Source organism: Lepidochelys olivacea (assembly GCF_965140295.1).
Source record: "Lepidochelys olivacea isolate rLepOli2 genome assembly, chromosome: 24".
Classification (NCBI taxonomy): domain Eukaryota; kingdom Metazoa; phylum Chordata; order Testudines; family Cheloniidae; genus Lepidochelys; species Lepidochelys olivacea.
In genome coordinates this window covers 3,131,567-3,262,558 of record NC_140434.1, presented here as the reverse complement: position 1 = coordinate 3,262,558, position 130,992 = coordinate 3,131,567, and the positions used below count along the sequence as shown (strand labels likewise).

Sequence of the window (130,992 nt, the reverse complement as noted above, 5' to 3'; positions counted from 1 at the left end):
AAGCTCCAAGTTCCTATTACTTATCCCCTGAACGATACATACGCTCTCCTCCCTCACCACTCCCCGCGGGCACCCGAACTGACAAACTGCAGCGAGTCCTAAGGAGATTAGCAGAAATGATGAAAGGTTGGAGAAATGAGCGCTCCAAGGAGGAGACACAGGAGATCTAGAACGGCGGGGGTGGGAGGGGGGGAAGACACATTTGCTGTCGATAAACTCGTAACAAAATCTTAGGTGGTGGCTGTCCCTTACAGTTATTTACTTGAGAGGACAGCTGGGGGGAATTAGGTTGCATCTCAAGGAAACTTTTATTTTAGTCATGAAAAAAAACACGGCAACAGTGCAAAGGAATTTCGGAATAAATTCTCTGGGCTGATGGTAGGCACCAGCCTCCACCCCAGTGGGATGCGGAAGGACATCAGCACATAGCTTGAGGGGAGCTGATAATTACGCCAGACCCAGACCCTACCCTCTCCCTGCAGGGGGCGCTGTGATGCGCAGGATGTGAGCATTGGCTGTGGCGGGGAGCGACACCAGTCCTGGTCTCTTCCAGCAGGGGCCGCTGTGGGAGCAAGGCAGGAGCCCAAGCTGTGGAGGGGGGGGGGAGCTCCCAGATACTCCAGTTCCAGCCTCTCCCAGCAGGGGGTGCTGTGGGAAGCAGGGTAGTAGTGCGGGCTGGGAGGGGAGCTCCCAGACACTCCAGGTCCAGTCTCTCCCGGCCGGGTGTTGCCCTCAGCTTTTCCATCCTTGCTCACCTGCTGCCGTTATGGGCCCTGCTAATGCACTTTAGACATGGAGTTAATAGATTGAGGCCAGCGTCGCAGGACTGAGACAGACAGATGTGTAGGTAACAAAGATGAACAGAGGGGAGTGTAAGATAGATAGATAGATAGAGGGGGTGTATGGGGATAGATAGATTAGATAATGCATTAGAGCATCTGGATGGACAGAAGATATATGTAATATACATATGTATATGTCTATAGGCATAGGGAGAAAGCTGGCAAAATTACAGGCCCTAGCTAGGCAGGGGACCGTCATAGGGAAGATGGGGGTATGGGTTAGAGGGCTAGATAGGGGTGTTTAGGTGACTGATAGGCCCACAGACGCAGCGGTGTGCTAGGCTCTGGATAGGTGGATACACACGGTGCCTGGGTGTTCTGGCATATACCCTACAGAGGTCCCCCTACTCCTCCCATCTCTCTCTCCCCAGCTGGATATTAAAGGAGGTGGGGGCGGGGAGATCACAGGAATCAGCCGTGGGAAAAGCCCATTAAATCATCCTGCTCTGGCCACATGTCCCTGCCCGATACCAGCCACCGCTCCAGCCCAGCCCGTGGGGCCAGCTTCCCCATCCCCGGCATACTGGTTGCCCACCATGCCACACTAGGACGCATTTGTCAGCCCGTCGAAAGACATTTGGGACCCTGGTACATCGCGTTCGTGGGGCCCCACCCCCTCACATTTCACTTTAGTTACACAGACGTTACCAACGTTTGGGGGGCCCTGGGCTCGGAGCCTGGGTACAATTGTCCCCCGCTTTCCCCCCCTCAGTCCTGCACACAGGGCCCGGAGGTGGCTGGCTTTGTTCCCTGCAGCTGCCCCCCCAGCAGCCAGGCGCTTCAGAGCAGGGGACCAGCAGCATTGGGTCCCAGGGAGGGGGCTGCCTAGAAGAACCCCCTGATCCCGCTTGGAGGATCAGTGGGGAGACTGGGCAGCACAAAGCCCCTGTCCAGCCCCTCACCCCATCCATCCATCAGCCTCAATCACAAGCTACAACCTCCACCTTCCAGGCCACTTTTATTCAATGGGACAGGCCCGAGGGGGGGCGGAGCTCGTCTTCCCCCACCCCCACCGACCAATCCCCAAGTGAGCCTGGCTCGGCCTCACGCCATTGGTGGGTTTTAAATGGATTGGTTTCTCTTAAAGGGGAGGAGGAGGAGATGTGGAGGGGAGGGATGGGGAAGGGGAAGGCGTGAGAAGGGGGAGAAAAGAAGGAGGGAGGGAGGGAGGAGGAAGCTCAGGAAGGGTGGGGGCAGGGGAGGGCGAGGCAGACAGAAGGGACGGACAGATGGGGAGTGGGTGGAAGGGGCAGATTGTGTCAGCAGCCCAGCCCCCCTTATAAATGGAGCACGGGGCGGGGGCTTCTCAGCCTGGGCACAGAGTCCGGGGCGGATGGGGCTGGGCTTGCAGGACAAATGAGGAGATGCCACAGGCTTCCCCCCTCCTCCCCAGGTGCCTCCTGTCCAACCCCATCCATATCCATTGCCCTGTGTCATTTGTTTCAGACAGTCCTTGATACAAAGAGTGCACAGTGTAACAGACAAGGCAGGATCACTATCCCCAGCTGGGGGAAACTGAGGCACAGAGAGACAGCGAGCTGGGAGCAGAGTCACAAGAAAGCTCAGTGTGTTGGGTGGGCATAGCGCCTTGGAGGATTGGGCCCTGGCTAAACGGCCAACGGCCCTTTGGAGATTGTCTGGGGAGCCGGACGTGGCTTCCCACAACCAGCTGCCCTGTCCCATCCGCTCACTCGGGAGGCAGAGGTGATTAATGGGCCTGTCAGGAGAACTTCCAGCCAGCTGGGATCCTCAGCAGCAGCTCCGCCATCTGGGAAGGGCTCGTTGTTCCGCCCCGTGATTTTAGACAGATCCCCCCACATCTCCCAGCAGCACGGACCCCCCAGAGTCGGGGAGTGCTCCTGCAGGCAGCTGGGCCCAACTCTATCCCCAGGGCATGGGCTCAGCCCCTTCTCCTGAGCAGGGGCAAGGAGCAGGCCGCTGTGCAGGGACACGGGGAGACTTATATGTCCTGTTCCTCCATCTCCCAGGGACGGAGCGCCAAGGATGAGCTCCTGCCTTCGCTTGTTCCTGGGCCCTTGGGCTGGGTGCTGTCAGGGCCACCCTGCTAGTTTCCCCTCAAACTGGTGTGTTGACCCTGACGTCTCCAGCTTTTCTCCTTCCCCCTACCGCTTCATCTCCTCTATACATGCAGGGAAACGAGGCACAGAGCGGGGACGAGAGGTCACACAGGGAACTTGCTGCAGAGTAGGGGAAAGAACCCAGGATCCTGCTCACAGTCCCCTGACCGAACCCTTCCCTCAAACAGCCAAGGCTGGAGCCCATGAATCCTGCTCTAAATCACTAGACCTCACAACTTCCCAGAGCTGGGAGCAGAACCCAGGAATCCCCCCACTCCCTGTTCCAACCCCACACCCCTCGCAGAGCTGCAAATCTTTCCTCCATTCACAGCTCCTCTCTCTTCTCCAATCAGTCATTAAAAAAAACCCACATTGATTTTCAAAAATGACTTGGGGCAGGGGGGAGGAAAACATGAAACTTACAAAGGTCTCAGGGACACATGCTGAAAAACACTATGGAGAAACGACATCCAAAAATTGACAGTTTGGGGGGAGAAAATGTTTGATTTTGAGCAAAGGCCCTTTTTAAAAAGACAGCATACTACTAATGCTGCAGCAGAGCCTCGGAGTTACAGACACCTTAGAGCGGAGGCTGGTCCGAACTCTTAAATGGTCCAAACTCTGAACAAAACGGTCTGGTGGTTTTTTATTTTTTCCAAACATTTACAACCGAACAGTGACTGAATACAGCTTTGAAACTTTCCTGTGCAGAAGAAAAGTGCTCCTTTTAATCACCTTAATTTAAATGAAACAAGCACAGAAACCGTTTCCTCACCTTGTCAAATCTTTTTTTTTTTTAACTCTCCCTTTTTAAAATAAGTAGTTTACCACAGCACTGTGCGGTATTTGCTTTCTTTTTGTCTCTGCTGTATTCAGTCACTGTTCGGTTGTAAATGTTTGGAAAAATGTTTGGTCAGTTCGTAGTTCTGAGGTTCTACGATACTTTCCGTCAATCAGTTTCTACCGGCTCCAGTGAGTGGTCATCTCACATCACCACCTTGAATTCAGCCCAAGTGGCTAACAAGCCCTGGCTCTTCGGTAGTTCTTTCCACCCATACAGCTCAACGTGCTTTGCCGAGGAGCTTGGGTGTCATTATCCCCATTTTACAGATGGGGAAACTGAGGCACAAAGCAGTGACGTGCCTTGTCCCAGGTGATTCAGCAGGCTGGGACTAGAACCTAGATCGCCTGAGCCCTCGGTCTACCCACTAGGCCATACTGCTTCCCAAAAGAGATGTGGTGGCCTTTGCCACATGAAACAGCTGGTGGCTCCCAGCCCGGCTCCTGTGTCTGAGCAGAGAGGGGGCAAGTCTTGGCTGAGGCCCAGATCCTCACAGGTATTTAGGCCCATGGAAATTAGGGGCCTAAGGAACTTTGAGGGTCTGAGTTACTAATGGGGGGGGGGCCGTCTCTCCAGGGCCAGGTGGGAGCACGGTCAGAGGCCTGGGCTGCTGCCCTGGTTTTGCGGATGGAGACTGGATTCCAGCCGCCAGCCTGGCCCATCCGGCCCCGGCCCCATCAAACTCTCCCGCCGGCTCCCCCCAGGGCAGCAGAGATCAGTGGGGCCAGCGGGGTGGGAATCCCTCTCAGAAGAGCGAGCTCAGTCCCAGGGTTGCAGCTCAGGTTAGAAACAGCAGCAATGGCCGAGCCCTGCCCAGCTTTGCAGAGCCATAGTACTGGCAACCGGTTCCCCCTTGTGGCCGAGAAGGAGAATTGTTATTAGGGCAGATGCACCGGCGTGGGAGTTTATCCAGGCTGGCCAGAATCTGTCACTTCAGCCTGTCTCGGTGGGAGCAGCCCGTTAGCACGGCTGCCCGGTTTCCCAGAAAGCTCCTGATAGCGGAAGGATGCAGGAGATCTGGATTCAGTTCCTAGCTCTGTGACAGACTCCCCCAGGGAATCATTTAACGTCCCTTTGCTTCTCTTCCCAGCCATGGGATCGTGGAAGCCCCTTCGTCTATTTAGAGAGTAAGCTTGCTGGCGCAGGGACCGTGTCTTATATGTCTGTGCAGCACCCAGTGCAAAGGGGCCCTGATCTGTACTGAGGGCTCTGGGCTCTGCCATGCTAGAAATAATCATAATTTAAATTGGTGGATCCCTGAAGGAGCTTTCGGTGGCCAAAGGGCAGTCAGGCTCCGACTGGAATCGGAAACAGAGGGTCTGAGCCAGGAATTGAACTATGAACTCCCCCCACCCAGTACTGAAATTCAAAGGGATCGGGAATAGAATTTTTTGACAAACTGTTTCCCCCCCCCCCCAAAAAATGTCAATTCAGCCACACCAAACTCTTTGCAAAACAGGGTCTGTTTTGATGAATCTCCTGCCTGGAAGTTTTTGGGGGAAAAAAGTTTAGAAATTGTTGAAAGGTCCCGTTTTGTCGTTTGGGGAACGAAAAGCTTTGGCTTTTCGAGTCAAAATGACTTTTTGTTTTGAAATTTTAGTAAATTTAGACTTAAAAAAACCGTCAACACTGAAATGAGATGTTTTGAAATGATCCAAATGAGACGTTTCAATTGCCCAGACGGGAACAATTTTTGGTTGGCAGTTTGCGGAAATCTGAAGATTTGACTTTTTTTGTCCCAGTTTGGGATGGGGAAAAATTCTGAAATCTCAAACCTTTTTCATGGTGTGGGAAACTCTTTCCTGCCCAGCCCAGGGCATCGGGCACCTTCAGCAGAGAAGAGCTAAGTCCCATGTGCTTCGATCTCCAAGCTATGGATCCTCTAGTCTGACCCCGAGGGTTCCTGCCATGGAGGATTAATTCTTCCCTACTGTGCGCGTGACGCTATAGAGCCCCGTGGCTACAGACGTGGCTGAACTAACGTATTGCTATTTAGAGCAGGGGTCTCCACTTGGGGCAGGGGGCAGGTTTCCTGGGGTCCTGATCACCCCGCTTAGCTGTGCGGCATTTGTAAAGAAAGAGGGATTGGGGGGTTATTTTGCAGACCATGCCCTCTGCCCCTGTGACCTCACATGCATGGTGGACAGAAGGGGTGCCATGAAAAGAGATGCTTGGACTAAGCTCCGGCTTACATGGGATGGGGTCACGACATTTAGGCTCAATGTAGAGTCTCTATCACATTCCTTGGGGAGCTGATCCAATGGTTAATTACCCTCCCTGAAGCGGTACGCCTTGGGGGTCCTTTTCACCTTGTGCTCCCCATGATGGCTCCTAACCATCTGTTGGTTGTAATCTTGTTGTAAGTTCCTTGAGGCAGAGCCCATCTCTATATTTGTACAGCACCTAGCACAGTGTATATAAGTCATCAGTGGGGCAAGGCCAGGGGGCTCAGGACTCCTGGGTTCTTTCCCTGGCTCTGCCGCTGCCCTGCTGTGTGATCCTGGGCAAGTCTCTGTGCAGCTGTCAAAATGACGGTAGGCTGAGCGACCCTCGGAAAATGCTTTGGCCTCGAGGGCTGAGAGAGATGGTGAACGGTGTCCTATTTGTCCTATCTCGGGGACTCTCCTTCTGCCCCTCCACCCCCACGAACAGGATACAGTTCTGCGGGGACCTAAAATCCTATTTTCGACGTCTCCGACTCAAGGAATATTTCCAACACACCTCTGAACAATATACTAACCCACAGAGAGCTTCCTACCAAGACTACAAAAAGAAGGATTCTAGGTGGACTCCTCCTCAAGGTCAAAACAACAGACTGGTCTTCTACATAGAGTGCTTCCGCCGATGTGCACGGACTGAAATTGTGGAAAAGCAGCATCACTTGTCCCATAACCTCAGCCGTGCAGAACACAATGCCATCCACAGCCTCAGAAACAACTCCGACATCATAATCAAAAAGGCTGACAAAGGAGGTGCCGTTGTCATCATGAATAGGTCGGAATATGAACAAGAGGCTGCTCGGCAGCTCTCCAACACCACTTTCTACAAGCCATTACCCTCTGATCCCACTGAGGGTTACCAAAAGAAACTACAGCATTTGCTCAAGAAACTCCCTGAAAAAGCACAAGAACAAATCCGCACAGACACACCCCTGGAACCCCGACCTGGGATATTCTATCTACTACCCAAGATCCATAAACCTGGAAATCCTGGGCGCCCCATCATCTCAGGCATTGGCACCCTGACAGCAGGATTGTCTGGCTATGTAGACTCCCTCCTCAGGCCCTACGCTACCAGCACTCCCAGCTACCTTCGAGACACCACTGACTTCCTGAGGAAACTACAATCCATCGGTGATCTTCCTGAAAACACCATCCTGGCCACTATGGATGTAGAAGCCCTCCACACCAAAATTCCACACAAAGATGGAGTACAAGCCGTCAAGAACACTATCCCCGATAATGTCACGGCTGACCTGGTGGCTGAACTTTGTGACTTTGTGCTTACCCATAACTATTTCACATTTGGGGACAATGTATACCTTCAGATCAGCGGCACTGCTATGGGTACCCGCATGGCCCCACTGCATGCCAACATTTTTATGGCTGACTTAGAACAACGCTTCCTCAGCTCTCATCCCCTAACGCCCCTACTCTACTTGCGCTATATTGATGACATCTTCATCATCTGGACCCATGGAAAAGAAGCCCTTGAGGAATTCCACCATGATTTCAACAATTTCCATCCCACCATCAACCTCAGCCTGGACCAGTCCACACAAGAGATCCACTTCCTGGACACTACAGTGCTAATAAGCGATGGTCACATAAACACCACCCTATACCGGAAACCTACTGACCGCTATACTTACCTACATGCCTCCAGCTTTCACCCTGACCACACCACACGATCCATTGTCTACAGCCAAGCTCTACAATACAACTGCATTTACTCCAACCCCTCAGACAGAGACGACACCTACAAGATCTCTATCAAGCATTCTTACAACTACAATACCCACCTGGGAAAGTGAAGAAACAGATTGACAGAGCCAGAAGAGTTCCCAGAAGTCACCTACTACAGGACAGGCCCAACAAAGAAAATAACAGAACGCCACTAGCCATCACCTTCAGCCCCCAACTAAAACCCCTCCAACGCATCATCAAGGATCTACAACCTACCCTGAGGGGCGACCCATCACTCTCACAGATCTTGGGAGACAGGCCAGTCCTTGCTTACAGACAGCCCCCCAACCTGAAGCAAATATTCACCAGCAACCACACACCACATCACAGAACCACTAACCCAGGAACCTATCCTTGCAACAAAGCCCGTTGCCAACTGTGCCCACATATCTATTCAGGGGACACCATCACAGGGCCTAATAACATCAGCCACACTATCAGAGGCTCGTTCACCTGCACATCCACCAATGTGATATATGCCATCATGTGCCAGCAATGCCCCTCTGCCATGTACATTGGTCAAACTGGACAGTCTCTACGTAAAAGAATAAATGGACACAAATCAGACATCAAGAATTATAACATTCGAAAACCAGTCGGAGAACACTTCAGTCTCTCTGGTCACTCGATTACAGACCTAAAAGTTGCAATTCTTCAACAAAAAAAACTTCAGAAACAGACTCCAACCAGAGACTGTTGCATTGGAATTAATTTGCAAACTGGATACAATTAACTTAGGCTTGACTAGACACTGGGAGTGGATGGGTCATTACACAAAGTAAAACTATTTCCCCATGTTTATTCCCCCCACCCCCCCACTGTTCCTCAGACGTTCTTGTCAACTGCTGGAAATGGCCCACCTTGATTATCACTACAAACGGTTCCCCCCCCCACCCTCCTGCTGGTAACAGCTCACCTTAAGTGATCACTCTGGTTACAGTGTGTATGGTCACACCCATTGTTTCATGTTCTCTATGTATATACATCTCCCCACTGTATTTTCCACTGCATGCATCCGATGAAGTGAGCTGTAGCTCACGAAAGCTTATGCTCAAATAAATTGGTTAGTCTCTAAGGTGCCACAAGTCCTCCTGTTCTTTTTGGTGTTGTTAGAGTCCCCGAAAGGCCTGGCGCTGAACAGAGAACGAGAGAGACGGTGTCTGGTCTGCGAGCCCAGCAGAGGGCACTGCAGACTCAGAGCAGAGAGTCGGCCCCCCAGGGAGTACTAGCCACACCTGCTAACCAAGTCACAGCAGAGGTCCATAGGGATGCAGCAGGGGCTGCTGAGACTCAAGCCAGGGCTGTCAGAAACAGGGAAGATGGGGCGGGGGGGGGGGGATGTGCTTTGGGCTAGACTGGAGGAGAGGTCCCCTTCCTCCCCCAAAAAACAAATAGATGAGGTAAGGTCAGATCCTGCTCAAATTGATGCCCCATTGGCCTCGATGGGGCGTGCAGGGTCGTGTGTCAGCAGAGAATCAGTGTGTGTGTGTAATTCCAGCGTGTGTGTGTGAGTGTGAGTCAGTTGCCATCTCCAGCTAATCCTTCCCGCTCCCCCGCGGGACGGAGGCAGGGAGATGTGCAGACAATGCCGCTCGATGAAGGCATTTGATTTTCACCAGAATTTCCCCTGAAAGTGTATTGTCTTCAAAAAAGTCTTTTTTTTTTTCATATAAAGAAACCATCTGTTTTTAGTAAAAAACAAAACAAAAAACAACTGGCTTATAGCAAAACCCCGTTCTGTTTCTGAAAATAAAAAAATAAGGGACATAAATGTTCTTGTTTTTTGGGTTTTAGTATAAAAAAATGCACCCCAAAACCCCTCTGCAAATTTGGTGGGCAAACTTGCATTTTTCTGCAGAACTCTTCTTTGGGGAGAAAAGTCATTTTGCATAAAACTCACTTTTCACTACAAAACTCTCAGCCAGCTCTCGGCAGGAGGGGCCCGGCTCAGCCCTCCCTCATTACCCAGCTGCATTAACCAACATGCACAATCCTTGCCACAAGGGAGCCCAATCTTGGACTAGCTCCTCCTGGGCTGGGGGCATGGGGGGACAGCGGAGCATGGCAGCGGGCGAGGGGACTATACCGAGGAAGACACTGATCATGCTCCCCTCCCACCACCAAGATGGGAAGAGGCACTTTTGCTGCCCACCCTGGCTCTCCTGATTCAGCACAAAGACAAATCTGCTCCGTGCTGGCCCCAGATCCTGGACAGAGTCCCTGGTTGCAGGGAAACTGAGGCAGAGCTTCAGGGTGAAGAGCATGGTCCTGGATGCTTAGTAAGACCCCCCCCCCCCCGACTGTTGCCATGCAGCAGCCCACGGCCCATGTCAGGCGATAAGCGCTGGGGAGATCATAAAGTGGATGTCCTTGGAAGCGGCACACAAAATGCCAAACCTCCATCCCCAGGGCACAGCCCACTGCACCCAGAGCCCACTGTGGGAGGGTGGAGGAGACGGGGTTCCTCTCTGAGCTCCCATTCCCTCTCCCCGGTCCTGTCTGTGCTGGGTGGGAACCTGGTCGATTTGCACCTTTCATTCTCAGCTGGGGTGGGGGGGCCCGGATCCCGACGGCACTGCGACTGGCTGGGAGCAAACAATCCTGGGCATACACCCGGCTTCTCCTGGGGAGGCTGCACATTCACATGCCTGGTGTTCTGAGCCCCCGCACGGGGGGCCAGAGCCTCCTCTAGGTGCGGCGGAGGGATACGGAGGGGGAGAAAGCACGAGGCTGTCCCCTCGTCTCAGGCTGTGATGTGCCGACCGGCAAGCCAACACACAGATGCGCACGCTGTTGCAAACACATGTGTGGGGACACGTGCATGGATGCACGATAGACCTGCAAGCGCACAGACAGACAGACAGACACACTTCAGAATGCTTATGGACGAGGGCTGGGCAGGAGTTTGTCCAGCAAATTGCCATCCAGGAATGCTGCTTTGTCAAACCCAAGACTTTGCAAACACTGAAAAGTGTCCGTTTGGTCTCTCGTTTCCTTCGGTCCAGGATGGAATTTCTGGTCAAAATGAGAGGGAGAGAGCCCTCTCCCCTCCCCTGCTCCTGTTCAACGTCGACGAGTCAAGAGCCTAGTGATCAGGGCACGCTCCTGGGACATCATCAGGTTCCAGTCCCTGCTCTGGCTACTCGGACTCTCCTGTTGGAGGTTGTCCTACCACCACCTACCTGGTCTGCTGTTGCCTCGGTTTCCCTTTCTTGGGCTTGCCAGTAACTTCACCATAGGTTTTCACGGGTTGTGTTACGGCCCTTCTTGGATGCTGGGTTTATTAACCAAGCTCACTAGGAAACCCCAGAACTTCCTCCTAGCTGACAGCTGCACCCCCAGCCCTGCGCCTGGGGGAGTCTCTCTGTATAGGGCAGCTCTCGCATCCTTCCAGCTCCGTTGAGCCTCTGCCCACTCCCTGTCCAGCAGCAACTCCTAACACATCTTCCTGTGCTCTCCACAGGCCCCTGCTTTATCTTCACCCCAGAGGCCTGATTTTAGCCAGGTGTCCAGCCTGCTCTGGGACTTTGCTCATTGTCTCCACCTGGGGAGGTGAGCTAAGTGGGTCACAGGTGGGGCCGGGCCCATCGCTCCCTAAAAGGCTAGTCCCCCTGTGCCAGAGCTGTTCCCCTTCATGTAAATAATGAAATATTCAGTGGGTCAGCGAAAGAATGAGAGACTCCGTAGCCCCGCGGTTTTCAAGCACTCGCCTGGGGGAGACCCAGGTTTGAGTCCCGGCTTGGAACAGAGACTTGAGCCTGTGTTTCCACATCCTGGCTGATGGCACGACTCACAGCGCTGCCAGCTGCCCTGGGGTGCTCTTGCTTTCATGCTTTTCCCCAGAAAATGCCAAGAGGTCTCCGCTCTCCGCTCTGGTCTGGACCAACATGAAAACAAACATCAAACACTCAGTGGTTTTCATGAAGCGGAATTCTGGTTTTCCAGCCAGCCCTCAGCCAGACACAGAAATATGTGTATGTACACACCCTCCTGCAGACATCCACACACACAGAAGTACCCTCCCCTCCTGTATATATATGCAAGTCCAGCCATGCTCTCACGGATCCACAAGCCATAGGACAAGAGTGTGTGGACTGTAGGGAAAATCCTGTGTGTGATCTGAAAAGGCGGCAACATCTCCCCTCTCTCCAGCATTGTAGGATGCAGCCCAGAGGACCCCTGTTAAAGATTCTGCCCCGAGGATCCACACTGCGGTGTGCAAACGGTGTGAGCTAATGGGTACTGCAGGGGACTCGGTGTCAGGAGCTCTGGGTTTTGCCAGTGACCTACAGGGTGATTTTTGCATCAGTCATTTCCGCCTCCCAGCCCTGGTCCACCTTGTCTCTTTGGGGCAGGGACTGTTTCTCACTATGTGTATGTACAGCACCTAGTACAATGGGGATCTGATCTCAGCGGAGGCCTTGGGTGCTATTGTAATCTGGATAATAACAGCACAGGGCAATCCCGGTTTATGGACAGAATTACCAGCAGATTTTCATCCCATGTCTGAATAGTGGAGAGCCCAGAATTGACCTGCCTTTTGGATGGTGGAAAACCAAGAGGGGAGCTGACTTTTGGAAGGAGTTGAATTTGTCTGGTGTGCTTTATATACTGTGAAATGAGCTGGCATCAGGCAATTCTTAGGTACCACAGTGACGGGTGCTAGAGACAACCTTCGAGTACACACAAGAGACACTGTCGGTGGGAGGAGAGATGCTACCCAGTCAATGGTGGACTGTGCTTTTGAGTGGCTGGACCCCAAAATCTTTTTATTTACTTATTAATTATTACCATTATTATTATTTTCTCTGGAGTCTGGACCTTGACTATACTGTGACCAAGAAATTTTGACCTTGACAAAAAGTAATTGGCTACTCCTGTGCTAGACTGACATACTAGAGCGGGGAGGAAGGAGAGAGACTGTGGATGGACACATAGATAAAAACCAGACAGGTTATAACAGATAGGTAATAACCTTACAGGTCAGATAGATACATACGTAGATAACCATTTTAAAGATCAGACAGACAGACAGCCCCTTATGATATTAGATAGATAGATGGGGTGTATAGGTATAGATAGAGAGATAGAGAGATAGATAGGTAGATAGAGCGGGTGTCTGGGGTTAGATAGATAGATAGATAGATAGATAGATAGATAGATAGATAGAGCGGATGTCTGGGGATAGATAGATAGATAGATAGATAGATAGATAGATAGATAGATAGATAGAGGGGGTGTATGTAGATAGATAGATAGATAGAGGGGGTGTATGTAGATAGATAGATAATCCCCGTCTGATATTAGACAGACAGACAGATAATCCTCTTGTGGTGACAGAGAGATGGACAGATTCCCCCCCTTATGATAGTCGAGCAAGAGAAATTGATTTGAGCCCAGTGCAAAACTTTCTAATACACTGAAAAGTGAACAAGAAGCAAAATTGTCTTTTTTTTCGCATTGGCAAACGAACACTTAAGTGAGGACCATTGCCCCAGTCTGTGGGAGGAGACATCAAGGCCAGAGCCAGGGTCTAAATTAGCATGAAGTGTTTCCATTGTGCGCTGCACAATGCGGACCATATGTCAGGGACTTGGCTGGCAGGGCGGGTAACAAAGGGCACCACAGCCGGTTGGGAAATAGCGACAGAATGTTCACACTTTTGTAACGTGATTAATCTGTCGCTTCTCACGTCGGGCTGCCCCGGGAAAGGGCCTGTTCTCTCCTGCGCAGCCCGGGAGGAGACAGCATCCACCGCCCCTTGCCCCAGTTAATTGAGAGGCCTTGGGACGGAGAGACAGAGTTTACGTTCGGGGCAGGCTCCCAGGGAAAGGCTGGAGGCAGATCGGAGAACCTAGCTTGAGTCTGTGCCAGGATGAGGGAGGTCCGGAGTCGGAGCCAGCATTGGAACACAGGCCCAGAAAGGGGAAGTGACGCGCCCCAGGTCCCGTGGAGTCAGAGTAGGAATAAAACTCTCATTAGACCCCACTCCCCTCCTAGACCTGATGACAGAACCCAGGAGTCCTGATGCCAAGCCCCCAGCTCTAACTATTAGGCCTCACTCTCCTCCCCCCCAAACCAGGAACGGAACCCAGGAGTCCTGATGCCAAGCGCCCCAGCTCTAACTATTAGGCCTCACTCTCATCCCCCCAAACCAGGAACGGAACCCAGGAGTCCTGATGCCAAGCGCCCCAACTCTAACTATTAGGCCTCACTCTCCTCCCCCCCAAACCAGGAATGGAACCCAGGAGTCCTGATGCCAAGCGCCCCAACTCTAACGATTAGGCCTCACTCTCCTCCCCCCCAAACCAGGAACGGAACCCAGGAGTCCTGATGCCAAGCCCCCAGCTCTAACTATTAGGCCTCACTCTCCTCCCCCCCAAACCAGGAACGGAACCCAGGAGTCCTGATGCCAAGCCTTATACTCTAACCATAGACCCCTGCGTGGGCTGGAGCTGATGCTGATGAGGGATATGGCCGCACTTGCCCCGAGGGTACGTCTACCCTGCCGCGGGCAGTGAGCCTCTGAGCCCGGGCGGCGGCAGGGCTCGTGTGAGTGCACTGAGAAGAGCTCTGTGGACACTGCGGCACTGCCAGAAGCTTGGGCTAGTCACTGAGTTCAAGCCCACCTTACCCCCCGCCTCCCTGACCCTCCGCTGATGCTGCCATAGCCCCTTGGTTATTTTTCACATGCTAGCACAAGCCCCCCTAACCTAAAGCTGTGCCCCTGAGCTGGGAGACAGACGCTGAGAGGCTGCACACAACCCAGATCTGCTAGCTGCCTTTTTTTCCCTTTCCCTTCATTAATGCATGGCCAAGCTTGGCCTGTGTCCAATCTCTGCCCCGGGGACCTGGCTGTAACCCTTGGGCAATCGCAGGCTTATGGAGGTATAGGGGAGGTCTTGCCAGGACAGAGCCGTCACCGTCTCTCTGTGTTTCCCTGCCCCCACCAAGCTTTTTATTTCCCCTTTAATGTATCCCGCGGAGCCGAGGCCAATCGATTACGTAAAGAAATTTGGAGCAAGTCAACGAACAGCTGCAACTTGTCCCGCGGGGACCCGTCCGTCAGAGGACAGGGACGAAGGGCGAGGAGCAGCATGCTCTCTTCCCCGCTTTCACCAGAGGGGCCCAGAGGGACGGAGGTGGGCGTTTGTGACCCTGGAGCCCCTCGGTACTAGCTGGCAGAGGCCCACCCCATTGTAACGCCTCTCAGGCCTGACACACTCATCACCCCCAACACACTGCTGCCATAACAGGTACCTAAAAAGTGTCATGTAAGGTGTCATATGCAAACTGGTGATGCGCTGGTCCCAAAAACCACTGCATGACGTGTGTGCGGGTTGTGTACCAAGAGATATAGATGTCTGCTGCAGATGTGTTCTTAAGGGTGTATTTGAGGCAGTGCATAAGCCCAGCCTGCCCTAGACAAAGGAATGTGTATTTACCTGCTTGACTGCCTTGATTACAGGCAGAGAACAATGAAAGTACATTTATATATAAGGTAAACAAAGCCATCAAGCTAACAAGCGAAGACGATCACAACCGGGGGTGGAATCTGCACTGCAGGAAGATTTCCTGGCTCTTGAGGCAGAGACGATGGACTCTGGGTAATACAAGGGGAGCAAAAAGGCATTTTCATGATAATCACTTAGGGGACAGAGGGGACAGCACCCTCTGAGTCGGGGAAAGTTGTATCCCCGAGTCTGGAAGGTTTTATGGGGCAGTTGCATGTGATTTGGGGGATCACTTTGGCTCAGATTCCCCCTCCCCCGTTGCTTCCATTCCTGCAGCTGTCACGGTGCCCCAGACTGGGAGGGGATCTTTCTTTGCTGCTGAGCAGCTCTGGGGTACGGAAGGACTGATCCACAGGGCTCTCAGTCGCTTTGCTCAACATGCCCTTCCTCTTCCGCCTCCTGCTTCCCAAAGTAGCTGGTCCCTGCTCTGAGCGTGCAGTGTGGAGCCTCCAAGGGGAAGCACCGGGGCTGGGGGCGGTGTTGGCGATATAAGGGGTCGTGGAGGGGCCACTACATGCCTCATCTCACTCCCCTGGAGGGGCGGGTTCCCCCTTCCCTCTCCCACTGGTTGGACCTTTCCTTGTGTCTGTTCCAAAGAATTCTTTTAAAGCCTTGAGCTCACTGGGGTTGTTCGGGTTCAAAGGCCCCCGGGAGATTCTAGAGCTGCTGCAGTGCCGGGCAGGGGTGGGAGTCAGACGTGGAGGGAGACGGGGGTGCCGGGTTTTTTGAGTGTGTCTGTCCCTGCCCTGCCCTCCCCACTCCCAGTTCAGGGTCTCCCTGACGCTCCTGAGCTGTCCCAGTTTCTGAACCGTGGGGAAGGAAGAGCATGTGGGGCAGAGGGTGAGAATGGGCTGGCCCCATGACCCGTCTAGCCCGCTCCCACCGGTGCTTCAGGGCCTGGTGCTGATACGCCCTCCCTTCCCCTTTGTCTCCCACTTTGGGGGAGGTGATTTTGTCGTATAGGAACATAGGTTTGCTGCACCCAATCAGACCATCGGTCCAGCAGCACACCCACCCATGGGACTCAACACAGGACAGAGGAAGGCTGGTCCAGTTGTTAGGATGCTAGCCTTGGTCTTCGGAGACCTGGCTCCAGTTCCCGGCTCTGCTGCGGACTCCCTGTGTAACCCTGGGCCAATCACTTAGCTTCTTTCTCGGTGCCTCGGTTTCCCCATCTGTACAATGCCCAGATGCTACAGTGATGGGGGGAGGGGCAGAGAAGTACCATAAACAGGTGATGCTTCAGAGGGAGACAAAATTCCCACAATTATGGTAGAAATAGGCCTGCAACAGAACCCCAGAAACCCTCTGTGAGCCCTCCAGTTCCGATCCAGGTTCAAGGTGTGGGCCCATCTCGACTCATGATGCACCTGGACCCTGTGTGAGCCGGCGTCTTGCCACGTTGGATCAGCGCCCTCTGCCAGTTGTGTGTAGCAGGAGGAAAATCCATGCCCCCTGCTGTGATCATTTCATGTGAATCTCGGAGCATGAGATTCGATTACCTGCCAGTCTTAACAGGCGTAGCTGCAACCGGCCATTACTGCTCGCAAAATGACCCAGCTGCAAAAGGAAAGAGAAGACGGCGATACTAAGAAAGAAAGAAAGAAAGAAAGAAAGAAAGAAAGAAAGAAAGAAAGAAAGAAAGAGGGAAGAGTCTTTTTTCCAAAGCCGAGATCTCTCTTTTTCTGTGGCACAGTTTAATTCCATTCCCCATCTCTCCGACTTTCTTAGGCAATAATAAATAATAAATCATCACACATTCTAAACAGCCAAGACACACACACACACACAAGGGCATGTTATTTACAAAGGATTATTTTCCCCTCCACAGTTGTTTTTCACTTCTTTTTTTTTTTAAAAGTGCACAAACCCACAAATAAATAGCAACATTTATCAATAAATTAATTCAATAAATAGCCTTGTGGCACAGAGACGTGACTGATGAGTGAAGGAGGTGGCGGGTCAGCCCTGCTCTCCCCGTCCATCCGCTTCCCCTGCTGAACTGCGTGTGGATGGGAAATCCGTCCCTGTCTTCACTGTTCATAATGCCCTGCCATCCAGGGATCTCAAAGCACATGGCGGACGTTCGCTGACGAGTTTGCATGAGGCCGAGGTAGGTAGCATTCTCCCTGTTTATACAAAGCGGGAAACTGAGGCAGAGAGGAGGGAAGTGGCTCACCCCAGTGAATCAGCGGCAGAGCTGGGAACAGAGCCCAAAAGACCTGATTAGAACAGTGTGTTGGGAAAAAAACCCTCTTTTCATCAGTTTTGTCCACTGAATTTCATCTGAACCCTCAAATGGAACTGGAAAGGTTCAGCTATAGTGACTGTGGTGAAATGCCTAGAGAGACAGATAGACATAAGATCATAGACAGATAGACACAGAGCGGGAGGGTGGATATGTAGATAAAAAGATATGTATTGTGATAGATGGATAGAGATGGGTGTGTCTGAGGATAGACAGACAGATAGATTAGATGGAGGAGTATGGAGATAGATGATAGATAGACAGATCGATAGATAGATGGGTGTGTATGGAGACAGATAGATGTGTATGGCGATTGACGATAAATAGATGTTCTGTCCCTGTAGACCCGTAGCCACAGGAATGATCCCACTGAAGCCAATATATCGGTGGATTTTTGCAGGCTCAGACCCATAAAGTTCATGCTTGTTTACTCGTCAGCGCCAGCTCTTTTCGATTGGCGGCAGGCCCCGGGTTTTGTTTACAGTTCGCTCATGCAGCGATCGGATTGGTCAAACACCATTTCTCTGCTTCTAACGTCTACCAATCAGATTCTCTTTCTCCGACAATAACCGAGGCTTGGCTTTGCCATTGGAAAGGGGGGACGGATTTGCTCAGCTGGGCGGCTGGGGTTGGGTCCTAGGGAAGTGCAGGGCACCGCCTGACCCCCAGGGCTGGGGCCAGGACTCCCAGGAGGGGACTAGAGAGAGATCCTGCTCTGTGCAACAGCTTCAGTGGGGGGCTGGAATCCCCCACTGACTGCGGATGCCTTCACTTGGCCTGCTTCTCTGCTCCTGATTTACAACAGGGAGCATGAGAAGACAAGCAGCCCCATAGGTCAACGGCTTGGGTTGAGCTCGTCACAGCTGCCTGTGGGGTTTGGTCACCCAGTTCCCATTCATTTAGCCCCGTGGTTGTCATTTGCACCAGTGCAAACTGGGAGCACAGATCCCTCTAAGGTGGAGCTGCCCCAGCGCAAACCCATCGCAGATCATAGTTTACACTAGGGAGGCCCTGGATAAACTGCACTGGTGAAAACTGTGCTCTGTTGGGGTAAATTGTGTCTCACGAAGGGGTTAAAACTAGTGACTGGAATCCCAGTGGAGGCGAGGCCTGACACCTGCTTTGAAAGGGGGTTAATGACAACACAAGGTGCATGACAAACGAGAGTCAGAGTCGAGGCCTGAAGCCCTAAGAGAGGTGTGAATTAACTACTCCCATTCACTGCAACAGGATGTTCACTCTGGAGGCTAATGATGGCAATGTAGAGGTCAGCCTTACTTATTCACTGTGCACTGATCATTACAGCAGACAAATCCAGTTGTCTGAGATTGTTGGTGTAGTTTGGAATTGTATCTGGAGCTTGAGTAGAGAGTCACCACATTTTCCCCAGTTTGACCCCTCTTACTAGGGGCATCTATTTTGGGAAACATGAAACAGCCTTAGGGACCAGAGCCTGCTGCCATCAAACACTCACTGGGCTTGATTGCCTGTTGTCCACCTTGTCCAGTCACTTATACCCGTGCAAAGCAGGTGCAAAACACTCCTGAGTCAGGATGGGCACCGTTCACACTCACTTTGCACCAGTATAAACAACAGCAGGACGATGGAGATTGGAGCCTATTAACTGCAATGGGAGCAAACTCTGACCTTTGGGATGCTGAAGTGGGAACTGTATTGGGAGATTGAGATCCGGTCTTTGTGGTAGTTGGAGAAGGGATGGGGTCATGACAGAGGACAAGGTTTATGCCTTCCATTTTTGCCGCATGTTTGGTATTTCTTTTCAGGGCAGGAAAAGCCGGGAGTCCTGCGGCTGTGCAAGGAATGCCAGAGCTCACAGGGGGTCAAGCTCCCTTCCTTGTCTGCCTAGATCTGGGGGGTGCCGGGGGCGTCAGCTCAGGTGGCGTGGCAGCCCCTCGAGACAGGGCCTTTTGGGAGCCCAGTATATGGTGCCAGCTGGGAGAAACGCAGCCAACAGAAAAAAGGCCTGAAATGTTCCTGCTGTTGGCACTTCACCAATCCAGGCCATGCCTCAGGTAGAAGAAAGAGCAGAGAGACACATGGGCTAGATCCCAGGGCTGTTGGTGCTGCTGTGGCTTGGATGTCCAGCTCGGGGTTCCAGTAAGAGATGGAGCAGACAGATGGATGGAGGGGTGGACAGACATGGGCTCGGAGCCTCAAGATGTCCCGGATGTGATTCAGGTAGCAGCTAGACAGATAGATGGATGTAGGCTTGGTGGCTCAGATGACCAATAGGAGATGTAGCAGAAACATTGACAGATACGTAGGCTCGGTGGCTCAGACTCCAGCAAGTAGTCAGGTAGGATATATGGTAAATGCATGGACAGACAGACAGAGATGGGCTTGGTGGCTCACACGTCTGACAGGATATGGAGAGAAATACGGACAGACAGATGGACAATCATTGGCTCAGACATCCAGCACGTGGTTCAGGTAGGAGATGCAGCAGACAGATGGACGTAGGCTCAGTGGCTCAGACGTCCAGCATGTGGTTCAGGTAGATGTAGCAGACAGATGGATGTGGGCTTGGTGGCTCAGACGTCCAGCAAGTGGTTCAGGTAGGAGATGTAGCAGAAAGATGGACAGATGAATGTGGGCTCTGTGGCTCAGACATCTAGCACGTGGGTCAGGTGGGAGATGTAGCAGAGAGACGGGGGCTCAGCGGCTCTGATGTCCAGCACGTGGGTCAGGTGGGAGATGTAGCAGACAGACGGACAGAGAGACGGGGGCTCAGTGGCTCTGATGTCCAGCACGTGGGTCAGGTCGGAGATGTAGCAGACAGACGGACAGAGGGACAGGGGCTCAGCGGCTCTGATGTCCAGCATGTGGGTCAGGTGGGAGATGTAGCAGACAGACAGACAGAGGGACGGGGGCTCGGCGGCTCAGACGTCCAGCACGCAGGTCAGGTCGGAGATGTAGCAGACAGACGGACAGAGGGACGGGGGCTCAGCGGCTCAGACGTCCAGCATGTGGGTCAGGTCGGAGATGTAGCAGACAGATGGACAGAGGGACGGGGGCTCGGCGGCTCAGACGTCCAGCACGCAGGTCAGGTCGGAGATGTAGCAGACAGACGGACAGACGGACGTGGGCTCGGTGGCTCAGACGTCCAGCACGTGGTTCAGGTAGGAAATGTAGCAGATGGCCAGCCTGAGGATCTCAATCTTGGAGAGCTTCTTGTCAGGGGGCAGGGTGGGCAGCAGCTTGCGCAGCTCAGCGAAGGCCATGTTGAAAGCCTCGACGCGGATGCGCTCCCGCGTGGCGTGGGCTGTCCGATACTTAGCCGTGGCACGCCGCCGCCGCCGCCGCTCCTCTCGGCTCAGGTGCTGCAGGTCCTTTTTCAGAGCCTCGCCCGGCTCAGCTAGCCGGGACTGGGCACACAAGCCGATGCCGCCGGCCTCCTCCACTCCGGCCCCACGGCCACCGCCCCCACCACAGTCGCTAAAGACTGACTCTGTCTCTGAGTGAGACGGGGGCACGTCGATTTCCGTCTGGTCTGAATTGAGCATCATCTTTTCAAAGGATGGATGGATAGATAGACAGATGGGTGTGTATCGGGATAGATAGATAGAGGGGGTGTCTGGAGATAGATAGATAGATAGATAGATAGATAGATAGATAGATAGATAGAGGGGATGTCTGGAGATAGATAGATAGATAGATAGATAGATAGATAGATAGATAGATAGATAGATAGATAGATAGATTTCCAAAATAAAATTGCTCTGCTTCTAATATTTTGTTCTCTGGTTCACATGATCATCATCAAAAAAAAAAAAAACCTTCCAAGGAAATTTCAAAGCTGATTCCTCTCTCCAGGGAATTAGTCACACGACCAACAATCTTCCAAATAAATAATTTAAATAAATTTCCAATAAATATATAAATTAAATAAATAAATCTCTCCTCTATGTGCGCGAGTCGATTGCAGGGCCTGTCTTCGGCACGCTGTGCAACGTGGTTTTCCTTCTTCAGATGTTAGTCTCTACAAATGCTTCCAAAGTGCTCTGGAAAACAGAAACAAAGGAGTTCTCACTAACTTTCTGCTCCCACTTAACAAAGAGAAAGAAAGCAAGCAAGAAAGAAAGTAAGTTTAATTCTTCTGTCCCTTTAGGACCAGCAAACAGTTCCAGTCACAAGCCAGCAAAGCATTCTTTCCCAGTGCAGAAAACGGACACAGCTCAACCCAGCAATGGCTGCCAGCAATGTGGGTGGGGGGCAGGGACTCAGGGGCTGCAGCAGCCCGTGGCTGCAGGGAAAGGCCCAGAGGGGGAGCCTGTGGAGAGGCTGTGGGACTAGATGGAAGCCGTTTCTCCTGGCTCTCTGGAGAGATGACAGGTGGTGGATTGGAGCGAGCGGGGAAAAGACAGACTGCGGGGGTGGGGGGGGCTTATTGTATATTAAATGAGCCCGTATGTCATGGATTCTGGCACCCCAGACATATGGAACCCAACACAGCTGCTTTGCTTGACGTGTCCAAATGGAAGTTGGCTCCCTGCTCCCCCCGGGACTCTGCATGCAGGCCAGGAACACTGGCTCTCTGTCTCCCCCCCCTCCGCTGCCTTCACAGCCGTGCTCTGCAGAGCCCCGGTCGCACACAGATGCTTCCAAAGCAGGGACTGTGGGTCTGGGGAAAGGGCAGGCTGGGCCTGACCCACCCCCTCCCAACCAGGCTGAGACAGAACCGGGCAAGGGGCAGAGCCGGAGGGGAAAGGGAAACAAAGTTTGGAGTGAGTGGAATGAAGAGGGGTTAGAAAGAAAGAGCTAGAGAGAGCTGTCACTGCTAGCGGAAACTGTACACTGGATAGACAGATAGATAGATAGATAGATAGATAGAGGGGGTGTCTGGGGATAGATAGATAGATAGATAGATGTGTATAAAATATTATTCTTGTATAACATCTTTTGCACATGGCAAGATGCTTTCGAATTCTAACAAGCCATATGATTATAAGAAACTGAAACGAATGGGTGAATAAACAGAATGGATAAACAGAGGCAATGAAATGAAAGAAATATTCTGAGTCAGACTTTAAAAGACTGACATGTACAGACACAGCCTCATGAATGTGTAGAAATGCACCCGGAGAAAGACATTTGCAAACACACACAGGGAAACTCACAGGTATATACACAGAAATTTGTACACACAAAAATACACTCCGAAAATCACACACAGAGAAATTAACCCACACAAAACCCACAACATATGTACACAGTAATTCACCTACACGCTCACACACACACACACAGCATCACGCACATGAGAAACACAGACGCAATAATTCATCCAAACAGGCATGTGCACACAACACACACACAAATTCATATACACAAAACCACACACATATACACACACAGTAATTCGCCCACACACGTGTGCACACACAGAGAGAGAAATACATATACAGAGCCAAACTCACACAAATGTACACAGAGACGCACACAGAGACACACACACTTACACTGCAATCTGGGGAACACCTGTCAAATATGTTACCTAGAAATCTTGTACCAAATAAAATAAAAATCCAGAAAGCAAATTATTTCATTCATCCTGCACATTTTAATTAAAAACAAATTAAAAGTTATTCTAGCGAAGGTCGAGGGTTCGGGGAGCAAAGATGGAACCATTTTCGGGTGGAACTGCTTTCGGGCACTGCTTGTAGCTGGATCCAATGCCCCCTTCTCCCTCAAAGCTCTGAGCTTTGCACCCTGAAGTGTGTGTGATGGGGGAGGAGCTGGGGGACCCTGATCTGGGAGGAAGGGGAAACAGGGAGCACACAGAACCCCTGCAATGGTGGGAGATTGGGGAGAGTTGCTGGGACTCTCTAGAATAGAGGGGGCCAGGAGAAGGACACCCAGAGAGCTTGTGGGGTCGGGCTGGAGAGAAGCAGGGATCCCCTGGGTTGTGCAATGAGCTACAAACTGTGCAATCCACTCGTAACTTACCCTCCTTATGGCAAGGCCCAGAAGCTTCCGTTCAGGTGTCAATCAAGAAGGCCCCAATCCAGCTGAGCGCGTCGGCATGTGTTTAAATTCTGTGTGTGTCTGTCCCATCACCAGTGTGCGCTGTGCCTGTCTAATTCAACACCCAAAAAACCCCTCTCAATTTGACTTCTCCAAAGTTAAGTGAGTATCCATTCTGTTTTCTCTTCCATTTCCCTACCTCCCCTTCTCTCTCTCTCCGCTGCTCTCCCATTCCTGTTTTCTCAAGGATGTTCCCACAGAACTAGCATCCCCGATCTCCCACTTCTAAGCCCGAGAGGGGAGACCAGAACCCCTCCCTCCCCACTTGGCCTTGGAAGCAGTGTGTTGGGAGAGTGAGTAATAGCTAGGGAAGGGCTGTGTGCAGCAGGGGCAGCCGGGAGCTGCTTTTCCTTCCCGAGCGCTTGGGCACACATGGAGCGAGACATGGTCCCTGCCCCAAAGAGTTCACATTCCTGGCTCACAATTGCTGTCCATGGAGAGCTGCAGCATCACCAAGCCACGGGAGCAGGTAGGGTTCCCCGGATGGCTGTGCTTACATCCCTGGACAGCAGTACCGAGCTTAGAGGGAGCTGGTGCTTCACTCTTCTGCCTCGGGCAAGGGCTGTGTTCCTTGCAGCCAGGTCTCTGCAGCCCCTGAGAGCAGCTGCCTGGCTTTGGTGGATTCATGCTGGATTGGCGCCCGTAACACTTGTCTGTCAAACCTACGTCCCTTTCTAACCATGCCCCGCGCTCCCCGGGACCGTGGACTTTGATGCCCTGGGACTGCCCCACCGCTCGCTTAGGCCAGTTGGACACCAGCATCAGTGTGCTGAAGACAGCGGGCGGGATTGTCTGTCGCCCTGTGCCTCGCACCCTGTGCAAAGCAGGGGGGCCCAGTGCTCGCTCTGAGCTGGTGTGAGTGACTGCACAAGGTGCACGGTGATGGTGAAGTGAGGCTGCAGTGAAGCCTGGCTCTGTTGCTCCTGCACAGGGGTGAATGGGTGAGGACACAAATATGGGGGGTTCATTTGCTGTGGGGCAAGCGGGGCTTTTGCCCCCTCCCCAGACTGTCCATAGGTCTAGATGCTCCACTGTTCTACCCCACCGATGTTGCAGGATATAATATAACCACATACAACGTTCCATACGCTGACACACCTCCCTCCCCTTCCACAATTTAATGGTTTGACGACGTCCCTGACGCAGGCCTTGCTTTAAACACCCAGCCCCAGCCCCAAACCCAGGGGAGGCGATTAATGAAAAAGGAGTGGCCAATAGGATCTGGGGTGGGGGCAGGGTACGCCACCTCCACCTCCCTGACCCCACCCCAGAATAATCACCAGCCACATTTCCAGGAGCGCTGGCCCTGTCCTCACTTGCCAACCCTCTGCATGGAACCCGCGAGATGGGAATCAAGTTGACCGGGCCAGGTTCTGAGTGAGTGTAAATTGCCATAGCGCCATCCAAGTCAGTGGAATTACGCCCAATTACACCAGCCAAGGGTCTGGCCCTTTGTTATTATAGTGAGATGACTAGCAAGACAGGCCTCTGGGTGTGAACGCCAGGCAGGGACAATGATTTATACCCCTGGGGCTCAACGCAGGAGCCTTAATCAAGTCCTGACTCACGGGACTCCCAGGATTGCTCGCATGAGTACAGGTTGCAGAATTGGGTCTAAACAGCTTCCTTTCCCTACTGCCTGCTTGTCTGAGCTACTCCATCCTGCAAGCCCCTGATGCTTTACGCCGGTGACTTTCCCTCTTGGGAGATTTTCACTTCTCTCTGCAATAAACGCAAACTGAGTGTTCCGGTCGATTTAGCTGCTGCAAAAGCCTGGGTTGAGAACCCCTCGCCCTGGGAAGTGGGGCAGGAGCCAGCTGTCACATTCAATGACCATTAAAATCTAAAACAAAATTCTGACCAAAGAACCTTTTTTCCCCTTTCCAGAATCTCCCTGCGTGGCCCTTTCCCTGCCTCCGAGTGCAGTGTCACCGAATGCAGCCCGTGACTGCTTGTGACAGGCACCACGACCCTGGACAGCCAAAGCTGTGTATCTGGACTCAGGACCCCCTCCCCCTGCCAGCCTAGGAGTATGGGGTGTTTGGATCTAAGGTTTCTTTTGTAGAGCCCTCACAACACCCAAAAAACCCCTCTCGACTTCTCCAAAGTTAAGTGAGTGTGTGTGTGCCAAAGGTTATATCAAAGGGCTAACAGAGGGTGGGTGGGGAAATTCTCTGACTTGAATATTGTCCTTCTAAATTTATATGGAATGATCTATCTATCCCCCATACACCTATCTATCTATCTATCTATCTATCTATCTATCTATCTATCTATCTATCTATCTATCACCATAGTATGTCACCACCTGGTACCTCAGCAATGAATCTGATCGCAATCTATCAGTGTATCTCTAATGCCCACCTCACCCCGTCTCAAGCAATTGCCTTACCCCTAACCGGACGACATCCTCAATCTCTGAAGTTCCTCTGGCTTTTCTCTGCTTGCAGGACGAAGCCCGAATAATCCCAGCCCTGAGGATCTGGTTGGCTCGTTCGTTCATTGACGGGGAAGAAAGTTTCCCCTCTGCGTGCTCAGACTCCTGCACTGATGGATGGGCCCGGGGAGGGGAGTGATCCTGTCATTGGGGCCCAGACATGCGGAGGTGCAAACGGGCTGCTACACATTTATATGGACATACCTTGAAGCATGCGGCCCATACACTATATATACACACACCCAAGCTAGCATGCTGCCTCCCACCCCAGGCTTCCTATTGGCCACTCCAGTGCTCCCCCTCATAAATATTAAAAGAAGCAGAGGGGATCCCATTGGCTGGGAGGGAAGTTAAAGCCCCCCTGGGAGGGGAGGTGGGGTTGGATGTGGTCCTGCAGGGAAGAAGGAGGTAGTGGGGTGGGGAGGGAGAAGGAGACATCTGTTCACCATGCATATTTCATAAAGGAGAAATAGAGAGACTGGGGTGGGGGGAGTGTGACAGGGGGAGAGGGAGAGAGAAACAAACAGAGACCTCTCCTCTGCATGGGGGTGGGCCAGAGGGGACAGTGCTTGGAACAGAAACTGAACGGATAATGCTGCGTTCACAGAGACTGGCCACCCGGCAGAACCTGGCCTGAGGATTCACTCCGACAGACAGTCGGTGTGAAGTACTGAGCGGGCCTTTGTGCATATGTGTGCGTGTACGTTTACGCGTGTGTGTTTGTGCATATGCTTGTGTGTGTGTGCCTGAGTTGGTGTGTGCGCATGTGAGTTTGTACGTTGTGTTTTTTTGTGCGTGGGTGTGCGGGTGTGTAAGGCAGGCAAGCACAGGATGTTGATGTGCCTCACACACAACTCAAGGCTCCCATTAGCATCAGTGGAGGATTGATTTTAAAGCACGTGTATAGATTTTGAAAGTTTGATGGGGTAAGAAAGCCAGCCAGCCAGCCAGCCAGCCGTTCCTAACATACAAATATCCATACAACATGTTCACAAGTGCTTTAACAACACACTAGAATCTTTTGGGTGGTTAGATTAAGCCGCGTCCTCCCTGCCAGGCGGCCTGTCCTCTCCTCTTTCAGATCCCCCCTTTAAAATCTCATTTTAAATCCTTCCTACTTTGCTCTCAATACCAATAGTCTCTCCACAAACTCCCTTCCCTGGACTATCTACCTAACTAGCCCTGTATCATCTATCTAATCTATCTATCTATCTAGCCCCATACACACCCATCATCCATCTATCTATCTTGCAGCTCCCCAGTTTGCTGACTGGGAACATCCCTCCTTTCCCAGTCCCATCTCTTATTCCCCCTTCTCCCCCATTAGTGTCTGGGGTTTCCTTTCTACCCCCGCCCTCCTTTCCAGTCCCCACTCAGTGCACCCCAGGGGCTGGTTTCTCCTTGCTGCGGTGTCAGGAGGTGCCCAGGTGATGGGCACACACACCTGGGCAAGCTCCAGTCCGGGGCCCCGTCTTAGCAGATGGTCTCGGGGTTTGCAGGGAGAGGAGGGGAGGGCAGGGGAGGGATCAGGTGGTGGCGAGGAGCTTGCATCACCATTGCTATGGCACTGATTAAAAAACAATATCTGCCTAATGAGCTCGTGGCAACAGCACCTTGAAATTAACCCTCACATAGATACATGTGTGCACATCACCCCCCACCCATGCCCAGCTCTCTCTCTTTCACACACTCATGCGCTTACACAAACACATCGCCCCCTGTAACCATCACATACACACAAACATCACACCCATAAACATCACAGAGCTGTAGCTCACGAAAGCTTATGCTCAAATAAATTGGTTAGTTTCTAAGGTGCCACAAGTCCTCCTGTTCTTTTTGTAAATATCACAGACGCTCAACACCACCACACACTACACGCATGACACACCCAGTGCTTAAGTTGTGCCAGGGCTTGCCAGGGCTGAGCCCGGCACCTCTAGGCTCGGCAGTTCATAGCCCTGGCACCTCTGGGATTGCTGCATCTGTTATGAATGTAAAAAAATTGTTTGAGCCCGGCACCTCTTTTCTTACAAATTAAGCCCTGTCATCACCCCCGCAGGTCCATCACACACACACACAAACACTCTTCTCATGACCCACACCCACACCACATGCCCATCACACCCACACACACTCTCTGCCTGCTGCTGCCCGCACTCCCCTCTCCCCATGACTGATGGGCCACATACATATTTATTTATTTCTCTCTCTGCACTCCCTGCCCCTCCTGTTTGTGTCTCTCTTCCACCCCCAGGGGCCAGCGCCTCTCTCCCTGCCAGGATGCCAGCCGGGCCCTACCTATCTCTGCAGCTGATGGTGGGATGGTCTCTGGGCATCTTGCCCAGGCCCTGGGAGGAGGGGACGCAGGCAGCTAGCCTGGGATCTCACGCCTGCTCTGTTCTCGGCTTCCTGATAGCCCCAGGTCAGTGTCAGGGTCTCTCTACTTTGTGTTCTCTTTGGTGACTGCTTCCTCCAGGCCTTAGACAAACGTCCTGTGTAGCCGAGACCCAGTGGCCCGCCCCGAATTCTCACTGCCCAGAGCAAGGCACCCTGGGCTACCTAGCCACCCTGGGCTACCTACCCACACTGCACTGCGTTGCCACCCATGCAACGTCGCATCTCACCGTCGCACCTCAAAAGATACAAAGCCAGCTGCCTCAGAGGAGACCCTCCTAAGTTCTCAGGCAGCCTTTTGCTTACTTTGCCTCACTGTAAATCTCAACCATTATTGATGGAAATATTTTTCCGCCGGTTCGGGCGCGCGGGGCGAAATCGACGTTCACTGACAATTCCCCGATCAAAATCGGAGCCTTCCACGCCTGTTTCTACACCACTCTGCCCCAGGGCAGTGCAGATCACCGCTCCCATGGGCCGCCGGCTTGTTCAGTGCCATGGTTCTGGTACCAGTGAGCTGGGTGAGTTTGGTGCTGGGGTTTGTCACGGGGCAGTAGGCCCCTGTGAGTAGAACCGGGCCCATCCCGTCTGGAGCAGAACCGGTGAATCCAATTCCGCCACTTAAAGGGGCTGGGCTACACTTTGGCCTGTAGGCTGCTAGTGGCCAGGGAGGGGGAATTGATTGGGACAGGCTGTTCCTGCGGGGTGTGAGGTGGGAAGCCCCAGTGGTGGGTCCCCCTGGAGCAAGCGGCCAGCTGCCCAGGGCCATAGCCTAGAGAACTGGTCAGAACTGGGAAGCGGCCAGACGCCCTTCAGGGCCCGGAGATGAAACCAGAACGTTAGGACTGGGTTAAAAGATTGTGTTGCTGTTTGTTGACTTGCTTCTTTATGAAAATAAAGCTCCTTGCGAGAGATGGGGTGTGGCCGTGTGTATTTTGGAGCTGGGGAGAAGCTCCATGATGGGGTTTAAGCAGTGGCCTGGGACTCCGGAGAGCTGTGTTCAGGCCTTAGCTCTGCCCCAGACTGACTCCCTGTGTGACCATGAGCAAGCCACTTGCTCTTTCTGTGGCTAAGTTTCCCCGTCGGTCGATAAGATCCCTTCCTACGTTTGCCCTGCCTTTAGATTGTAAGCGCTTCAGGGTACAGACTGTTTCTCCAGCTGCGCCATGTCTGTCACAAGGGGGGCAGGGCCGGTAGGCGCTACTCTACTACAATGAGCAATCGTTTTCCAAGCTTAGGAGACCCTCTAGATAAAGTCCGTGGTTCAAGAGGAACTTGGCTTAGAGTGTCAGGGCTGAGTGCTACAAACCCACCAGCCTGCGAGGAAGGGGTTTCCACAGGATCAGGCCCTAGCTCTGACAGGGGGAATGAGACGGGGTCACTAAGGGGCACAGGGAAGGCGTTAGGTGTCTGAAGTAGAAGCTTGGGGCTTGTTTCTAGGATGGGTAAGGACTGGAGTCAGCTCCCAAGGGAGGCCGTGGGTCTCCCCGGCACTGGAGGTTTTTAAGAACAGGTAGGACAGACTCTGGACCAGGGCCTGCCTTTAGGCGGATGACCTCTCGAGGGCCCTTTCTGCCCGACATTGCTGGGATTGCACGGAACAGCTGCGCTGGGTCCAGCTCATGAGGAACAGTTTAGGCTCCCCCGTGCAATGTGTGCTCATGCCAGATTCGAAATGAAGAACAACCGGGAAAGGGAAGAGAAGGTGCCCAACCCTCTATCGAATCTCAGACGAGGCCGGGCTTGGGCTCCGGGTGGCTGAAGATCTACAGGGCCCCCTGCTCCTAACGCTGAGTTTGCTTCCCTGGTAACGTTTCCAAGAGGGCGAAACCCTCCGGACCCTCGGAGAACTGCCCACCTCAACTGGCGGACATGGGGGCCGGGGATCAGCTGCAAAGATGGAGCCGCTGAGGTCAACTCTGGTACCACAAGCGGAGAGTGCTACCCTGGCCACCCCTGGGGCTGTGTGTGTGAGGGGGGCTCAGGGAGGTAGGAAAGAGGCAGCATTTGGCAGGAGATGAGGTGACATATTGTACAAACCCACTGGGGACCCAAACTGGCTCGTGCTTGTCAGGGAGAGCAGACGGCTTTAACCCTTCAGGTGCTGGAGCGGATGCAAGCCTGACTTGCGGAGCTTTTTACGCTGCGACGCTGGAAACCTAAATCATTGCCTAGAGGCCTCAACAGAGATCAGGGCCCCTGTTGGGCTGGGTGCTGCGCAGAGACAGAGTAAGAGACAGTCCCTGCCACAAAAGGGCTCACACTCTATACAGGCAAGAAAGATAGACAGGCAGTGGGGGATAGGCAGAATTACTATCCCCATTTTACACAAGGGGAAACTGAGGCGTAGAGGAATGCAGGGACTTGCCCAAGGTCCCCCAGTGTCAGAGCTGCTAAGTCCTGCTCTGGTGCTTTAAACAGTAGCCCACCCTTCCTCTCTGGGGGCCCTCGCTTTTGTTTGCAAGTGTTTATGGTGCAGGCAAGTTAGCTCCTGTCCACGTAGGGGTGAGGGCCCCCTTAAGGCCCCTTGCCTTGTAGCACCGTGGGCACTGGATGACGAGGGGGCAATGGTACCTGGTTAGCCCAGTGAGGACCGCATGGCAGGGATGCGGCACTTGGCTCTCACATTTCCTTACAGCAGGCGAGTCGTCTCCTGCCTGGTGACTGACACCCCCCCTTCTCACGTGCCTGCCAGGCGCCGGTGCATGGTGGTAGTCCTGGAGCACCTATCCCAGAGTGCTTAGTGCAACCGGGATGGCGGTTATGGCTGGAGCAAGGGGTGGCACAGACCTTGCTAGCAATGCTGCGGTGATCAGCCTGCGCCTTGGAGCACGAGGGCTGCTGGCCCCAACCGTAGCTCCTAGGGGGAGAGAGAATCAGGCCCTGAAGCTACCAACCTCCCAGGCCACAGGCAGTGGGGACAGCAACAGGCCTGCCTGTGAATTCACACCCAAGTTGGGGCTGGATTCACGTCCACGACACTGCTCCGAGATCCATGCAGTTACAGCAGGGGTGGGTTTGCTCTGCCCCTTCCGAGCAGCTCTCCCCCATCACCTTCTTCATCCTACCATCTGCCTCTCCCTGATTCTGCTCTCGGAGTGACCTGACCTCAGTGGGCTTACACCGGCACTGCTGATCAGAATCCAGCCCGGCCTCTCGCTCACTAGTGCCCAGAGTCTAACAGCTGCTGTCTCCTTCTCCCTTTCACCCTCAAATCTAGTCTGCGGGGTGTCTCTGGGTGGTAAAAGCCCAAGGGCCTAGGTGTGAGAGCCTCTTTCTCTTTGCTTGGCCCTAAATCCTGCGTGTGTGTGTGTGTTAACCTCCGTGTGTGCTTCTGAGAGTGTGTGTGTTAATGTCTCCAGATGTGTTAGTCTCTGTGTTTGCAGATGCATGTGTTTGTGCACCAGCGGTTTTGGGGGGTTGTGCAATCGCATGCGTGTGTGTGTATGACACACTAATATTTGTGGGGGGGGAGTTGTGTGCAGGGGGTGTGTGCGTGCACACAGGTTCAGGGGGTGCGTGTGTGCAGGTTCAGGGGTGTTTACATGCGTGCGCGCCCAGCTCCTGACAGAAGGTCCCTGCTCTGCACAGCTCTCTCCATGCCCTGGGCACGCTCGTCTGGCTGGTGACAGAAGGTCTCGGCTCCCGTCACCCCTCTCCCCTCCTCGCCTTTGTCTCCCTGGCTTTTATGGAGTGCAGGTTTTGTTAGCGGCCGGTGACAGACGGCCCCGGTACTCGATAACCAGACAATCTGTCACTGCCACCGCTGACAGCTTTCCCAAGGAGAAGTTTCCTTTCATCCGCCCCGGCTCCCCTTGTCCCCACTTGTCCCCTTCCCTACGTGCTCCCTGGCTTTGTTCCCCCCCCCAAAAAAGCCAAATAGCGACAGAAGCTCCTGATCATAATATCGCTCTAATCGAGTCTGTCATAATCGGATCCAATCTAATTACGTTCAGATCCCTCTCTTCTCTTGACTCTCGCTATTGCCTGTCCATCTGTCCCTCTCTCCCATTCCAGTCTTTGTGTCCATGCATCTGTTATCTGCAGGCCTTTTTCCCTCCCCACCATGTCCTCGCGCCCCAGCCCCCATCGCAGCGTGGCTGCCCCGGCCCCTTCCTCCAGCGGGTCCCTCTCCAATCAGTCTCTCTTAGAGGCCTCTCCATCAATCCATTTAGCAGCAGCTCCCTGCCTCGCTTTGCCCATCTGCTTCTCCCTTTCTGCTGTTCTGGATGTGGCTCTGCTATTTAGTTTGCAAGTCTATCTTGATTAGCCCCAGCAACCTCACTGTTTAAAGCTCTGCTGGCAGGGATGGGGAGAGATCACCTGCGTGGCACAGAGCCCTGTGCCATACGCAGCATCCTTCCTCGGGGCTACACAGCCTAGGCCTCCCCGTTGCCCTGCACCTCACCTCCTCATTAACATCAGTGCGCAGTGAGTGTGAAATGCCACCGTTGGGACCGGGCAGCGCCTTGTACCCACTTCGTGCAGGCGTGAACAATAACACGAGGCAGAGGGCAATGGAGAATCGGGCTGCAGGCGGTACGCCCATGGAGGTGGGGTGGGAGGGATCCAATTTGAAATAGTAAATGTCAGGAAGTATCAATGTCTCCCTTCTTCCTAAACCTGGTTCGGGAAAATATTCCATCATTAACAGAGTCCTGAGGAATAGAGAGTCTACATACATGAGGGACCAGACCAAACCTGACCTGCCTGCTCCTTTACAGTGAATGAAAACACTACGGGAGAAATAGATAGAAGGGTGAGTATTGGAATAGACAGAAAGAAGTGTATGGGGATAGACTGGTGTGTATCAGGAGAAATAGACAGAAAGGGGTGTAGGGCAACAGATAAAAGGGAGTGTATGAGGACAGATAGACAGACAGCTGTGTATGGGGACAGAGAGAGTGCGCAAAGCGACACACACCACAATGATTTGGATTTTGTCACATTTTGCACCCACTTTGCATGGCTGTGGCCGATGACACAAGGAATGAGGGTGCTGGAAAACTGGTCTCTTCATTTTCATACACTCCAGGATTCGGCGGGGAAGAGGCAGGTCAGAGGTAGGGTTTGGTTTGGATGTGGGGGCCGTTTGTGGGGTTCTGACATCTTCCTGCGAAGCAGCTGGTTCTGGCCACGGACAGAGATAGGATGCAGGGGTAGACGGAGCAGGGACCTTGGTTCCTATTTGTAATCTTCAGAGCCGGATTGCAAACACATGGTGGGAGTTAGATGCAGGCTGGGTGCCAGCCAACGTACTTTGAATCCTGTGATATTCACCCTTTAGCTCCACTGCTTCACCTCGCTCAGTTCGATCTCACTTGCTACTTGATAGATACCACAGAGGATCAGAGCATGGGAGTAGGGCTCAGATTTCTAAAGGTATTTAGGTGACGCTGTGCTCAGTGTCGCAAAGCCTAACCGATTTAGGAGCCTAAATGTCATTTTCAAAAGGGATGTAGGCACTTTGCACTTCAAATCCTATTGATGGTTGTTGGGATTAGACTCCTCAATGGCTAGATCTGTTCTGAAAATGAGATCAGCTAGGTGTCGTGACACTGAGCACAGCGAACAGAAATATCTTTAAAATTTGGGCCAAGAGTGCCAGGAATGAATGGGGTCTAGTGGTTGGAACAGGGGACCTGGGAGTCCTGGGTTCTGCGTCCAGCTCTATTAGGGACTCATTGAATGACTTGGACTGGCCAGTTAGGCTCTCCGTGCCTCAGTTTCCCTCAGCTGTAAAAAGGGGGTGACAACACTTACCTATCTCTATCAGTCTAGTTTCCTTGTCACCACAGTATCTGAGCATCACATGGGGGTGGGGCAAGGCAGGTGGCTGTGAAATTCAGTCAGTCCATGTCTGTGAAGTTCTTGAAGCGCCTCATATGAAAGGCACAAGGGATGTGCAAACTTCTGATCAACACAGTAAAAGTAAAGAGCAAACCGGGTCAGGTTTGTATTTTTTCTAGCTGTTTCTTTTCTCTTGATTTCTGCGCATCTCCCTGTTCCAGGTTTATTTACTGTATCTGAGCAGTTCTCTACCCATCACTAGCACTTATTATCCATAGCATGGCTGCAGCTAAGGGCTCCGTTGTGCAGGGTGCTGCATGTACACAGTTAGGGACAGTCCCTGCACCATCTACATAGACAAAGGCAGGATTATTATCCCCACAGAACAGAGAGGGAATCAAGACTTAGGGAGACTAAGGCCCAGATTCTCAAAGGTATTTAGGTTCCTAAATGACTTGCCCAGGGTCACACAGGACATCAGTAGCAGAGCTCAGAGTTGCACGCCGATCCCCAGGCCAGTGCTTTAACCATCAGACCAGCCTTCCTCATCAGAAGGAAGCCTGGGGATGCGTGACAGTCCCAAGCCCATCAGTAGGGGATCCAACGCAGGCTACCTGCAAACGCTGTTTGCCAAATGCAGACATTGGATTCCAGCATTAAAATTAAAGGCAGCAGCATCCCTGCAGATCCATATGACAGGGAGGAAGCTTGGGCGCAATGCATGCCGTTGGCAGAGTGCATATGGGACACTGAGCAGGAGAAATGTGAACACCTGGGGGGAATATTGCCAAGTCCTGTCACTAGGCAATGATCTAGCATGCACCAGGCTCCAGCCCTGGCTTAAATAATACCCTGGTAGCTGGTAAAATATGTCACCTGTTTCTCATGCTAGCAAATTTTTCAGTCCTCTGTCAAAGGGCTGAGAATAAATTAGTGGGACAGCCAGCCCGTGAAGTCATTTCATGCCTGTGAAGTGCTGGTAAATGGGTGATGTTCTTGTCGTCACTTGCTAAGCTCATGGCCTGGGCTGGGGGAATCAAATAAGTACACATAGGCAGCATGGGCTGTGTTCAGCCCTGCTGCTATGGTACAACTGCTCCATAATAAAGCCATTGAGCTGAACAGCTGCAGTGTTCCACCCCAGAGGAGGCTGTGTTAACCAGGGAAGATGCTCTGAACAAAGCTGAGGACTTGGAAAGATTTCTGCTGTTTTTACGTCTCTGTTTTTACAAAATCAGAGGACCCAGATCCTCAGCTGGTTTCAGTGAAGCTCACACCAACTGTGTGTCTCTCCCAGAGATGGGAAAAGACCTAGGGGCATTCAGAGATGGCCGTGGGTTAGTTCTTGTCCGGTCCACTACCAGAGGATGGATGGCTTGGTGGTTAGAGCCCCTGACTAGAGCTAGGTTTAATTCCTTGCTCTGCCACAGACTTCCTGTGGGACTCTGGGCAAATCATATACACCCACCTCCTGAAAGGCATCGAACTAGTTTCTGCGCCTCAGTTTCCCCACCTGTAAAGCAGGACTGGTAGCAATGCCCTGCCTTGCTGGGATGCTAACTCCATTAAAGAGATGGGTGCTATGGGTAATAGGGGCTAGGGACGTTCTTTAGAGAGATGCAGGCAACAGCCTTGCACTAATATATCCTTGAGCCTTTCACATAATTATGAGTAGCTCTAACCACTGCCCCAGGCCCCGGCATTGCTCATCTTTGCTGCCCACTTTCCCCGCTCCTGCCCTTAGAGCGGGGCGCCTTGGAAATCCAGCTCCAAATTCCACAGCTCAGCCTTGTCTTCATTTTAGCTGCTTTTAAAATTTAATAAGCTAATAACTTAGAGGCACCAATTTTGATTCTCCCCCTGCCCCCATCTTCCTAAAGTGCTTCCTTATCAGAGCAGCCAAAACAGGCCTGGCTTTGTTCTGGGCATTCATTAACTTCCCCTCTCTTTATATTCCCGGAGCCAGAAGTTCTAGGGGCTGGGAGGCCCGGGCAGCTAGGAAGATGCACATTTCCTATTTGATTCCTCTCTTCTCTTGATTGTCTCTCTCTCCCCTGCCCCCGGGCACCAGGGCAGCTGCAAACCCTCCTCTCTGGGCTCAGCCCCACTCCTCTGCCTCCAGGGATGTAGCTGAGGTCAGAGGTCGAGACAGTCAGTAGCATCTTTTTGTGCAGAAGCCCCTCGCAGAGTCAGAAGGGAAAAGGAAATAAACACGTGGGGGGGGGAGAGTAGGCGGGTGGGGGTGGAAAGGGTAGGGGAGCCTGGCAGAGCCGGGGTTTCCTCCTGGGGCGTCGGACGCGGCTAGAGGCCGACAATGCTCCACGGAAGGGCCTGCAATGGCCAGCTGTCCCCTTAGCTGCCTTTCTCCCGGGCCCCCCAGCCCAAGGATCGGAAACCGGGACTGCTTGTGTGACCCCAAAACAGTGGCTATGGAGGGCGGGGGAGGAGGAGTGGCCTCTGGAGAGTCACCCCTTCTTTGCAGCAAGCAGCTGGGGTCACCCAAGCAGAGGGCACCCTCGAAGTAGGGAGGGCATGCAGAGGAGTTGGGGCTCCTGGGAGGTCCTAGGGCAGCCTTTGGGTGGGATGTCTGTCAAATTGTCCTTTTATCCCAGCTCTTGCCAAAGGTGATGCAACCTGAACTCCCCCTTGTTCCTGTGGAGGAGGGTTCAGGAGAAGGCAGGGGTAAAGGGGCACAATAGAAGTGGGGGGAAACTTGCCCTGGGGCAGCACAGCAGAAGGATATGTGGGCAAGTAGCAAAGCACAGAGGATGGGGATTCAGGACGCCTGGGTTCTATCCCCAGCACCGCCAGTGGTGAACTTGGCCAAGCGATGGTGCTTTATAGCCGGTGAGAGGGGAATACGGTAGCTGGAGGGGGCAACCACTGAGTTACTGCCCTTTCTGGGCACGAGGAGAGCTCGGTCTACAGTCTATGCTATGCTTGTCCCAGAAGGGATAGCCCATACCATACGGGGTATCATCAAACAACCACAACCCATACTCAATGGGGAGCCCCATCCTGAAATCAGCCCCTCTTCTGGCCTTCAAACCCGCCAAGCTCATCATCAGAAGCAAGCTCCCCCAGACCAAGAAACACCAACCCAAAGCAGCACCGGACCCTGCTAGAACAACAGAGGCAAAACCTGCAGGCATATCCCCACTGCTGCAGTGATCCACACACCTTTCAAGATCCACGGTCTGACACATGCCTATCAGAACACGTGGGGTACCTCAGCCGGTGCTCTAAATGCCCCGATAACCACTATGTGGCTGACACCAGACATACAAATCACCCCGCTCGCGAATGAACTCTCACAGGAAAACGATACAAGACAAAAACACGCTTCACACGCGATCACTCTGTGTCTGACCTCTCGGTCCTCATCCTCAAAGGAAACCTGGGAGCTTAAATTCATAACTCTGGTAGACACTGAAAATCATGGACTGGACAGAGACACTGGATTTATGGCTTATTACAACAATCTGTAACCCACTAACCCCCTCTTCTTGTCCAATGATTGCAGGGGTGTCCACGGGCCACTCTGCGCTGACAGTCCCTTACAATACGTGCTAACTATTTATGCTAAACAAATAAATTGGTTAGTCTCTAAGGTGCCACAAATACTCCTTTTCTTTTTGCGAATACAGACTAACACGCCTGTTACTCTGAAACCTGGAAGTACCTTTGCCAGCCTGCAGAAGAGCCATGTGGGGCTCAAAGGCTTGTCTCTCTCCCCACGAGAAGTTGGTCCAGTAAAAGACGTGACCTCCCCGAACTCCACTCTCTAATGTCCTGGGACTAACATGGCTACAACTACACTGTAGGCTCAGCCCTGAGCCCCACCCACTCATCATATGGTGGGGGTACTGGACACGGGGAGGGGGGGGGGGCATGCATGGAAGGAACAATCGAGCTACTAGTAGATGGCAAGGAGGGGAATGCACCTCACACCCCACCCCTTCAACCAAGTTCTCAGCAGGGGCAATGTAGCTTGACCTGCCCACCCTTTCCTCCAGGGCAGGGCAGAGGCTGGGAGCCTGCCCTCCCCCAGCTCTGCCTATCCCCTCTCCTGGGCCCTCAGGCCAGCATCTAAAGAACTGGGCATGAAGTAGCAGGGCCGCCCTCCCCCTCCCGCTCCCCCGAAGAGGCACATTGCTCAGCAAACAGCAGCACTGTGCACAGACAACCCCCCCACCCCAGGGAGCAGCTGCCCCAATGCTCTCCGGCGTCAGGAACCTGTTTATTTTAAACAGCATCTCAGCAACACTTGCCGTAAGTTGCATCATTTCTATTGCCCCAGCGAAGGGCGGAAAGGGTGGCTCAAAATCAAATCCAGAGCCTGGCATTCCCCTCTCTCCCTTCCTTTTGCCACCTTTGCATATCATATAGGCGTATTTGCACTGGAGCGTGATGTAAAATCCAAAGGTTTTTATGTTACCCACTCTGAAAGCTGTAAGTTTTAAAATGATCAAAGGAAATACTTTTGCACCCAGCGGAAAGTTAACGTGTGGCACTCAGTGCCTCAGGACACCAAGCAAACCAAGAGCTTCGGGAGACTTAAAAAGAGGACCGAACCCTAGTATTGACTGCAAGAACACACAGAGTTAAAACAGGCTTTAATTTTGCTATTTGTGGGAAGGAGAGAAACCCTCAAGCTTCTGGGTGTGAACCAACTCTCTAACTACTGGGCAGTAACAGGGTCAGGACGGATCACTGCCTAGGGGCAGGTTATCTCATCACTGTGGGGTTCTTGCACCTTCTTCTGAAGCAGCTGGCGCTGGCCACTATCAGAAACAGGATCCTGGACTAAGTGGCTCAGACCAGTGGGTCCAGTCTGGCACTTCCTCTGCTCCTGTTCTCGAGAGGAAGCATTGGCCAGTGGTTAGGGTGAAAGCTTGGGGTTCAGGAGACCTCAATTCAATTCCATCCTCTGCCACAGACTCTGTGCAACCTTGGGCAAGTCACTTGATCTCTCTCTCTCTCTGTGCTTCAATTTCCCCAGCTGTACAATGGGGGTAAAAGTCCTGCCCTGCCTCCCAGGAGGTTGTGAGGATAAATACATTAAAAATTGTGAAATGCACAGACACTCCAGTGATGGGATCTGTATAAGTACCAGACAGGGAGATGCTCTTAGGGACAGCTGAGCATTCCTGGCCCAACCCTAGATGGACTGAGCCCCCACGCAAACAACATAGTCAAAGCTCCACTTTGTGCCTCACTCAGCTACGCAAGTCACAGCTGGGGACTAAACTGTGACCAGACAGAACACTCAGCCGCTTCAGAGGAGGCGAGACATTGCCACAGAGCCTGCTGCAGAGAAGTTATTTACTTTCCATGTGCTTTGCATAATTTCCCTTGCCACCTTTCCTAATTATCAAAGCAAACTGGCTTGGAACAAGGGAATTCTCCAGCACGCTTCATCTTCCTGAAGAGAAGGCAAGGCTGGATCTGTGGTGCCAGCTAAAGTGAACGCAGCCGGCTGTAGCATAAGATCAAGCAGAAACAGAAGCTGGACCATGTCCTGAAAAGACTGACACAAATCAGAGGCAGGGAACAGTAGGAAGTGGTGTGGTCCCACAGTTAAAGCAGAGGACTGGGATTCAGGACTCCTGGGTTCTAGTCCCAGCTCTGCCACTGGTGGACCTAGGCAAGTCATGTCATTGCTCAGTGCCTCAGTTTCCCCAACTGAAAATTTGGGAGAATGCTGCACACACCTGATGCCTTTCACCATGTATTTTGATCGTAAACTCCTTTTATTGGGGGCGGGGGGGAGACAGGGGGGACTGCCTTTGCAGTATGCATACACCCACAACATCCGGCACATCAAGGCCTGTGCTACTACACGACGCATATTAAACAATCCATAGTCATTCATATTTCTAGCCACTCATATGGCCCTCATTACTGTAGAATCCAATCATCTCATTCATTAATGGACTTTATCCTGCCAACACCTTTCCCCAGAGTCAGACACAAAGTCAGTAGCAGAGCCGCCAACTGAAACTGGGTCTCCAGCATCCCAATCCACTAAACCATCCTTTGCACCCCTGATGCTCATCTCCTTTGTAAAGAGCTTTGAAGTCTACTGCTGATAAGAAGTAGGTGGTAGTGTCCTCCAGGCTCTGGGACACCCCTAAATGAAAGACTCTATAGAAGTGCATGAGAAACAGAAGTGCTGACTAGTTTTTCTTCTGGATTTCTACATTATTTTCTCCAGCATGAGGCACTGGAAGATTTTTACCTCTCACCACAAATGAATCACCTCTAACTTCAATGCTTTTATGTTTATTGCAAAGGCTAAGAGGGAATCAAAGTCAATGGCAAAAAACTCAAATTATTTTCTACATCCATGTACAGAATAAGCATGGCAGTCAGGTACCAGGAAGGCATTTATTCACCACTGCTTATTAGCATTAGGAATGCTCTAATTAATGTGTATAATCGCCAGAATGATAGAGAAAGTGTATCAGGGGAGTTATAAACTTTTCCATCCCTGCAGCTGAGGACTGCTACAGCTAAAGCAGGATGGGCAGTAGAAGCTGGCAACAGAAGCCAGAGCCCCGACCAAGATGCAGCCCTGACAACAGAGCAGCTACTGTGATTTATAAAAGCAGCTAGCAGATCAGCCAGGGGAACGAAACGGGACTGAGCTGGGTAGTTTCAAAGTGAGGACTCGGCCTCCTCTGGAGACATGTGAAATCTAAATGAATGCAGGGAAGGAACGGCTTGGGAATAGGAGAATGAGCTGTTCCAGTGCTAGGTCACGGCCATGAAGCCGCACTGAGCGCGTAACAGCTGACAGCCATTGGGTAGCCAATCTGCTCCCAGTAAGATGAGTCTTTGTATCCCAAAACCCACAACTAGCATGGAGCCCTGGGTTTTCAGGTCAGAGGTGAAGCCAAAGGACTGGATAAGCCGTGGAAACAATTTCACCCCCCTTCCACACCAGGACTGTGAGTGACGAGGGTTTGCCCCGTGTTGATCATGGGTAAATATAGGATTGCATTGGTCACAGCTAGCAAGCTAACATCTTTCACCAGTGCTAGCTACGTGTTAAATCACAAATACTTTGCCTTCTTTAGTACAGTCCCTGCCAGGATCTCAAAGCAGTTTATAAATGGAAATGAATCAAGTCTCACCATGCTCCTATGCACCAGGACAATATCCTCTCCCGGCTTGCAGATCATGAAACTCAGGCCCAGGGGAAGTGATTCACTCAGGGAACAGAAACCAGGGGCTGCTGCCTCATGTCCTGGGAGGGGAGTGAGATCTAATGGGTGACAGAAGTCCTGACTTCTCAATCCTGTTTCTCTTAAAAAAAGAGAAGCACAGGGGTTAACTGAGTCACTCGCTGATTACAGAAGGACAGGGAAACATTCAGAGGGCTATTTCCTTGCTTTCACCCTTTTGATTAGGCGAGGCTGCTGGCAACCAGGATTTCTGAGAGACTAAAACATCCCAAACCCAGAACAAATTTTGGGCTGTCAGTCAAGTGACTTTTGGTGTTTTCCAGCATTGGCAGCAGCGTGGAAAATTTGTCTTTGCTGCTCTGCTTTCCAGCCTGGCCCCTTGCTTCTCCTTTCCCTTTGTCAGTCCGTGATAGGAGGGTTGCTTATTGCACTGTCCACAGGGAGACCTATTGGCCATCTATGGAGTGGCGTAGGCACAGACAACAGAGGCAGCTGTTTGTTAGCCTCGCCAGCGATCGGCTTCAGAACAAAAAGCTTGGAGAGGAGAACGGGGAGAAGGTTTATTTCTCTCTTCATAGAGGAATAAATACTGAGTGGGGGAGGGAGAAAAAAAATCAGTGAAGCAACCTTCTGAAAACAGCATGAGCATTAAATCTGCATGTAGAAGAAGAAGAAAAAAAACTTAAAAATATGTCTGAAGCCCTGATAGCAGCAACATGATTTTTGATTAAACAGAACAATCATTCCATTCTGGCCTTAAGTAGAACAATTCATCCATAAATCTTACAGCATTTTATAGAGGAGAGCAAGTACTGAACAACCCAACTCCCCCCTTTATGGAACTCTTTGTGAGCTCATATCTTTGAGTTCCCCATTACCTAAACAGCTTGATTTGCAGACACATTCTATTGAGGGCAATTCCAGGCAGATTGGTTTAGTTTTGACAGAGTTGGGGTGGGTTAGAAGTTTGGTAGGTGAAGGGTGTCAAAATCGGTTACAATGCAAGGGTAGTTTTTCAGCCTAAGTCGAGACGCGAAGCTTTTCTCCAGCATTACTAGGAACAAGAAGAAAGGGAGCAAAGGAACAGTCCGTCTTGGAGTCTCAGGAATGATGTCCTGACAGCAAAACGTATTAGTGAGTGGAACAGTTTCCCTAAGGGAAGCAGTGGAAATCCACAGCATGCATCACTTCAAGACTCCACTGGAGAACAGATGGAATAACTAACCCTTAAGAAGGGTTTCAGAGTAACAGCCGTGTTAGTCTGTATTCGCAAAAAGAAAAGGAGTACTTGTGGCACCTTAGAGACTAACCAATTTATTTGAGCATAAGCTTTCGTGAGCTACAGCTCACTTCATCGGATGCATACTGTGGAAAGTATAGAAGATCTTTTTATACACACAAAGCATGAAAAAATGGGTGTTTACCACCACAAAAGGTTTTCTCTCCCCCCACCCCACTCTCCTGCTGGGAGAAGCACGGGAAGCACTCTCCTGCCGGGGAGAGTGGGGTGGGGGGAGAGAGAACCTTTTGTGGTGGTAAACACCCATTTTTTCATGCTTTGTGTGTATAAAAAGATCTTCTATACTTTCCACAGTATGCATCCGATGAAGTGAGCTGTAGCTCACGAAAGCTTATGCTCAAATAAATTGGTTAGTCTCTAAGGTGCCACAAGTACTCCTTTCCTTAAGAAGGGTGAAGATGATGTTTGGGTTGGAGCTGACTAGCTCCATTTTCTTTCATTTGTTCCTTTCCACAAATCTGAGCTGTTCGTTTGGGATATCAACATCATTGTCTTGTTCTTAAATCAAGGATGTTGAAGGATGGGAGGGATTTTTGATACAAAAAGTTAATCTAGGGCCATTGGAATGGCTGGTTCTCCTACCCCAATCAGCCTTAGTTGCTATCAAATGCTCAATCCTGCAAGCTGCTGAGGTCAGTGCTCATTATGTTTATTTTGTGATAGTGCCTAGGGGCTAATCAAGATTGGGAATCCATTGTGCTAGGCGCCATATAAACAGAGTAGCAGACAATCCCAGCCCCCGAAAGCCTGACATTCTAAAGAGACAAGGGTAACAACTCCCAGCCCAATCTCCGGACATAGCTCTCTCGTCCTTCGGCCTATTATAAAAGGAGAGAAAAGCTTTGTTGTGAGGAAAGTAAATATCCGACAAGTTCCACTTCTCCCACGAGCAACAGACATGGCAACATCCAATGGACTACATTCCCCAGAGTTCCTTGGTCCTATAAGAAGCAGCAGTGGAGAAAGGCAGTGGGAGCAAAGGATTAGTTTGTAAGTAGTGATTTTTTTTTTTAATTAAGCCAAGCTATTTATATATGTACAACCCTACCGCCTCCCAAATATTGCACTATTAAAAAGGGAGATCTGACATCTAATCATTTTTTCAACACACCTTCCCTTGTCCGCACTGTAATTTACATAGATTCACAGCAGCTGTCAGACAATTCTTCAGCTAATCCAGATAAAAGAGGTACAACCAAGGCTCCAAGAGAGCAAAGAAATCTGCCATCCATGTATGTCCCAGAGAGGCCTTCCCTTCATGCGCTCCACACCCACCCGCATTCTGGAAACACATCCATGGTAGTTGGATGCTGGTAGCATCCAGTACTGACCCTCTTCAGAGTTGCCCAAAAGGGAGGTCAAAGATTCAAGGCCCTTGGAAACTTTAAAGCAACATGATCTCTTTAGGACTTGGTCAACACAGTTTTTTGGGGGAGTTTCTTCTGCTTCTGGGCTCCGTTTCTTGGGCTCACCCTTGGAAATCATGGAGCGATCCACCTGTGTCCCTATCAAGGCAGAGACATTCCAGTGTCAGCCAACCAGTTTTAGTCAGAACAGTTGTAATCCAAGTGCTGGGGTTTCTGAACCCACGGGAAGCACTCAATAAGCCACGGCCCCAGCATCCCCAGGGCTACTGAAAAGCACGTGCGCTTTGGCATTGATGAAGTAGGTTGCGAGGAGAGAGAGGATCAGAATGGCGATGCCCACGACCAGTGTGATTATCTAGGTGGGGACAAGAAAGGAAACATGTAATGGTGTGGTTACAAATACAGAATGACGGACTCACTTTGTAAAGGCTCCTGGATGCCGAAGCATCTCAGCAGAGACTCAGTATTGTATTGTGGTGACTCCTAGGGGCCTCAAATCAAGGATCCAGACTCCACTGTTCTAGGTGCTAAAGAGTGGGTCTCTGCCCAAGGAGTTTAGAATCTAAAACCAGAGGAACAAAGGAATTGCCAGACTGGACCAGATCCCATGTTCCACCCAGCTTTTTGTACCCTGAGTCTGACAGTGGCCAGCATTATGCTTCAGAGAAAGAGAGAACAGACCTTGCATTAGGTAGACGTGGGATAAACTGCTCCCCACATTAGCTTTTCTTCTAATTCCTAATTGTTAGAGATTGGTTTAAGCTCCGAGCATGAGGTTTAATAGCTCTTCCAAAATGTGTATTTGATTCACTATTTTATCCTCAGACACATCCAATCCCGCTTTGAACCTTGGCCTCAACTACATCCAGTGGCAGAGAGTTACACAGGCTAAGTGTTGTGTGGGGAAAAAAATTCCTTTTATTGATTCTGAATCTGGTGTATTTTCATTTCATTGAATGTCCCCTTATTCTTGTACCATCAGACAGGAAAAGCAGAAGCTCCCTGTCCACCTTATCTTTACTATTCGTTATTTATACACTTATCTCCTTTCTTATTTGATGCCTTTTTAAGAAAGCAGAGAAATTAACTGGTCAGTTTATTAGTTCTTTATTTCAACGGATAAATACACATAACTGGGCATCAATCCTTTGCCCTTGCAGAGCTTATTATCCATTCCTAAGGTCCTATAATGGGCTGCTCTTCCTGTACAAACACCTACCAGTGGCAAAGCCAGAGTCACTGTGCCTGGTTCTCATTTAAACCAAGGCACCTTTATACTGTCACAGGGTCATAAAGGAACCTTCGTGTAACTGAGCACCCAGCTCGTTAGCTCCTATGTCGCTAGCTAGCTCCCTCGCTAGCTTTGCATTTCTTGTGCTGGATATTTAAGGGTTGAGACATGGCAGGCAGGGAGTTACACTTGCCTGGGGTGGAGTTAAGAGGCACAACACAGACTGACAGGTTTCAGAGTAACAGCCGTGTTAGTCTGTGTTCGCAAAAAGAAAAGGAGGACTTGTGGCACCTTAGAGACTAACCAATTTATTTGAGCATAAGCTTTCGTGAGCTACAGCTCACTTCATCGGATGCGATGAAGTGAGCTGTAGCTCACGAAAGCTTATGCTCAAATAAATTGGTTAGTCTCTAAGGTGCCACAAGTCCTCCTTTTCTTTTTGTGAACACAGACTGAGTAACCACCCGCTGAGTAACAACCCAAGAAGCGCAGCAACTGCCCCGACATGCATGCCCAGCCCCTGGGTGACTTATTGCTGTAACACACATGACGATGAGAGTCAGGTCTGTACATTCACAGGGTTTAGAGACAGGGGTATGACATCACTAACAGCCTACCAGAGAGCTCCAAAGTAGGCCCACAGTTCAAAAGCCATCTCAAAATTAACCCTTATTTGGCTGGTAGCTAAACATCAATGTAGCCACTGGAAGGTTGCTGAAAGAATTTTGTTGACTGATTCTCTGCTTTTAATTGAAACATCGGATAATGTATTGATTTGTATTTGATCCCTGGATTTTCTTATAAAGGCACCTGAGCCATGGCTGGCTTTCGTACTGGGCAAAATCAAAATAAATTCCATTTCAGAAATACACCAAACACATTAGGATTGCAAAATCAAGCACTCGAAAGACAGGTTGAATTCTGGCTTTTCCTTCTTTTTGCACACACGATACAGCCTTTATTTATATGATTACATTTAATTAAGGTGGAGTTAATGGTGACATTTAAATTGTAACTATCAGGATTCAAAGTTAACATCCCACTAGGATGTTTCAGCTCCCCCCTCCCCCGGCTATCTACAGATCCAAGAGACGGCACTTCATTCACACTTGCATCATGTCTGGAAGGCTTTCCTTCATCATAAGGGCTAGAATTTTTGTTTTTAAAAGGAAGAAGAGCTCATGCAGCACAATTCCACACAGGCAAAATCACTGAGCAATCAGAGCTCTGATTATACATGTTTTAGCAAGACAAATGGTTAATGTACAGAATATTCTTAAATTTATACAGGGCCCTGTCAGCTCAGAGCATCCCAAAGCATTTTACATGCATAATCCAACACACAATATACAGGATGCACCTTCATTTTAAGTTGGGAGGGAGCTCAGAGCAGTTTAAGAGCATGAAGCATCATTATGCAGCTGTTTAGGGGAGAACTGAAGACTAACATGGCCTCTAGTTAAACTACGTTGGGGAACTGAATGGAATTATCCTTGTTGGAATTTCACCAGAAGACTACAGTTAAAGCCTTCAGTCTTGCAAAGTGTCCCAAGTTCTTTAGTCACCAAAAATGGTCAGAACCCCTCTCACCATATTAGGCTGTTGGTTCAGAAATTACTTTGGGGAAAAGCATCCATTTCATCACTGCTGCCACTTTTTGCCACACCCTGGATTTCTGTAGAGGGTCTCCTAAGAGTTGACCAAGCCCAACCCTGCTTAGCTGTTGAGATCTGATAGGAGGATAGCACAAGGTGTCATAAAACCTGGTCACAGCATGTGTTTCAAAGCTTGCCAGGAGACATTAAAATCTATACTCAACATCATCTTCGAGTGTTTGGAGAGACACCAACTCACCTCTAGCTCCTTGCTGGCTACGAGAAATATGCGGGCGCGGATATCCTTCCAGCGGCTCTCTGTCCATGTGGAGTATTCTGTGGATCCCCACTGCTTCAGCTCGAAGGCAGGAGAGGCGGCCTTGGTTAGACGGACAGTTGACTGGACACAGAAGGGAACTCGCGACGTTGAGTTTGCGTCCCTGGAACCCTGCACCCACGTATAAACGTACATCTGCAAAGAGAACGCTGGGGAGTGAGACCCAACAGGGCACTAGCAAAAAACCATCAGGACCCGTTTTCCTGGAACCTCACTTGCTCTCTGGGATCATAACAGGCTTTACTGATTGTACTGACTGTATGAGGTTTGCTTCACCCACTGCTGAAAAGTGGCTCTCTCTGAGGTGGAGTGTGGGTTCTGTTTAACTACACACAACAGTGTACAACAGCTGAGGACTGGGAGTGACAGTCCTGTGTCCAGCTGAAACTGCAGGGGAATTTATGTTGGCAGAACGTAATTCACAAGCTAGAGTTTATCCAGGACCTCAGGGCTAACGCCCCATCTCTTGTCGAAGGCATCATGAGATCTTTGATGCCCGGGAGTAGCCAAGGTCTCAGTTTTATGAGTCTCTGTAGAAGTTAGAGAGACTGACTGGCCAAAGAACGAAAGACCCTGACACCAGGACTGGGTAGAGGCCCACTGGTGGTGGATGCTTGCACTGCCAATGCCTGTGTTGACATGAGACTCAATTCCATGGCATAATGGCATAATTCACAGGCAGTATATTGGACATTCAAAGCACCCTCAGACTTATGCATCTGTGACCCATGCTGCCATCCCAGCTGTACTCACTTTAAAGGAGCACTCCCTCTGAAGCTTCTCCTGCCTCGGGCACTAGGATGCAGCTGGGACGTCTCTATGAAGGAGGAGGACTTTCCTCATCTCTCCCATGTCTTGTTCAGGACAGAAGGAAATTTTTCCATCCAACTTTCTTCAGAGAGGCGAAAGTGAGACCAATTCATCGCAGGGACGTCAGTGGAGTTCACTAGCCCAGTGTTTCTGTTCCTATCCCCCACCCTCATTCTACTCAGATGGCAACTTACTTCCTTCTCGGGGTTGGGTGTTTTTTCAGGGTTCAGGCACTCCTCCTTGGTGAAATTGACAACCGTGCCCGTGAGATTGGCCAGAACATACTGCACTAGCTGGGTGGTGTTCACCAGTGTGGTAACTGCAATGTAGTGCTGGGGAAGTTCATCACCTGGGAGAGTCAGAGAAAACAGGATTGGCAGGGAGAAAGCCAGATGCCAAAGAGGTTACCACAGAACTTTAGAAAGTTCCCAGGTGACATATCAAGGTTTAAGCTGGCTCTGAATTCTTCCCCAGACCATGCTTACCCAAGAGTCCTTTCAGGTCCTGTTTAATGATGGACTGGAACCAGGAGTTGTTAGTTTTAATCAGAAACCCATAGAGCATTCTGGAGACCTGAAAGTGAGATGGAAATGGGTTCATCCACATTCAACTTTACAAGACAAATCAGGAAGTACACCAGCATAAGGCTTCAGCTGGAGTACTTTGTCCCATTCTGGGCACCACAATTGGAAAAGATGTGGACAAATTAGACAAAGTCCAGAGGAAAATAACAAAAATGATAAAAGGGCTAGAAAACATCACCTATGAGGAAAGGCTGAAAACACTGGGTCTGTTTAGTTGGGAGAAGAGAAGACTGAGGGGGGACATAACAGTGTTCAAGTACATAAAAGGTTGTTATAAAAAGGAGAGCAACAAATTGTTCTCCTTAACCACGGAGGACAGGACAAGAAGCAATGAGCTTAAATTGCAGCAAGGTAGATTTAGCTTCGACATTAGGAAAACTTCTTAACTGTCAGGGTAGTTAAGCATTGGAACAAAATTACCTAGGGAGGTTGTGGAATCTCTGTCGCTGGGGTATTTTAAGAACAGGTTAGACAAACACTTGTCAGGGATGGTCTAAAGCAGTGCTTCTCGAGCTATCTGATGTGGGGGACCGGCAATTTTTTTTCCCCAATGTGTGCGCAGACCGGCAGCTGATGGCTCGCAGACAGGACCACCACTTTGAGTAGCACTGGTCTAGATAATACTTAGTCCTGCCTCAGCACAGGGGACTGGACAAGATGACCTGTCAAGGTCCCTTCCAGTCCTTCATTTCTACGATCTAGCGGCTAAAAGCACAGGGCTGGGAGCCAGGACTTCTGTGTTCCATTCTCAGTTGTGGGAATGTGATCTAATGGCAGAAGCACAAGGCTGGGGCCAGGATACCCGGGTTCCATTTGCAGTTCTGGGAGGGCGGATGATCTAGTACCTAAAGTGAAGGGCTGGGAGTTGAGAGTTCTGGGTTTCATCCCCAGCTTTGCCACCAACTGCTTGCATGACCCATCTGTGCATCAGTTCCCCCCATTCCACCCCCAACTCTGCATAACAAGGATAAATATTGTTCTGTTTTGCTGGGGGCTTGTGTAAGACACTGGGATCTGATGGGAGGCACTAGAGAAGGGTAAAGTGCTAGTCATTCAGCTATGGTGGAGAAAGGGAGAGGGAGGCAGGCACATAGGGAGACAGACAGGCCAGCATGCCGTGTAAACACACATAAACAGAGACAGAAGGGAAATACGTGAGAGATCAGCATGGATGCCAGGGACTGGCTCCCATCTGCTCGTACCGTTCTTGGATCTGCCTGAATAGCAGAGGTGTTGCCGGTTCCCCCCGCAAGCTGGTAGAGAGCACGGGCGACTACTGTGGCTACTTCTGCCAGGGACTGCAAGGAAAGAGGGCTCTGTGTTAATCAAGACAGGCAGGCCCAGTAAAACAGGGAAGGAGAGCCAGCCAGTCCCCACACATCCATCAAAGCATTTATAGCACATTCATATCTAAGTGCCTAATGCCACCAGCCCAGTAGAAAGCACCCCAGCAATGGGCAGAGAACCCATCACCCAGATCCCAGCCACCCCCAAGTCTCCACCCCCCTGCAAGTAATGGGCAGAGATAGTGTTTTACAGAAACCTTAGCTGTGTCAGTGACATAGTCCAGGGTCTCCTCAGGGCTAAGCCCCTCAGGATATTTCATCAGGATGTTCTCTGCTGTGTCATACATGCTCTGGTAATATCTGAAAGAGGAAGGGAAACAGGATTGGGGAAGGGGGCGGAAAGAAATCACAGGACACGGAATTCAATTCGGTCCATGCCTGAAGCAGACATTGGGAGGGGTCCCCAGGGAGTGGAGTCGCAGCTTTGCCAGAGCGCTGGCCTCCCACGCACTCCTTAAACCATTTAATGAGGCTTTATAATTATCTTTGGGCCTTGCACCACTTCTCCCATCTGAGGATCTCAACACAACTGACGAGCAGTGATTAAACCTCAGTTGGGTAGGCGTTACGGCACCCGTTACGTGGATGGAGAAACTGAGGCACAGAGCAGGGAAACTATACACGAGGCCACAAGTTAGCGGTGAAAGTGGGAACAGAACCCAGAAGTGCTGATTCCTAGTTCCTTTCTCCAACCGGACCTATTGACTTCCCTGCACTGAAAGGTCCGAGAGATTCCAAGTTAACTTTGTGACAGTCTAGCATCAAGACATCTGCAGCAGCAGTGCACAGCTGAATCGAGGACTGGGCGAAAAGCCCAGCACAATGGTCTATGCTTCCAGGTTGGATGGGAACACTGAAAGCAATTTCCCAAGAGTGAAGAAGAGTTGGAAGGACGAGATGCACTACCCTTCTCTCCAAAATTCTTCAGCGCTCCCAGAGCTGTGCTGCTCCGGAGTTTGGAAGGTGGCTGCTTCCCCTGGCTGTCTGCAGAGACGGCGTGACAGATCAGAGGAAGGGGTAGGCATGAGGGGAGAGGCGCAACCTGGAATGATGGGCTGGGTACGAGTCACAAGCAATTCCCTCCCCACTTCCATCCCTCCACTCTCCAATGCCCCTCGGGAGAGGATGCTCATGGAACATGCCACGAGGGGGTCAGGTGGGGTAAATGGAAGAGCCTCTTCCACTGCCTGGGGCCCCTGCCACCACAAATAGAAAGATATATTAAAAAAAACAGCAGCTTCTGGAAGAGCAGATGAGGCTCAGACACGCTCAGCTGCCATTTGCTCACCTCTGGCTCCCAGCCAGCTGCGGGGAACGTTTTCTGTACAAAACTGGATTTTTTTCGCTTGTCAGGATAATTATGTTGCGCCTGTTCAATTACATGGCACATGGTTGCTCCCCCCACTCCCCTCTGTCCTCCATCCACCACACTGCTTGTATGGTAGGCAGCGCACCCCCAAGGTGGGATGTTCTGGGAGGCTGAGCTGCCCTCTGCTGGCTACCACTGGAAATGGAGTCTATGTAGCCTTCCGAGCTGGGCACCTCCCTGGAAACGGTTTTGCATCCGTGTTTGCTAAGCTTTGATAGTGCCCCCAACCCCACACAGTGTTGGAGACAGGAGGCTCCAGCCTCATGGGGGCAGATGCTGGCTGCGGTCAGAGTGGACACACCTGAGTTTCTTTACCATGGACTGCAGAGGGAGTCAGGTGTTTGGGTTTCTACTAGAAAATGCAATGCATCCCGGGAATCCTTACGCTACAAAGCGGCATGCCAGGCTGCAGCCACTGGACTGGAGCTAGGAATCCTGGCTCTGCCATTCTCGGTAAGTCACTTTGGCTACCATCATGAGACCTGGTGCTCCAGGGTTCTGAAAGTCAAACCACGTCATCTACAATTCTCTGGGTTTCTAGACCCTGGAGAATTTCTGCCCTAATCTGTGTCTCAAACTGCCCCTCCTCTAGTTCACCATGTCAAATTCAGCACGGTCTTGGGATCCGAAGTCTCAGCTGTTTGGGGCCACTTTGACATGAGTTGTGAGGAAGGGAGAGGAAGACACTGAGTCCAGTTCCTAGCAAACAGGTGTCCTCATCACAACGACCCCCTTCTTATCAGTTTCAGCATAGAGGCTAAAGAGCAAAGGAGCCTGAACTTCCCCCTTGTACCTGGTCCAGGTTTTGGCACATGGGTGGTGTGATGTGGGGGAAGCTTTCGTGGCTAGCAGCCTTCAGTCTGCAGGGCTGTTAAGCAACACTAAGATTTTATTTTGCTATTAGAGTTTAAACACCAGACAGGAAGACAGTCACATCCCATGTGAAACCACCTGCTCTCCACACACCCCTCATAGACACAACGGAGATAGCATTGCTCCCCATACCTGTTCTGGAAGGAAGTGCGATGATCAGCCAGGACCACCCCAGGGATGCCCCTGGCCTTCAGAAAGCGCTGGAAGGAAGAAGGCGGGAGAGGCTGAGACTGCCTAACCTCCTGTAGAGTCACATTGGCACTCATGCTGCTGTTGATCAGAGCTTCCAGCAGGGTTTTAACCTGAAAAGGGTGAGAGAGGAGTTAGGAATGCTCTACGCTCAGTGTTTGGTCACAGCTAACGCAAATGGCCTGGAGCTGAACCGCTTTGGGCTGGGATCATGTCAGATCTCATCCTAAGCAGGGTCAGGGCAGGGTAGTACTTGGAGGAGAGACTGTCACGAACCCAAGTGCTGCAGAAGCAGCAGTAATTCAGCAGAGGATTCTTTTTGCTGAGTCAATGATGCTAGGGAGCGCAGCAGTACATGAGGTGCAGTCTAAGTAGAAAGATGGAGCAAGGTCCTGACCTCTCGTGATTGTTCAAGGTCTCACGGCACTTTCTGCTAGTCAAGGCAGTGGCCCTATGATTTTACCACATTGTGAAATTTCATTCTGTTTCCTTAAATTCCCTCATGGTATCAGCTGAATATAGAATTTTTCACTATGCCATGAGCTATGTTGTGCTGCTCATTACATTCCATCCCAGAGATGGTTGCATATCAGGGGTCAGAGAAGTTAAAAAGGCCCAGTGGGCTCCTCTGGGATGAAAGCTGCTGTTAAATATCTAGGAAACTAAAGAGGCTATGGAGAGCGACTCAGAACTAAGAGACCTCCCGCCTCCCTCCCACCACCTCTGACGCTATCAACAGGTCATCGGGGGGTCAGCAAAATCAATGGAAGGAGTCAGACATGCCTATGCCAATGCCATGCCCTCTTCAAAAAACAGTGGGGCGAGGATCTGGCCCTTTGCCCAGCAATGGGGCCCGGTGTCAGTGGAGAGATGCAACTGCAGAGAAGCCTCTCTGTTCTGATGAAGCTGTGCTCTGGGGATTTTTCCCCTGCAGTGTATAAGTGGCTTTTCCTTTCCATTGCGTGTCTAGGCATCTCCGTGCAGCTGGAAACACAGAGCAAGCACAGGGACTCAGATTGTCCTCTGTGCAGAAGGGAGAGTTTCATTACCTGTGTTTGAATAGATTCATTCCTCTGAGAGACAGGGTCTGTGTGCACCCAAAGAACAGAAGAGTTCCGTAAAGCCACCTGCAAGAGAACAAGCCGCTTGTCAACACACACTGCTGACCCATCTGGATTTTACAATGCTTGCCTTATTTAGAGCTTGGTGCAGAGGGAAATCACCAAAAACTCCCCCGGAGAGACAAAACAGACTATGGGAGCTAGAGCGACCACCACATGGGTAATCACAAAGAGACCAAAGGGGAGGAACAAGGGCAAGGGCTGGCTGGGAAAAGTCCAACTGAACTGTCACCAAGAGACAGGCAGAAAACTTGTCTCGCACCTGACTCAGCTCCAGGAAGGAATGAATGTTGTCCAGCCGGACGGGAAACTTGTCATTTTCCATGTCATATACCATTCGCGAGCTGCCAATGTAATCAAAGGTCTCCTGTGATGGAACAAGTTCATGCATAAACCATAGGCATTTGGATGGTTAATGAGCTCAATCCTAACCAGCGTTGGAGAGGAGGACGTGGAGAAGAAGAGAGAATCTGGAATTAACTCCTCCCCTTGTGTGTTTCTGAAAATTCTGCCATTTGGTGAAGACTGGGGCATTCCAACCCCTCTTCCTCCAAATTAAAAGGCTCTTTGTTGTCTCCTTATGAGTCAGGGATACAGGCCCTGATGGCAGGAATGGGCCTATAACAACATCCAGAGTGGCTAATGAATTCCACCAAACCCAAGGAAATCTCCACCCCGCACCTCTGTTTCTATGTGAGGACTGAAGGACACTGATCCAGCAGCGGCAGAAAGCAGCACAAACTCTGCCTCTCTGTAACATGCGTGAACAGGCTCTATGGGCCAGACTGACAAGGGTATTTAGGCATCTCAAGATGCAGATAGGTGCCTTGAGCCCACAGAGAGCCATGGGAGCTGGGTGCCTAATCAGCTTAGCCACTTATGCAAATCCCACCAGTCTCCTTTCTGCACCTTTTGGTGCCTAAAAGCCTTTGAAAAGGCTTCTCTACCCATGGAGTTACTGCTGATGATCTAGCCTGGATTCACTCCACACGCAGGTGCTCTTATTCCAAAACCAGGGAGAACGCTATGTGTCGAGAAGCCCTAACTCTGGCCCCACGTGCCTCATGCTCCATTACAGTTAATGGGAGATGCATGGGCGCAAAGCCCCAACAGCCTCTGCACATCATTGTGGTATCTAAATGCCACCTCCCGTATGGATCCGACAGGCCTGCAATGGCTCGCGACAAACCAATGAGTTAGATGTCCTTATTTTCCACTGTTTTGCTCCTCTGAATCACCATGTTAACACTAGTTATTAACCCCAACTACTAGATCATACCATCTCCCGTGAGACTCTGAATACTAGAGCGTGGGCACAAATCAGGGTAGGGCATTCCAACTTCTTTCCACCCCTCTGGGATGGCGGGGGGGGGGGGCCTGCAACAGGAAATCAGGGGATCCTGCCATCTCATAAGGGGAGTGTGCAAGACAGAGATGAACACCCATTTTGAGAGGCAGAAGGTATCCTGGGGGTGTCTATAGGTAAGGGCATTCCTACCATCTCCCCAGGGAACGGCAGGCAGAAATCAGGCTGCCATTAGACAACCCTTTCCCAAAGCTCCTGTACAGTGGAACCTGACAACTCTCCCTACCTCCTCTACATGGTACACAGAGACTGTCCAATCCACCGCTCCAAGCACAACTCTTAGGGAAGGACTGACTATAGATTCCCAAGCTGGGGGTGTCACATGGTCACTCCACAGGACCGTGGGCGCTAGCTTCACAGAGCTACCCAAAGGAGGCCATCCATCGCTGCACATGCCTGGAGGGGAACATCAGCTGCTAACCATTACTCTCCTTCCTGCTCCCAAGAGTTAACCCTGGCTTAACACAGCTGCCAGAGCCACTGCTCCGTGCTCGCACTGCACTGCAGACAGCACATATATTTTTAATCTGGTCTCACCTGATTTCATTTGAAGATTTACACTGGCAAAGTTGTAACTTATCCTGATGGCAGGGTACAGGTCTAAAGAAGCCTGGAAGGTGCGGGTGAGAAATTACGGATACAAGAGACCCGTTCATTCATTGGGTCCATCACCACGTCAGGATAGGCTACAAATGCCTCGGGGAGAGGTTGCATCGGCTTAAGGGAATATGAATATGAAAAACCAAGGCACCCAGGCTCTAGGTTTGCAAAGAAACTATTTTGCACCAGGATGAAGAGAGAGACTCTCTTTTGCTCCCTCAACTGCAACAGTTTAGCGGGGACGCCCCTAGAAAGTGCAGGCCCCATTCGTTAGTAGCTTTTGTGCAGTTCCCTCAGAAGGAACTCCATATTCTCTGAACCTCTCCCCTTTGCGGGATAGGGCTTGGGTTGGAGGAGGGATCTCTTGGCTTGGCACAAGGCAGGTGCAGACGCATAGAGGTCTACCAGCATCTGTGGAGCTGCTACTGAAAGGGCAGAGTGGATGGGGAGCAGATTGCTTGCCCAAGACAAGCGAGGAGGAGATGAAGATCTTACCCCTTGGAAGAAGGTGAACATGATGTTCCTTGGTAGCGTCTGAACACCTGGCACTTTATGGAGGGCTTCAGCAGCCGCCAAGTGGGTCACGAAGGAGGCAACAGCACTCTCTGCCCCTGGGGCTACATTCCAGAAGAACGAGTGGCTGTCAATCTGTGAGCACAAGTGGGAGGAATGAGGAACACATGTACACAGACAGAAACTAATACAGGGTGACTGGTAGACGGAAGAACTCGATAAGACACAGCCAGAACCTTCACCCGCAAACTGAATCCACCCTTGAAGCACAAAAGCAACTTGCTCTGCCAGAGAATCTTAACATGCTCCCATAGCTCTACCAGTCCTGGAGCCTCATGTGCAGCTGTGCCAATGCATCTCACTCCTAGCCCGCAGCACATACTCGTATTCCAGGCCTGGATCTCTTGTAAGCAGCACATGCCCACTGTGATGTGCTATTAATGGTTCAACTGATGTTCACTATAGGCTAGACTGTGGCCATTAAACCTGATGACCCAGCGAGTTCTACTCTCTCATCTGCAGGGGTGGAAAAACAGGGTATTCACCAACTGCAGGGCGGTCCAGCGGATAAGGCAGCAGACTGGGAACAAGGAGACCTAGGTTCTATTCCCAGCTCTGTCACTGACTCACTGCAAAACCCTGGACCTATCACCTATATGACTCAGCCCCCCTCCCCACAACACCTGTCAAAATGGGCTAATCGTACTCATCCTATCTTAGTAAAGTGCTTTGAGATCAATGGAAGAAAACCATCATAGGAGTGCCAGGTATTCACTAATCTGGCCTCCCCCATCATTCAGTTATGAAGATCCATAGAACAATATCCATTCTTTAAAGAATAGAGAGTTGATTGGTTTTTTGGACATTACAGTATAACTTGATGATGATTAGATTCGAGTGTATAAATGCCTTCATGGGGAGAAAATCCTGGGTACTAAAGGGCTCTTTAATCTAGCAGCAAAAGGCAGAACAAGAACCAACAGCTGGATGCTAAAGCCAGACAAATTACAATTAGAAATAAGGCTCAGATTTTTAACAGCAAGGGTGATTAACCACTGGAACAAACTACCAAGGGAAGTGGTGGGTTCTTCATCTTCAAATCCAGACTGGATGCCTTTTTGGAAGATATTCTTTAGCCAAGCAAGGTATTGGCCTCAAGCCAGGAGAAATGGGTGAAATTTAATGGCCTGTCTTATACAGGAGGCCAGAGTAGATGATCTGGTGGTTCCTTCTGGCCTTAGACTCTATGAATCAATGAGTAAGAAGGCCTGGAGTACACTAGACCCTTGCATCACAAAGCATTTTGGAAACAATTCAACCTTTGCAATATCTGTGTGAGGTAGGTACATTTATCATCATTTTACGAGAGGAAAACAGAGTGAGTAGCTTGCCCAGAATCATGCAGCAAGTCAGAGGCAGATCCAGAAATAAAACCCAGGAGTTCCAACGTTCTCAGCCCCTACATTAACCAGTAGACACCGCTGGCACCTGAATAATGGCTCCTACCTGCAGAATGATACCAACCACAGCTAGTCAGCAAGATTTAAGGTAGGAGATCTGGATTACAGGAAGGAAGACTTGATGCATATAAGATGGGCAGTCCATAAAGGCACAACTCCCCTAGAAAACCTTCCCTTGCACTGCAGCCCAGAAAAATTAGGCATCACCACCTACTCGAGTAGCAACGATGATGACTTCATCCATAAGGTCTATTTTGCTGGAGGTATTGATGGGTTTCAGCGTGCTCCACACATTATAATCAGACAGAGCGTCGCAGACTTCTTCTAGGAAGCAGAAACAATACGGTTTAAGAGCAGGAACTCTGACAGCAGAAAGAACAAGGAACTGAAGCTATTCTTTGGCCAGTTTGGGAGGTTCATAGCTTACCAACTGATCCAACACTACCAGGCCCCTTTCTAGTGATCGGGGTGAAATCCTGACCCCACTGAAATCAATGACAAAATTCCCATGGATTTCGTTTTGACCCCAATGTCACCCTGTGTGTTCACTGCTCCTCTACCATTTTGTCTATTCACCCCACCATCCCCAAACAAGTCAATCCCAGTAATATACTTAGCAGGCATTAGGTCCCTTCTCATCCCTTATCTCCCTTTCTCATGGATGTCCTGTGCTGTAGACTATGGACTTCGGGACCCCAGGGTGTCTCATTGCTTTAACTGAAAACTATTTACATTACAGGGAGGAAACTGTAAAAATATGTAATGAAATGCCTTTTGGGTACCACTGCTATTATTAATTGTGCTATAGCGGTGTTATAATAAAAAATAGTTCACAAGAACATAAGAAATATTGCTTCCATATTAGCTCAGCAAAATGAACAATATATACCCTACATCAGTGGTTCTCAAAGCTGGTCCGCTGCTTTGAGGTCACAAAAGCATTTGATTAAGGAAATTAACTGCACATTGTTCTTGTGTTTTGCATATTTAAGTCTCAATAGCCTGGCAGGTTCTTGGGCTATGCACTGGGATGGAGGCTAGTGCCATCACTCCAAACCCATAGCCAAGAAGGAATTCGAGAGACCTTAATTCAACAGAACCACTTTCCTCAACCAAGGGCCAAACGGGCTATTTGCTAGGACCACATGTCCTCTAAATAAATACTCAGACTGCAGCAACAGTCCCCTTTAGCAGAGGCATGGTCTGTGGTGACTACAGGTGCCAGCAGGCAGTAGTTTGGCTTGGATGCTGCCTTCCTTACAGAACGTGTTGTGACCACAGACCACTCCTCGGACGTTAAAGATCAGAGTGGTTCTGGGCTGTATTGTATAAAGCTATGGGTTGAGTTTCCTCTTTCTAATGCACACACCACGTCCCACTCGAATTCCCACCACCAGTCCCCACCCCATCCTGCTAGGAGTGCACTCACCTGGGTTGAGACTGAAGGCGGTCTGGAGGGAGCTCCGTCTCATGCAGGTAACCGTGTTGGTGACAGCATGCATGTGGGCGAAAAGCTGCATCGCGCACAAAGGGTACTCCGGGACAGAGCCATTCTGCGGGAGGTTATGGTCTTGGTAGCACTGAGACAGAAATATAAATAAATACCTCACTCTTATACGGCAGAGTGGTCTAGCGGATAGGACGCAGCACTGGGACTCAGGAGGCCTGGGTTTTAGTCCCCGTTCTGTAACTGACTAGCTGTGAGACCTTGGGCAAATCATTTCACTTCCCCTCCCTGTGCCTGCTTCCCCTCCCACCCTTTGTCTATCTTGTCTATTTAGATTGTAAGCTCCTTGGGGTAGGGACTGCCACTTACCGTATGTACAATGCCTAGCACAGGTAGGGCGCACTACCACAATATAAATAATAAAATCAGAGAAATAAGTCTTTCCACGTAATACTTTCCCCTTACACAGCATCTTTTACTTGAAGATCTCAAAGCACTTTACACAGTTGGGTAAGTATCAGACCCCTACTCTCCTCTTTACAGATGGGTACACAAGCACAGAATAGATTTTAAACCAAGATTCCCCTATCAGATGAAGACTCTTAACTGGTTCCAAATTTTAACCTTACATACAAATGGCCTGTTTCCCCGAACCCACCTGCAAAATTTTACTAATTTGGGAAGTTGGCAGCTCAGATGAGCATAAGTTAGTGTGGAAGAAACTATTTCCCTACCGAAGTGGCACAGCTAGACTCCCCTCTGCAGGTGTTAAGGCAGGGGTGGGCAAACTACGGCCCAGGGGCCACATCCGGCCCTTCAGACGTATTAATCCGGCCCTTAGGTCCCACCAAGGAGTGGGGTCCAGGGCTTGCCCCACTCCGCACGTGCCGTGGCTCCCGTGGCTCTGCGCGACTCCCGGAAGCAGTAGCATGTCCCCCCTCTGGCTCCTACGCAGCCCCTGCCCCATACACTGCCCCTACAGCCCAGCCAATGGGCTGCAGGGGCGGCACCTGTGGACAGAGCAGTGCACAGAGCTGCCTGGCCACACAGGAGCCAGAGCGGGGACATGCCGTTGCTTCCAGGAGCTGCTTGAGGTAATCACTGCCCAGAGTCTGCACCCCTAGCCCTGATCCCCCTCCTGCCCTCTGAGCCCCTTGGTCCCAGTCCAGAGCACCCTCCTGCACCCCCAATCCCTCATCCCCAGACCCACCTCAGAGCCCTCACCCCCTCCCGCACCCCAACCCCCAATTTGGAGAGCATTCAGGGCCCGCCATACAATTTTCATACCCAGTTTTGCCCATCCCTGTGTTAAGGTATAGTACCTGCTTAATAACTTGAGTCTCGTTGGCATCGTCAAGTAGAAAGATGGGGAAATTGAAATCCTCATAAGCAAGCCCATTCCCGAGAGGATTCCACATAGTCCAGTTGCAATGAGCATACTGAGGGCCGTAATCATTGGAATAGACACCTGCGGGCATGGAGAAACAGGCGGGTCAAATCATTGAGGGAACAGCGCAAAGCGTTGGAAAGGCAGGGCCCGCTGAGCAAACTGCAGCAGGAACAGAGAGACCACCACCACAGGCTAAGAAACCAGCCGGAAAAAAAAAAGAGAGATGGATTCAGTTGCCACATGTGGGGAAAACAGAAGAGACAGAGCACTGCCATGTGAAGAGAACAATAGATAGGCACATGCAAAGCCATCACATGCCAAGAGGTTGACAGAAGCACATAATGAGCATTTATCACATGCTGAGAGAGTGGGAGATGCATACAGAGAAATACTGTACTTTGAAAGAGAGACACTCACACCATTTTCCGCGCTCCATCATGTGCTGGAAGCGCCTCGAAGCGTTTATAAAGCGCCAGTCATTGTAACACCTACGTGCTGTGCGAACAGCATGAAGGTGATGGTATGACAAATGCCAACAGACCAAACTCACCTTGTGTGTTTCTACAGCACCTTTCATTGCAAGGCATCACAAAGTGCTGTACAATCTATACATAGTATAGCATCACTTCACCCACCACCAACCTGCAGCCACCTCTGAGGTGGAACACAGCAGTGGGTTAGCAGCACACAGTGGTGTGTTAGGGCAGACAGTGAATACCCATTGAAGTGAATACCCAAATGAGCCTGCAGGGGGAACATAGGGAGGTAGAATGGAATTAAGAGGGCTGGAATTTGGCCAGGACACTGGGATTAAAAGTGCAATACTATAAAGAGAGCCACAAGACCTTTTAATGACCACAGGTGGTCAGAATGAGTTTTATCCCTCATCTGAAAGAGGAACTTGCAGAGAGACCAGGTCAGTCTGCATGATGCAAGGAAGAAAACCCTTAGTGAATCACTAACATCACTTTCTAGAGCACCTCAGGTGTTCCTTTGAAGGTCTCCCATTTGCATACTGACCCCAACCCAACCCTTGTGAAATCTGACAAGATTCCAGCACAAACTGGTTACACCTGCAGAATGTTAATGAGCCTAAATTGTAAAGCAATTAATTCACACACAATCCCAGAGCAAGCGTAAAGCTCCAGGTTGTCAGTCTTTTGCAAAACACTTCCTACTCTGATCACCCCCTCCTGAGCCAAACTAAGGGCTTAATGTTTCCTTACCAAACCCATCATTTGGGCATTTTAAGCCAGGGGAGAATCCTTGTGCAGGGATGGGTTTGGAGATGGCCACAGCCAACCCAGAAACTCGTGAAGATCCCTTCAGCTGCAGCATCAGCTCCCTGGAACAAAGAGAGAATATGGATGAAACAGCCCCCCAGATTCCCTGGCAATCTTACCACAGGGAAAGATTTAGGCCAGGGGTTCTCAAACTTTATTGCACTGAGACCCCCTTCTGATGAAAAAAAAAATTACTACATGACCCCAGGAGGGGGGACCGAAACCTGAGCCCCACCACCCCAAGGGCTTCAGCCCCAGGAGGGGGGCCTGTAACCTGAGCTTCGCTACCCAGGGCTGATGCCCTCAGGCTTCAGCTTTGGCCCTGGGCAGTGGGGCCTGGGTTTTGACTTCAACCCTGGACTCCAGCAAGTCTAATGACAGCCCTGGTGACCCCATTAAAAAGGGGTCACGACCCACTTTGGGGTCCCAACTCACAGTTTGAGAACCACTGGTTTAGGCCAAGCACCAGTAAAAGTATCACAAACCAAAAACCATTCCATAAGCTGTACCAAACCGCTGTGAGATAGTTATTTGCATTTTATAGATGGGGAAACAGACACAGTCATTAGCAGAGCCAGGAGAGAACCCAGGAATCGTGCTCCAACTACTAAGCTGTCTGTTGAGGCACTGACAGGTACAGGTACCAGTATACATGAAGAACACTCAATCTAGTTTTCCAATTTACTTTTCTAAAAGTAGGCACAAGGGTCTGGTTTTCAGTGGTGTTCTGCAGCCTACAAAGGGTGCTTCAGAGGTACAGCACTGCCAAAAAACCAGGCCTTTCAGAACCAATTCCCAAGCACCCATCTCAAGTGAATTCAGAATTCCAGATTTGGCTGCTCAAACACACACAGGAGCTTGTTCCGAGTGCCCAAATGGCAAATGTGGCCACTGAATTTAGGGCCCCTGTGTTTGCAATTTGGGCTCACGTTGCCTCGGCAGAGAAGAGGCGATTAACCGTAGCTCCTTACCTGGTGAAAAGCCCTCCCTCTAGCAGTACCATGTACGGGGGATGAGGTCCATCAGTAAGCACCCATTTCAGGTCCTGGTCCTTCTCCACCACATGGATTACTCCTGTGTCTCCATTCATGGAAGCTGCAGAGAGAAAGACAGAATGGTCCATGGTTCACCAAAATCCATTTCCCTCACAGCTGTACACTTTCTGTGCACTTCAGAGAAAGAAAGACCAACATATGGGATTAGAGGGAAGGAGCGACTGACTTGTACAGTTCAGCTAAGAGATGACCAACAACTAAAAAACACAGTTGTCTTTTAGATGAATCAGGCTGAAAGAGTTGTTTAAGAGATAATCATAATAATCATTTGCCTTTTTAAAGCAGATTTTATCTAAAGATTTTGAAGTACTTTAGGTATATCAATGAATTAAACATCACCTGCCTCTTGGGGGATGAAGGAGGATGTTGAGTATGAACCTCACTGTATACAGGGGAAATGAGGCACTGAGATGGAAGTACGAGGAGGAAACAGGAGATGCCAGCCACCAGCAAGTGGGGAAGGTCCAGAAGAGAAGGAAAGAAGGGAACATATCAGCTGAGAGTACATCTGGAGAAGCACAGGGAGAAGGGAAGCATGTGCAGTGAGACAGGAGGGGTCCAGCAGCAGAGAAGCCATATGCAGGGGGAGAGCGGAGCAGGACAGATCGGGGCAGGAATCAAATGAGAAGCAAAAGAAAACAGCGTGCTTAACATTTTCCAAAGCACTTATTGCATCAGAGACAGCTAAAAATACACAGAGGTGATCACATTTCCTGGTCAGCAATTGCAGTAGTTGTCACAGGAGTATTATGGGATTGGGAAGGGAGGTGCCCGTAAAACAATCTGTATTAAGAGGTGGCTCACATTGTTATATGAGAAAGTTGGAGCACCTGCTACACTAGAGTAGAAGGCCATGTGCAGTTGTTCTGGCCTTTAACTGCTGCTGACAGGGTCCATGTTGGAACGTGGTTCACTCTGAGGACACACAATGAGACCCAACTACAAATTAACAAAATGCTGACTCACAGGAAACCCTTTCTGCACAGTATCTATAGCAGCGAAGGAATTTTATTAGATCAGTGCTCCTTCTCTGTCATCCCAACAACCCGCAAACCTCAGTAGTACAACAAACCAACAAAATTAAAAACAAACTAAAACCACAGCCCATGGAGAGTTTTAAAACAATACTCTAGACAGAGGAAAGCACGTGAAAGGGAGGATGCTTAATTGATTACACGCACCCTGGAACCAAAGACACGTGACTGGCCAGCCGCATGTTAGGCATGTCGCCTTACCGAAGTAACTAAACATGCTGTGGTTTATTAGTAACTGTATAAAAGTCAAGGAAACTGACACAAAAACGACATTACAGAAAACAATATAAAGAAATTTCACAATGAGAGGCCTACATTATAGAGGGACAGGTCAGTGCACATGGCTCCTTGGTTTTGGGAGGATATTAAGGAAACTTTTGAGCCCTGGTGAAATCTAACTATTTAAATAACAGGAAATCTCCTACTATCCTCTCATGGATATTAAGCTAATTACATATGAATGCGATAGGACTTGGCACCAAGAAAGATCAAAGCAATTTTGGGCAGTGTTGCCAACTCTCACCATTTTATTGTAAGCCTTAATTTCATGATTTTAAAGCAACCTCAGGATTTCTGAAGTGCGTGGGGTTGGGAATACCAGGGAGCAGTGAAGTGATAGCGCATCTCATATGGCTCTGGTGCAGGGGTGGGCAAACTTTTTGGCCCAAGGGCCATATCGCGGCTGCAAAACTGGATGGAGGGCCAGGTAGGGAAGTCTGTGTCTCCCCAAACAGCCTGGCCCCAGCCCCAATCCGCCCCTTCCCCCTCAGAACCTCCAAGCCCCCCTGCTCCTTGTCCCCTGACCACCCTCTCCCGGGGTATCCTCGCCCCTAAATGCCCCCTGGGACCCCACTCTCTATCCAACACCCCCTAGTCCCTGTCCCCTATCCAAACACCCTGACAGCCCCCCACCCCCGGGACTCCCACACCTATCCAACGCCCCCATTCCCCGTCCCCTGATCGCCCCCCCATAACCTCCACCCCATCCAACCGCCCCCCCCGAGAGCCTCTTATCCAATCCCCCCACTCCCTGCCCTCTTATCATGACGCTCAGAGCGGCAGGAGCTTGCAGCCCCGCAGCCATGCTGCCAGGCAGAAGTGGCGGGCCAGAGCACTAGCAGCGTGGCGAGGTGAGGCTTCGGGGTGGGGGGGACAGCAGGGGAGGGGCCGCAGACTAGCCTCCCTGGCCGTGAGCTCAAGGGCTGGGCAGGACGGTCCCACGGGCCAGATGTGGCTCGCGCGCCATAGTTTGCCCACCTCTGCTCTAGTGCGATCACACCTGGAATATACAGCTTTCATTTTTTGGCACTACATTATCAGAAAGACATTGACAAACTAAAAGTAGTTCAGGAAGAAGCCACAAAAATGATGCATGTTCTCTCAGTTAGTGAAAGAGAGGGGATTGTCTCTTCAACTTAAAGTAAAATAAGCGTTCACAACACTTACACTGACAGCCTATTTGATGAGTGGCATTCAAAAGACGAACACACGGGGCAGTCTTGTTTAAGGGGATATAGATTTTCCTCTCTATAGAATTGCCCCAACAGAAACCTGAAGAAAAAGAAACAAAATTCAGGATAAATAAGAGGTCACATTGGGTTCTGTAACAGGAACAAATTCAATTTCATCTAGGTCTCGTTGCCTTCTGGGTGAAAATTAAAGGCACCTGACTAAAGTAATTCCTAGACTCTCTGCTAAATACCAACTGAATAATTCACTTCCCTGTAAATTCCCTTGCAGTTTTAACTGAAGTATTCTTCATTTCCTATCACCCACCGAGGCATACTGTTGATACGCGCTGTTTAAAAAGCTATCACATACCTAACGTGAAGATGCTGCTTTTCAGCTGTGGGTGGAGCTCTGTAAAGTTTGGATGAAAGATGCTATATGCAACATGAACCAATTTAGAAACGCAGCAGAATAAAGAAGTCAATTCTCAGTTCTGTGGTCCGACAATCATCTCTGACCCAACAGTTAAAATGAGGGTAGATTGATCTTCGTGGTCCATACACAGGATCAGGAACGTGTGGGTTCTAATCCCAGCTCTGACACACACTCAATAAGAGACCTCATGCAAGGCCACATCACTTCTGTGTGCCTCGGTCTCCCTGTCTGAAAAACATGTGTAATAGTAACTTTTCTGACAGGGGGGCTGTGAGGAACAATGTTTGCATAATATTTTCGAAGATACTAAGCGCTAAGTATGGACTGTGATTTTTATTATAGCAACAACAATCCTTAGCGTTTACATAGCACTTTCCAAAGGTCAGTATCATTATCCCCATTTTCCTGATGGGGAAACTGAGGTGAGAGGGGCAAAGTGACCTGCTCCAGGCCACCTGCAGGCAAGGGCAGACCCGGGAATAGAATCCCAGTCCAGTAGTCTATCCAGTAAGCATCTCAACACATCTCTGTGGCTTTGCTATTTACTCAATCTTTTATCTGGGTATTCCTAATTCTGAGTAAGTGACAGAACTGATGATCAGCATCACTTTTAGCGGATACATAAATGGTGTATTGTCTTTGCAAATTGCACAAATATTAGAGATTTGGTAATAATGCCACACATAAGCATAGGATACCCTATTTCATTATTTTCTATTTACTGCCATATTTCAGAGTGAAATTTAATACGAAACACGCTATTAAAAAAAAACCCCAACATCTCCCCAATTAAATGATATGCAAATTAGGATTATTTCCACAACACTGGAATCTAGCATCTCAAAATAAAATTGATTGACTTTAACGTGCACACTAAGCGAATGCAGCACGTGGAAGGAAGGATGATATGGGATAGAAGCTCCCACAGTCGCTGTTCGTTTTACCCAAACAAAAAGCCAGCCACAAAACACTAGTGCGGGTTCAGCATCGTCGTAGCAGCAAACCGGCAGACAGCTCAGTAATGCCCGTCACCGCACACAGGGTGCCCACCCCGCACCTTTTAGCACCAGGCCTGGGGGAGCTCTCGGCCAGTGGGAAGAAATGCCAGCGCAACTAAGCTGTGCAGCAACACATTCCCAGCCTGCCAGGACAGGAGCATCACCAGCCTGCTGCTGACTTTACCTTCCCCCATCAAGAGAGAAACTTGTTTAGCCGCAGTCCTTCTACAGACGCTATCTGCACCCCCCCCCCCCGGCCCCCCAACAGGCCAGCCCTGGGCAGACCCGACTCCGGGCTTGAGCGTCCCACGCCTCGACAGAGACGCCACCATCCCCTGCAAGGGCTGTATCAACCCTCCGCTCCTCTGCCCGCCTGCCGCCGCCCCCCACCTAGCCCATGGGGGAGGGGCCCCGCCGCCCCCCACCTAGCCCATGGGGGAGGGGCCCCGCCCCCCAGGGGGAGGGGCCCCGCCCCCCACAGCTCCCGGGGAGGGACCCCACCGCCCCGCCTGCCACCCCCCAGGGTGCCCCACCATCCAGCCGCCCCCCCGAGAAGGGGCCCCGCCCCCCCCCAGCTTCCAGGGAGGGACCCCGCTGTCCAGCCGCCCCCCCAGGAGAAGGGGGTCCAGCCGCCCCCCCAGCTCCCGGGGGAGGGGCCCCACCACCCCGCCTACCATCCCAGGGGGAGGGGGCCCGCCGTCCAGCCACCCCCCCCAGGAGAAGGGGCCCCAGCGCCGCCCCCCCCACAGCCCCCCAGGGGGAGGGGCCCCGCCGCCCCCCCACAGCCCCCCAGGGGGAGCGAGTCTCACCGCAGCCCAGCACGCAGAAGAGGAGCCCACGGAACAGGGTCTCCGCCCCCCGGCCCCCTCGCTCCGCGGCTCCCATTCTCCAGCCGGCCCCGGCCGCCATCTTCCCCGCGGCTTCCGCTTCCCGCTCGGGGTGGGCCGGGCCGGGCCGGGGCCCTCTGCGCGTGCGCGCGCACACGCCGGGAGCGCCTCTCTGGCCTGCGGAGGCCTCCCGCTCTATGGTTCCCGGGCGGAAGCGGAAGCGGCCGGCGGCAGCGGGGCGGTTCCGGGGCCGACGTGGAGGCTCGCGGCTGAGGGGCGAGTCCGGGCGGCGGGTCGGGGCCGGAGCCGGAGCCGGGGGGCGCGATGCTGACTAAGTTCGAGACCAAGTCTGCCCGGGTGAAAGGTACCGAGGCCCTCCAGCCCCTCCCCCCCCGATCCGCGTTCACCGCCCCTCCCCCACCTGCCCCCCCCCGCGGCCCCCACTTCCTGTCCTGCCCCGTGCTCTGCCCCCCCACCCCCCAAACCCTTCACCTGCCCTCCCGCCCTGTGCCCTAGTCTCCCCCTTGGCACCTCCCCTCCCCCCCCCCCGACCCAGTGTCTAACCCGGGGTTATGGGGCTGTCGACACTGGGACCCCCCCCCAAGTAAATAATCCCCCCCCCCCGTTTTGGGTTGGGAAGAGCCCTCCTCTGAATGCTGGCCTGGGTTATTCTTCTGGCTTGCTGGAGACGCTCCTATTGTCGTCTCTGGCTTTGCGGCTGTTGTCAAAAAGTGCTAATTGCAACCCCCCCCCCACCCCACCCCCCGCAGCTGATGGTCAAATACAAAAGATGCCATGCCGCTGGCAGTTTATTAATACAGGTTTAGACACTTACCGCACCGTTTTTAAAAAAAAAAAAAAAAAAAAAGCCGTGAATTGCGTATGAGTGGAAAGCCGCGTGCTCTGCGCTGGGGGACTGGGGCTAAGGTTTCTGAAAGTGGCCGGTAGTTTTGTGCCTTGCCTGGTGCCAAGTATCAGAGGGGCAGCCGTGTTAGTCTGTATCCACAAAAACAACGAGGAGTCCGGTGGCGCCTTAAAAGACTTCAGGCGCAACTGAAGAAGCGGGTTTGTTTTTTGTTTTCCCGCGAAAGCATATGCCCAAATAAATCTGTTAGTCTTTAAGGTGCTAGTAGTTTTGGGTATCCAACTTCTGGCACCTTAAAAAGCCCTTCTTTTTGGAAAATGCTGACCTCTTTCACTTCCTCGGTGTCTTCAGAGATTGAATTTAACTGAAAACTTGACCACTGTGCTTCTCTGCGTCTCTCTCTTTAGGGCTCAGCTTTCACCCGAAGCGGCCCTGGATCCTAACGAGTTTGCACAATGGAGTGATCCAGCTGTGGGATTACCGGATGTGCACCCTTATTGACAAATTTGATGAGCATGATGGTGAGTAAGTTTGGAGTCTGAAAGAGTCGAAAGCAGAGGGCTCGTTGCAGAAAATGGAGCCTCCTTGAGAGGAGGAAGGATGGATTTTTGGTTGAAGCACTAGATTGAGCCGCAAGAGGTCTGGCTTCAGGTCCTAACAGTGCCACAGGCTCCATGTGTGATCATGGGCAAACCGCTTACTTCTTGAACATGCTTTTCCAGCTGTAAAATAGGGGAAATACTTCACAGAGCTGTTACGATAATAACTTCATTATTGTAAAAGAGGTGTCAGATGTTATGGTGCCATAGCTGTCAAGCCTCACAGAAGAGAACATTTTGTACATTGGCCTGGGGGAAATTTTGTCTCAGAAAGTTGTATTTAACCTCCCAAGTGTCACGTTGAGACAATTTATCCGATTAAAATGGAGTATGACGTGATAGAATTGTTCTGCTGTGAATGGAACGGTCTGTTCTGGCTGTCAGTTTGGCTTCATATACAGCTATTAGCTGTCTCCCTGTGTTTCACTTGCCTCTTCCCCCTGCAGGACCAGTCCGAGGTATTGATTTCCACAAACAGCAGCCACTCTTTGTCTCTGGAGGTGATGACTACAAAATAAAGGTAGATCAACTCTTCCTTCCACCTTGCATCCCCCCAAAAAGCGTTGGTGGGCAAAGGAAGATGGGGAATTTGACACAGATGTGTAAGGAATCTGTGTTAATTTAGTTTTTTGTGGTGGGTGCAGAAACAGTGAGTGGATAGAGATGAAAAAGGGAAATGTAGAATTCAGGATTTTGCTCTTTCTGAGGGCGGTAGGAGTAATTAAATGCGGCCTGACAATTTCTGATGAGATCTATGGCTGGCCTCACCCAGAACTGTAATGTACATGGGAGAGACCAGCTTGGGGATGAGTAAAAACCTCATGTGCTAAATGAGATGGCAGAAGAGAGCTGGGCAGAGTTTGGCAGCTCCCTCTCACTGGCCTTCTGTCTCATTCAGGTCTGGAATTACAAGCTGCGCCGCTGTCTCTTCACGCTGCTCGGGCACCTGGATTACATTCGCACCACCTTCTTCCACCATGTGAGTCTCCCTGCTGTGAAACTTCACTGATATGCACCTCATCGCATTGCTTTATAGGAATCTCTGTGGCTTCCCTAAGTAGGACTCTTTCCTGCAGACATACAGTGCACAAAATGGGCTGGGTGCTATACAAACCTAGGAACCCCTGATTTCTTCCCCAAAGATCTTATAATATGAAATCATTCATGGAGACAGTTGGTACCTCCAGTTGCAGAGCTCACTGGAAGCTTTTTTTTCTCCCTCCATTGGCATTTGGAGCACAGATGGGGCTATGCGTCTCCTTCTTTGTGCTGGCTAACTTCTCGCTCTTGCTGTCTGAAATAGTAGAAGTGATACTTTCCCAGAACAATTAGAATAAGTTTTTCAGTGGAAGAGCAGCAGCAACATGCACAAGCACACATCAGTCCTCTGGTGAGGAAGATGCTAGTACACATCTTGACACCCTCAGGAAAACAGCCTTTGAAGGCGGTTTAGTCCATCAACTTTCTTCTCTGTGAGTGATGGGTTACAGTCTTTTCCCTGGTAATCCCCTCTGTTGCCCATCTATGCTGCAGCTCTGTATGTGTGCAAAGCAAGGTGTGGCGGAGCCCTGCAGGACACTTGCAGAAATAATCAGTGCTGTATCGAGTGCACTACATAGGACCAAACATACCATCACTTTCTGTACCCTCTTTTTTCTTATGTGGGAAATGATTCTACAGTAGAGCTGTAATTCTAGCTTGGGACATCTGACCCAATGAACTAGAAATCCTATGGTTATCTCTGGCTGCGTGCAAACCATTTGGAGGGAAACATGAGGGTTGAGACACTTGTTTCAGATATTAATTATTAAATGTTTTTTTAGGAATACCCCTGGATCCTGAGTGCTTCTGATGATCAGACAATCCGGGTTTGGAACTGGCAGTCCAGAACCTGTGTTTGGTAAAAACTACTGGTGCTATAGAAATAATAACTAGGGAAACATGAGTTTTCTTGAACCTTAGACATGAACAGAGGGTTAAAATAGTCTGAACTCTGTGTCTTTCAGTAAAACGTTGTTAAAATGTCAAAGAAAAATTTAAAAATTCTTTTTCCAACAATTTTAGAAAAAAAATTATTCTTTTTTATTAAACCGACTCTAGAAATGAGGTAGAAATAACTTCTGAAGTCCCATCTAGTTCATTCTTCTTGCCAGTGCAGGGTTATGTCCTCCTCTGTAGTTTCCAATTATGAAATAACCCTAGCAATAGAGTTTTTCTCCATTCCTTCCTTAGAGAGAGCTCTAGGTAATCTGCAGCAAATGGTGGTTAAAGTGCTGTTTTTAAAAAGCTTAGGTTTCTCTCTTCCCTCTTTATCGGCTTCATTTCAGGAGCTGGGCTATTTTTAAGTAGCATTCCCAAGTAAACAAAAGTTATTTTAGGGTTAAATGTGCTAGAGTGTGGAGCCACGCATGCAAAATCTGAGATAAACAGTTAAGTCCTTCAGTATCCCATGAAAACTCCACTCAAGAGTTTCTCTTAACAGACTCCTCCTCCATATTGAAGGAGGACTTCGAACTTTGGTTGTGTTTACTGCTTGTGTGTTCCAAGAATTAATGTAGGGTTGGTGTGGCTTTCATAAATTGCATTGTACCTGGTTTTGTGTCAGAGGTATGTGGACTGTGTGCAGTGGAAGGGATGAGTTTGACAAGAAGAATTTTAGGAGGGTTTTGGAGGGTTTTTGAAATGGCTTCTCTGCTCGTTTTCTTCCTTTTGTTGGTTCACTTTGGTGGGCTATGCAATCTGGCAAACTAAGCTATCTTCAAAAGATTTAGTGTGGGAATTTCCCTGGTTTTTTAGTAACTGTGTATCGATGTTGATAGTTATTCATGTGGATAGCTATAGATATCAATATATATTATCCCTTGTATGCTCCCCTACAAAGTGATGTTTCCTATTTATTCCTCCCTCTCTGCCCTGCTGAGTTGCCTTCCTTCTCCATACTCCCCAATATTCTCCTCTCATGGCTTTGCTCCTTACCAACCTCCCCAACTTCCCTACGAGATTCAGCTTTGAAATGTTGGTACAGATCAGATTGTGCATTGCTGCCTCCTTGATTGAAATGGTGTCTTCTGTCCTCTTTCTTGCAGCGTGCTGACAGGACACAACCACTATGTGATGTGCTCCCAGTTCCATCCCTCTGAGGACCTGGTGGTGTCCGCCAGCTTGGATCAGACTGTGCGCGTTTGGGATATTTCTGGTGAGCTGCCCAAGTCGAGGGGGTATCCAGCAACAAGGCCCAGTTCAAAACTGCAATTGTTGAAAGCCAAGTGGGGAAAGAACTAGCCAGTTCAGCTCGGGGGAGGAAAAAAGGCAGCTGTTGGGTCTGAGCCACCCACAAAGAAAAGCCATCCGAGCATAACAGCTGTGTCCACTGATGGTGATTTACACCCCGCAGTCTCACTTGGACGTCCTGTTTGGATTCTCTAGGCTGTGCGAGAGAGGAGTACTGCTTCTGAGGAAGGAACACACTACTGTCACCAGGTCGGCTTTGCCTTTGTCATCAGGAAAGAGAAGCGGCAGGCTCAGTTTTGGGTTCTATGGGACACCTTCATCCCTTGGGAAACATTGTTCCCAGAGTCAGCAATGTTCCGGAGATGAATTGTTCTCTCTCGGACAGCCCTGAAATGGCTTCTGTGTTGACTAAGGAGCAGAGCTGATTTTTTGCTGGCCCAGCTGTTCTTAAGCAGCAAATGGAAGAAGAGATCATTAAGTACAGTGGCTGCTACTCCATCGATATCCCTTTCACAAAGATGGAGTGTGGCCTAGAGGCAAGAGTAGGGAACTGGAAGTCAAGACTCCTGGTTACTATCCTTGGCTCCACTGCTGACTCACCGTGGTCTGCACATACAGTTATATCTGTTCTGCAGGGTGTATTGGGAGGGTTAATTAAGGGCTGTTGGTAAAACACTTGAAGGCCCCCTAGGAAAGGCTACGCTACGTACAGAAGTTGAAGCGAGTGCTAGAGATACAGATAAGTGACGAACGGAGGGAAGGGAGGGTAGCAGTGTTACTGCATTGTAAGGTGTTCTAGAACTTGAGCTGTGGCCCTTTACCCCATCTGTCACTTCCACCATTGCAGTTTTGACTGGGTGGGTTGCTCTGTTTGTAGTACACGCTCAGACTTGACCAGCTGTGTCAGCAATAGGAGCTGGGGACAGGCTCTCTGAATATTTAAAACCTGTCCCTCCTCTCTATTGCCAGCATGGGGAGCTTAACATCCATTCTCCCTGTAACCTCACTGCTGCATTCAACCCACACACGCTCTCAGCAGAGTTCCTATAGCCAAATGGATTTGGAGAGGGTACAGTTTTTTCCAGCTGATCTGTGATGAGGGGGTTTTAGAGACTCTGCTATGGATGCTGAATTATTGATTTAGTTGCAACTACATTAAATCATCACCTGGCTAAAATGCTAGTGGGAGAACAAACTCAGGGTGGGTGGGATTTTTGCAAGGTCACCCCAAATCTGAGTTCTGACCATGGTAGCTTAGCTCTAGCACAAAAGGTCTGTTGGGAACAGCCTTGGTTGCATTCAGGCTGCTGTCAGTTGTGGAGATGCACGTTCACCTTGCAAATTAAGGGTCCAGCCTGGATTGAAAGTGACCTAAAAACCAATCCTGAGTGGTGCTGAGTACCTGCAACCCCAATTGACTTTGGTGGGAGTTATGGATTCTCAGCATCTCTAGGGATTAGGGATGTTAGTAGTTTGATTTAAGTGAAATGAATTGGTGGGTCTTGTTCCCTCTCCTAGTGGCAAATTGTCCAGAGACCTAATCATCGCACAGTTTTCACCCTTCTTAGCAGTCTCAGCAAAGAGGCCAAGGAATGTGTGGGCCAAGGAGACTGAACTCTCTCACTCCAGGGCAGTGAGGGGGATGCATTGCTTCTTGTTACCCATGATGTATTTATTCTGTAGATAGAGGCCTTCTGTCTCCATGGCTGTCAATTTAGCATCTTTCTCCAACACAGATTCACAAGTTAAAAATTGAGGGGTCCTTGTTCTGCTGGTCTCCTGAGAGCGAGTGTCAGTGTAACCAGCGTGAGCTGGCTTCTAGTTGCTGTATCAAAATGCATGAAAAGCTGTGACATGACATAATGCCATTGCCATGTACTGTGGAGTGAAGTCTCTTGCTTGTGACACTAACGTTATTACAAAATAACCTCCTGTCTGTTCTGCCTCCCTGTTACCATTAACCCTGATGGAAGATTCTTCTCATTAACCTGCATGGGAAGATGCTTTTTTTTTTTTTTTTTTTGTCCTGTAAAATAAAACAGCTTCCCTTTAACTCTCTTTCCCATCTCAAGAGCTAACGTCTGTTGCTTTCCTGGAATCTTCTTGTGCTTTCAGGGCTTTGTTCAGTAGAGCTGGGTGATTAGTTTCCAAACAGGGAGAGTCAGCCTGAGGGGTTTGGCTGGTAATCCAGCATCCTGCTATTGAGGAGATCTGGAACACAGGTTGTTGGGGGCTGGGAACATCAGAGGTGATGCTAAGAGTCCCAGAAGGGGGCACTGTGGGGCAGACTACATTACTGCAAGGCCCCCTAGTGAGTGTGTAGTGACAGCTGACAGACACTGTCCCATCACCTCCAGTACTGCACTATTTCAACCACAGAGCTAATGCTGTGAGTGCTGATGGATTATAAGGGGAGGAAGGCTCATGAGACCAGAATGAAGAGGTTGGTCAAAACCCAAGAACCTTTTCTTGGTTTCTCCCTTGGGTAGGTGGCAGCCCCTTGATGTGCAGCCTTGATTGGAAGAGTGGAGGAGATCGCAGCCTAGATGCCCTGGGCCCTTGCAGCTAACACGGTCCATTGTTTGAGCTTCCAGTTGGCTACAATGCCTCTGTGTGGCTCTGGCCATTGCATTCTGGAAAAGTGATCCTAGAAACCTCCTGATGCTGCAGGAACTTCCTCTTCCTTCCCCCTTCTCCCACAAGCTGTCAGGTTGTAGTCAGGATCCGGTCCTTTTCACTAGATCTCTTTCCTGAACTGTCAGTGACCCCTCTTAATATCTGCTCTTTTATTTGAATGCTCTTGGGCATGCTGAGTGCAGGCTCCTTTCCCACGCTCTTTCGTAACAGCTATCCTCAGAACGTCTAATATCTATCACGCTGCTCCCAGCCCCTCTTCTCTCCTTCGCCCCCTCCCCAGAGCCGCATAGGAAGCTGGTACATTCTGCAAGTGTCCTGCCTTCCCTCTGGATTTGTGCAGTCAACCCAGAAATTTTTCACCTGTCGTTTCAGTCCATTCCACTGGCCTGTCGAAGGCTCAAGTATCTGTTCTTCGAAATTTCCTCTGTTTCCACTTTCCATAGTTTCTCTGAATTATGCGTCTATCACCCCCCTTCTCTGGGTCTGGCTCCCCGTTGTCATTTGGACCCTCTGTGTGTGCATCTGAGATTCAATATGTGTAATGTTCGCACCTACTCGTGATTCACTGTTTAACAGGCCACTCTCGTTAGACAAATCTTACAGATCTTGTCAAAGGGGCACTGTTAAGATCCCCTTGTCTTAAATCTCCCCTGTGTTACTAACACCTGAGAAGGTCAAAAGTGAGAATTTAAAAAAAAAAAAAAAAGACTTGTCAAACCCAATGTTGTCTGATCCTCTCTTGCTCTTCACCCACCTTGGCCAATGACCCTGCCAACTCAGTCAGTTTCACTTTGTTCCTAGTCAGTTTCAAGTCTGGGTCCCACATTCAAGTATTTTTTGTTTAAAAGTCTGGTATAAAGTTTTGTTTGTAACTCCTTTGTTTAAAAGTCTCAAGCCTTTTTTCTCCTAAGCTTAGGCTTTCATCTGGCAATGCACAATCCAATTTCTCCCTGGTGCAGGTATTTTAGTTTCTGGTGAGGGAGCAGTTAATGTTCCGTTTTGTTTGGCATACTGTATAAATGGAAAGTGGTAATGTTCCCTGTGATGGTCACTGTGCCCCTGGAAGGAAAGGTTATACCACTGCACAACACAAAGTGCTGTGAGTTTTATATATACTGGTGGTTGTTTCTAAGGTGCCAGTCCCTATAATTGTCACCGCAGAGATTTAGAAATACACTGGTTCTCTTAAGGAACTGGAAGAAAGTTATACACCCCATTCACAACCTGCAGGAATCAGTTTAAATTCCACTCTGTTTCCTAGAGTACACTGCTGGGGCCATGTCTGTTTGGTTCTTCAACAAAAACTTACCAGAAGAGTTCCACTTTGAGTCATAACCTTAAAGTGTCTCAGCCTGGTCTCTGGCAGAAACAAATTCCACAGCATAGCCCCTTCCCGGACAGTATCCTACCTGCAACCCCCAACAAGTTGAAAGTTCTGTCAGCCTGGGTTTAGCATGTCGTGGTGGACTATTTTAAAGCTATCTAGAATCTAGGGGCTATTCCCTCATCACATTGTAACCATTTTAAGGTGGGGTTGATCGAATGTTGGGACTGAATTTACTGGAGTGAGTTCAGTAACAACAATCGGAGAAGTTGCCAAAGAATTCTGGCCTGACATTTGGAGATACCACTGAAGACTTGTTAGAGTTGTGGGTTGTCACCACTTCCTAAAAAATTCAAGCGATTCCTCTTTACCTGTGTCCTCCAGATGAGCTGTATTTCTCCCCAATTCCTGGTGCCTTGGAGAATTTGCAGATCCCTGGTCACCTTAAAGACTACTCAAGAGGCCGTATATCAGTTGCAACTGACTCAGATGTCCACACAAATGGCCCAAGTCAACAAGCAAAAGCTGACAGCGAGAGCACCTATCAAACTGGCATAGATGAAAGCCCCCTAAAGGTGCAAGCTGAAACTGGGAATTAAATATTGAGAGAAAGGAATCTGCGTGACAGTGTCCCTCCAGTGCAGCAGCTTTGCTTATCAATCCCAGGGAGCTGAGAAATGGCTGCTTGTTGGGAGCATTTTATTGCCAAGTTTGATCTTTGTGCATCTTGTCTGAGCTTGTGCTTTTGGGGAAAGAGGAAGGGAATCCTTGATATTTCTCTCACTTCTCCTCTTTTTCAAAATTCCTTCTTCTCTCCACCTGTGAACAGCACAGGAGGGCACTGACTTACATGTCTCTGAGTTAGTACACTGTCTGGTAACCTTGTGTTTGCTTCCTCCACTCCTGCTTCTCCTTCCCTCTTGAAGGCCTAAGGAAGAAGAATCTGTCTCCTGGAGCTGTGGAGTCGGATGTCAGGGGAATTACTGGAGTGGATTTGTTCGGGACGACAGATGCGGTGGTGAAACATGTTCTTGAGGTACTGTGTGTGTGGCATAGCTCATTCAGCTCTATTTAAGATAGCCCCTGTTGTACAAATTATCCTAAAACAGGTTTGAGAAACAAAGGGAGAAGGAAGCTAGGAGACTTGATATGGCTCTATGAATTCATATGTTCCTTTGGGGATAAGGAATGCCTTATTCTAAAGAGCTTAAAACCTAAAAGGTAGAGTCAATGGTGATCCGTGACTGGGGACCCAGACTCTTCTGCGGTACAAATGGCAATGTTATCAGATCCATTGTGGGTTTTTACCAAGGAGAGCAATTCGGAACAGAATGGAAAGCCAGTCAAGTTGTGTGAAGATGGGATAATGAGATTCCATTGTTGCTACTGGGCCACATTTGTCCTAGCAGATGTTGCCGTAATTGATCACAGTTGCAGCCCCACTGGGGGAAGCGATAAGAGGAGGGGTGGTGTGCTTGGAGCTTGTGCGTCACTTCCTCTTTGTCATCTCACTACCCCTCAAGGGTAGGTAACACACTTGTAAAGCCACCTGAGTCCTATCTTCCGCTTCCACCATTACCGGCATGAGTGGGGAAGTCTATCTGCAGAGTTTACTAGTACAGGGGCAGCCTTGGTCTGTGAGCATCTAGTATGAGCATCATGGCACATCCATGAAGTTCAGTCCACCAGAATGAAAACAACAGGAGCTAGCTGCAGACCCTCACGAGTCATTCTGAAGTCTGCAGGTTGTATCTTATTTGCTGGAGCAATTTTTCTGGCTGCTCCATCTCTGTGTGCTGACCCCATGGAGCCCCAGGCTTGGTGTGAGACCCCTTTCTCCCATCCCACAGGGACACGATCGTGGGGTGAACTGGGCTGCCTTCCACCCCACAATGCCTCTCATCGTGTCTGGTGCTGATGATCGGCAGGTGAAGATCTGGAGGATGAATGGTAAGAAGCAGCCCCCAAAGGAACCTCTTTGGGAGAGAAGAGAGGGAACAGGCTGGGGAGAGTGTGGTGGGAGCCAAGTTTATTTATAAACGTGCCTGTGACGTGAACCTGTGTGTGAATGTGTACACTTGGAAAGTGCTTGAAACAGGCAACATGGAAGTATAAATCCTCTGCCCCCAGGCCCAAAGATTGCACTGGAGGAACAACCTGGGGAAAGCCCAACTCTCCAGCCAACCCTTATAAGGCTTCCCTTGTAGCTCATCTACCCTCAAGCAAAGGCTAGAGTAAAGAGATGAGCCTAGCTTTGTGCCCTGAGGTCTGTCAAACTCAGGCTGAGCGACCAACGAAGGAATTTCATTCCGTAGCCAAAGGTCCTTCTTCAAGAACGAAGCGCCTGCATGCTCAAATCTGGGGACTGTCATCAGAGTTGCCTCAGCTGATCTTTCTTATCCGAGAGATTCAGATGTAACTAAAGTTTAGCAACTTTTGGGTGTTTTAGTCTATGTATCAGTTAGTTGTGCTGCTTCAGTTGCAGTACAGGTCAGAAGCTACAGTAGAGAGATTGGGCTGGAGAAAAGGCGTAAGTCAGAGAAGGATATGGAACATTTGATATCACTACTCATAGCTCAGGAACAGCAAGAGCTTTTAAATGTGACCCTGTCTCATTTTCTTCCACTCTGGTTAGAATCAAAGGCCTGGGAGGTTGACACCTGCCGTGGACACTACAACAATGTCTCCTGTGCTGTCTTTCACCCACGGCAGGAGCTGATCCTCAGCAATTCAGAAGATAAGAGCATCCGTGTCTGGGATATGTCTAAACGGTGAGTGCTCTGCCACTGGCTAGGCTTCTCACGGGCCTGTTATTCCTGTTAAATGTCCTCATTTTATAGGAAAACCCAAAAAAACCCCCAAACCAAATGCAGTCTTTAAACGTCAGTTGCTGTGTTTGCAAAAATAGTTTCAAACACGCATGAACCCACCTTTTCCCTGTGAGACAGCTGTTAAGTATAAGGAGGAAAACTAGGTCTGTAAATGATTGGAAACAGTCATGAGAGGAGCCAGCTTGTTTAGTGACCTCTCTGATGGAAATGATTTGAATGTATGCAATGTATTTATTGGTTTTATATTTGGATGAGTGTCGCTCTCTTGAGAGAGCTACTGAGTAGGCCAAAGCAGTGGTTTATATGTACAATGGGCACACTTAAAAAGTTAATTCTGGTTTTAGAGCTGTTACCAATGAAGCAATATTCCCTGTGTTTAAAATAGGGAATGTTGTTGGAAGCAGAAATACCTCTAAAACTGGAGTGGACTTATTGGGGTGCTACATCTGTGGTCAGTGAATCTTGATGATCACTTGGACAAAAGTCAGTCCTTGACTCTGCTCGTTTACCCTGAAACCTTGACTCCGCTCTGACAGTCTAAAGAGGCTTTAGTGTAAATGAGAATCAGGCCCCATGTCTGCTGTGTCTGAGTCAGTGGTAGAGGTGAGAATGGTACCTGTGCGTCCTGATTTCCCCACTCCCCAGAGTAATTCCTAGAGCATCCTTCCTTCCTGAGCAAGGCGGAGAACTCAGAAGTCCCAGCACTCAGTCCCCTGTTCTAACTACTGGACACTACTGCCTCCCTGTAACACTGCTGGGGGCACCCAGAGCTGAGCGCCATTGTTCCCTCTTGCTGAGGCAGACAGGGAGCTTTGCTAGAGATTAGACTGTGTCAGGTCCCTGCCACACTAGTCTGTCTTCCTCACCAGCAAACTCAAGGCTCTCCCAGCCCAAACCTTGCCTAGCAGGTAACAATCAGTGAATTCCAGCCTCCGAGCTCTTCAGAGATGTTTCTCTGCAATTCACTGCACCTATCACTAATAATTACAGAAGATTTTAAGTTTGCTGCTCTGTTAAAGAGTGAGTACGTTACAGCTTATTACTTGAACTGGATGAAATACACCTTTCCCTTCAAACACTGCACTGAGTTGGCTTATAGTGAAAATAAAACAAGTTCATTAACAGAAGAACACTGATTAAGTGATGCCAAGTGAAAGGGATAAAGGCAGAGATACTTACAAGCAAGTAAAAGTGAAAACATTAATCGAAAAGACTAAAACTTTAGCATAGCAAGATACAGTCTTTGTACAAGATGGTTTCTCTCACCTCCAGTTGTCTTTTCAGCTTTTTACTGGCCGACCTGACCAGGACCCATCACAGAGATCCAATCACTTAGTTTGTTTGTCTCTTAGGGTGGAGGCTAAAGATGGAGGTTTTTTTTCTGTTACTTTACCCCCAAGAGATGTCTTTGTCTTGCAAGTCAGGAAGGCATCCTGGGGATTGTCCCCTGTGTCTGTCTGGGATTCAGGAGCAATGTTAATTCTTTGTCTCTCAAGTTCAGGATCAGGATAAGCACAGCTGGTTTAGCTCCATGGTTTTGTTTAATGCTAATATGTAAAGTGAGGTAAACCCATATTCCTTTGTCCAGGACAGACTGGTTTACCACTTTTCCCTAGGCTAGCCTCTTGGTCTTAAACATATTCTAGTAATATCATCCAGAGGGAATTCATAACTTCACATGTACTGTTAACACATGCATTTTGCAATGATACTAATGACCAGCATGTTATTAGGGTTCAGATACCACCTCACCAGGCATAGTCTGAACAGATATTCCTGCTGTAGTGTGTAGGGTGTGAATACAGGGCTGCCTAGGGTCACGCTCCCCCAGGGAGTGCCACGTACATTCTGGACCTTTAGGCTCCAAGTCTTCTTTTGCAAACTGGTATTTACTGCAAGGCTTCTGCTTCATTTTGCTTCTTGTTCCCCTACCCAGCACGGGCGTCCAGACCTTCCGCCGAGATCACGATCGCTTTTGGGTGTTGGCTGCTCACCCCAACCTCAATCTCTTTGCTGCAGGTAAAAGTAATCCTTCCAGGTTCTGGCAGGTTGTGATGAGGGGAAGGGGTTATGGGGTCCGTTGGCCCATATCAGAGCCCTGTTCGTGGGTTAGATGCTCTTTTATATGGTCTGGTTTACCCTAGAGAAAAAGTACAGGAGGAGCTAAAATGCTTCTGATTGATATTCCCATAGTGCAGTGGTTCTCAACCTGTGGCCCAATCAGCACACAGCTGCAGCCCATGTGACATTCTCAGGGCCATATAGGTAGTATAAATAGTGTGTGGATCCAGCTCACACAACACGGAGAGAGCTGCCTATGCGGCCCACAATGGTAAATAGGTTGAGAACCACGGCCATAGTGTCTAGGTGTCCCAGTCATGGAGCAGGACCCCAGGGTGCTAGGTGGTGTGCACAGAGCAAAGATAGTCCCTGCCCCAGAGAGCTTACAGTGTAAGAGAGACGACAGGAGACGACAAGTGGGTACAGACAGATGGTGGAGTACATGGAAATAATATTGGTTGGCTTGCCAGGCAGTGGTCTCAAAAACCAGCGGACTAACCAACGTTTTTTATAGGTGTCAGGTAAAGGAGAGTTTTAAGGAGGGATGTGAAGGTGTGTCATGAGGGAGTTTTGCATGTGTTTACAGCAAGCTCCTCTCAAGGACAAGGGCAGGCACGTGAGAGAGCACAAAGGTTCTTGTTTGAAAACTTAACAAGTGGGTGATGGAGGTGGGCAGCATGAGCTGATCGGAGGCAGGAGTCAACATTTCAATAGCATATGAGGGATGATAGTCGGATTGGGGATAAGCCATGAAGGGCCTCAAAAGCAAAGTCATGTAGCTTATGTTCCCAGTAGAGAAGGGGGAGCCAGCAGAGGGCTGTGGAGAGAGGGGTGATGTGGTCAAAGCAAGGGGATGGGGAAATGAGCTTTGCACTGACATTCTGAATGGATGTAACTGGGGATATGATTCTAGGCAGAACCGAAGGTTATAAGCTCCTTGGTGTGGAGCTTGTCTCGTACTCTGTGAATGTGATTAGCCCTTAGAACAATGGGGCCCTGATCCCTTACTGAGCCCTCTGGGGACTACTGTAATACAAATAAAATCCACCAGTCTTACCATGCCCCGACCCTTATAGCCACAGGAGATGGAGTCACCTAAACCCCTGTGTCTGGGATCCTATTATGGAGACGTGCCCTGTGCTGAATAGTCCCCAGGGAGGAGGCCAGGAGCCTGGCTTGACTGGTTAATGTAAAGGAAGGAAGATGGGGCCAACCATCTCTTCAAATAGGCACAGCTAGTCCCTGCCCCATCTGGATTGAATTGTGGTGGCCAGCAGTGATTCCTGTCTTTCCTTTCCCAGGCCACGATGGCGGCATGATCGTGTTCAAGCTGGAGCGTGAGCGGCCTGCCTATGCGGTGCATGGGAACATGCTGTATTACGTGAAGGACCGTTTCCTGCGCCAACTCGACTTCAACAGCTCCAAAGACGTTGCTGTCATGCAGCTGAGAAGGTGAGGGGGCCTGGGTGCCGGGGCAGTTCTGGCGCTCAGATAAACGCCGCTGCCCTGAGCTCCCGGTTAATCCATTGCAGATACGCAAGCTGCGCTGCGCTGTCTTCCTCCTTCCTCTCAGGTTGATTTCAAATTGATTGTTCAGTCAAATGCAAACGTAACCTTTGATACTGGGCTTGGGGAGTAGATAACAGACTATAGAGCCTCGAACTTCTAGGCTGTTCCGAAATTGGTAATGGCCGTTCGGTGACCTCTGTGACGAGAGTGATGGATCTCAGTCCAGTTCCTTGTGGGGTGAGGTGTCCTTCATGTAAATCACTGTCACCATTAATGCTAATTGTCTCTGTCAGCAGAGGCCAATGACTGAGAACTGTGCCATGAGTGTTGTGGGGCTGGGAAACAGGCAGGAATTGACTTGTCTTGGGCCCTTCAGGCATCTGTGCTATCCCAGGAAGATGCAGTCTGGGACATCAGCAACAAACCAAGCACCATCCCACAGGGGCGTGAACCATTGTTCGCTTTCTCTTATCTTTGTGTCTCTTCTTCAGTGGTTCCAAGTTCCCAGTGTTCAACATGTCGTACAACCCAGCTGAGAATGCTGTCCTGCTCTGCACGGTAAGCCAGCCCCGAAAGGGAAGCTGGACCGGCGGGGGTGTGAATGATGTCTTCAGGGTTTGTTAGAACTAACACTAGTTAGCCTCCATCTTACAGAACAGTCCCATCACTGGGAACCTGGGCAGGAGACTGGAGACTGGTTTGTGTGGAGTTTTCCAGCTAAGGATCTCACTGTCTCCCATAAACACAAAAGGGTGCCCATCACCTTGGTATCCTGGACAACATTCAAGGGAGATGACTTCTTCCCACTATTCTTTGCAACTAAATTCTCTCTGTAGAGGGAAGAATGAGTAGACAGTGCATGCGCGCCGTGTGTGTGTGTGTGTATATATATATATGTGTGTGTGTGTGTGTATATATATCTTTTTCCCTCTATAGAGAGCCAGTAACCTGGAGAACAGCACCTATGACCTGTACAGCATCCCAAAGGACGCAGACTCCCAGAACCCTGATGGTAGGCGTTTAATGTGTTGCATTTTTTTGTTAGTCTCCCTTTCTTCAGTCCTGCTCCCACCTTCTCTATCCCATTGTAAAAAAGCTTCTGTTCTCCAAGTCTTTGTTGCACTCTCTCCCTACGTTTCCTGTAGCTCGTGTAGTGTGCGTCATTTGGCAGGCCTTCCTGCTTACTATATCACGTGGTACATTGACTTGAAAAATTCATGTTCATCCCAAACTTTACAGCTGCAAATATATATTTTATAATTCAATTATTAGGACATTTCCATTTTCTCTTTCGACACAGCAGGCAGCTTCCCTGCCTTGTCAGTGGAGATGGATTTCACCCAGATACGTTGTATTCAAAGTGGGTTTATAGTCTGAAAAGCGGCTGTAAAAGTGACACTGCTGGGGCCCAGTATTCATATTCTCGCTCTGCAAATTCCAGATCAGATTTGCTCAATTTACAAGTCAAAACATAATTCATTTTTTTTCTTCCACTTGGGATCTGAAACTCCAGCTGGATTCTTCCTGCCTCTGTCGTCATGGCAGTAAAGATTCTAGGATGAGTACTTAGCTGGCAATGTTGGGGGTGATGTATGAGGCAGACTAGAATCCAGCTCACTCATTAGTAACTTTACTGGTTTATGCAGGTCTAATGGAGAGAACTGTCTCTGGCACGAAAGTCAGCTGGTATATCTCAGAGATGGGAAGCAAAGAGGGGTCTTTTTTAGTCCCTTAATATATGTTAACTATATTGAACAGTACAGATTGTACTTCACATATTTCGGTTGAAAGTTTCAAAATTGACTAGTGGGTTTGGGCATGTGACGTTGAGACCCCTTTAAAGAGCTTAATTTTTCAGAGGGCAAATACTCAGTGCTTTCTGAAAACGAAGCCCTTTTAAAGGTGTCTCTAATTGGGCACCCAAAATCCAGAGAAAAGCCAAGTCAATAAATCTGGACTTTTGGGCCAAGGAAGAAAATGAACAGCCACAGAGGAGATCATTACACAACCTTCTATCATAAAGAAAATATGTAGGGTAACAGGAATGTTTCAAGCACCTTCTATCTGAGCATCTCTATATGATGAACATTAATGAGGGAAGTTCCTCGGACATGAACCAATTAGAGAGGCCAGTAATAATCTGGCTTTAAAGATGTGTAAACTCGGGGAAAGCCATATGACCATCGTTCACACAGAAAAGACCCTGTCTGAGCTGGACATAGTATCCGGGTCTCCAGCCTTGTGTTTTTAACTACAAGAACTTACAGTGTGGAGTACAAGAGACTTGATCCCCTTTTCCCCTCATTGGGGCACTGATCTGTCACAAGCATGATTGGTAAGGTCTCATTGACTCTTGTGACTGTCTGGATCTCCGATATCCTTAGCGCATCTCCCTTAACGCGCAACTGTCATGAGTAGTGGGGTGGTGACGAGGAAAGAGTCTGGGAGCCCAAGAGTAGGACAATCACTTTGTTTTACTGTAACTGCAGCAGGTCTCTCCCGGGCTTATCTATTCCCCCACCCCTTAGCACACACCACCCGTATTACTGCTGCGGAAGCCTTCGCTACATCTGCAACGGGTCCTGTGGTACAGTTCTCTCCATTCCCGTGTGATACGCGCAGCACTGTGTTCATATTAGCATTTTAAAACCGAGGGAGCAGCTGCACGCTAGGGAAAGTGCATTCATTCTCCTCCAGCTTGTTATGCCGGGTAGCCCCGGCAGGGGGGCTTATGTTGAAGCCGGGACCCTCGCTGCTCTCAGTTTGTTTGGCCAGTGAGGCTCTGCTCGTTAGTTTGATCGAATGTGCTGTCACCCAGGATGGCCCGCTTCTCCGCCAGGCAGTGGTGTTGGCTGTGAAGGCACCCACTTATCTTGGCCCTTGGCTAGAGAGAAGGGCTGGCGCTGGCCATGCTGAGATCTGAAAGGGTGGTGGGGGAGGAAATGAATCTTGTGAATAGCCTCAGGTTAAATTTGAGTTAGTAGGAAGCAGCTGATTCAACTCAGCCAAGATGGAATCAAACAAGACTGACTAATGTGTTGCCGTACGAGCCTGCCAGAGGTTTTATTCGCTGCCTGTGTTTTGCTCTTCCCAGCCCCGGAAGGGAAGCGTTCCTCTGGGCTGACAGCTGTGTGGGTAGCTCGCAACCGCTTTGCAGTCCTGGATCGCATGCATTCGGTAAGGGCCACGCTCATCAGGGTCTGTTTAACTGTGTTTTGTCATTTGAAAGTGTGTGTGCATGGAGTGGGAGAGACAGAAACGGCTAATCAAATTGTTGTCAGTTCAAATGTATTGGGGGGGTGCTGTCAGGAAGATCTGGCTCTGCAGTTTGGTAAAAAAGGAAGCTTAATATAGAAATGAAATTTAAATTAATGAAAATAGTTTTTGTCCTTTCTTTTTTTTTTATGTTCACCAACACCAGCTAGCCACGGTGAAAAATACTTACACTGTCATGCACACCTCTTGCAATTTAAATAAAATAGTTGTATACTATTTAGTTTCTGTTTTGTTTAGTTGTATTATCAAGCTACTTTTGGTGAGTAGACATTGAAAGCTTGCTACATCTCTTAGTGTTGTTCTTCCTTCCTTCCTGGCTTCATTCTCTGATTTCTTTCCTTGGATTGACCTCTTCACTGTCTACTACTTCCTCTCTTCCTCCAACCCTTTATTTCTGTTTCTTTCCCTACACTGAGCTCTCTACTTTTTCTCCACTGTATCTTCTCTACCCATACACCCTCTCACGGACAGTGCTTGGAAATCTTACCAGAAGGTTGAACTTCACTTGCCAAAGAGATATGGAGGGTGTGATGTTTTCTCCCTTCCCCTGGTACGGCACCATGAGAACAGAAAAAACAGCTCCTCTCCACCCTGTCAAAGTGGAGGTTGGGTAGGATCCCTACCAGCATATGGACCATTGTTCATGGTTTGTAGGCTCCGTTTTTCATTGGGCCTCTAGATACTAAGTGTCGATACATTTGAACACTTCCTTTCCCCATTCAACAAACAAACCACTTTGCTGTTGTAACGAAGAAGGATCTCCATTTTTTCCCCCCTGCTCCCACTCCAGACCCTCCTGGCTTCTACTAGGGGAAGAGAAATCTCCTCTGGCCCTCTTCCAGACTTCTTCTGCAAGTGCTAGACAACTCTTCCCCAAATATTCTCTTTTAATATAGTGAAGAGAGAAATTTGGTGTTTAGACTTGATTTTCATTCTGGCAGGGAAATCTTTTGGTTCTTCCTATCTAACTCTCTCTCTTGATTTTCCCCCCTCCCTGCACGACAGATCCTAATCAAGAACCTGAAGAATGAGATTACCAAGAAAGTGCAGGTCCCGAACTGTGATGAGATTTTCTACGCTGGCACTGGGAACCTGTTACTGAGGGATGCAGACTCGATCACCCTCTTTGATGTGCAACAGAAACGGTAAGGTCCCAGCTGCTGGGAGAGATGTCATGTTGTTCCTGCCAGTGTGTGCCTTTTGGGGACAGGCCATGGCTATTAATACGCTCCAAAACCTAGTGTCAGCTGCCAGCTGTGTCAGATTGATCCAAATCACAGCTAACAGCTGTTATAAGGAGCGAAATATAAACGTAGCAATGGTGCAATTTGTTCTGCAGGCATTGTCACCTTTCACAGGAGAAAATGGGCATGTCTCCCCGTCCATCGCTACAACTACAAAATCATAGAGACTGGCAAAGGGAAAGACTCATTGGTGTAGGTCAGGGCCCTGACTCTCTGTTGCCTTGCACCTTGTGACATCATTTACACTAGTTCACCGTGAGCGTGAAATGTTGCCACCTCAGAATGTGGTAGCACTTTGCACTGATCATGCGAGGTAGAGGATAATAGAGACCGAGGCCCTGCATCTGGCCAAATCCCTAATCCAGTGCAGGATTGATCACTACAGTATATTTGTCAGTGCTGCTGCGTCTGGTTCAGTTTTTAAAGGACCCTGCTGATATACAAACTATGCCTTTTAAACATCCTTGCATGCTACCAGTGACTTTAGAATCCCAGATTAATAATACTGAAGCATTTACAAATAGATTTACTTTGCATTTCACTCAGTGTTGTGCTTTAAAACTAGCTTGGTTCGTTTCACTTCCTCGTTCTCGTACACTGTCCCAGGACTGGTGCTTCTGGGTTTGTAGCACCACGAGATGGCTTGTGTCAAGTTGTACTGAAACAAAAGTTGCATGGGAAACTCTTTCCTTGTTCTGTAAAATCTGCCTCTGAAAATAAAACCTGAATTTTGGACTTAAAGTAAGTTGTCACTTTACATATCTCAGCCTGTGTTGCTTTCGGAGGCCTTCTCCTGGCTAGGATAAACTCCAGAGGACCCAATTCTCCGATACGCTATGGCTCCTTCACACTAGTCTGGCAGTGTAAATTTCATTTAGGCTCACTTTAATGCCACTTTACAGTGCCAGAATGGTGTAAAGGGGCCTTCGGGTATCTGACAATCAAGCCCCAGAGTTCTTGGGAGTGGGAGTCAATAGAGATAACATAGCTCTTTTAGTTGGTGAGGAATATGGTGACAGTCTCCCTGCAAGAGGCCCTTACGGTAATCCCATCTCCCCCCTACAGAACCCAGGCTTCCGTGAAGATCTCCAAGGTGAAGTATGTCATCTGGTCAACTGACATGTCCCATGTGGCTCTGCTGGCTAAGCATGGTAAGGTACCTTTTTCCTACTTACGCCCATGTAGGGTTCTCAGCAGCTCTGCCTGTCTCCGCTGTGTGCTCTTTAGTACACCAAGCTGCACTCCGGGGCCTAGTGTGCTGTAGCAGTGCCCATGCGGGAGGTTATGGCATCGCCAGCTGGTGCGCGGTAGATTCACACCCTGCTTTGCTGTGCAATGATTTGCTGTCTAGACAGGCCCTCTGAGGCAGACACAATGAGCAGGAATTTTGTAACCCTTACGGTTTTCTGGACTTCCTCCTCCTCCTCTCCAGCCATCATGATCTGCAACCGGAAGCTAGAGTCCCTGTGTAACATCCATGAGAATATCCGTGTCAAGAGCGGTGCCTGGGATGAGAGTGGTGTCTTCATCTACACCACCAGCAACCACATCAAATACGCTGTCACCACAGGGTGAGTCTACTGCCTGCAGGGCTCAGGAGTCCAGGGGGAGTGTCTTGAATCCGCTCTCTGAAGGACCTGTCCTTGGCGCTACCCCCTCGCCAAATGTGGCTGGGCTTGATTCGAGATTGGGCTGCACCTCAGCTGCTGAACTTCTGAGCCTTGGCAATTTCTGCTCACTCTGGGTATGCGAGCCTTCTCCTCTGCACCTCCTGCTGTCAGGAACAACCACCGGGGGACTCTCCCTCTGTTCTTCCATGCAGCTCCGCAGGGTGGATGCAAGAGCCTGCTCTGCAACCCCCACCATCGAGAACAAGCTACTGGAACCTGGCTCTGCTCACTTTGGGCACCAACAGCTTTCTGTTGGGAACAGCCTCTCCCTCCCACTGCATCAGCTCTCCCTCTCAAAACTGCTGCTAAAAATCTCTCCTCAGTCTCCCCTCTTGTGCTTTTATGGAGGTGGAGTTTATTGAAGCCACCGTGCAAAAGTCAGTTGCCTCGATCATATCCGCTCACGCCCTAGCAGTCGGAGCTATCAAATAAGGGCTAGCTCACTACTTCGTTAGCTTGCAGGAGCCCAAATAGCTTTTCAGGCAGAACAGGAATTTGCTCGGTATTTCCTCTCCCCAACACCGGATTCAAAGTCAGTTCTGCGATCTGTAGAGTGAGGCAGTCCTGCAGCGAGGCCTGTGGGTGCTCAGCTGCACCTTTTGATTCTTTCTTGTTGACGCCGGCCTTGTGGTGGCCTGTTCCCTAGACTGGGGCTTGCTGTTATATAACCCACGCTAGTGGCAAGGCCATATACAGAGGTATGTGAGTCTGTAGCTTCTCCCAATCTAATGGACCTGGTCAGAGAGGCGCATGATGTTAGAATGAGTCACACTGGGTAACGTACAAATATGTTGTCTCCTGGTGTAGGGATCACGGAATCATCCGCACTCTGGACCTGCCTATCTATGTCACCCGCGTGAAGGGGAACAACGTGTACTGTCTAGACAGGGAATGCCGACCCAGGGTCCTCACCATCGACCCCACGGAGTTCAAGTTCAAGCTGGCGCTGATCAATAGGAAGTATGATGAGGTGAGGGGCCAGGGCATGGCATCTTTCCACGACCTGGTGCCATAGGATAATGCCTTCCATGTGCTATTCTCAATTCCTCTGCCTGGCTGCCTTCCTTCCAGGTGCTGCACATGGTGAGGAACGCCAAGCTGGTGGGCCAGTCCATCATCGCCTACCTGCAGAAGAAGGGCTACCCCGAGGTGGCGCTGCATTTCGTAAAGGATGAGAAGACCCGCTTCAGCCTGGCACTGGAGTGTGGCAATATCGAGGTAAGAGGCCAGCATGCACTGGGGCAGGGAAGGAGGATATCTGCATGGGTACCTCTCTCTCAAATGCTGCCGGTGCAGATGGCAGGTTGTGTGGTGTGGTCTTGGGGAAAGGCTCATCTGCATTCTGGATAACTTGTGGTGGTGCAGTAAAGGTCCTGCGGTCCAGGCACAGCCTCTGAAATTGTACCCTGAGGCCTCTGCTGGCCCTCATCATTAACACTTAGATGCCAGCCCCCAGGGTCTAAAGCTCCCTGCGGGCGATGGCGCATCTTAATCTGAATAGAAGGTTGCTTGGAGCAGTGCGTGATGGGCCCTGTCATTTCCCCAAGCTGCACCTCTATACTAAAGAAGAGTGTTAGAAATCCATTTAATGTGACATAACTGGAGGGCCCCACTCTTGGGCACAAGGTTTGGTGGGCCTGTGGATCCGCAGTGGACTTAGCTAGACAAGGATGTGATTGGAAGCACAGACCATATGGAGTTCCTGAAGAGGAACCAAGATCAGATTGCAACTCAGTTTGGAGCTGTGGTTGAGAGTGATGGTAAAGTCCACGTGTGGGGAGTGAGCCAGGACAGAGACGTGTCTGCTTTATTTCCTTATAATGCAGCTGGATCAGAGCTGTAGGGAAAAGCTGTCACAGGTATCTGAGAGTCCCCGAGTCTGTCCTTAATGTATCCTCATAACACCTTTTGTGAGGTAGGGCAGTGCTGTTATTCCTATTGTACAGATGGGAACTGAGGCACAGAGAGACTTGCCCAAGGTCACACACAACATCTTAGGTGGAGCAGGGAGCTGAGCCCAGGTCTCCAGAGTCCCAGGCCAGCATCTGCTGGACCCTCCTTCCATCTGTGCCCATGTCTGCTGCGTTCTCTTAGATCGCTCTGGAGGCAGCCAAGGCTCTGGATGACAAGAATTGTTGGGAGAAGCTGGGGGAGGTGGCCTTGCTGCAGGGAAACCATCAGATCGTGGAGATGTGCTACCAGCGCACCAAGAACTTCGACAGGCTCTCCTTCCTGTACCTCATCACGGGCAACCTGGAGAAGCTCCGCAAGATGATGAAGATAGGTGAGTCCTGGGAGGGGCGTTAGAACGTTAGCCCCTCGAGGCAGTGGCGGTCTTTTTGTTGTGTTCGTACAGCGCCTAGCACAGTGGGATCCTGGTTCATGAGGGGGCGTTCCTAGATGTTGTTGCAATACAAATAAAGAATAATAATTAATAATGGAGCCAAGTTACACCTGAGAGAGGGGAGCAGGGACAGCTCGTAGAGGAGGCTGAGAACTACAGAGGAGTGGTGACTGTTTCTATCTTGTCCTCTGGTTTAGCTGAGATCCGTAAAGACATGAGTGGCCACTATCAGAATGCCCTGTACCTCGGAGATGTAGCAGAGAGGGTGAGGATCCTGAAGAACTGCGGGCAGAGTGAGTATCGCAGCACCAGCATCTTATGCTGCTGCCCTGTGGGTTGCGGGACAGCAGGAAAGATCCAATAAATGTCAACTCCTGCATCTCTGCTTTGCCTCCCACTTAATTGTCCAGAACCATAGCTAAAGGGAGGCCAGGAAGAGGTTTAGCTGCTGCATCGTGGCTGGGTGTGACCCCACTGTATGGATGCACTTCACCTGTTCGTTTGGGATTGTTGGATCACACTTTCCCCATCTGCTTTTCAGCCAAGTTTCTCAAAGTGTTTTCCAAATGTTAACCCTCGCAGTGCCCCCTGGAGGCAGCTCAGCATTATCACCCTCACTTTTCAGACCGAGAAACTAAGGCACAGAGCCAGGAAGTGCATTATCTAAAGTCTCACAACAATTAGTGACAGAGCTACCAATAGTCCTGGGACTCCTGATCGCCTGCTTTGACCACTAGAAAACAGTCCATCCTTCTTCCTTGATCCCACAACCCCCTCCTGTGCTGCCTATGGGGGCTGAAGAGCCCCTGTATATGCTGCCAGTCTTTCTTTCATCTCAGCAAGGCCTAGAGACCTGGTACAGGAAGTCCCCTGTCCTTCCAAGCAGTGCATGTGTATGGTATATGGAGTGTCTGCCACATTTTGAGTGTCTTGTGTGAATCATGATTTCACAGAGGGCACAGAATCTGTGACCATGCCCCCAAACTGTGGTCTTCTAAAGATGTTTTTCTTGAAATTGACTAAACTTGCTTGTAATATTCATTCCATGCAAACTCCGTGAAATTCAATACTTTACGTTTACACTGTCATGACATTTCTAAAAATAAGGAAGAAAGATGATTTACGCAGGGCCCTGCAGATGATGGATCCATCTGCCATATGTGTTATGTGCCTTTTCAGAGTCCCTGGCCTATCTCACCGCTGCAACCCATGGCTTGGATGAAGAAGCCGAGAGTCTGAAGGAGACGTTTGACCCAGAAAAGGAAACGGTTAGTTGATCATCTATTGCTTCCTGCTTGGTCACAGGCTCCACCCGGAAGAGGAGAGGATAGCAGTGGGAGTTAGCACTGGGGCTGATGGGGTCGAGGCATTAGTTGACACCCTCCCTGAAGGAAGAGCCCCCTCTCCAGCCAGGGCCGAGACCAGCACCTTGCATTACATGGAGGGGAGGCTAAGCCGAGGGTTTTCTTTCCATGGTCTGTAGTTATGGATTTCTCTCTTTTCAGATTCCAGACATTGACCCCAATGCAAAGCTGCTCCAGCCCCCTGCTGCCATCATGCCTCTGGACACTAACTGGCCATTGCTCACTGTCTCCAAGGGATTCTTTGAAGGAACAATTGCTAGCAAAGGTAGCATTGCGTACTTGGGAACTGGTGTATTAATGTAGATGGAATGGGCCCAAATAGTCAAAGGTGTGAACAGGACACAGTCACTGTCCAATAGTAAACAGGGTTAAACAAGGTCTGGGGTTTGCTATACAGACCTCAGCCTGCTTAGTGCCGTGGCAGGCACGTTATTAAAAATTCTTTTAACTTTGTATTAAAGATTCAGAAAAGAAGCAAATGAGTTAAAGCCTTGGAAATGAACAGGGTTCATTCTAACATTCCTTGTTCCCTTTCCCCTTAGCTGGAGAGGGGTTTTAGAGAGAAACTCCGTTTGACAGTTTCTGAGATGTTGTTAAAGATGGTAATAAACTGTCCTTTTGGGGAAAAGAGAAGTTGTCCTTGTTGCTGCTGTTAAAGTCTGATCCTGGTTCCTAAAAGACAAGACAAAAACACACACCCGAGGGGGGAGAGTAGAACAGCAAAGATAGAAAATGCAGCATTTATCGCTAGTATTGACATTGACTTGCAGCCTTGCTGCTGGAAGGACATAGGAATAGCACATGGTCTTATTAGTCCCTCTGAGATCCAGCAAACTTGTATCAGCATGGGGCTGTTTAGGCATTGCTTTTAGCAGCTTCTCTGGTCACAAGCTTACAGCAGTGCTGCAAAATATGCAGTCTTGGCCAGCTAAGCCAGATTCTTATCAGACCGAAAGAGAAAGAAGAGAGATGGAAAAGAGAAGAAATAAGGTAGGGAAAGGATGTATTCGTGGAGGGGAAGAGAAAGTTTCCCATCCCAGGTGGTCTTTGGGATTTAGAGGGTGGCAGTGTCATCGGGCTCACTCTCTGGCCTGGTCTGGTCAAGACGTCTCTCAGGATTAGCACAGAGAGGATCCGGGTCCCTCCTTCACCTTCTCTCAGCTTTCAGCCAGCCAGCACTGTGGTAGTAGCTTTCCTCCCAAAGTCGTCTTTTGTCAGGACCCCAGAAGGGAGCAATGGTGGAATAGCCCGTTCCTTCATTATTTTGTCCACCCTTTAGGCCTCGTTTCCGACGCACCAATTTTGATTAATTTCGGGTCTCGCTCTGTTCTTGTTTATCAGGCGTGATCTTAACGCAGCCCAGGAAATCTATCAGGATGCCTTTTTTGTTTGGCCTTCTTCAGTCTGTCTGTCTGGCTATTGCACCATTTCCCATCAACATTTGCTGTGATAGGTTATTGTGACGTCTTACTAACTTTCATCATCAGGGTAAATTTGTAGGCCGAATTAATCACAACAGAACCGACTCTGTGCTGGGCTAGACATGCTTTAATTCCCTCTCGTGACTCCAGCAGCCCAGCTGTTAAACATCCAGCTTCTCACGGGTTTCTGGTGCAGGCTGTTACCCAGTTAAAGATGACATTTAAACCATTCCCAGGAAATCCCCTGGATGCAATTCACCTATGCTTCAAATGACTTTGGCCTTTAACGTGGCACAGATCTGTGACAACAGGAGCTGGGCTGTGATGGGCCACCCTAATGCCTGTTCTTCCCAATATCTGACCCTGCTGAAGGGGGGTGAATGAGTGAATCCTGTCCCTTTCCCTAGGCAAAGGAGGGGCATTGGCTGCTGATATTGATATTGACACGGTTGGCACTGAAGGCTGGGGAGAGGATGCTGAGCTGCAGCTGGATGAAGGTGAGAACACATGAGCAGCCCTTAATGCAGGGGAGTGTGTAGATAGTGTCTCTCCTCTCTAGCACGTTCTGACTCTAGTTCTGTTGCAACGTGCAGATGGCTTTGTGGATGCCGGGGAAGGCTTTGGAGATGAAGCCCTTGGTAAAGGACAGGAGGAAGGAGGCGGATGGGAAGTTGAAGAGGATTTGGACCTTCCTCCTGAACTGGTAGGGAGCTGTGGGATTAGGAGGTGATCTTGGAAGGAGTCGGGAGCCTTAAGTAGCCAAGTTGCAGCAGCCCTTAAGAAAGAGGGATGGGCGCTGGGAAAGCAAGGAGAATAATTAGAGGCCGTGCTAACATGATCCGGGTGGGATGTTTCTGCTGAAGTGATCAGCAGGGAAAGGGTTAATGTCAATGGTTCAGTTGTTGTCATTGGCTCTGAAACCCAATGCCCCATTGTGATGTATGGGGCAGCTCACACTCTTGAGCTACTGTATCAGGCTGCCTGTAGCATCACCCCATGGCTTCACGCTTTGTTCAGGCTGAGGTCCCCTCCCACCCCTCTCTCCCCCGCCCTAGAAATCCATCTGTTTTAGGTGAAATCCAAGATTCGGTGGCACTGGGCTCTGGTGATTGAGTCCTGATGGCTGTTTGGCCCACGAAATGCGTGGAGGGGTGTCAGACTAGCCCATGCCCCAGCTGTCCCCTTCTTGGCAGTTGCAGCTGAGGCCAAAGATAGAATGGGCCATGGAGGTGACTCTCTCCTCCCCTCTCTCCTGTTAGAAGTCATTCTTGAGGTTAAGGCTGAAGCACATTGGCAGGGCAGCCCAGGGGTGAGCTTTCACCGTGCGGTGCCAGGCTGCAGAGCTGCCAGTCACCCGCACAGCATTGACTAGCTAATAAGTGCCCCGTTTGCTCCCTAGGATGTCCCTGCTGGCCTGGCAGGAGGAGCTGAGGATGGATTCTTTGTGCCACCCACCAAGGGCACCAGCCCAGCTCAGGTAACAGGACCTGCCTCTGAAACCTTCTCTCTCGGGCACCTGCCTTTCCTGGTCTGGTCCCTCCTGCTCACTGTCCTGTGCTGGTTAATTATCAGCGTCAGGAACTGGTGGTGCCTTGTTGGGAGAAGTGGCTGGAGCCCTGCTGCTGGTGTTGAATGGGATGTGAGTGTGCTGGGTAGCATTGGGCAGGCATGACCCCCCAGCAGCTCCTCTCGAAATGCGTTTCCTCCTCTCCCTTAGGTCTGGTGTAACAATTCCCAGCTGCCTGTTGATCACATCCTGGGTGGTTCCTTTGAGACAGCCATGCGGGTAAGTTACTCTGGAGAGTCCTGGAGATCCCCTCCTGTTTGTGACCCCTTCCAGCGAGGGGTAGTCGGGCAGAGGGGTGTCAGCTGATAAGGGGTGATCAAGGCAGATTATGCAGTAGTCTCATGCTCCATGCTGTTCAGTCTGAAGGACAGCGTTAGAGGTCCCTTCTCGGGGTGAGATGTTAATCGGGAGATGGGGCCAAATCCCTCCGCAGTGCTCTGGAGCTCCACCCCACTGCCTTCCTGTGGCTGCCTGGCAATACTGAATTAACCTCACTAAGGAAGAGGAGAGTTTCTCAGCTAAAGCTCAGGGCACCTGGGTTCTCTTTCAGTCTCTGTCGCAGACTCACTGTGTCTGCTTGGATAAGTCACTTCTCTTCCCTGTGCTTCAAGTTCCCCAGGTACAAAGGAGAAGTTCTAATAGGCTGGGGGCTAATGTCTGGGCAGGATGAGATCCCAGTCTAGGCTGTGGGCGGGGTTGGAGCTGCACTTATGCCGCGACCAGCCAATGAGTGTGGTGCTTCCCTTCTTTCTCTTCAGCTCCTCCACGACCAGGTGGGAGTGACTAATTTTGGCCCCTACAAGCAGCTCTTCCTGCAGACCTATGCCCGGGGCCGCACCACTTACCAAGCACTGCCCTGCCTCCCCGCCATGTATGGATACCCACATCGCAACTGGTGAGCAGTAGGGCGGAATCCGGCCTCTCCCTTCAGGTCTCTTTACCATTTCCCCTGACTCTTGCCTGGATGCTGCTTGTTGGAGGGGTGGTGCAGGTTAGTGCCCCCAGTGGGTGAGTCATGTTCAGTCACAAAACAGGCCCCGCCCACTCCCTGCCTGGTGTCGCCTTCCCGTTCCCCTGACGTAAACAAGCACATTTTGAATCGTGTTTTAAACGGCTCAGTGTTAATCAATGGATCTTGAGTGGATGTGGGACCGGCCCCTCTGTTGATAGCCCAAGTTCTAGGGAGAATTCCATCCCGGGGCAGTTTTCTGATGACGGGAAGCACCCAGCTCCTCGTTAGAGCTTAAACAAGGTGAGGCAGGTGGGGTTAGTGCTCCCCTGCCACCTGCTCCTGGTTTCTTCCAGCCGAGCTAGATCTGGAAGTACGTCCTCTGCAGGGGTAGCTGAGGCATTGTGGGCTAGCGACCCAGATTTTCCCAGCATGCACCAGTCAGGCAGCAGGGGAGGCTTGGAGACCCCTCTGTGGTTGCCAGACAGCTGTGATGGTCGAGGAGCTGCAGTGTGGACCTAGTTCAGCCAGGCCAATGTGTCACTGACTGCTTGTAGTGCAGGTGGCCCATCAGGGTAACCTTGTCCTCCCACGTGGTCTGGCTGGTTCTCAGTTTCTCACTGAGGCTCCCACCCTTCCCACACCGCCAGGAAGGATGCCGGGTTGAAGAATGCCCTCCCTGTCGTCGGCCTGAAGCTCAACGACCTGATCCAGCGCCTGCAAGTCTGCTACCAGCTCACCACCGCTGGCAAGTTCGAGGAGGCGGTGGAGAAGTTCCGGTCCATCCTGCTGAGCGTGCCGCTGCTGGTAGTGGATAACAAGCAGGAGATCGCTGAGGTGAGGGGCGCCTCTCTTCCCGGCCCCCATTCCCCTCCTCAGGAGCCACGGGCAAATGGTGCCTGACTCTCTCGCTCTCTCTCCTCCTCACAGGCCCAGCAGCTGATTGCCATCTGCCGAGAGTACATCGTGGGGCTGTCGATGGAGATCGAGAGGAAGAAGCTCCCCAAAGAGACCCTGGAGCAGCAGAAACGCACCTGCGAGGTACAGACGCTGCACTGCACTCCAGTTATCATGGCCAAGACTCCTAGGCTCTGTTCCGGGCTCTGGGAGGGAATGGGCTAGTGGTGATAGGAGACTGGGAATCCTGAATTCAGTGCCCAGACCCTCTCGCAGATTCCCCGGGTGGCCTTGGGCAAGTCACTGGGCCTCAGTTTCCCCATCTGTGAAGCAGGCCTTATACTAACCCACCTCCCATACCATCAACAGCACTGATGGTCAGCCTGTCCCTCTGCAGCTCCACCCCGCCGGGTTTGTCCTGCTCCCTCTAGCAGCCAGAGTGCATTGTGCTAGGGCGGGGTCGCCTCCCACGATGCAACTCCATCTTTGCCTCAAAGCCCCCTCATGACGGTGTTCTCTCCCCTCGGCTTCCCCCAATGCAGATGGCAGCCTACTTCACCCACTCCAACCTGCAGCCCGTCCACATGATCCTTGTGCTGCGCACCGCCCTCAATCTCTTCTTTAAGCTCAAAAACTTCAAGACAGCTGCCACCTTCGCTCGCCGGCTCCTGGAGCTGGGCCCCAAGCCCGAAGTGTCGCAGCAGGTAAGCGTGCAGGGCACAGCGAGGGGGGACTGGGTCTTGGTGTGCTGAGGTTCCTTCACTCCCCATGGGACCAGGCTGGGCGGGGGAGGCCATGGAGTGGGAAGCGATGAGCTTGGGGTTGGGGCAGGTGTCTCCGCTGGGGTGGGGGGAATGTGTGTCTCAGGTAGGGAGGCTGTGCTGGGAGGGAAGGATGTTTCCCAGCCCCAAAGGCTGTGTGGGGTTTCCTGGTGTGTAAAGCAGAGAGATGTGGTCAGGTTGGAGCCGTTCCATCTACGGTGTGCTCCACAGCTCCTGCCCTGCATGCTCTGCAGCTGGCTCTCCATTCCCCGCTAATGCGTCCCCTTCCCTCCCTAGACGCGCAAGATCCTGTCCGCCTGCGAGAAGAACCCCACCGACACCTACCAGCTCAACTACGACATGCACAACCCCTTCGACATCTGCGCCGCCTCCTACCGGCCCATCTACCGCGGCAAGCCGGTGGAGAAGTGCCCGCTCAGCGGTGCCTGCTACTGCCCTGAGTTCCGGGGACAGATCTGCCGAGTCACCACGGTAAGGGCACCGCCTGTGGTGGCAGCCCCTCCTCCCCCGCCTCTGGTCCTTGGCTCCTGGCAAATTCTCCCTGCCTATTGCTCTCTGTAAATGTTTCCCTTGAGTCCAGGCAGGAGGGAACATCTGAGTGGTTCAGGCCTCAGGGTTGAAATATCGAGAGTCCCTGGATCCCCAGGTTCTAATCCTAGCAGGTTCAACTCAGCCCTTCATCCTTCCCAGGGCGGGTGGATCTGAGTTGAGTTGGGGGCTTGGTGAGACCTTTATCACCCAGCTCCCGTTTGCTCTGCAAGGGTTGTAATGGCTGCCTGGCACTTTAAGAGACAGTGTTTTCCCTGGTGTCTGTCCCAAACACGCCATCCCCCCATTCCTCTGCCACTTATACTCCATGCTGCCAGCCCCCTCCACATTGGAGTGGTGCGGTGTGTATAAAGTTGGGGAAGCACTGACAGCTCCTTGGGGATGAGACTGCAGGGTGGCTGGTGCTGCAGTGAAATCCCCTCGCTAAGCGTGAGCCTCCCCTGATTAGGAGGCAAAGACCTGCAGTGTATCCCTGCCACTCGCAGTCTCTGGCTCCTTCAGATCAGGGACAGACACTGAGGATGGGCTGAGCTTGGTCTAGGGGCACCACAGGAGTGTGTGAACACAAGCGCCTGGAGCCGCTGGTGGGAGAGCGCCCGTTTGTCTCTGGGGAGTGACTTGAGCAGCCCAGGGTGTTCATGCCTCTGCCTCAACTCCCAGCTGGGCAGTTCATCTTTCTTTTCATCGAGACACCTTTCTGAATAGCAGCGGCAGCAGCATGTCCTACAAATCAAAGCACAACTGGGTCTGGCCTTCCTCGAGCCCTGCGGGTCGCTCTAGACTGAGCCTCCTGCTCAAGACTTCATTTTAAAACGCTGCTGCTTACTCTAACGCAGCCATCGTGTGGGGTCAGGCCAGGAGAACTGTGCCAGCAGTTCTTTGTAATGCACATAGGGCTGGGTCCTGGTCCCGTTGATGCCATTTGGACTAGGATTCTGGGCTATAGGAGGAGGCTTGGTGTCACAAAGCTGTATGTGGTTGAGATGAGGTTCTCAAGCTGTCTCTGTCCATCCCAGCAGTCGATCCCTGCAGTGTGTACTGGTAGAAGCTATCTGTGTCAGGAACCCCAAGCTTGTGTTGCTCTTAACCATTAACCGCCTCCCTTTTATTCTCCAGGTGACAGAGATCGGCAAAGATGTCATTGGGCTGCGAATCAGCCCACTCCAGTTCCGCTAAGGTCCTGCCCCAGGCTGGAGAGACAGGAACTTCCGGCTTCCCTCTGGCTAGACCTTCAGTCCTGTGACCCTGAAATCTTCATCTTGCTTCTGCTTCTCCCTTCCTCCATTCCAGCTCCTAATCGAACCGCTGGATCCTTTGCACTAGTGCTGTGAACTGGGCTGTTTGTGAGATCTGCTCTTCCCTCCCATGCCACAGTTGGCAAGCCCTGGTGAAAGTCCTGCCCCCTCCCCTGAGCGTGACAAGTAATAACATGGGATCCTGGCACAAGGTGCAGTTCATGTGGCATGCACCCCCTGTTACCTGGAGGCAGCATCGCCCTCATCAGAAGAGAACATGCCCTCTGCCCAAGAGCAGGAAAAGCAGCCTGGTTCAAGTTCAGCATGGCCCTGTGTAGAATCAGGGTCACTGGAGGTGAGTTTGTCCTACGGGCAGTCGAGTCCTGATCCAAGGCGGCTCATGGGCTTTGTGTGCCTTCCCTGGTGGGAGCGGGAAAGTGGCTCGGAATCCCAGCGCTTTGGTTGATTTTTTTTTTGTCCTTAGCAGCTTTTCTCAACATTGTCTCCTTTTCACGTTAATAAAGTGAATTAACCAACCAGACTCCCCCTTGCACTGGTTCAGCTGTTCGATAGAGACTACAATGAGCTGCTTGTTCCAGCTCACTTTGTGGAGTGCTGCTCTTGAGGCTTTAAAGGGACAGTCACGCTCATAAAGCATTGAGGTTTTGCTTTAGAGAGAGCCGGACTCCTGATTCACTGGGAAATATGAAAGATTTTTCCCACAAGAAATGGCCCCTTGCCTAGTTGCTTCTGGTGTTTGTCCTGGACAGGGTCTAATGACCTGGAGGGATGGGGTAGAGGATACGGCTCAGTGGTGGCCTGGCAGCTTGAAGGCCAAGAGGGGAAAGCATCTGTTAAGTGCCGAGTAGGGTTTATTTAATATGTGTGGAATGAGGCATGGAAAACTTGAGGTTCTAGGTCAGACAAGTTCTGGGCTTGACCCACTGGGTGAGGTTCTCTGTGCTGTGCCGGAGCTCCCATGGTCAGAATGGTGCCTTTCCCATTTAGTGTTTAATATAGATTTTAGGTGTGTCTATACAGGAAAATTAATCCAGAATAAGGGAGGGTGAATTCAAAGCTGATTATTCCTGATGAACTCCAGGGGTGGGTGCTCTTGTTCCAGAATGTATCAGGAATAGCTATTTTGGAATAACTCCCTTTAAGGCCAGAAAGGGAGTGTTATGATAATCTAATGTGACCTCTTCCCAACTGGCCCTGAGAGGCTGCTAACCATGGCCTGGTGCTAAATACTTACATCTCTTCAGAGACAGCAGCTGCTCCCTATCCCAGCCACTGGTGCCCTTGAGAAAGGATGGGCAAAGCACTGTATGGCATGTCCTAGTTACAGTGATAGACTCAAGGAGCTCAATCTACTTAGTTTAACAAAGAGGCGGCGAAGGAGTGCCATGATCACAATCTAGAGGTACCCTCGGGGGGAGCAAATATTTAATAATGGGCTCTTCAGTCTAGAGAGAAAAGGTCTAACATGATCCAATGGCTGGAAGTGGAAGCAAGACAAATTCAGACTGGAAAAAAAGCGTAAATTATTAAGTGTGAGTAACCAGTGGAACAGTTTACCAAGGGTCATGGCAGAGTCGCTATTACTGACCATTTTTAAATCAGGGTTGGATGTTTTTCTAAAAGATCTGCCCTACGGATTATTTGGGGGGGAAGTTCTCTGGCCCGTGGTCACACACTCGGCGATCACAGTGATCGCATCTGGCCTCAGAACATAGGACGTCAGCATGGCCTTGTTCCCAAAACCAAGCTGTGAAATGGGCCAGCACATGCGTGTGGAGTGGGTCGAGTTTCCAGCTTCTGAGCTGTTGTAAGCTCTCTTCAGGACTGTTTGAACAGGAAGTGTAAAGTTTCTAGTGTCACTCCAGAGTCAAGCCTGGAGCATTTCTACCAGTGGGGGGGCGGGTCTCACCCAGGACAATCCCAGCTGATGCCCTAACCCATTTCCATGTGCTTGAGGACACATGACCCTAGTACCATTCACTTCACTCCTGTAGGGGAAGGTGCCCCGAGTTTGTGACTTTACAGCTATGGGGGGATCTCCATGCTGTTGTGGGACTTTCTCTCTCCCCTCTTTCTCTAATCACAGGCATTTCCCGCACCTGAGAAGGGCCTGTATTGTTCAGACCCTCACCCTCGCTTTTCAGCTTTTCTCCCCTTTTAGGGTCCCTGCTCTGTTAACAGCTGTTCTCCCAGCTCAGGGCTGGAGAGAGCCCAAGTCTCAGCATTGCTGATCTGATTTACAGCACCACCAGGGGGCGCTTCACTGGTCCAATCTCAAGAGTTTGTGGACTGTCTCTTATGAGTAGGCAAGTTATGTCCCCAAACTCTTTGCAACCCTAAATGTTAGTTTCCTGACCCTGTAGCTGCTGCATTTTGCACTGATCTATCTCACTCTTTTAAAATTACACAGTTGCCCTCCCCCCAGACCTGCGTATTCCTTTGTTTAAAGAAGTCAGATGCAATGATCATAAAATCCCTAAAAATTCTCATAATTTGGATTTTTATGGTGCTCATTCATCTATAGAGCTCACAGCACTTGACAAAAAGTGGATAATTAGCATTATCCCCCTGCTTTACATGTGGGGAAACTGAGGCAGGGGGAAGACATCACACCCCAAAGAGCAGTGGCACAGCAAGGATAAGACCCAGGAGTCCTGGCGCCCAGTTTGGTGCTCAAACTACTGGAGCTATGCTGGTCCCCTATCATGCCCCCTTCCCCCACCTCCCCCCAACTTTTTGAGATTAAAAAGAATTACTGAGTAGGAATTTTTATACCATTCTTTTACTGATACAAAAGCAATGAGAGCCCCCCACAGACACGCAGGCTGGGGGCAGGTCTGCAGCTGACGGTTGGTCTTGCACAGGGTGCATCGGGAATGTTTGCGGGGCTGTAGGTGTGGGTTGGGCGGGGTCACAGTTTCTTGGTCTGGTGGTGGCCAGGGGGGGCCTGCACACAGAGTGCAATGTGGCAAGCCTGCGCGATGCCCCCAATAAGGTTCAGGAACTCCTGGAAGTCCAGCTGCCCGTCGCAATTCAAGTCAAGCTTCTTCATCATCCGGTCCAGGACTCCTGGGTCCTTCTGGCTCTGCGAAAGGCCAAGGAGGGTTTTTACCAGTATCTCTACTTGCAGTTACGAGACCCATATGGTCATATCTGAGCACCCTTCATGGAATTGTGGATCGAGATTGTACAACAAAATAGAGGGGGCAAACTCCACAACCCCCTGCAGCCAGCGATGCTGGTTCCCTCCACAGGTCAGTGAGGCTGAGCCTAGACAGAGATGCATTTTGCATCCTGATCTGGTGGCAGAGAGTTCCAAAGGCCACAGCTCTTTCCTCCGCCCCCCTGTGCGTTCTGCCTGGGCGAGTGACAGCTGGAGACATGTACTGTAATAGGGGAAAGGAAGCTGCACTTGGGGAAGGCACCAAAGGACAGCCGGTTTCCAAGCCACATCTGCAGGCAAGAACCCCTTTGGAAGCACTTTTCCCGCCAACCCGTGTCCCCGCCAGCGACTCAGCAGAGCTGCTGGGTTCTAACAGTGGCAGTAGCTGGAATCCCCCCGCCCCGCCTGGGCTGGGTGTCCCGAAGGAGGGTGCAAAGTTCACCTTTGTGAAGGAAGCCAGCTCGACGTTCATGAAACTGAGGAACTCCTTCTTGGAGAGCGTGCAGTTGTCGCCTTCGCGCCCGGCGTAGCGCTGGAAGACGGCCAGCAGGGACTCAATGCAACGCTCCGTTTCCGTCGGGCACACGGGGCTCTTCGACTGCAGGGACAAAACCACGTCACTGATGACACCCCCCCCCCCACACACACACACTCTCCCAGCAGCAAACTCCTGGCGCTACCGGTTAGTTGCCCCACACCACACAAACCCCTCCTGGCGCTTGCTGTGAATGCCTTTAAAGGGAGGGGAGAGGAGTCCAGGGGTTAGTCAAGGACAGAGCCAGGATGCCGGAGTTCTGATCCCGCTTCTGGTAGCATGGTCTAGTGGTTAGAGCCTGGGAGCTTCTTTCCCAAGCTCTGGGCAGGGACTATGGTCTAGGGGTTAGGCAATCTGGACTCCTGGCTTCTATTCCCTGGGCCCAGAGGGAGGGTGGGGTCTGAGGTTAGAACTAAGTGTTGCTGCTCAGGCTGTATTGGCTACAGCTGCATCATTTCCCCAGGCCGTCTGGTGCAGCCCCTTCCCCGGCTCTCGTTCCTAGGCACGGATGTGGCAAGACAGACCACAGAGGAGATGCAGCTGCCAGCACAGTCCAGGGCCTAACCCCTGCAAGTGCCTCCCTGCCGGGGCCAGGAACCTCCCGGCCGTGGCGGAAAGAGCCCAGCGCAGGGATGGGGGTGAATCATGGGTGGGGTCTGGGTACAGGCCCAGCGAGTCAGGCTCCTCCAAGCCCCAGTACAGCTGCTTCCTGGGAACGGCCGTGTTGCCTTGCAGGGCAGGAGGAGCTGGGTGTGTCTGCGCGGAGGTTGTGCAAGAGAGATTCTTCAGGGTAGACAGTGTCTGGTTTTTTCCACCACCCTCGTTAATATTAATTGGCTTCGGCTACCAAGCCCAGGGAGGGTGGGGGAGAGAAAAATGCATCCCCCCTCCCCAATCCTTGTTTGTCATGGGAGAAATTCTGAGGAGAGAGAAATGGGAATAGGGTGGGATCCTGCAGGGATCTCCTCCCTGCTCCAAACACCGCGGACAGAGGATACATGTGAGACAGGACAGGAAGAGGGTGAAATGCAGGCCTGGCTGGCTTGGGAGGGGGGGAGATGGTGAGTGGGTGATGGGGCCTCTCCCCTCAAGCGGGCCCTGCTCCCTACCTCCTCCCAGGGCAGCGGGCAGGACGGCTGGCTCAGGGGACCAGCAAATGGTATGTGCTACCTTTCCTCTGTAAGAGATGCTGATTGTAGCCTGGCCCCAGAGCAGGGGCCTGGGCTGGGGAATGGGAGATGGGGCCTTTCCCAGGGAGGAGACGCTGGCTCTATCCCAGCCCTAGCTCAGGGAGGAATAGCTGGCTCAGGAGGGCAAGGGGAATGGGAAATGGGGGTTCACGTCCAGGGGGCCTCACTCCCAATCCAGCCCCGGGCAAGGGGCCGGCTGGCTGGCTCAGGGGCATCAGAGAATAGCAGCTGGGGCCTCTTTCCTCTGAGGCACCAGTTCCAGTCGGACTTTGGTTACGGTGGCAGCGATTGGGCAAACGGGACTGGGGCTCCGAGGAGACGACGCCTCCTGCCTCTAGGGAATGACCGGGCCGTGCAGCCTGCCCTCCCCTTGTGAGCCTGGCTGGGGTCCCTCCAAGGAGGCTGCAGAGGAGGGAGCCGCGCCGCCTGCCCCCTTCTGGCCTCGCCCGGGACTCAGTCACTGCCAGCCCCTCTCCGCTGGGGAGCAGGAGCCGGTTCTGCCTCCAGCCTTTCTGGCGCAGGGTTTGTGCTCTTCCCCAGAGGCCAGGGTGCTGAGGGGAGAGCCGGGACAATCAAAGGCAGCTGGGTGACTCAGGGACAGGAACGCGCCAAGCAGTGTCTGAGCTATGCGGGAGGAGCCTGGGCGGGGTGGGGTTGGGGGAAGGAAGATCTGCCCCCCTTGGGGAATCACTAGCCCTATCCTCCCTGCTGCTGCATTTACCCTTCTTTGGTTGTGTGGGATAGGAAACGAGTCCCGCCCCTGCAGGCCTCAGCTTCCTTAACCCAAAACCCGGCTGCGTAATATCCTCCTGTGTGGGCCCAGCTCTGCCCGCGGGCCGCAGGGAGCTGGGGCAGGGGGGCAGGGGCTGGCCCCCGGGGCTGTGGGGGCGGGAGCAGCCCAGAAACAGGCTGGAGAGATGAGGAGGGGAAGAGAAAGTCTGGGGATGGGGAGGGAGGCGGCAGGCAGGAGGGGAAGAGAGTGAGATCATAGCGTGGGCGCGGATCAGCTCCAGCTCCTCCTCCTTGCAAGGGACCTGCCAGGAGAAGTCTGGAGCCCTGACCCATCCTGTTAGCTGGGGCCCCACCCAGAGGTGCTGGGCTAGGGGTGCTGCACCCTCTGGCTTGAAGTGGTTTCCATTCAATCCAGATTTTACAGTTTGGTTCAATGGCTCTCAGCCCCCCTGCCCCCACCCTCTCCCCTTTCACCCCATACAGGCCTTTGGTGGGCGGGGGATGAGCTCAGCCCCCCTGCCCCCACCCTCTCCCCTTTCACCCCATACAGGCCTTTGGTGGGCGGGGGATGAGCTCAGCCCCCCTGCCCCCACCCTCTCCCCTTTTACCCCGTACAGACCTTGGGTGGGGGGATGAGCTCAGCCCCCCTGCCCCCACCCTCTCCCCTTTCACCCCATACAGGCCTTTGGTGGGTGGGGGATGAGCTCAGCCCCCCTGCCCCCACCCTCTCCCCTTTCACCCCATACAGGCCTTTGGTGGGCGGGGGATGAGCTCAGCCCCCCTGCCCCCACCCTCTCCCCTTTTACCCCGTACAGGCCTTGGGGGGGGGGAGGGATGAGCTCAGCCCCCCTGCCCCCACCCTCTCCCCTTTCACCCCGTACAGGCCTTTGGAGGGGGGGGGGTGAGCTCAGCCCCCCTGCCCCCACCCTCTCCCCTTTTACCCCGTACAGGCCTTTGGGGGGGGAGGGGTGAGCTCAGCACCCCCCATCTCCCTCCATTGCCAGTCCTGTGTGCAACTCACATGCTAAAAACTCCAGGGGCGCTTCTGTCCCTGGCTCCCCTGGGGCCCAGCCCTGCCCCCCGCCCTCTCCCGAGTCGCCCCCCCCGGCCCTTCCCAGGGAGAGTTTATATCTCCGCCGGGGGCTGCTCCCCCCGTGCCAAAGGTGGGGGGGGGGGTTCCCCTGCCCGGTCGGAAAACGCCGCCCTGGTTTTCCCCAGCAGTCCCTGTTCTGGGTCGGAGCCGAGCCCCCAAGCCCGGGGGGGCCCGAACCCCCAAACCCGGGGGGACCCCCCCCCACTCACCATGGCTGCAGCAGAGGGAGCGGACCGCGGAGCGCTGCGAGGAGCAGACTCTGGGCCAGCCTCTGAGCCGCGCCCAGCCCCGGCCACCGCCCTCGGCAGCCCCGCTGGCCCGGCCCCTCTCGCCTGGTTGGGCGGAGGCTGCGCCCGGCTACCGGCGGGTCCGGACTCGCCCTCGGGCTGCGGGGCGCCCAGGCATGTGCTTTGGGCTGGGGCTCTCCTCTCCTTCCTTCGGGCTCCCCCCGCCGCCCCGGCATCTGGCCCCCCCGCCCGCACCCCCTTTCCCTTCGCTTCCTTTCTCTCCTTCAACTTCTTTTCCTCTCTCTTCCCCTCCTGCCTTTCTCCCTCCTCCGAGTTTCCCCTTCGCCGCCGCCGAGACGCGGTGGGGGGCCCTTTGCTAAGCTGCTGAACGGGTGGGTGCCTCTGTGTGGCAATAGGGTAAACAAGCCCATAGCCCCAGGGGCCCAGATCCTCAAAGGGGTTTAGGCGTCAAACTGCCATGAATTTCAATCCATAACAATAGTTAGGCTCCTATCTCCCCTGAATTTCAACCCACAAAAGTATGTAAGCTCCTAACTCCCATGCATTTCAATCCACAATGGTATTCAGGCTCCTAACTCCCATTAATTTCAATCCACAAAAGTATGTAAGCTCCCAACTCCCATGCATTTCAATCCACAATGGTATTTAGGCTCCCAACTCCCATGCATTTCAATCCACAATGGTATTTAGGCTCCTAACTCCCATGAATTTCAATCCTTGAAAGCATATTGGCTCCCAACTCCCATGCATTTCAATCCATAAAGGGTATTTAGGCTCCTAACTCCCGTTAATTGCAATGGGAGTTGGGAGCCTAAATACCTCTGTGAATCTGGGCCTTAGTCTCCATGCTGCACATTGAGGGCACTTGGAAATTCAGGGCATCAGCAGGGCTAGAATCCAGACCCTCCCGCTCCAAAAGCCCAGGCCTCTGCTATGTTACCTGCAGGTGACTCCCCGTCAGCTGTAGGCAGTGTAAGGTTGCTGACACACAGACGAGCAATAGTGCTTCTAAGCAGCAGAAGGGGGTGGTGCACATGGCCCAGTTCATTACACTACTTACCTGCTGCACCTGAGTCTCGGAAGAGTGAATGACTCAGTGCAGTATAATATTTGCTAAGGCCTACCTAGGCCTGCCGGGGGAGCGGTAAGAAAGTCCTCTAGTGCAGACGGAGCTGTTCCCTGTAGTTGAGCTGTATCTGCCCGAAAACACCCTGGGACCCTGGCACAACCAAGTGCAGCACCTGTGACTTCAGTGGGGTGGCCTGGGTGTAACTGCTGACAGGATGTGGGTCTCGTGTAGGATTTATTATCACTGTAGCACCCACAAGCCACGGCTGAAAGCAGGCCCCCGTTGGGCTGGGCACTGCACAGACAGCCCAAGCCATAAAGAGCTTCCGGCCTAAAGAGATATAGGGTTGGAGGGGAAACTGAGGCACACAGCTGGAAGTGACTTGGCCCAAGGTCACACGGCAGGTCAGTGGAAGAACGGGGATTACAGCCCAGCTCTCCTGAATTCTAATCCACTACCTGAGCTGCTACACCATGGTATGAGCCCTGCTGACCCCATTTCTAGCCGGGGTGGAGGGCAGAGCTGAGCATGAGAACCATACTGCGTCAGACCAATGGGCCATACATTCCAGATTCAGATAGTGACAGTGGCCAGTGCCAGGTGATTCAAAGGGAATGAACAGAACAGGGCAATTACCAAGTGATCCATCCCCTGGCAGTCAGAGGCTTAGGGACACTCAGAGCACGGGGTTGCATCCCTGACCATCTTGGCTAATAGCCATTGATGGACCTGTCCATCAGGAACTTATCTAGTTCTTTTTTTGAACTCAGTTATACTTTTAGCCGTCTCGACATCCCCTGGCAAGGAGTTCTGCAGGTCAACTGCGCGTTGTGTGAAGAAGCATTTCCTGCTGTTTATTTTAAATCTGCGTGGTCAGAGTTGTCACCAGTGTTGGGGCTGTGGTGCTCAGTCGTCTCCCTTGCTGGCTTCCAGAAACGGCCTCGCTGCTCTGTCTTGGATTAGAGGATTTATACCTGCTCCGCAAGCTGCGTCTGCCCGTGCCAGCTCTCCAGCCGCTCCCTGTCCTTGGCACGGAGCTGCTGGCTCGTCTTGCTGACTCCACGCGGCAGCGTCTCACCTTCCAACTTCTCTTTTCCCTCTTTATCTCACTCGGGGGGAAATTAATTCAGCCCTGTGTAGAGGAGCCAGCACGAGGCCCATACACCATTTATCGCCCTCACAGCAGGGCGTAGGAGAGGCCTGGTCTCTCTGCACAAGGGTGAATTTCTGCCCAAACGAGTTCCACTTCTAGCCCTGCAGAAGCTTTAAACAGGTTTCCTGTATCATTTGCTCAAGGGTTCTTGCAAGAATGTACCCCGGCCGTGCCACCGGAACAGCTCCAGCCGCTGCTTTCCAGGGATTGCCCAAACTACGGCCACCCGCAGCTGCGTCCATCTCTGTAGCTTCCAAGCAATCAGTCAATCTGCCCCACCTGGTGTTTCTCAGCTGGTATCAAACCAAGCTGGGAGAGGGCAGATCAGGGAATTTCTGCTCATGATACACACACTGGGCCTGATTCTCCACTCTCTTATCCCCGTATCAATCAGCTGTAATTTCCCTGAAGTCAGCGGGGCTACAAGCTTCTCTGCTGGTGTCAGTTGGCTCAATGGAACCATGCTGGGTTACGTCAGCAGAGGATCTGGCCCAGTGGAGTGTCCATTCGTGTAAATGAGAGGCGAATCTGGCCCACTGACTTGGCTGCAGTGCGAACTACCCCAGCCTGTTTGGGTTTAGTTTCCTGGTTCACTGAGCAAACCCAAGAGAAACTCAGATCACTGCGGACAGCTAAGTAATTCTAGCCCGAGTGGAATTCTGTCTGAAAATGGTAAGCGCTGTTATCCAAGTCACTGGGTAAAATGTTACAATGCTAGATCTGATTTCCCGGCCTGTGATCGGTAAATGTCAGAGCAAGAAATTCAGACACTTTATAAGAAACACATTTTATTTGCATCCGGGCAGCTTCTGCACGGTGTGGCAGCTTGTACGTCTGCATTCCTCCACGATGCAAGTCAACGTGGAGGTTTTGATTTCTTTAAACGCAGCGTCTAGGTATTCAGAGCCAGGTTTTCCAGATCCCAGTTAGGCAGCAGAACAAAGGAGCCAGCTTTTGAAAAGCATTTGGCACTCATTGAGAACAAGGTGGGCGTGTGGGTGGAAGGGAGGGTCTGCCATTGTTCTCAATGAGAGCTGTTAGCTGCATGTTTCTCTGGAAAATCTGGCCCTAAAACTCGGCCCAAAGCAGAGCGGGATGAACATTTTGCATAATTTTTTTGTGTGATGCAAAATGGCTTTTTAACTAAATGGAAATTTCCATGGGTGGGGTGGGGGAGGGGGTGTTTCCATCAAATATTGGGGAATTTTTTCCCCTTCCTGAAGTGTCTGGTTTCATCGATTTTGGAGAGAAAATCCCCCTCATCTTCATTTTCATCAAATTTTGCAGGGAAATTTCTCCCCCAAAATCTTTTTTTTGTCCATCAAATTTTGCCAAAAAAAAAACTGGAACCTGAAAAATTCTCTGAAAAATGTCAGTGTGTATGAAAACTGAGTGGAAAGCCATGTTCTTTGCGGGAGGTTTTCAAAACCACTTGTCCCTGGGCTCCCAACTCACTTAGGCAGTTTTGAAAATTCAATTTTTTGTGTCCCAACTAAAGGCAAAACCAGAGCTAGCTGCGTTTGGACATTTCTTTTTTCTTTGCTACAAGACCAAATCCCAAGGCAGGAGAGATTCAGGTCTTGTCTTATCTGAAAAAACAGATTTTCAAGGGGATGCTTTACAAATGATTCTGTGTTTGGTCAGCATACTGTGTATGAGGATGTTTCCAGATAGGCCAGCTGTGCGGACATATGTTTACCATCAAGATACACAAGAGTCATATATATGTAACATCATCATCACTTAGTGCATCCCACAGCACGTCAGTATCAGGCAGGAACCTGATAACCCAAGGTTTGTCCTGCTGAATCAGAACACTGCTTCACCAAGTCCCGTATCTTGCCTCTGGGAGGACCAGATACTTTAGAGGAATCATAGAACTGGAAGGGACCCCGAGCGGTCATCCAGTCCAGTCCCCTGCACTCAAGGCAGGACTAAGTATTATCTAGACCATCCCTGACAGGGGTTTGTCCATCCTTCTCTCAAAACTCTCCAATGTTGAGATTCCACAACCTCCCTAGGCAATTTATTCCAGTGCTTCACCACCCTGACAGTTAGGAACTTTTTCCTAATGTCCAACCTAAACTATCCTTACTGCAATTTAAGCCCATTGCTTCTTGTCCTATCCTCAGAGGTTAAGAAGAACAATTTTTCTCCCTCCTTCTTGTAACAACCTTTTATTTACTTGAAAACTATTACTACGTCCCCTCTCAGTCTTCTCTTCTCCAGACTAAACAAACCCAATTTTTTCAATCTTCCCTCACAGGTCATGTTTTCTAGAACTTTAATCATTTTTGTTGTTCTTTTCTGGACTTTCTCCAATTTGTCCACATCTTTCCTGAAATGTGGGGCCCGGAAATGGACAATACTCCAGCTGAGGCCTAATCAGCGCGGAGTAGAGCGGAAGAATTACTTCTTGTGTCTCGCTTACAACACTCCTGCTAATACAGCCCAGAAGGATGTTTGCTTTTTTTTGCAGCAGTGTTACACCGTTGACTCATATTTAGCTTGTGATCCACAATGACCCCCAGATCCCTTTCCGCACTACTCCTTCCTGGGCCATCATTTCCCATTTTGTATGTGTGCAACTGATTGTTCCTTCCTAAGTGGAGTACTTTGCATTTGTCCTTATTGAATTTCATCCTATTTACTTCAGACCATTTCTCCAGTTTGTCCAGATCATTTTGAATTTTAATCCTATCCTCCAGAGCACTTGCAAACCCTCCCAGCTTGGTGGGTGGGTGCCTGTGAGATACATGGGTGGGTGAGCGAGGAGTCCTACATGCCTGGTATGGTAGCCAAGTCACACCCTGAAGTGTGAGATTTGATCATTCCAGATCCGTTGTTCCTACCATGATTTTTCCTGAATGCAGGGGGGGGGCAGGTTCTGACTTGAAAACCTAGATCAAGTTTCAGACAAACTCACAAAGGCAGGGCATGGTGATCCGTCCTTTCCGCTTCCATCATGTTGTTAAGTCACAGCCCCATCTGCTGGCTGAACGGATCATTTCCATCGTAAGTTCACACACACACAAGTATCGGGGGGCAGCCGTGTTAGTCTGTATCCACAAGGAGTCTGGTGGCACCTTAGAGACTAACAGATTTATTTGGGCATAAGCTTTCGTGAGCTAGAACCCACTTCATCGGGGTTCCCACACACACAAACAAACACAAGAAATTTATTGTAGTGGCACCAAAGGAGTCCTAGGGACTGCACCTTGATGGGGTGGGGAGGTTTGTGTGTTCCAATGACCCTGCAAGCTATGCTGGTGGGAGCTTTAACTCCTCATAGGACCACCCAAGGCGGACAGGTCAAAGGGTAGGGACCAAAGGACAAGCAGTCCAGTGGCTCTCCAGGCTGGGGATTGAGTGACAGGCCAGTAACCTATCCTCATACAAAAGTGAAGTTACAGAAACACGAAGTAGCCTCTCTGGGGAGTAGCACTTAGAGAGGGAAAACTTACGGGACTTAACAACTTAGAGGACACGAAAAGAGCAGCCCAGGATAGACAATGCCTGGCTTGTGCCCTAAATGATGCCACCCAGGAGGATTCAGATTCCAGCCGATGCTGGGGGCTGCAGGCTCCTAGCCATTTATATGGCAGTCATCCGAGACTGTAGCAAGGTGGTACCCTGCTCTTCGTTTATAACCCGAGGTGTCAATACCAGGCCATGTGTGGGCTCAAGGAGGTGTCAGGGTGGGAGGAGAAGGGGCTCAAGGAGGGGCAGGCTGGGGAATGGGGGCACCCCCTTGATAACCTGAACCACTCAGCCTTTCTTTTCCTTGACCCTTTGTCCTCCCAGCGAGTCCTTCCTTGAGCCCTGCACCCCCCCCAGACCATCCCCCTCATCTCGTTTTCCCCTTGAGTCTTGTTCTCCCAGCCTGTCCCACTCCCTTTGAGCCCCCATCACCCCAACCCTTTCCCTTTTCTCCCTTGAGCCCCTGTTCATGGGGGGCGGAGGGGGTCAAGGGGGACTCACAGGTTGGTCCCACTTTCCATTTGGCTCAGCTTTGTTCACAGCAGTCGGCTCCCTCGTTTCCTGCAAGGTGTGGCTGGTATAACCGTACCCCATCTCACACTCGAATGTATCACAAACAGCTGATCCCTATGAATGTCAGCTCAAGCACAGGGGAGGAGGGGCAGGGCTGAGCTCTTTTGCTTTGTTAAAAGTGGGGGCATGATGGCAAAGGGCTTGAGAACCCCGCCACGGGGTACCTGGCTGGCCCATCACCCTGCTGCTCTGTTCTCCTGCCCCCCCGAACCTGGGGGAGGGGGGATTAGCTGCCTGCTTCCCCCTACAGGGCCCCTGCATCACATGCTCTAATTGCAATGCCCTCTTTCCGCTCCTGCTGCAGTATCATTGTGCTGACAAATGTGGCCCAGTTTGTCTCATTGGTCTTAGGTTCCTAAGTCACTTAGGGCCAGGTTTTCCAAGGAACATAGCTGCCTGAAGATACAGATAGGCACCTACTGAGATTTTCAGAAGTACGTAGGTGCCTAACTCCCATTGATTTCAATGGGAGTTAGGAGCTTTTGAAACTTACCCTAGGCACCTGTCTGTATCGTTCATCTTCCGGTACCTGCACACCTTAGCCCTTAGGTGCCTTTGAAAGTTTTACCCCAAGTCTTAATAAAAGAGTAGACTCCATCGGGGCGGTCCATGGACCATGTCATTGACTGTTCTCTGGGGGAGCTAATTAAAAATTAAAGGAGGGCTGGTCTTAAATGATACTTGTGAGCTTCGATGTGGTGACAAAACCTTCCACTGTGTGTTGTCCTTTGGGGCAACAAGAAACAAGGTTGACAGACAAAGCCAGTGAACTCAGTTGTCATTTATTGTGACTTTTCATGCAATACAACAGTGTGAACAAGAGACCCCTCTAGATACCCCAATGCTACTCATCTGCGTCAAGGCTTGTGGGAGAGCAAAGCTGGGATTTTGCTCAGCCAGTGCTTGTGCAGGGCTGTCACTAAATGCTTCCAGAATGGTGGTCTTCCGAGACTTGCATTTCAACCTGCATTTTCCCAACCAAAACGGTCTCCAATCTCCTACAGGACCCAGCAAGTTAGATGGAAAGATACATACAGGTTTTTGTGTTGCATGACAGCAGTTAACAAACAGGATAGTCAGACACAGGACCACAGCGATGAGAGCAGCATAAGCACACTGACAGATAGACAAAAAGACCCAATAGATCCAATAAACACTTAGACCACAGAGGGAGGTAGATATGATTTAGACGCAACTGATGGATGGATGGATGGATGGATGGATGGATGGATGGATGGATGGACAGATGACGGGTGTGTTTGTTGAGAGAGAGATACATATAATGGACACCTAGAGACGGTGGTTAGGTAGATATGCTAGAGTAGATACATTAGAAAGGTGGCTAGATAGAGCCTGGAATACCCTTTATTCTAGTCATGGAGGCATCAAGCTCACTCACTTTTGTTCCTTAGCCTGTGAAGCCCAAGACCTTTGTGAAACCAAGCGAGGACTTCACCCAAGGGCAAAGCACCCGCTAGCCCCTTGTGTTGGACACATCTGTGCCAGTACTTGCTAACATGCTCACATGCACCCAAGCCTATAAGGAATCCTGAAAAGATGAGAAGAAAGAGGTTAGGGACGAGGTGTTGGAAGCTTCACAGGAAAGGCGGATGGACAGAAGCCCACACGTTCCCCCGGAGAAAGTGGGCACCACCACATATTCCACACTATGGCCGTTTCTGGCACGGCGGTGCTAGGTAAAGCTGCTTCTCCACCGTCTGCTCCAGCAGATAGACATAGAGCGGATTGCAAGGCAGTGAGGCCTTGGCTTCATCTGGATCTGTCTCACCTGGCTCCTTCTCTGCGATTGCAGGCTCAGGATGGCTCTGGCTCCATTCACCTTCTTGGGGCTCCTCTCCCAGCTGTGGCAGAGGCTCCCTGGCCTGATGGCTGCTCCTCTCACTCTCTTCTTGAGGCTCCCTTGGCTGGTGGCGGCTCCCATTGCCCTGGTGAGGTTCAGTGTCTCGTTGGACATGGCTCGCTTCTCCCCCTTGTGGCAGCTGATGGCGGTTCCCTTCCGTTCGTGGTTCCAGGTCATGTGGCTGTTCCTGGCTCCCCGCCTCTTCTAGCGGCTGAGACTCTGGTGTGTGCCTGAGGACCCCATCACCCTCCCTGTGTTCTGGTTCACAGAGCTGAGGCTGGCTGCCGTCATCGTCCCTAGGTTCAGATTCACTTCTCTTCTGGGGGCTGCCCTCATCCCCTGGCAGTGCACTCTCCCTGGGCTGAAGCTGGCTTCCCTCATCTCCAGTGGGTGGAGGCTCATGTGTTGCATGGCATTTCCTGTAATCATCGGTTGATTCAGGATCATTTGGCTCATGCAGGGTCCCCAGATCCTCCCGGGCTTCAGGCTCACTAGATGGAGGCAAATACCCCTCCTCATGTGGTGGCTCAGGTGTCTGTGGCTGAATACTGCACCTCTCACCTTCTCTACGTTCAGGCTCACGCTGCTGACGGCGGCTCCTCTCATCCTCTCTAGGTTCAGGCTCATGTGGCTGATGGCGGCTCCCCTCATCCTCTCTAGATTCAGGCTCACGTGGCTGATGGAGGCTCCTCTCTTCCTCTCTAGATTCAGGCTCACGTGGCTGATGGAGGCTCCTCTCATCCTCTCGTGATTCAGGCTCACGTGGCTGAAGGTGGCTTCCCTCATTCTCTCTAGGTTCAGGCTTACGTGGGTGACAACAGCTTCCCTCATCTTCTCTGGATTCAGGCTCTTGTGGCTGATGGCGGCTCCTCTCTTCCACTCTTGGTTCAGGTTCATGTGGTTGACGGCGGCTCTTCTCATCCTCTCTTGGTTCAGGCTCATGTGGCTGATGGCGCCTCCTCTCTTCCTCTCTAGGTTCAGGCTCATATTGCTGACAGTGGCTCCACTCCTCCCTTGGTTCAGGCTCACGTGGCTGTCGGCGGCTGCTCTCATCCTCTCTTGGTTCAGGCTCACAGGTCTGATGGCAGCTCCTCACATCTTCTCTTGGTTCAGGCTCATGTGGTTGACGGCGGCTCCTCTCCTCTTCTCTCAGTTGAGGTTCACGTGGCTGACGGCGGCTCCCCTCATCCTCTCTAGGTTCTGGCTCATATTGCTGATGGCGGCTCCTCTCCTCCCTTGGTTCGGGCTCACGTGGCTGTCGGCGGCTCCTCTCATCCTCTCTTGGTTCAGGCTCATGTGGTTGACGGCGGCTCCTCTCCTCCTCTCTCAGTTGAGGTTCACGTGGCTGATGGCGGCTCCCCTCATCCTCTCTAGGTTCTGGCTCATATTGCTGACGGCGGTTCCTCTCCACCCTTGGTTCGGGCTCACTTGGCTGTTGGCGGCTTCTCCCATCCTCTCTAAGCGCAGGCTCACATAGCTGATGGCGGCTCCTCTCCTCCTCTCTCAGTTGAGGTTCACGTGGCTGATGACGGCTCCCCACATCCTCTCTAGGTTCTGGCTCATATTGCTGACGGCGGCTCCTCTCCTCCCTTGGTACGGGCTCACGTGGCTGTTGGCGGCTCCTCTCATCCTCTCTTGGTTCAGGCTCATGTGGTTGACGGCGGCTCCTCTCCTCCGCTCTCAGTTGAAGTTCACGTGGCTGATGGCGGCTCCCCTCATCCTCTCTAGGTTCTGGCTCATATTGCTGATGGCGGCTCCTCTCCTCCCTTGGTTCGGGCTCACGTGGCTGTCGGTGGTTCCTCTCATCCTCTCTTGGTTCGGGCTCACGTGGCTGTCGGCGGCTCCTCTCCTCCTCTCTCATTTGAGGTTCACATGGCTGTCGGCGGTTCCTCTCATCCTCTCTTGGTTCAGGCTCACGTGGCTGTCGGCGGTTCCTCTCATCCTCTCTTGGTTCAGGCTCATGTGGTTGACGGCGGCTCCTCTCCTCCTCTCTCATTTGAGGTTCACGTGGCTGTTGGCGGTTCCTCTCATCCTCTCTTGGTTCAGGTTCACGTGGCTGTCGGCGGCTCCTCTCATCCTCTCTTGGTTCAGACTCATGTGGTTGACGGCGCCTCCCCTCATCCTCTCTAGTTTCTGGCTCATATTGCTGACGGCGGCTCCTCTCCTCCCTTGGTTCGGGCTCACGTAGCTGATGGCGGCTCCTCTCCTCTTCTCTCGGTTGAGGTTTACATGGCTGTCGACGGTTCCTCTCATCCTCTCTTGGTTCAGGCTCACGGGGCTGACGGCGGCTCCCCTCATCCTCTCTAGGTTCTGGCTCATATTGCTGACGGCGGTTCCTCTCCTCCCTTGGTTCGGGCTCACTTGGCCGTTGGCGGCTTCTCCCATCCTCTCTAAGCTCAGGCTCACGTAGCTGATGGCGGCTCCTCTCCTCCTCTCTCAGTTGAGATTCACGTGGCTGATGGCGGCTCCCCTCATCCTCTTTAGGTTCTGGCTCATATTGCTGACGGCGGCTCCTCTCCTCCCTTGGTTCGGGCTCACGTGGCTGTTGGCGGCTCCTCTCATCCTCTCTTGGTTCAGGCTCATGTGGTTGACGGCGGCTCCTCTCCTCCGCTCTCAGTTGAGGTTCACGTGGCTGATGGCGGCTCCCCTCATCCTCTCTAGGTTCTGGCTCATATTGCTGATGGCGGCTCCTCTCCTCCCTTGGTTCGGGCTCACGTGGCTGTTGGCAGCTCCTCTCCTCTTCTCTTGGTTGAGGTTCACATGGCTGTCGATGGTTCCTCTCCTCCTCTCTCAGTTGAGGTTCACGTGGCTGACGGCGGCTCCCCTCATCCTCTCTAGGTTCTGGCTCATATTGCTGATGGCGGCTCCTCTCCTCCCTTGGTTCTGGCTCATGTGGCTGTCGTCGGCTCCTCTCATCCTCTCTTGGTTCAGGCTCATGTGGTTGACGGCGGCTCCTCTCCTCCGCTCTCAGTTGAGGTTCACGTGGCTGATGGCGGCTCCCCTCATCCTCTCTAGGTTCTGGGTCATATTGCTGACGGCGGCTCCTCTCCTCCCTTGGTTCGGGCTCATGTGGCTGTCGGCGGCTCCTCTCATCCTCTCTTGGTTCAGGCTCACGTGGCTGACGGCAGCTCCACTGTTCCTCTCTTGGTTCAGGCTCACGTGGCCAATGGCGGCTCCTCTTTTCCTCTCTAGGTTCTGGTTCAAATGGCTGATGGCGGCTCCTCTCCTCCCTTGGTTCAGGCTCACGTGGCTGTCGGCGGTTCCTCTCCTCTTCTCTCGGTTGAGGTTCACATGGCTGTCGATGGTTCCTCTCCTCCTCTCTCAGTTGAGGTTCACGTGGCTGACGGCGGCTCCCCTCATCCTCTCTAGGTTCTGGCTCATATTGCTGATGGCGGCTCCTCTCCTCCCTTGGTTCAGGCTCACGTGGCTGTTGGTGGCTTCTCTCATCCTCTCTAAGTTCAGGCTCACGTAGCTGATGGCGGCTCCTCTCCTCTTCTCTCGGTTGAGGTTCACATGGCTGTTGACGGTTCCTCTCATCCTCTCTTGGTTCAGGCTCACGGGGCTGACGGCGGCTCCCCTCATCCTCTCTAGGTTCTGGCTCATATTGCTGACGGCGGTTCCTCTCCTCCCTTGGTTCGGGCTCACGTGGCTGTCGGCGGCTCCTCTCATCCTCTCTTGGTTCAGGCTCATGTGGTTGACGGCGGCTCCTCTCCTCCTCTCTCATTTGAGGTTCACGTGGCTGTCGGCGGCTCCTCTCATCCTCTCTTGGTTCAGGCTCATGTGGTTGACGGCGCCTCCCCTCATCCTCTCTAGTTTCTGGCTCATATTGCTGATGGCGGCTCCTCTCCTCCCTTGGTTCGGGCTCACGTAGCTGATGGCGGCTCCTCTCCTCTTCTCTCGGTTGAGGTTTACATGGCTGTCGACGGTTCCTCTCATCCTCTCTTGGTTCAGGCTCACGGGGCTGACGGCGGCTCCCCTCATCCTCTCTAGGTTCTGGCTCATATTGCTGACGGCGGTTCCTCTCCTCCCTTGGTTCGGGCTCACTTGGCCGTTGGCGGCTTCTCCCATCCTCTCTAAGCTCAGGCTCACGTAGCTGATGGCGGCTCCTCTCCTCCTCTCTCAGTTGAGATTCACGTGGCTGATGGTGGCTCCCCTCATCCTCTTTAGGTTCTGGCTCATATTGCTGACGGCGGCTCCTCTCCTCCCTGGGTTCGGGCTCACGTGGCTGTTGGCGGCTCCTCTCATCCTCTCTTGGTTCAGGCTCATGTGGTTGACGGCGGCTCCTCTCCTCCGCTCTCAGTTGAGGTTCACGTGGCTGATGGCGGCTCCCCTCATCCTCTCTAGGTTCTGGCTCATATTGCTGATGGCGGCTCCTCTCCTCCCTTGGTTCGGGCTCACGTGGCTGTTGGCAGCTCCTCTCCTCTTCTCTTGGTTGAGGTTCACATGGCTGTCGATGGTTCCTCTCCTCCTCTCTCAGTTGAGGTTCACGTGGCTGACGGCGGCTCCCCTCATCCTCTCTAGGTTCTGGCTCATATTGCTGATGGCGGCTCCTCTCCTCCCTTGGTTCTGGCTCATGTGGCTGTCGTCGGCTCCTCTCATCCTCTCTTGGTTCAGGCTCATGTGGTTGACGGCGGCTCCTCTCCTCCGCTCTCAGTTGAGGTTCACGTGGCTGATGGCGGCTCCCCTCATCCTCTCTAGGTTCTGGGTCATATTGCTGACGGCGGCTCCTCTCCTCCCTTGGTTCGGGCTCATGTGGCTGTCGGCGGCTCCTCTCATCCTCTCTTGGTTCAGGCTCACGTGGCTGACGGCAGCTCCACTGTTCCTCTCTTGGTTCAGGCTCACGTGGCCAATGGCGGCTCCTCTTTTCCTCTCTAGGTTCTGGTTCAAATGGCTGATGGCGGCTCCTCTCCTCCCTTGGTTCAGGCTCACGTGGCTGTCGGCGGTTCCTCTCCTCTTCTCTCGGTTGAGGTTCACATGGCTGTCGATGGTTCCTCTCCTCCTCTCTCAGTTGAGGTTCACGTGGCTGACGGCGGCTCCCCTCATCCTCTCTAGGTTCTGGCTCATATTGCTGATGGCGGCTCCTCTCCTCCCTTGGTTCAGGCTCACGTGGCTGTTGGTGGCTTCTCTCATCCTCTCTAAGTTCAGGCTCACGTAGCTGATGGCGGCTCCTCTCCTCTTCTCTCGGTTGAGGTTCACATGGCTGTTGACGGTTCCTCTCATCCTCTCTTGGTTCAGGCTCACGGGGCTGACGGCGGCTCCCCTCATCCTCTCTAGGTTCTGGCTCATATTGCTGACGGCGGTTCCTCTCCTCCCTTGGTTCGGGCTCACGTGGCTGTCGGCAGCTCCTCTCATCCTCTCTTGGTTCAGGCTCATGTGGTTGACGGCGGCTCCTCTCCTCCTCTCTCAGTTGAGGTTCACGTGGCTGATGGCGGCTCCCCTCATCCTCTCTAGGTTCTGGCTCATATTGCTGACGGCGGCTCCTCTCCTCCCTTGGTTCGGGCTCATGTGGCTGTCGGCGGCTCCTCTCATCCTCTCTTGGTTCAGGCTCACGTGGCCAATGGCGGCTCCTCTTTTCCTCTCTAGGTTCTGGTTCAAATGGCTGATGGCGGCTCCTCTCCTCCCTTGGTTCAGGCTCACGTGGCTGTCGGCGGTTCCTCTCCTCTTCTCTCGGTTGAGGTTCACATGGCTGTCGATGGTTCCTCTCCTCCTCTCTCAGTTGAGGTTCACGTGGCTGACGGCGGCTCCCCTCATCCTCTCTAGGTTCTGGCTCATATTGCTGATGGCGGCTCCTCTCCTCCCTTGGTTCTGGCTCATGTGGCTGTCGTCGGCTCCTCTCATCCTCTCTTGGTTCAGGCTCATGTGGTTGACGGCGGCTCCTCTCCTCCGCTCTCAATTGAGGTTCACGTGGCTGATGGCGGCTCCCCTCATCCTCTCTAGGTTCTGGCTCATATTGCTGATGGCGGCTCCTCTCCTCCCTTGGTTCGGGCTCACGTGGCTGTCGGTGGTTCCTCTCATCCTCTCTTGGTTCAGGCTCACGTGGCTGTCGGCGGTTCCTCTCATCCTCTCTTGGTTCAGGCTCATGTGGTTGACGGCGGCTCCTCTCCTCCTCTCTCATTTGAGGTTCACGTGGCTGTCGGCGGCTCCTCTCATCCTCTCTTGGTTCAGGCTCATGTGGTTGACGGCGCCTCCCCTCATCCTCTCTAGTTTCTGGCTCATATTGCTGATGGCGGCTCCTCTCCTCCCTTGGTTCGGGCTCACGTAGCTGATGGCGGCTCCTCTCCTCTTCTCTCGGTTGAGGTTTACATGGCTGTCGACGGTTCCTCTCATCCTCTCTTGGTTCAGGCTCACGGGGCTGACGGCGGCTCCCCTCATCCTCTCTAGGTTCTGGCTCATATTGCTGACGGCGGTTCCTCTCCTCCCTTGGTTCGGGCTCACTTGGCCGTTGGCGGCTTCTCCCATCCTCTCTAAGCTCAGGCTCACGTAGCTGATGGCGGCTCCTCTCCTCCTCTCTCAGTTGAGATTCACGTGGCTGATGGTGGCTCCCCTCATCCTCTTTAGGTTCTGGCTCATATTGCTGACGGCGGCTCCTCTCCTCCCTGGGTTCGGGCTCACGTGGCTGTTGGCGGCTCCTCTCATCCTCTCTTGGTTCAGGCTCATGTGGTTGACGGCGGCTCCTCTCCTCCGCTCTCAGTTGAGGTTCACGTGGCTGATGGCGGCTCCCCTCATCCTCTCTAGGTTCTGGCTCATATTGCTGATGGCGGCTCCTCTCCTCCCTTGGTTCGGGCTCACGTGGCTGTTGGCAGCTCCTCTCCTCTTCTCTCGGTTGAGGTTCACATGGCTGTCGACGGTTCCTCTCATCCTCTCTCGGTTCAGGCTCACGGGGCTGACGGCGGCTCCCCTCATCCTCTCTAGGTTCTGGCTCATATTGCTGACGGCGGTTCCTCTCCTCCCTTGGTTCGGGCTCACGTGGCTGTTGGTGGATCCTCTCATTCTCTCTTGGTTCAGGCTCATGTGGTTGACGGCGGCTACTCTCCTCCGCTTTCAGTTGAGGTTCACGTGGCTGATGGCGGCTCCCCTCATCCTCTCTAGGTTCTGGGTCATATTGCTGACGGCGGCTCCTCTCCTCCCTTGGTTCGGGCTCACGTGGCTGTCGGCGGTTCCTCTCATCCTCTCTTGGTTCGGGCTCACGTGGCTGTCGGCGTCTCCTCTCATCCTCTCTTGTTTCAGGCTCATGTGGCTGATGGCCTCTCCTCCCTTCCTTTCTAGGTTGAGACTCACGTGGCTGAAGGCGGCTCCTCTCCTCCTCTCTCAGTTGAGATTCACGTGGCTGTCGGCGGTTCCTCTCATCCTCTCTTGGTTCAGGCTCACGTGGCTGTCGGCGGCTCCTCTCATCCTCTCTTGTTTCAGGCTCATGTGGCTGATGGCCTCTCCTCCCTTCCTTTCTAGGTTGAGGCTCACGTAGCTGAAGGCGGCTCCTCTCCTCCCTTGGTTCAGGCTCACGTGGCTGTTGGTGGCTTCTCTCATCCTCTCTAAGTTCAGGCTCATGTAGCTGATGGCGGCTCCTCTCCTCTTCTCTCCGTTGAGGTTTACATGGCTGTTGACGGTTCCTCTCATCCTCTCTTGGTTCAGGCTCACGGGGCTGACGGCGGCTCCCCTCATCCTCTCTAGGTTCTGGCTCATATTGCTGACGGCGGTTCCTCTCCTCCCTTGGTTCGGGCTCACGTGGCTGTCGGCGGCTCCTCTCATCCTCTCTTGGTTCAGGCTCATGTGGTTGACGGCGGCTCCTCTCCTCCTCTCTCAGTTGAGGTTTACGTGGCTGATGGCGGCTCCCCTCATCCTCTCTAGGTTCTGGCTCATATTGCTGACGGCGGCTCCTCTCCTCCCTTGGTTCGGGCTCATGTGGCTGTCGGCGGCTCCTCTCATCCTCTCTTGGTTCAGGCTCACGTGGCTGACGGCAGCTCCACTGTTCCTCTCTTGGTTCAGGCTCACGTGGCCAATGGCGGCTCCTCTTTTCCTCTCTAGGTTCTGGTTCAAATGGCTGATGGCGGCTCCTCTCCTCCCTTGGTTCAGGCTCACGTGGCTGTCGGCGGTTCCTCTCCTCTTCTCTCGGTTGAGGTTCACATGGCTGTCGATGGTTCCTCTCCTCCTCTCTCAGTTGAGGTTCACGTGGCTGACAGCGGCTCCCCTCATCCTCTCTAGGTTCTGGCTCATATTGCTGATGGCGGCTCCTCTCCTCCCTTGGTTCTGGCTCATGTGGCTGTCGTCGTCTCCTCTCATCCTCTCTTGGTTCAGGCTCATGTGGTTGACGGCAGCTCCTCTCCTCCTCTCTCGGTTGAGGTTCACGTGGCTGTCGGCGGTTCCTCTCATCCTTTCTAGGTTCTGGCTCATATTGCTGACGGCGGCTCCTCTCCTCCCTTGGTTCGGGCTCACTTGACTGTTGGCAGCTTCTCTCATCCTCTCTATGTTCAGGCTCACGTAGCTGATGGCGGCTCCTCTCCTCCTCTCTCAGTTGAGGTTCACGTGGCTGACGGCGGCTCCCCTCATCCTCTCTAGGTTCTGGCTCATATTGCTGACGGCGGTTCCTCTCCTCCCTTGGTTTGGGCTCACGTGGCTGTCGGCGGCTCCTCTCATCCTCTCTTGGTTCAGGCTCATGTGGTTGACGGTGGCTCCTCTCCTCCTCTCTCAGTTGAGGTTCACGTGGCTGATGGTGGCTCCCCTCATCCTCTCTAGGTTCTGGCTCATATTGCTGACGGCGGCTCCTCTCCTCCCTTGGTTCGGGCTCACGTGGCTGTCGGCGGTTCCTCTCATCCTCTCTTGGTTCAGGCTCACGTGGTTGATGGCGTCTCCTCTCATCCTCTCTTGGTTCAGGCTCATGTGGTTGACAGCGGCTCCTCTCCTCCTCTCTCAGCTGAGGTTCACGTGGCTGACGGCGGCTCCCCTCATCCTCTCTGGGTTCTGGTTCACATGGCTGATGGCGGCTCCTCTCCTCCCTTGGTTCAGGCTCATGTGGCTGTCGGCAGTTCCTCTCATCCTCTCTTGGTTCAGGCTCACGTGGCTGATGGCGGCTCCTCTCTTCCTCTCTACGTTCAGGCTCATATTTCTGATGGCGGCTCCTCTCCTCCCTTTGTTCGGGCTCACGTGGCTGTCGGCGGTTCTTCTCCTCTTCTCTCGGTTGAGGTTCACATGGCTGTCGACGGTTCCTCTCCTCCTCTCTCAGTTGAGGTTCACGTGGCTGACAGCAGCTCCCCTCATCCTCTCTAGGTTCTGGCTCATATTGCTGATGGCGGCTCCTCTCCTCCCTTGGTTCGGGCTCATGTGGCTGTCGTCGGCTCCTCTCATCCTCTCTTGGTTCAGGCTCATGTGGTTGATGGCAGCTCCTCTTCTCCTCTCTCCGTTGAGGTTCACGTGGCTGTCGATGGTTCCTCTCATCCTCTCTTGGTTCAGGCTCTCGTGGCTGACGGCAGCTCCACTGTTCCTCTCTAGGTTGAAGGTCACGTGGCTGAAGGTGGCTTCCCTCATCCTCTCTTGGTTGAGGCTCACATGGCTGATGGCGGCTCCTCTCCTCTTTTCTTGGTTGAGGTTCACGTGGCTGTCGACGGTTCCTCTCATCCTCTCTTGGTTCAGGCTCATGGGGCTGACGGCGGCTCCCCTCATCCTCTCTAGGTTCTGGCTCATATTGCTGACGGCGGCTCCTCTCCTCCCTTGGTTCGGGCTCACTTGACTGTTGGCGGCTTCTCTCATCCTCTCTATGTTCAGGCTCACGTAGCTGATGGTGGCTCCTCTCCTCCTCTCTCAGTTGAGGTTCACGTGGCTGACGGCGGCTCCCCTCATCCTCTCTAGGTTCTGGCTCATATTGCTGACGGCGGTTCCTCTCCTCCCTTGGTTCGGGCTCACTTGGATGTTGGCGGCTTCTCCCATCCTCTCTAAGCTCAGGCTCACGTAGCTGATGGCGGCTCCTCTCCTCCTCTCTCAGTTGAGGTTCACGTGGCTGACGGCGGCTCCCCTCATCCTCTCTAGGTTCTGGCTCATATTGCTGATGGCGGCTCCTCTCCTCCCTTGGTTCGGGCTCACGTGGCTGTCGGCGGCTCCTCTCATCCTCTCTAGGTTCTGGCTCATACTGCTGACGGCGGCTCCTCTGCTCCCTTGGTTCGGGCTCACGTGGCTGTCGGCGGCTCCTCTCATCCTCTCTTGGTTCAAGGTCATGTGATTGATGGCGGCTCCACTGTTCCTCTCTAGGTTGAGGCTCACGTGGGTGACGGCGGCTTCTCTCATCCTCTCTTGGTTCAGGCTCACGTGGCTGACGACTGTTCCTCTCTTCCTGCCTAGCTTCTGGCTCACATGTGTCATAGCGACTTCTCTCATCCCTTTGTGGTTCAGATTCTCTGGGCCAGAAGCGACTTTTCTCATCCTGTCGTGCTTCATGCTCAAGGCATCTCTTCTCACGACTTTGTGGCTCAGGCTCATATGGCTGATGGGAGCTCCTCTCATCCTCTCGTTGTTCATGCTCATGTGGGTGACGTTGGCTCCTGTCTACCTCCCTTGTTTCAAGGTCACGTCTCTCATAGTGGCTCCGCTCATCCCCTTGTGGTTCAGGTTCACGTGACAGACGGTGGCTTCTCTCATTCTCTCTACATTCAGATCTTTGCGTTCCATAGCAACTCCTCTCATCCTGTTGTGGTTTAGGCCCACCTGGTTGTCGGCGGCGTCTCTCTTCCTCTCTTTTTTCAGGCTCATATGTTTCATAGCGGGCTCTCTCATCCCCTTGTGGCTCAGGTTCCCATGACTGCTCAAATGGCTCACGGTGACTCCTCTCATTCCCTCGTGGCTCAGGCTCACGTGGCTGAGGCTGGCGTCTCTCTTCCTCCCTAGGTTCAGGCTCACGTGTTTCATAGCTCCTCCTTTCATCCCCTCGTGGTTCAGGTTCACCTAGTTGATGGCAGCTTCTATTATTCTCTCTAGGTTTAGGCTCACGTATTTCATAGTGACCCCCCTGATCCCCACGCGGTTCAGGCTCACGTGGCTGACGGCGGCTTCGTTCAATCTCTCTAGTTTCAGACTCACGTGTTTCGTAATATCCTTTCTCCGTCCCTGGTGGTTCAGGCTGATCGCGACTCCCCTCGGCCCTGCCTGCTTCAGGCTCCTGGCGCCGCTCCCCACTCAGTCCTGTCTCTGTTCTTTGCGGGAGATGTTGTTTTGGCTGCAGGTACCAGTAACAAACCTTCGCCACTCTAAACACCAGAAGCAGGAATTCATTGAAATCTACAGCCCCGTCGCCATCACGATCCAGAAGTTGCAATACTGCCTCTATGGTGTGAGCATCATAGGGGTTCTGTAGGAAAACCAGACCCACAGGAAACTGTATTAATCTTGCTGGCCCTTCCCAGTTACACATGCAAAGGCAGATGTGGTTCAACACTCCCTGCATCCACCTCCCTACGACTTTTCCCTTCTGTTCAGCAGCTCCCTCATGCCAGTCCTCTGTGCTCCATCCTGCTGGTCGTTCTCTGCAGGGCAGCTCACCGGCTGGCTGGTTCCCTTCCCTTTGAGAGACACCACATCCTCTCCTGGAGCTTACTGTCCTCCACCTGTCCCTGCTGAAGAATCCCACCTCAACCCCGCTGCTTTCCTCTGCTTGTCTCCTTAACTCCTTCCCATCCCTGGATCACTCCTTCCCATAGTCCATCCCCGAGCCATAGACGCCGACTCTGTGGGTGCTCCAGTGCTGGAATACCCACCGGGGAAAAACGGTGGAAGCTGAGCACTCACCGGTGGCCCCCCTATCAGAACCTCTCCCTCCCCCCAGCGACTCCCTCCTGCTGCAATCAGCTGTTGGGGGGAGGAGAGAGGAGCAAGGATGCAGCATGCTCGTGGGAGGGGGCAGGAAGAGGTGGAGCGTGTGAGGCGCGCGGGGGGGGGAACATGCGGGGTGGGGATGGAGTGGGGGGTGGAAAGAGGCGGGGTGGGGTGGGGCCTTGGGGAAGGGATGGAACAGGGGCGGGGCCTCGGGCCTCGGGCACAGCCCGGGGTTGAGCAACCTTGGCACTTTGGAAAGTCCGCACCTGCGTCCCCAGCCTCCTTCAGTATTTGTGTTCAGTATTCATCCAGCCCTGGATAGCCCCTATTCAGCCTTTTTGTGAATCCACAGCTTGTGGATTCATGTCTCCCTTCCAGACTGAATCATTCACGGACTAAGAGTTGCAGGATACATGTTTCGCTCGGTGGGGGTTTGTGTTTGAGTGGGTTTGTGTTGTATTGTTGAAAAGGAACCCCTAGATTCTGAACCCGGCCCTTTTTGCTGCCCACTCTGACTGGCAGAAGGGCTACAGAAATATATGATGTTTGAGATTGGAACTGATAATCCAATTGGTATGACTACGTTTCTTACAACGCTGTGTGGGGAATGTCTATGGTCAATGGTCTATGTTCAAGGACAATCATACCACTTAGCTGAGCGTTAAAGCTGGTTGGTAAATTTTCAACTTTTTTTTGGAGGGTTGGAAAAATGCTAGTAGGTCAAAACCGAAACGTATCAAGTTTTGGTGAAATTTTTGCTGGAGGGTTTCTTGGGTCCAGGATGGAATTTCTGTTCAAAACCTGAAAGAGTGACCCACCCTGGAATAGCCAATGAGTCCAAAGTTAGGGCTCATTCCTGGGACCAGGAAGACTCAAGTTCAAGTCCCTGTTCTGATTCTGGTAGAATAGGGATTTGAACCTGGGTGTCCTACGGCAGTTATGGCAGATGGTCTCTCTAACTTATTTTTTCAGCTTTTGTGGGTGCAACTTGCACTGGCAAAATTTGCACCTGACAAATGGCCTCTCAGTGCCACTCAGCGCTCGTTCCCCCTCTTGCCCCTTGTTTGTACCTGCCTTTATGTAATTACAGGTGCAAGTTGCTAGAGTTGCACCCTCAGATCAGTTGCAGGAGCAAACAAATGCAGATGCATATTTTTACATATGCCATTTTTCCCTGCAAAAGGGAGCTGCCCCCCCCCCTTTGAAAAGATGACCCAGATAATTTAATTTTACTTGGCATTGCTCAGCCTCCATCATAGCCCCCATGGACAAGGGCCGTCCCATTCTGCTGCCATACTGCTTGCCATGGTCGGTACCGCAGCAGAAAGAAGCGTCTGCAGCTGCCATCCCTGTCTCTGAAGCAACAAGTTCTATACTCAACCCACATCCAGGGCCTCAAAGGCTCCCCCTTCTGGCAGTGCTCACCACTGTGATGTTGTCAAACTCCCTCTGGATGAACCTTTTCACCTCTCTCTTGCTGATGGTGGAGCAGTCCTCGTCTTTCTTCCCATGTTTGTAGAAGACGCTGATGATGGTGGAGATGCTGTCCAGGAGCTGAGGCATCTTCCAGTAGATTCAAGCAAGCCTGAAAGGAAAGATCACTGCTAAGCACAGGTTAAATTTTCCCTGGGTGGCCCTTCCTCGGAGCGTGGACGGATGGGGAGGATTCCCAGTGACTTCAGTGGGATTTGGATCAGGCCCACAATGTGCAATTAAGGGGCACTATTCTCCCAGCGTAACCTGTGGGATTTGACTAGATCCCCTTGACTTCAGTGGCACCTGGTTTGTGAATACACAACATAGGCATTTAAATGCCAACAGTTGCTAGCAGGGACAGGAGGAGGCATCTGAAAGCATCAGCCTCTTCTGATCACTGACATACGGGTCACAATTTAACGTAGCAAGGGTGCATCTATGGACAGTTTACAGAGCGTTAATAAATGATGAACTATTACAAGCCTTGAGCAGTAGGTGTTACAGGGTGTTAGAGATGGTTATAAGCCATGGTTGTAGTCAACCCACTAACCTGTTGGAGTTTATAATAATCTACAGCTATCGATTGACCATTTATGGAAACATCTAGTCATCCTGTAGTCACAGATTCGTAGATTTTAAGGCCAGAAGGAACCATTGGCTCATCTGGTCTGATTTTCATCCAGTTGCTCCTGTACTGAACCCAATCACTTGTGTTTTATCTCTTTGTAAAGTATATCTGTACACGGACCCTTCACGTAAAGTATGACAAGCGTGTTTCTAGTGCAAATGAACCAATCGGGGGGTTGGTTCCCGTGAAATGAGACAGGATCCTGAGGGTACATCTCTTTGTAAAGTATATCTGTACATGGACCCTTCACGTAAAGTATGACAAGCGTGTTTCTAGTGCAAATGAACCGATCGGGGGGTTGGTTCCCGTGAAATGAGACAGGATCCTGAGGGTACATCTCTTTGTAAAGTATATCTGTACATGGACCCTTCACGTAAAGTATGACAAGCGTGTTTCTAGTGCAAATGAACCGATTGGGGGGTTGGTTCCTGTGAAATGAGACAGGATCCTGAGGGTACATCTTCACGGCAATTAAACACCTGCAGCTGCCAGGCTGTGGGGCTGTAGCCCCATAGCCGTTCGGGCTTGGGCTGGGGCAGAGCCTTGGGACCCCATGAGGGGGAAGAGTCCCAGATCCCGGGCTCCAGACCAAGCCTGAAAGTCTACGCTGCAATTTTTCAGCCCTGCAAGCTCCAGGCCAGCTGCGGGTGTTCAACTGCAGTGTAGACAGACCCGTAGTTACTAAACAGGAACGGTAATGAGATTGAGAATCGGGCTTTGCTAGCACTCTTCCTCCGAGGATCCCAACACGCTGCACTTCGCCATGAGGAAGCAAAGTGTTATCAGGATGGTGGGAGACTCAGCGCTTTCCCTTTGCAGGGCTGCTGGGGGCAGAAGACTTCTCCCCCCGGTGGGGTTTCTGCCACTTGCTGCTGCAGCTCTGAGCCGCCCAGAAAATGCCACACAAAATGATGGTGCCGGGTTAGTTTACACCCAAAGTTGGCTCGGGCTTGGAGTTGTAAGAAAACCTGGCCCCAAACCATTCATTGCTAAAGCCGAACACAGCTCCAAATGGTATCCCCATTGTCAGGATGGGGAAACTGAGGCACTGAGCAGGGAAGACTTGTGTAAGGACTCGTACCAAGTCAATAGCACAACTGGGAATTGAACCAAAGAGCCCTGGCGTACAGCCCCTGGATATAACCACCTGATTGGACTTCCTCGCTGCAAAGCCTGGCTGTCCGCTGAGCTTATCTGTATTCTGCCTTAGTAGCGAATTCAAATCTTCATCTCTTTTGCTTGGAGCTCTTTGCATGACATTGGTCCACTGCCCTGTTTATTTTTAATTGTCCGACGTGGAGAGAGAGAGAGAGAGCGAGAGAGAGAGAGCGCAAGAGAGAGCGCTGGACGGAAACGGGAGGAGGGAATGGGAAAGGGACGTCTGGAGGGAAGAATACGAAGGTTGCTATTGAACTAGCAAGGCTCTGTAGAATTTTTTTTTTTTTTTAAATTCCTGGAGCCTTATCCAAAGCCCATTGAAGTCAATAGACGTCCTCTGACTTCAGCGGGTGTTGGGTCAGGCCCTGGGAATGCTACTTTTAAAAGAAAAAGAGAGATGTCCATCCTGGCACCGCAGCCTAAGGGCACCCTAACTGGGTAGGTGAGAGCCACAGTGATGGGGGAAAGCAGAGTGAAGGCAGTTATAGCTTGAGCTAGGGCAAGAAAACCAGATCTTCCCAGGAAGAGCTGACACACCATGTCTCTGGGCAAACTCTTTTTGAGATGTCTTGAGCCCAGCAGGCAGAGAGATTTGGTTACCTATGCTAGACTGGGGCTGGATAGTTTTATAGGGGCAGAAGGGTCTTTTCCCACCGCACTGTTCATACCTTACTGTACAGTAACAACAACGTTATTCTGTGCTTATACAGCCCCTTGCATCAGAGAACCTCCAAGCATGTTACGGAGGTGGATCAATATAGTTATCCCCGTTTTACAGACGGGAAAAAGAAGGCACAGAGAAGGAAAGTGACTTTCTCCCAGAGTGAGTCAATAGCAGAGCTGGGGCTCGAATGCAGGAGTCCAGACTCCAACCAGTGGTTCATACTCTGCTCTGTGCTGATCACTAGAACCTCACCTTAGCCACACACACACCCACCCACATCCACACCCACACACACGCACGCACACTTGTGCTCACTATGGTCCAGATTCTGCTCTATGTGACAGCAGCATACATCTGGAGTAACTTAGTTGTGAATGAGAGCAGAAGCCACCCCGAAAAGATGCACAGAAATCTGTACATCTCCCTCAGAGGATCGTATCTTCGAAAGGCTGCTGTTGTCACAGCTTGCATGTA

The 130,992-nt window shown here is 51.4% G+C and overlaps 4 protein-coding genes and 1 long non-coding RNA gene across 6 annotated transcripts; 1 reads left to right on the top strand and 4 right to left on the bottom strand.

The window, feature by feature from the left end:
* Positions 1 to 16,934: 16,934 nt before the first annotated feature.
* On the bottom strand, positions 16,935 to 21,239 carry NHLH1 (nescient helix-loop-helix 1). The gene has a single exon (XM_084613319.1). It carries the CDS (start codon positions 21,013 to 21,015, stop codon positions 20,605 to 20,607), a length of 411 nt encoding a protein of 136 aa, XP_084469445.1. The 5' UTR covers positions 21,016 to 21,239; the 3' UTR covers positions 16,935 to 20,604.
* A 12-nt stretch (positions 21,240 to 21,251) lies between these two features.
* Positions 21,252 to 26,167, bottom strand: LOC311512222. The gene is made up of 3 exons (XR_014709426.1): positions 25,926 to 26,167; positions 23,456 to 23,585; positions 21,252 to 21,510 (listed from the first exon to the last, which is right to left on the bottom strand). It is a non-coding gene; the product is annotated as an uncharacterized lncRNA (long non-coding RNA).
* Positions 26,168 to 43,630: 17,463 nt separating this feature from the next.
* NCSTN (nicastrin) lies at positions 43,631 to 67,450 on the bottom strand. Of its 2 annotated transcripts, none has more exons than XM_084614103.1 (17): positions 67,309 to 67,450; positions 65,064 to 65,168; positions 62,500 to 62,623; positions 61,472 to 61,590; positions 60,178 to 60,323; positions 58,838 to 58,988; positions 57,623 to 57,732; positions 55,931 to 56,083; positions 53,732 to 53,836; positions 53,398 to 53,475; positions 52,292 to 52,461; positions 50,115 to 50,217; positions 49,774 to 49,869; positions 48,473 to 48,560; positions 48,182 to 48,336; positions 47,100 to 47,312; positions 43,631 to 44,369 (listed from the first exon to the last, which is right to left on the bottom strand). In XM_084614103.1, exons 1-17 carry the CDS (start codon positions 67,406 to 67,408, stop codon positions 44,247 to 44,249), a joined length of 2,139 nt encoding a protein of 712 aa, XP_084470229.1. In that variant the 5' UTR covers positions 67,409 to 67,450; the 3' UTR covers positions 43,631 to 44,246. The 2 variants fall into 2 exon arrangements, with proteins under 2 accessions (XP_084470229.1, XP_084470230.1); XM_084614104.1 differs by having other exon boundaries at positions 57,623 to 57,729.
* Positions 67,451 to 67,539: 89 nt separating this feature from the next.
* COPA (COPI coat complex subunit alpha) lies at positions 67,540 to 100,222 on the top strand. Its single transcript, XM_084614102.1, has 33 exons — positions 67,540 to 67,690; positions 68,599 to 68,712; positions 69,237 to 69,310; positions 69,689 to 69,769; positions 70,614 to 70,690; positions 71,877 to 71,986; positions 76,909 to 77,018; positions 77,833 to 77,932; positions 78,618 to 78,753; positions 80,750 to 80,832; positions 82,176 to 82,326; positions 82,875 to 82,941; positions 83,320 to 83,395; positions 85,478 to 85,560; positions 86,665 to 86,804; positions 87,969 to 88,054; positions 88,336 to 88,474; positions 89,381 to 89,543; positions 89,645 to 89,791; positions 90,668 to 90,857; positions 91,115 to 91,210; positions 92,097 to 92,185; positions 92,423 to 92,546; positions 94,110 to 94,199; positions 94,296 to 94,405; positions 95,102 to 95,179; positions 95,420 to 95,488; positions 96,028 to 96,164; positions 96,869 to 97,055; positions 97,149 to 97,259; positions 97,658 to 97,819; positions 98,174 to 98,368; positions 99,563 to 100,222. The coding sequence occupies exons 1-33, from the start codon at positions 67,651 to 67,653 to the stop codon at positions 99,620 to 99,622; spliced, it is 3,675 nt and encodes a 1,224-aa protein (XP_084470228.1). The 5' UTR covers positions 67,540 to 67,650; the 3' UTR covers positions 99,623 to 100,222.
* A 2,243-nt stretch (positions 100,223 to 102,465) lies between these two features.
* Positions 102,466 to 106,859, bottom strand: S100A11 (S100 calcium binding protein A11). Its single transcript, XM_084613318.1, has 3 exons — positions 106,625 to 106,859; positions 103,308 to 103,463; positions 102,466 to 102,787 (listed from the first exon to the last, which is right to left on the bottom strand). Exons 1-3 carry the CDS (start codon positions 106,625 to 106,627, stop codon positions 102,614 to 102,616), a joined length of 333 nt encoding a protein of 110 aa, XP_084469444.1. The 5' UTR covers positions 106,628 to 106,859; the 3' UTR covers positions 102,466 to 102,613.
* Positions 106,860 to 130,992: the final 24,133 nt, after the last annotated feature.

Bases quoted from the DNA above. Each gene is read 5' to 3' on its own strand.
- NCSTN (XM_084614103.1), bottom strand. From the start codon at position 67,408: ATGGCGGCCGGGGCCGGCTGGAGAATGGGAGCCGCGGAGCGAGGGGGC. The intron at 65,169-67,308 runs GTGAGACTCGCT...CTTTTTCTTCAG, and splicing joins CTTCTGCGTGCTGGGCTGCG to GTTTCTGTTGGGGCAATTCT. The intron at 52,462-53,397 runs GTAATGAAACTC...CACCCTTTTCAG, and splicing joins ATGAATCTATTCAAACACAG to GTTAAAACCCTGCTGGAAGC.
- S100A11 (XM_084613318.1), bottom strand. The intron at 102,788-103,307 runs GTGAACTTTGCA...GGCCTTTCGCAG, and splicing joins AGCTGGCTTCCTTCACAAAG to AGCCAGAAGGACCCAGGAGT.
- COPA (XM_084614102.1), top strand. From the start codon at position 67,651: ATGCTGACTAAGTTCGAGACCAAGTCTGCCCGGGTGAAAG. The intron at 89,544-89,644 runs GTGAGGGGCCAG...CCTTCCTTCCAG, and splicing joins TCAATAGGAAGTATGATGAG to GTGCTGCACATGGTGAGGAA. The intron at 95,180-95,419 runs GTAACAGGACCT...CCTCTCCCTTAG, and splicing joins AGGGCACCAGCCCAGCTCAG to GTCTGGTGTAACAATTCCCA.
- NHLH1 (XM_084613319.1), bottom strand. From the start codon at position 21,015: ATGATGCTCAATTCAGACCAGACGGAAATCGACGTGCCCCCGTCTCAC.